Source organism: Gallinula chloropus (assembly GCF_964237585.1).
Source record: "Gallinula chloropus genome assembly, chromosome: 15".
Taxonomy (NCBI): Eukaryota; Metazoa; Chordata; class Aves; order Gruiformes; family Rallidae; genus Gallinula; species Gallinula chloropus.
The window spans coordinates 11,507,028-11,609,842 of NC_140100.1; the positions used below are offsets into that span (position 1 = coordinate 11,507,028).

Sequence of the window (102,815 nt, forward strand, 5' to 3'; positions counted from 1 at the left end):
CGAGCTCTGCCACTGCCCGGGGCACGGGGCTCTGCCCCCCAAGCCCTCTCCGATGCTGATACCGCCCGCAGCTCCTCAGCGCCTGGGCTGCGGAAAAGCAGCTGGGAAACCAAGCTGGGCAGGCAGCGGGGGGACCGGCCCTGCCCCCGGACAGCCTGCTGCGGCAGCCCCAGGAGCCGGGCCGGGCCGGGGGGAGCCGGCGGACGGGCTGCGGCCGGGGCACACGAAGCCGCGGCCACCAAGGGATGTCCCGGCCCAGCGTTACGAGGAGGAGGCGCGGGGTTGCGCGGCTGCTGGGGCGGTTCTTGCCCCCTCCGAGCCGGTACCCGTCCTCGGCGTGCTCGGTGCTTGGGCTGGCCCAGCCGGGCCAGGAGCCGCTTTTACCTGCGCGGAGACCCCAGCCCAGCGCCGCGGTGGCCCCGGCGCCCGGCCCTCGGCTCGCTCTGCCCGGCCCCGATCAGCGCCGCGGCGGGAGGTCCCCACCTGGTGGCAGCGGGGACGAACGGCCGGGGTTCAGCTCACCCCGGCTCCTCGGAGCTGGGCGGTTCCGCGGCCAGGCAGAGCCTAAGGACACGACACGGCGCGACAGGGGCAGTGGAGACAGCTGCCAGCTCCTTCTCCCCCCGCCCCGCACGCTCTGTCCCTGTGTCACTCCTGCGTCTCCGTCTGACACACAGGCCATCTGCACGTGGACCCCAGCAAGGGTCCTCTCCGGCCAGCTCTGGAGCATCCCAACTCCAGGCTATATTGACGCTGCCTTGTCCCGGTGCTTTACACACCAGCCCACTCCACTGTGCCCACCCGCATGCCCTGACATCCCCCGTGCCTCTGCTCCCCCTGAACTTACTGGGAGCTGAAGCTTTCTGGGCAGCAGAGCTGTGTGTACAGCTCTCTGGGTGATGGCAGCTAGAAGGCTGCAACCTGCTCCAAGACCCTGCTCCATGCGAGGGCACATCAGGTCGGTGGTGATGCCCTGACCAGTTTTCACTTCCCCATCTCACCATCCCCATCAGTGGTGGGCATCTGGTGCTTCACAGGAGAAAGCCTGGGGGCTTGCAGGGCATCCCTCTCTCAGGAGTCACTTAGGGCCTCTCCTGCCTGATGTGTTCACTGATGGTGACTGGAGGCCATGGGACTGGCCCAAGTGTTCATCCTTGCCAGGGAGCACAGGGGCCCATGGCAACCTCTGCTTGGCTCCAGGCTCTGGCTCTGCTGCACCGGCTTCTGTGGCTCTTTATCCCAGCACCCCCAGCCGTGGCAGGGACAGGGCAGCCTTAGTCAGCACCTGGCAGGTTGTAGCCTCTGGGGCTATCTGCTGCCCCATCTCCCACCACACCCTCAGCTGGAGGGGAGCCCATGCTCCCCTTTATCGGATGCCTGCAGCCCCCCGCCCACAGCAGCTGCCCCGCGATAAGGGCTGGAGGCTGTGCAGCCCTCAGCACTGCAGCACCCAGTGCTGCCTCAGTGCCTGCGCTCCTTTTCCTGCACTGGCACCCCCACTGGGGTTCAGGGCCCAAAGAGCTGAGCCCCTTGCAGTCCCCCATGCCCCCCAGCCACCCTCCAAAGTGATATGCCGGCCAAAGTCCTACGCTGCTGCACAGCCCTGCATGCTGAGGAGGCACAGAAAGATGCCCTTGTGCCTGGAGGTCCTCAGGGTATCCTGGCTGAGCCACCGCAGAGGGTCACAGACACCCAGAACCCCTGTGCCCACTGCCTCCCACAAGCTCTTCCAGGAGATGAACCCCAACAGTTTGGCCTGAAAGCAGGGAAAGGGGTGCAGGGGGTGGTAGGGAAAGATGAGATCATAGCGCAGTGCTCTGGTGAGAGAGCCAGGGCTGCTGGGAGCTCCCAAGGGTCAGGCTCTGGCTGCTCAACACGAGTATTACCCCTCCACCAGTGCCTGGAAATGACCCTCTCACTCCCAGAGCAGTGTCTGCCTTCTGGGTACCACCACCCTAGCAAGAGACAGAACCCAGAGCCCGTTCCCTCCACATGCCCACCTGGCAGAGGGGAGACCCCCAGTTCAGACCCCCAGAGCAGACCCCTCCCACTCCCTCCCCACCAGCAGCAATGGGAACAGGACACCAGGGCTGGAGCACAAATGCAACAGATTTTATTTCAGATCATTTGGCTGCTCACTGTGGGAGGGCTGGCAACGGGTCGGGTCCAGCTCTGGCCATGGTGCCGTCTTAACGGTACTTGGCAGTCAGGACGCTGCCCACGGCACACAAGAACTTGTCCAGGGAAGCGTGGACCTCTGGGGTCAGGGCAGCGGGGTGGTGGATGGCCACCACCACCAGGAAGCACTGGCTCAGCAGCTGAAAGGCAAAACGAGAGGGTGAGCAAGGGGGTGGCTGGGAGGGGGGTGCGGGAGGGGAGCTGGGCTTGTCACCCCTTCCCAGATGCTCACTTTGAAGTTGACAGGGTCCACGCGGAGTTTTTGGGCGTGGAGGTCGCTGAGCTTGGACAGGGCACCCGCGATGTCATCGATGTGGTTGACAGCCTCGACCAGCGCAGCCACCACCTTCTTGCCATGAGCCTTGACCTGAGCAGAGCCGTGCTGCAGGTCGAAGTGGGGGAAGTAGGTCTTGGTCTGGGGGTAGGTCACGAACATCCTGTGGGACAGAGGGGGTCAGGCATGGGTGGGGACAGATGGGATAGGGTCATGCAGAACAGCTGTGGCTGGGGCTGATGGGAGGGAGTCGGGGGCAGGTAGGAGGGGGACAGCATCACAGATGGACACCTACCTTTCCAGGGTCTCCGCGCCATAGTCGTCGGCATGGCCCCCAATTTTGCCGAAGATGCCCTTCACGTTGGTCTTGTCGTTGGCGGACAGCACCATGGTGTCTCCTCCGCGTTGGCAGCCCCCAGCACGGGTGCCCCCGCTCCCCGCCGCCGCCCTTATATGCGGTACCGGGGCCCCGCCCGCCCTCGGCCCGCCCCGCGTCCGGCCCGGCCCCGCCAGCCCTGGACCTCGGCCAGGGGGAGCCGCCCCCCCCCCCCCCCATCCCCAGCCAGCGCCGCACCCCGCCCCGGCACCGTGCCCGGCCGCGGGAGCCCTGCCCGCAGCACCGGCGGTGTGTCTGGCCGGGGCCCGGGGGGGGTGGATGGTCCACGGGCTGACCCCGGGTTAAGCATAGGTTTAGGCTCAAAGTTTGGTTTAGGTTTAGGCTTAGTTTTAGGCTTAAGGTTAGGGTTGGGGCCAGTGGTGGCAGAGGTGGACACATCTGTCCCGCTCAGCACAGGCTGGGTTCAGGGCTCTGGCTGAGGACCCCCGGCACGGGCAGCTCTGGCACAGCCTGGGTGTGTTGGGTAGGGTGGAGGGGACAGCCCCAACGCGGAGCTGTAACACCAGTGGCATGGCAGGAGCCTGTGCCCCAGCACTGTGCCCCTGAGCCTGCCCAGCACCCCGACACCCGCACGCTGCCCTCTGGGTACCTGAATGTACACGGCCCATCCAACACAGTCTCCATGCACACATGTGAACTGCCCTGGTACATGCGTGGCCCCGCACATGCTGCCATGCACTGCAGCCCCGTGCAGTCACTGTCCCTGCACCCACATGCTGCCCCTGTCCCCCCTCCCTGACCAGTGCAGCCCAGTACACACAGCCACACATCCACACTGCCCCGCTGCACCTACTGCTCTCGTTCCCTCAGTGCACCCCAATCCGGTGTACCCCAAAGTGTGTGCCCCCTTCGCCTCCTGCTTCCCAAACCACAGTCATGTCCCTTTGCATACAGACCCTGCAGCTCCTGTGCCCCAGCCCTCTCTCTGGCACATGTGCTGTGCCAGCCCTGGTGACCCCAACTCCTGTGCAGGGATGCTCAGCAGACCAATGGGGGGTCATTGCTGGGCACCCATGCAAGCACTGGCTGCAGCAGCAGGAGCTCACAGCCAGAGAAGGAGGCATGTAGGGCTGCACCAGCCCATGGTGAGCTCCACGTGCCTCAAGTGACGGTGAGGAAGGTGAGGATGATGATGCTGGTGAGGAAAACAGGGAGGGTGAAGAAGATGAGGGCTGTGGTCCTTCCAGTAGGTTCGAGAGCTGGCGCAGGCAAGCAGGGAACAGTTCACACCCGTGTTTCCTCCATGTCCGACACTTCTTATCGTTTGTGTTTGGGGGAGATTAGCTGGAGCTGGCAACATTTCAGAGCAGGGGAAGAGGGGAGCATGGGGGAGTTATCTTCTGGGAAGCAGAGCCCAGGGGAACAGCTGCAGGGCAGTGTGTCTATGCGTGTGCGTGTCAGGGCACTGACTGTGAAGGCAGAGGAGTGGCATGAGAATAAACGGGTGTATGTGCATGTGAAAATGCCGGGATGTAGACCCAGGTGTGCCTGAGGATGGAGGAGAAGCACTGTGGGTTAACAGATGTGCTGGCAGGAGCGGGGTCTGCTGTGGCCAGGGACTGCCAGCGCTGGGTTTCTGTGCAGGATGGGTCCCTGCACAGGCAGCATCTGGCTGCTGTCTTTGCTCAGCGCTGTCAGCACGGCCCCCATCCCTCACAGCCCCCATCTCTCACAGCCCCCATCCCTAACTGCTCCCATCCCTCACCAATGCTCTCCTCCTCCCTCCAGTGTCACAGCAGAGAGCAAACCCAAGGGTAATTTAGTATGCTCAAGCCCATCACCTGTGATGTAAAGACAAAGGGTTTTTGTTTAAATTCAGGCTCCAAACCCTCGCAATGGGTGGCCGTGTTCTGGGTGGGCTCTGCCTGTGCTGCTGCCAGGGCAAGACCAGACACCCAGGGTGACTGTGGGGGCACTTCCCAGCAGTTGCTGGGAATTTGTGGCTCAGGGGCTTGTGAACTGTTTGTATTAATTGTCTGTGGGGTTTTTTCACTCCTTGACCGTGTCTGCTTCTGGAGCTCGTGCAGGCACTTAGCTCCCACAGCATCCCTGATAAAGTCCTAAGCAACCCTTGTGATAGACAGACCCAGGAGGGATTAATCCTACAGCCCCCAACCCTGAGAATCCTTCATGGGGATGCAAGAGCCCCATTTGGCTTGACACATCCTTCCTCCCTGCTCCCCATGTCACCTGCATAGAGGTGACAGGCTGGGCTTCATCCCCTGGATCCTGCTACCAGTATGTACTGCACACCATGCTGTGGGGTGGAAGCAGGCAGGAGTCTCAGGGGGGCTCCCAGGGAGCCCACAGCCAGTGCTGCCCCCCTACACCATGGCTGTCCTCATTGGCACTCCCACCCTTCCTCCCTCTGATGGGAGCACCCCAACACCCCAGCCCACCCCAACCCCAGCACAGACAGACACGGTGCTGTGACAAAGGTGTCTTTATTGATGGCACCCAGGCGCAGGCGGTCGCTCATCTGTACTTCTCAGCCAGCACGGCGGCCACAGCTGACAGGAACTTGTCGAAGGCGGCGTGCACCTCAGGGGTGTATTCCTTGCCCAGGTGTGCGGCCAGCACCACCTGGAAGCACTGCGACAGCAGCTGCAAGGCAAAACAGGGCTCAGCACCACTGCTGCGTCCTCCAACCTCCCACCCCAGCACCCGCCCCCCCGCCCCTGTCCCCGCCTGCCTTGAAGTTGACGGGGTCGACACGCAGGTTGTAGGCGTGCAGGTTGCTGAGCTCAGACAGGGCCTGGCTGAGGTTGTCAATGCTCTTGACAGCATTGCCCAAGGCAGCCACCACCTTCTTGCCATGGCCGCGGATCTGGTCGGAGCCGTGATGCAGGTCGAAGTGAGGGAAGTAGGTCTTGGTCTGGGGGTAGGTTATGAACATCCTGCCGGAGTGGGACAGTCAGTGCCGGCGGACCCCAGGCACCCCCCAGTGCCCCGTGGGGCTCCCACCCACACACCCCTTGCCTGCGGGGTCCCCGAGCCCAGCCCGCACCTCTCCAGTGTCTCCATTCCGAATTCTTCTCCATGGCCTGACACCTTGTCCCAGATCTGGCAGATCAGCTTCTTGTCCTCGGCAGTCAGCATGGTTGTGGCTGGCAGCAGTGGGCAGCTCTGGAAGCAGTGGGCAAGTCCTGGTGGCAGTGGTGTTGTGGGGACACCCTCTTATAGCAGCAGGCACCCCCACCCCGGCCTTATCTTATCTGCGCCAAGGGGCGGGGGGGCCACAGCCGCGCAATGCGGGGCCCAGGGAGCGGCCGTAGTGCTGCTTCGGGGGGCCCAGGCTGCTCTGGGGGGCCCAGCCCCAAGGAGGCCCCGAGGGGGCCCGGCTGCCCTGCCCTGTCCCCCTGCACCAGCCCCACGCCAGGCTGAGGGCTGGGGGGCAGCACCAGACCGGGCTGGTCCATGGTCAACAGCAGCCACTGGCACGAGCCGTGGGTGCCACTGCCTCACTGGCCAGCACGTCCTCAGGCCTCCTCCTGGCAGGATCCACCATGGCCCCCCAGCCGGGTCAGGGTTCTCACCAGCTCTGCGGGTGTCAGGGTGGTGTCACATGTGTCCCTCACATCCTCCAGACTCCGGCACATCCAGTCCCTCTGCCCAAAGAACCTGTGTGCATCCGTGTGGGAGCCATACACCGGTCATGGTGGTGATCAACCCTGGGAAACACGATCTCTCCAGCAGCCACAGAAACCTGGGTGGGGGGAGAACCTGTGGGCGCATGGTCTTCCCCAAGCCCATCCTGTGTCAGGCCTGGGCTCTTCCCTTCTTCCCGCCCCAGCGTGTGCTCCTACCTCTCCATAACTGCTGAGATATTCCGCAGGGCGTGCGCGGTTGGTGACTGTCACATCCTTTGCTTGGCCTCTGTATGGAGTTTTTAGTGCAAATTTGGGGTTAGGGACACACCAGATGCCCTACCATTCCAGTTATGGATTTAAACATACACAGTACCTAAGGCTCACAAATGGAAAATCCTCTGAGACAGTGACAGGCAGTGAATGTGACCTGATAAAGGATTTTCTTTGCTGCTGCTCACTTGTTGCCAGGTTTTAGATTCTTTGAGTGATGATTCAGCACCTTTGATAACAGAATCACAGAATCATAGGGGTTGGAAGGGACCTCCAGAGCTCATCAGGTCCAACCCCCTGCTAAAGCAGGGTCCCTAGGACAGGTCGCACAGGTCGGCATCCAGACAAGTCTGGAATATCTCCAGAGGAGACTCCACAACCCCTTGGGCAGCCTGTCCCAGGGCTCCCTCACCCTCACTGTGAAGGTCTCCTGCATATCGGTGCGGAGCTCCCTGTGCTCCAGCTTGAGACCATCGCCCCTTGTCCTGTCCCCACAGACGCTGAGAAGAGGCTGCCCATTTCCCCCTGTCCCCCACACTTGATAAACATTGATCAGATCCCCTCTCAGGCTTCTTTTCTGAAGGCTGAACAGCCCCAGCTCACTCAGCCTTTCCTTGTAGGGGAGATGCTCCAGACCCTTAATCACCTTCGTAGCCTCCACTGGACTCTCTCCAGGAGATCCCTGTCTTTTTTGTACTGGGGAGCCCAGAACTGGACACAACACTCCAGGTGGGCCCTGACCAGGGCAGAGCAGAGGGGAAAACATGCTGATGTTCTGGCTGTGGCCCAGCATCAAGGCTGGCTCTGCTTCTCACTCTGCCCACCCCCCCGGATTTTGGGGTGCTCGATACGCTGGGAAGAAACACAACTGGGCAGATGACCCCAGGTAACCAAAGAGGCATTTCATACCGTATGACACTGTGCTCAGCCATGAAAGGAGAAAGAGGGGTTTAGAGAGTTTTAGGGGGTTACCCATCTTTTTTGCTCAGGGACTGGCTGGGTATCAGTCCACCCATGCGAGGCCTTTGCATCACCTGTTTTGTTTTGGTTTCATCCCTCTTATTTCACTCATCCTTCACTTATTAAACTGTTATTTCTGTTTGGGGTGGGGTCTTTTGTTTGTTTAAACTTGATCCCTACTTTTTCTTTCTCTTATTCTTCGTTTTCTCTTCCCCTCATCCCATTGAGGGTGAAGCGAGTGAGTGACAGAGAAACCCCAGCAATTTGTGCCCCCCCAAGATGCCACCAAGACTGATCTCCAGCCGCACTCAGTATTCCCAAATTCCAAATGCATGGCAAGTTCCCCATATGAAAACATAAGATGTCAAACTGAGGAATGGTCCCTTTACTAGAACTGCCTAGCTAGTGCGATAGCCCAAGGTGGTCATGAAGCACATCAGGGGACCCACAGGAAAGCTGGGCAGGGCTGTTTGTAAGGGCAGGGAGTGATGGAACAAGGGGTGATGGGTTAAATTCAAGCAGGACAGGGTTAGATGAGACCTGAGGGAGAAGTTCTTCCCTCTGAGGGTGGTGAGACCCTGACACAAGGTGCCCAGAGAGGTGGTGGAGGCTCCATCCCTGGGATTCAAGGTCAGGCTTGATGGGGCTCTGAGCAACCTGCTCTAGTTAAAGGTGTCCCTGCTCACTGCAGGATGGGACTGGGTGGCCTTTGAAAGTCCCTTCCAACCTAACACAGTCTTGTCCATACCCCATGGAGAAGAGTATGAGAAGACAGCATCCAGCTGTCTTTGCTCCAGGCACCTAACAACATGTGGCAGTGCAGGCTTTGTTCAAACCAGGCCGTGATGGGTTTTGGACAACAAAAATCCTGGGTCCAGTCAGTATCCCAGTAGGGTCAAGGACTGGTTTTTGGTCAGCCTGGAAACAGGCTTTAGTGAATATACCTTTGGTGAGCAGTAGCAGTCCCAGGGCTCTTACCTGTTCTGGGCTTCTGCTCATTGTTACGTTACTCTAACTGAATTGACACAGCTTAGTGTTTTCCCCTCCATATTGTGGAGACTTTTCAGCCCCCTGCCCTCCCCTCCCCCCCCCGCCCCAACAGTACAGTGTAAGTGGAACACATGGAGGTGAAACCACAGAGACTACAGCTCACATTTGAATCATTTATTGGGTTTTGCAGATGACCAAGCCCCTGCATAGGGGGTTTGAGAGGACTGCACAGGAAGGGGTGAGTACCCCAGAACCTGGCAGCTATGGTGCACTGTGAATGTGCATCCCGCTCCCTCTGCGGGGGCCATTTATCTGTACTTCTCAGTCAGGACAGAGGAAACACTGGACAGGAACTTGTCCCACGCAGCATGAACTTCTGGGGTGAAGTCACTGGGATAGCGGGCAGCCACAGAGCACAGGATACAGTGGGAGAGCAGCTGTAAGGGAAAACAGGAGGAAATCCATCATAAGCAGTTACAGGGGTCAGCCTGGGGGTCTGCAATGGAGCTGGTGTGCTTTGGGATGACAACTACGCATCCCAGCCGGGGAGCGCTGCTGCCCGGCTCTGTGTCTTTGGGAAGAAGCAGAGTCGCCTTTGGTACAGGGCGAAACGCACCACTCGATATCATTCCCTCTTTCCAATTCCCCTCCTTCCCCCCCCAAAGGGAAACGCACCAAAATGGACAATTTTAGCATGTGCTAAGACTTTGTTGAAGACAGGTGACGTAACCTGGAGCGCAAAGGAGATGAAGAACCAGCAACAAAGGCAGCAAAGACTTGGGTTTGTCTGACAAACCACAGGAGCACGCCTGAGGGTTAGACACCTGCTGCGGAACAGGCAGCGACACGCGTCGACAAGGCTGTGCAGTGCAACTGGGATCAACCTGCTGCGAGCCAGGAGGATCTGCAGCCTCTAACTCCACAACAGCAGCTTCCAACCCCAGCAGTCTCTGTGTTCACTCACCTTGAAGTTCACTGGGTCCACCCTGAGGATGTAAGCGTGCAGCTCACTGAGTTTGGCCAAGGCGCCTCTGATGTCATCGACGTTCTTCACAGCCTCCCCGATGGCGTTCATGACCTTGGAGCCATGAGCACGAAGCTGAGCCGAGCCTTGGCTGAGATCAAAATGAGGGAAGTAGGTTTTCGTCTGGGGGTAGCTGGCGAAAAGCCTGGAGGAGAACATGAGAATGAGACTCAACGGTGGAAGCAACATGCAAGAGACAGCAAAACCTGGGAGCAAGTGCAGTGTAAACCTGCCAGCTGCAGCGTACACCCCTTTAGCCATCGTGAACAGAGCTCAGAGCTTGCATCAAGGTCTTGCTGCTCATAAACCTCTTCTGCACTATGTGCAGGGTGGGCAGCAGACTGATTGGTACATACCAGAGAAGAATTAAATGTTCAAAATAATTGTAAGCTTAATGCTTTGGCTTTGGTTTTGTTTGTTTATTAAAAATAAATAATAACCTCAAATTGTCATGCCACTTCCTGCATTATGCTATAAGCCACTTAGTAGGATCTTCAGTGAGCTCAATGAGCCAGAATCAATCCGAGTGGCACCCAGAGCCTCGGAAGGAGTGTCACAATAAGATGAGCAATAAATAACATGTAAATAACTTTGAATAGTGTCATAATTTCTGCCCAGTTTCCAGACCATTATCCCTTTTGTGACAGCTTGCTTAATTTTATGAACTTTGGGTTGCTGTGCTGTAACTTCATGCAGGAGGCCCAGTTGTGTTGTTTTTCTAATGGTTTGTTACTCATCAACTGCAACAACACGACCAGAGTATCCAGCTCAAGTCAGCAGACAGCGATTCTCTTAATGCCCAGAAATTGCAAGAGAAATTGCGTCACTTATATGGAAATGGCATCACTTGTACAAAAACCACCTTGAGCTCATCTCCAGCAATGACCCTGTTTCAGGGTGCTGGGTGCGAATGACTGGGAATTCCTTACCAGGCTCCTGACTTCAAATCCTTCTGAACTGCTATAATGGGAAAGAAGCCATTAGAATCGTGTACAAGGTGACATTTGGCTGTAGACTTTGAAGCCATCTGTGAGGATTTAGCAGCAGTAACTCATAAAATGACACAGCAAACATAGAGGTCACCCAGCAACTCCCACCGGTCCCGGTGTGCTCCCACTCATGCAGGTTTTACATGAAAACATCAAAGCCCGAGGTGTCACCCTCTTTGGATGGGTTCTGTGGGGCTTGACTTACCTCTCCAGGGATTCTGCCCCAACGGCATCGGCTTGGGTAGCCACCTTTGCCCAGATGGTGACCACGGCAGCCTTCTCAGCTTGAGTCAGCGTCATTGTGCAGGAAGGTGGCGGCTCAGGGTCCTTGCAATGAACGCTCAGAGCACGGTTGGACTTGTCACCCTAGAAGCCCTGCTTATAAAGAGGAAGAGGAGAGCGGACCACAGCTCCTGTCCACGCTCATTGGTCACTCCAGCGGCCCACCCATGGAGGTGGGAGACTCTTATCTCCCCATGAAATGTCTACTCAGTAAGGGTCAGTGCACTGGCCTCCTTGCTTGCCGGCCTTATCAGCTTCTTGCTTCTGAACCTAATGGCCGTGTGGCCTGAAGAAACTGCCTGGAGACGTGATGATACGTGAACAGGGAGACAGTGCTGGAAAATTCCAGCGATGGAGCGTTAGGACATAAAAGATGTGTGTTAGGATGCATCTTTAAGCTGAGGAGTGTATGGACTTTGAGAAAAATCTGTGTTTTCTCCCTTGCTTCACAGAGATGAACACAAGTCTTCGGGCCTCTCTGTGGCATGCCGTATGCCTCCAGTACAGGGGCTGACACCTGGCACAGGGTTTCACATTAAATTATTGCTAGACAGTGCCAGGGCAGGCTGGGAGATGCACAGGGTAGGTCAGAGGGCAGCAAGACCCTGACTTTGTGACAATCAGTGGAGATTTCACCACCTGCTTCAGCACTGCCAGGCCTTCGCTTTGCCAGCCAGTGCAGAGAATTAGGGATGCATTCCGCAATCAAGATTGCTTATACCAGCAACAATTCCTAGGGATACAGGGAAGGAGAGTTTATGAAATTGAGTATGGTCCTGGAAATAAATGTGTGTGTGTGTGTGTGAGAGAGAGAGAGAGAGAATGCCAAGTCAGGCTTTTTTTTCCCTCCATCTGATATATGAAATAACATCTTCACGGTGAGGGTGAGGGAGCCCTGGGACAGGCTGCCCAGGGGGGTGTGGAGTCTCCTTCTCTGGAGATACTTAAGACCCGTCTGGATGCCGACCTGTGCAACCTGTCCTAGGGAACCTGCTTTGGCAGGGGGGTTGGACTCAGTGAGCTCTGGAGGTCGCTTCCAACCCCTATGATTCTGTAAATCTGTGAATATCTCATACTGCGTGTCTCTGATTTCTAGGTGCCCGATTCTTACTGCTCGTTACCCCTCGTACTGTTAAATAACCGTCAGCACCACAGCCAGTGCTGGCAGGTGCTGTGCTACATGCTGGATGGGCACAGGTCCCATGACAGATGGGCATGCTTGATGGGCAAAGGACCAAAGAAGCCAAGGGAAGACCAGCACAGGTCTGTAATCACAGATAAGTGGGCAAAGTGTCAAAGAAATACCCTGCTGGAGACGGGACCTCAGGGAATGGGCATCCCGTCAGCACACGAAGCGGAGGTAAATCTCTCTGCCACCCTGATAAAGTACAGCAGCATATACACCTCTGCTGGGCACTGGCAGCCATGCACGGATGGCTGGCTGGTACCTCAGAGCGGTCAGATAGCGCTCGCTGCCCAAGCAGCCTCGCACACTTGCACTGGGCTCTGCTTGATATGTATGTACCAGATTCCTTGGCAAGCTGTGTCGGCATTTCACAGCAGTGCTTCTGGCTGCTGCAGAGGATGCTCCCCAGACACGGCCATCCTGCTAAGAGGAAAGCCCTTCTAGGGATGAGATTTGGGTCATGAGTAGACTCTCCAGGCCACAGGAAGGGATATATTGTCTACAGAGAGACCCCACTCTGCTGGGGCTGTGGCTCTGCAACTGTGTCCTGGGGTCAGGAGGGAATGACCCAGTGGTGCCAGAGAACTGGTGGGGATGGGGTCAGACAGATGCTGCTGAAGCCTCTGGTGTCCCCGTGTCCCAGTGGCTCCATGGCACTAGCAGCAGGGTTCTGACCCACCCTCCGTGCTTTGCACCAGGCTCTGGATTTCAGCCTCTCTGCATGTGATCTGTCAGATGAAGGAAGAGAAATCTCAGGCCCTTTATGCTTCTTGGTCTTCAAGCTTGACTGGGTTCCCTGATCTTGTATTGTTATCCCCTCTGTAGCGGTCAACACCTCATCGGGATTTAATTTAAGGTGGTGTTCAGTACCACAGCCCCCCACAGCCTCCTGCCCACTGCCTGGGCTCTTCACTTCTGGCTGTACCTCACTTAGAGAGGATACAAGAGGGAACTCACCCGAGACTCGGTGAGGAATACTGTCAGAGCGCTCCTTGAATACCACCCCCCCCTTTGATAAATGCCATACATGACGGCTGAAAGCCAGGAGCTAACCCTGCCTGCCTACACCGAGGCAGTGCAGAGCAGTCTCCAGCTCGAGGTTCCACCGATGGTGTGGGCAGCAGCCCTTCAGCCAGGGGACGGGCAAAGTTGGCAGGTTAAACAGCTTAAATCACCACGGTATCGAGGGAGGCTGGATTCATCACCCTGATACAAAGCAGTGCAAAAACCTGGCAGTTTTCCCCTAGAAAGATCACTTTGAAAATAAAGATGCTGTTGCTAAATATGCATTTATAAGTTTTAGTCGCCTCCCCACAGCACTGCCTCTTGCATCGCCTGCTGCATGGCTGCGCTCCAAGCTCTCCGTGGTGAGAGAGCTTTTAATCAGAGGTCGCTGAATTGACGCATGAGGCGAGTGAGTGTGACCCACATATACCCGGGGATAACGCAGAGACCATCAGGACTGTTCCAATTTTGCTGCCCGCTGTTTAACCGCAACATCGCTCCTCCACAACTATGGGATTAGGATCTGCACGGGCACAATGATCAGAAGGGTTCATCTTTATGTAATTGGAATTAATTTACCTGAGAGTACGAAAGCTGGCGCAACGAAAAGTGGTTTGCTGGAAGGAGCTCACCCCTTGCCCCGGTGAAGCCCCACCAGACCTGTTGTCTTCACTTGCCACTGCTTCTCACGGTTGCACTTCATAAATCCGCAGCAGAACCTCCACCCTCGTGCAGGCAGTGGGCATTTGCCACGAACCCATGAAATGTCACCGATGTAGGTCTGGTTTAACCCTGCTCCCAAAGCAAGTTTTTCATTTTAAAAGGCAGAAGTGAGCGACAGGCTTGTTTGCTTGTTAAATCCAGCAGCTGATTGAATGCCCACGGCTCTGTGAGACCAGGGAGAGTTTTCCCCAGGCCTGGGGCCTACATGGGCACTGCCAGGTACTTGGCACTGGGGCCTACATGGGCACTTACCCCCAGGTAAGGTGGTGCGTACCTCTGCTCTAACTCTGAAAAATTTGGGGTACATTAAGTTTTGGAAATCTTAAAAGGAGAATCCAAGGCCTGGCTTTATTCTTTAATTTCCTACTGGCTTGCAGCACTTCTCTCTAACTGAACCACAGCCCCCGTGAGCTGGGACTGACAAATGTGTCTGCAATTTGTTAGTTCAGAAACTAAGCTCGTACTTTGAAGCAGACACTTTGGGACATTAACGTAGCTGCCCAGCACTGGCACAGGAGGAATGCTCTGATGTGATAATACGACTGCTCTTTAATCTCTCGCAGACACCTCCCTCCCCTCCGTGACACCTCAATTGCTATCGCTGGCCCTGCAGAGAATGGCCCTGCAGATTACCCGGTGCAGCGGGTGCTCATCTTGCTCTGCAGCCACCCGCCTCTGCCCAAGGTCCCTGCACAGCACCATCCCGAGGGGGATATCTCGGAGGTCTCAAATATTTAAATACTGCAGTCGGATGCTGCAGAATTTCCATGCAAACCCCGGGACAGCCTCTAACACCATTGCTGATAAATTTCTGATCTCAGTTACACACAAAATGAGACGAATGCACAGAGCCAGCTGCCAGTGGGTACCGGTGTAGAGGCAGGAATAAATATGCAGGAGCCACAGGTTGTGTCAGTGCTGGAAGTGCCCTGAGATCTTGCAATGAACTGGGAACAAGGTCAGGTGTGCCTTTCCAGGGGCACGGGGAGCGGAGGGCCCCCCAGCCTGGCTCCTGCAAGCACCCTGCAGTGGCTAACCCGAGCAGGAGGGATGAGCGCTGCTGCCCTTTGCCACTGTCTGTTGGCAAGATTCTGGAGACGTTAATGGCTGAACTGGCCGAAGGGTTAGAAATGACCAGAGAGGCTGCTGGAAAGGAACAGCCATGGGCAGCCCAGGCAGCAGGGCTACCATGCACCAGCTGGGTGCAGGGATGAACTGGGGGATACTGGGCTGAGCTGGGAGGTGCTGGCAGGGAAGCACTGGAATAAACTGGGGATGCACAAAATGGGGAACAGTGTCCATGAAAATGAGCAGGGCTGGTATGAACTAAGGGTATTGGGCTGATGGAGGAGAGTGCTGCGTGTGGGGGTGCATGAGGTGCTGGGCCAAACTCTGAGCCCTCTCCTTAAGTGGGAGCGCGAGGTGGGGCTGTGAGGTGCTGGGCTGAACTGGGGGTGCTGAGTTATACTGGGGGGAGGGGCTACGGGGCTGCGAGGTGCTGGAATGAACTGGGGACACTGCGCTGTGGCGGTGTGAGGCGCTGGGCTGAAGGGGGCACGAGCTGCCGGGGCTGGTAGCGCTCAGCCCGCGGCCGGGAAGCTCCGGCCCGCCAGCCCCGCGCCTGCCCCGGCGGCAGCGGCGGCAGCAGCGGCAGCTCCGCCCCGCCGGCAGCCGCGGTCAAAGCGCGTGTAGGGGCGGAAGCGGAAAGCGGCAGCGGCGGGGTCCTTCCTGCGGGCCGGGCCGTGCCGACCTGGACTGGGCTGTGCCGAGCCGAGCCGTGCCGTGCCGTGCCGGTATGGGCGAGAGCACCAGCCCCATCAGCGTTATCCTGGTGAGCTCGGGCAGCCGCGGGAACAAGCTGCTGTTCCGCTTCCCCTTCCAGCGCGGCGCCGAGCACCCCGCCGCACAGGCCAGTAAGTGCGCGACGCCGCGGGGTCCGGCCCGGCCCGGGGCCAAGGGCTGCCCCGGGGGAGGCTCCGCCGGGCCCCGCTGCCGCCCGTCGGGGCCTGGTATCCCCGCACACGCCCCGTGGTGTTTGGCACACACCCCACGCCTCATGCCCCTCTGCGGCCTGGCACCCTCACACATCATACCCCGGCGCCCCAGCACCCTCACACTCCCTCTCACACCCCCTCACACACCCCCTCACACACCCTTTCACACGCCTCCTCACATCCCCCTGGTCACCAAAGCTCCCCGTTACTGGATGCTGTCATGGGCTGGGTCAACCAAAGCCATGTGGATTTTTGGGGCTGTAGGGGAAGGAGGCAGCAGGGTGGGAAGTGGAGGCACAGATTTGGGGAAGGGATTTGGGAGATGCTAAGTGAGCCTTGACTGAGAGAGGGTAGAAACTGAGAGGCTTTAGTCCCCTGTGCTGAATAACGGGGTGAAGGGGTTTTGTTTCCTCTGGAATGCTGAATGTGGCTGGCTCAGGTGCCTGCTGGCCTCTGTGGAGCCCAGGCTGTGGTCTCTGTTCTCCCACATCCCTGAGCCGGGACAGCAGCTGGGGCCAGAGTTGGTCCTGGCAGTGGCTGGGGAGCTGCTGGGGCCAGGGCAGGATGGCTGAGCCCGTGGTGCTGCTGCCAGGGTTGGTGTCCTGCCTGGCTGGTGCGTGCCTGTGTGGCCTGAGGTGGCCGTGGTGATGAGGCTGTTTGACTTGGGTCATGGGTCAACAGCTGCACATCGTGAGAGGCTTGATGCCTCTGTCCAGGCTGTGAGTCACTTCTTGACGAGAGAGAGTTGTCTTCAAACCTCTTTTTATTGGTGAAATCTGAAAATGTGGGGGTTTTGGCTGGTTGCTGCTCCCCTGCACCCTTCCTGCTCTTTGATTTCAGTACTTGTGACCGCAGGGGTGTTTTTGGAATGTTATCCTTGTCCTGAAACCTGACCATTAACAAGAGAAGTGTCAGAGTTTTATTTTCTGCTCTGCCTCAAACTATAAGCTGTTAATGTGGCAGAAACAACAAAGTTATTCTTATCAGAGGATAAAGTTAAGAAAGCAAAATTTTGTTGTTTCTGTGAATGTTTTGCTTTCTTAACTTTGCCCTCTGAAGGTGAAAACCTCCTTCTTTTTTAAATAAATCTTTGAGTGAGAATAGAAGAAAAACCCAAGATGTGGTACTTCTACCTAAAAAGGAAAGGGCTTTCTGCTTTTAATATTTCTTGTTTTTGTTTGGTTGGTTTTGATCTCTGTTATAGGCATTTTGTAGAAGGGCACAGGCATGTATTCTCTTAATGCACAAGTATTCTCTGAAAGTTCTTACTTTAATAAACAGTTGAAGGAGATTGTCATGGAAGAGCTGTCCTTATTCCCTGTTGCAGATAAACCAAGGAGTCGATATGCTGTGAATAGCGCTGGTGAAACCACAGAAGATCAAGATGGGGACTCCAGGTAGGGAAACATTTCTCCTTGCCTATGAGTTTGAAACACAGGAGAGATGGCCTCTTGCTGTATTGCGTGCTAGTTCAGAAGGCAAATGCTCTGGGACCGTGTAGAAGATGACCTGCCAAAAAGTGCTTTAGTGCCAAGTTCTGAGCAAATAAGTGCTTAGTAATGAGTAATTTCTTATGAGGGAATGCTACTGAATCCTCTATTTTCTGGGCAAGGTGTAGGTCAGGTATTTTGTGCTTGATGGGAAGGCAACATTACCCTTTCAAAGCTAGGAGTATTAATACTTTGGCACAATTCCACTATTCTTTACCTGCCTACCTCTAACTGGATATATTATTCAGTGGCCTCAAATTCTTCCCTAGCCCATGTAATTGTCATATGGAATTGCTATGCACTAATGAATAACTAATTTTGTTTCCCCAGATATAGCAGCCCTTGTGTCTGTGGAGTGAAACAGTAGCTCCAAAGGATACAGAGATTTAAAGATAGCTTTTTCAGTTACAGGAAATGAGTGGGTAACGAGCGCACTGCAGATGGGCAGCGTGTTGCCCAGCATGCATGTGTACATATGAATGGGCTCTATAGTTTGTGTAGCACATTTGAAATCTGAATGATGCCAAACTCATCACTATCAGATGACAGACACATCTGGGAAAGAATAAAGGGTTTTTTTAGTCTGTTGCCTGTAATTCAGTTGCAGCTCTTTTTTATGGTATGTGTTTTAATCTCCAGTATTAAGAAAATGGGGTGGTTCCTGCTCTGCTCTCATATAAAAGTAAAAAATGAACTCCTCATCACTTGCCCCCCCCAAATGAAATTTAGATCCTAACTTTGTGAAATGTAGTCTTGCTCTTAAATTTATGACTGAGAATGGTTTAATTGAAAGTAAAATCACCAGTGACAGTGAACTTTGTCAGCTTCGTATGTTTTTCTAGGACTGGGGTCTTACAAAAGCACATTTTGCATGAGGCCACTGTATCTCTTGCCTTTCCTGGTATTTTTGAAACCTTCAAATACAGCATCTGTGGTGTCCCCAGCGAGTGCGGTGCAGGGCACAGCTCCGGCAGGAGCAAGCTGTGGGTTTGTACGTTTGGTGACTGGTGAGTGGCATTTCAGACCATGCTGTGGATGGCAGCTAATATGTGCATTAGGAAGGCTGAGCACACACATTTGCTGGCTGTCTCAGGGATTTTGTTGGGTGCAGTTCAAAACCCTGGCTCTAGTATCTCCCTAGATAGATTAAGGCGGTGTTGGAATGGTACCAGCTTCTGTCTGATAGTGGTTCTTGTTGCCTTTGCCATTCTGGCAGGTTGGACGAACCACTTAATGCAGACCCGTGTTCCTGGATGTTGTCTGTGGTGCCCTTATTTATGTGATGCAGTGACGTAGGTAAAGCTCTTACCCTTTCAAATCATACTCACACGAGGAAGCTGCTGGAATCTTCCTGAATCTGGTTTTAAGCAGATGGAATGTGCTGGCATGTAACCTGCATAGAATCACAGAATGGTCAGGGTTGGAAGAGACCTCAAAGGTCATCTAGTTCCAACCCCCTGCCACATGGGCAGGGACACCCTCACTCGCCCAGGGTGCCCAAGGCCCCATCCAGCCTGGCCTTGAGATGTGGGAGAAGATGGGATGTTCCAGGGATGGGGCTTCCACAGGCTCTCTGGGCACTCTGTGCCAGGGCCTTTGCACCCTCAGAGTAAAGAATTTCTTCCTAAAAAGTTTGTTGCTGCAAGACTTACTGCAAGGGTTGTCTTTAATTTCCCAGCAATCGAGCGCCAGTTGTGTCCTAGGTAAGGACTGCTTTTGGAACCCAGGTCGATTACTTTTGAGGGGACCTTTCCTGGAGTGGTTGAGGTATATACGTGTTTCTTTGTGGCCTCAGAAAGGACAAAATGAGGTCAGTTTAGGCGCCTTAACTCTGTTTCCATAGAGCATGTTGGTACACGTAATTTGGTTTCTTTCAGACTCCGATGTCCTGGTCCGTTGTGCCTTTGGTTTTATATGGACAGTGCAGCCTGCCCCTGACAGCCCTGCTCCTAGGCTGTACTAGTGTGTGTTCACTTGCATTCACTTCTGCTCAGCAGAGCTGGGTGTTGGGGTCTTCAGAATACAGATGCCTCTTCAAAGCAAGTCAGGCAGCAAGAGGGGTTGAGCTGTGTTGATGGTGCCATGCAGAAGAACCTGTCACTGGCAGTGACTGCCTGGCAAGGGTCTCTGTTGGCTGCTTCTCAGCCTTTCCTCATTCACTGTCTTCAGAAAGCCCCTCCAGCTGCTGAGCATCAGGTACCCCTCACAGCTCAGGGACATACCTGCCAGTCGTTATTTTTTTCTTGAAGAAAATGTGAGGCCATTTCTCTTTTGAAGCCATAAGGTAACACTTCCTTAAATTGGTTTGAAATGGGTTTTGTAGTTTTTCTGAAGGTTATAGGGTCAGCAGGCAGAAATTCCAACGAAGCTGCAGGTACAGTAACCTGTGTTACACCGGACATTGCATTTTTGAGTGGCATAACTAGCTGAGGGGGGTTCAGTGTGTTTGTCAGCATTGATACCATGAACTGGCCAAAACAGTCCTGTATGAAAGAAGGATCGTTACTGACAAACAAGGGCCTGAATGTCCCTTTCTAACAAACAGCAGTTCTCCTCTGATAATGTTGCTGTATCCACTGTCCCCGTTTCACTGGACTCCAGTGTTTGTCCCTGTACCCATTCTGAAAGGCTGCCTTTCTGTAAGGCCCTGCTTTTCCATTTGTCCATCTGTACATCCTCTAACCCCCTGCCTGTAAGATCTCCCCTTTGTATGGTTTGTCACTTGGGATGGGCTACATGACCAGTAGAAAGGTGCTGGCTTTTGGATTAAATAACTGTTGGAAGCTTTCGTTTGTCTCCTCTGTCTAAAGGATAATCCTTTTATCAGATTATTTTTTCAGGATATTTAGGAAGTTTGGTTCAGTAAACAAGTCTTTTTTTTTTTTCTTTTCCCCCTTGTTATTGGGAAAAAATCCCCCAAGCCCCCAACATACAGTTGCCTGTTAAAATGATGTAACATTCACGTTCATTAAGGTGTTTCCTTCCCTGGTACAAATGCGAGCAGGCAGTTGACAGAGCCTTGCTTTGTACACCAGCTCTAAAGAAGGTTTTCAGGTTCTTTGCGGTGAAAACTGTTTCATCCTGTTCTTCCAGAGTTTCTGCTTATTGCCTGGGGCAGGCAGACAGAATGACTTCATGCTTGTGCCCCGAGTCTGGCCAGACTTGTACCTATTGTTTGGGTCCCTGGGGAGGAGCAGCAGCAGCTCTCTGCAAGGCTCTTAACAGAATCCTGGCTGTGTGGGCAACAATAAACCTTTGGCATCCTCTTTTTCTGAGTCTTGGGTGAATGGGAGCACCGGGACCAATTGTGAAGAGCTGCAAGTCATATAGGGTGACACGGGGTGTTCCTTGCCTGAAAACGCTAGTGAGAGTCTGGGAAAGAAAGTGAAGGTTTAGAATCTGTTCTGAATCAGACCACGACCTCTGCTATTGTCTCTTAAGGTAAGCAAGAAGTAAGAAGGCTGGTGTAAATACGTGTTGCAGTGCTAGTGAGGACTGAAATGCTTACTCTGTTACCAGTCTCAACCTGCAGCATATCCCAGGGATTCACCTACTGTTAAAGTTTGCCTCTGCTCAATGGTTTTATTCCCTTTACAGGTGTTTAACCCATTAATAGTTCATCTTAGTTTTTAATATTGTACCTTTTTTTTCCCCTTTTGTATTTTGTGTACTTGCCTCGTTTATTTTCTTGTGTTTTTTGTTTTGTGTTTATGGCCATGTTCCCATTTCAGAGACCAATGTCCTCTAACTGATGAGCAATTGGTTTCGGGGTAAGACCAAAAGTTCTAAACAATCACCTTTGTCTAGAATGGCTTTCTTTTCTCACCATCCTTTTAATTGTGCTTTGTTTCTGGTTTCTGTTTTACACCGAATGATGAGATAATTACATGCTAAATCCACAATGTCTGTAGGAAAGGTGTATCTGTATGAAGGTTTATGCTAGGGTAATTACAGCGGTCCTACTAACATTGCTGTGCTTCCTGTAGGCTATCCAGAGTGGGTGTGGTGCTGTCCCTTCTGTGAGCTGGGAAAAGTTGTGATCCTCTGATGATGCAACAAGTCCAGCCTTGGCATTGCAGTTATTCCACCAAGGAGCCCCAAACAAAATTGCTTTTCAATGAGCAATGACTTGAAACGTACAGATCAATGAGTCAGCTGTTTAATCCCCCAGTGACTATGGAGAGCTCTTCAGAGACCTGTTTTAGAGCAGCTGCTGTGGTCGCTTGTCCTTGGTGCCCCAGGAAGCTAAGCTGCATGGCTGTGTTACACCCCCTTTTTGAACGTGTGGGGAGAGAAGTGCTTATCTCTGCCCAGAGCCCCAGAGTGTTAAACTGCATCTCTAGTCCCCATTTAACATAAAGATGCTCACGTAGATACTCAGCTCCCATCCTAAACTACTTCCAAGAGGAATTCTTTATAAAAACCTTGATTTGAATTCCTGTGGCATACACAAAATTGTTATCTGTTCCCAGGGAACAAAATGAATTTGTGTTTTGGATCATTTCCCCCTCCTTTTTTGTGTGCTAAAGCCATTGATGTTCCAGCTGGGTTTCCAGAGGAGATGCTGGTGACGGCAGTCAGTCTGCACTCATGTGGTTTGTAGCGTACTGCTGGATTGTCTGCTGTTGCTGCCACGTTGAGCTTCTGATAGGAGTAGTTAGGTATTTTTGGCAGATGAGAGCTTTTGGGTTTTATACTTAGTTTCTGCCTGCTGATTTCCCTGGGAGAGATTTGCTTTCCTCTGGAAATCGCAGTGACTAATTTAATAAAAGGGACTGTTACTGCCCAACTGTGAAACCAAATCTGCTTCTAACAAACTCTCAGTGTCTGATAAGTCAGTATTTTTAGGTCGTTTTAATACACCACCAAGATTAGAAAATCAGGATTAAAATACCTAAAGTGAAAGCGTTGTTTCTAGGGTGAAATGCTGAATCGAAATGATGGCAATAATGTGTCTGCCATCCCTCATTCTCCCTATCATGGGGCCTAGGAAATGTATAGCCAGTGTAGTCTGCTGGGGCAAAAAAATCCCCAAGGCAGCAAACCCAGTAAATCTAGGCTGTCAGAGGAGGAGAATGGGGCTGGAGCCCAGGTCACTCTTGGCAGAGCGAGCTCCATGTCTGTACCCATCACGTAGCACCCATGTAACCCATCCTGGGGTTATCTTCCCTGACCATGTCCTCTGGCTGCAGTTGCAGAGTTCTCCCAAAAAGAGAAGTCTCTGCTCCTGAGAAGATAACGAGGACTTTACAAAACCAGCCTTTAAATCTCCTGCTCCCCCAGAGCCACACGTGAGGAGGGGCAGTCAGACAGCTGCGGGTGTCACCAGCGCTCCTGGGGAGCTGCTCAGCACCACATTTGTCTGTTAAAAGATCAGCTGGTATAATTCACTGTAAAAATAAAACCTTTTAACAGTGGTGACAGTCACCCTAACGATCATTTTTCCAGCTCTCAAGGTGTCCCTTGCCAAGGCCAGGGGAGGGAAGAGCAACTCATTTCTTACCAATAAGCACGCATTTTCTAGTTTAACCTCCTTCTCCCTCCACCCCCTGGAACATATGCTTGGTTTGGATCCATCGCTATTGCCGTCTTCCTGGCTCTGTGATGAGTCTATTAATGGGGCAGACAGAGGGGGAAGCTCATTGCTGTGGCAGTGACTTCCTCTCCTATTTTTGAATGATGAGATCTCCAAGGACTGTTGGTCCAGGTCCTGTGTGAGGGTGCTCATGAACCCTGTGTGCTGTGCAGCCCAGTGGGCTCGCCACAGAGTCCCTGGCTAATCTCCCCATCTCCCTGCTCGCCCATAGCTGTGTTTGGAGTGGAGCAGCCAGGGATTTGGAAGGTTGTCCAGAGCTGCTTCTTCCATAAGCCAAACATAAACAGCGTGCTGTGGTCAGGATGACCTGTTTGTACAAACACCAGGGGCTCTGACAGCTCCTCAAGCCCTGTGTTGTCCCACATCTTCAGCATATATAGGTCTAAAATAAACGCCCCTTGGCAGAACACCCAAACCGCTGCACTGTGTGCATTTGTCTTAATTTCTGTAGTACTGTCACTCATTCAGGGCGAGCCAGGAATATGGTACTTTAGTTCCATCGCTGGGCATCGAGGGCTCAGTTGTGGCCGAGAGATAAGGTGAGCGCAGCACACACCCATGCCTGCCCTTGTCCCGGAGTGATACTGGGTTATCTGGGATACCTGGCTGGCGGAGGGGGTTGGTCTGGCAGGGACATGCAGCCCTGAATGTAAATAGAGAAAATGAAATAAACCTTTTCATTCTTAAAAAAATGATCTCATCAGACACTGGTTTGAAATACATTTGGTTAATGGGAGCCTCTGAGAAATCAGATGAGGAAAGAACTTGCCAGTAGCAAACCTTGCACTGCTCTTACTCTAGAATAACAAGTTCCCTCCAGCAGCCAACTGAGGTCCTCTTCCCCATGGATTTGAGCTCCGCTGCCTCAGGGGACCCCCTGAGGAAAACAAGGGTTTGTAGACACCAGGCCTGATGTAGCAAGGCCATCAAAAGCACAGCTACAGGATCTGCAGCGGCTACCTCTATTTTACATGGCAGACTCCCTGTAGATACTTGCCCTCCTGTCTCACACTGCCTTCTTCCCACTGCCGATCCAGAGCTATCCAGTAGTGCTTTGGTCGGTGTTGGGAAGTGCCTGCCCTGTCACGAATCCGTCTCTGGTTTCTCCAATGAGACTCCACAGGCAGCTCTCAGAAGGGTGCTGGTGGTTGCTGACCAAAAGTTGATGAGATTTGGGAAGGGAGGGACAGGCGCTAATGTGTGTTTCTTAATCAGCTCTCTCTTGCCTTCCCCTCTGCCATACTGGGTGGCTTAAAGATCTCTGTTGTGCTTGAGTGACAGGCTGTGTCCACACGTAGTTGCTTAGTAAGTTCATTAACCTGCAGCTAAATCCAGGCAATGGCTAACTCGAGCTGTTTTGATATTTAAGCGAACTGCATCTAATCTTTCCGATGTATTTTGCTGAGCATGTAATTAAATAAGCATGACCCTGCAGCCTTTGTCATGAATGCTTCCTGTTTGATAATTGTGATGATCCGAGAGATGTAATTAAGGGGGTCGTAATTTCCTGTAATTGGTGGTACTGCAGGTACAGCAATGCAGATGCAATTTAAAAGCCTTGGAAGTGAAATGTTTCTGTGTGTGGAGGAACATGCTGGGGGTAAGCTTTCTGAAAATTGTAATGACCGCTCTCTCTGCTCTCCAAGGTTCTCAGATGTCATCCTGGCAACAATTTTGGCGACCAAGTCAGACATGTGTGGCAAAAAGTTTGAACTGAAGATCGATAACGTTCGCTTTGTTGGCCATCCCACGTTGCTGCAGCATGCCCTCGGCCAGGTACGGGATGAGCTTGGCTCTGGGGACCTGGCAGGTGCCTTTTCAGTGCCCCATGCAGTTAGGAACTGAGAATCCAGACTGTGCATGTTTGCTTTTGGTCCTGTTTTTACTTCCTGATGCTCAAAGCTGTCTTTTACTGAACTTCCAGATAAATCCCAGGAGCGGCACGCTGAGGGTGCTGTGTAGGGACTCACAGAACCCCTCCTGCTCACTGTAGGAAAGCACTGTGGGTACACAGCAGTGACAGTGAGCCCTGCAGCTCAGAAAGCTGTTTCTCACCATGTTAGTTACTACAGGTTAGCTTATTAGCACCTCTAATTGGTATGGCAGTTAAAAAAAAAAAACCCAAACACGCCAACAACCTTCACAAATGTTAGAAACTACGTCAGCCTTGGTTTTAACTCCATCAGGTGCTGGGGATGATTCGTAGGGCTCCGTTGGAATAGGTAGGGTGTTGCAAGAGGTCTAAAGTTTTCTTGTAGACAGTCAGACTGCTGTTTGCATTGCGACCTTGCTGTGTGGCTTGTGTTTTACCTGGTTTGGATGAAAGCAGTTGCCACCTATGGACAAGGTCCTGCTTAAATCCAGGAAAGAATTTACATGCTTCTGTGTGCAAAATACCCTCTGTCCTGTTCTGTCTGCCTGGCAGACCGTAAGAGTGAGCTAGGCTTTGGTATCCAACACTGATCTCTGTCACTGAACTGTTTTTGCCTCATTTTTCATCAAATTTACTAAGCTGTTCGTTTTTTTCAGGGAAAAAAAAAGTCTGTTTCCTAATATTCTATCACCCCTTCTATCTATAATTCGAGGTGCAAACAGATTCTTGGCAATGGCTGCTTGATATTTAGAGGACCAGACTGCTTAAATCTAAGTGAGGGGCTGGCCGTAAGCATGGAGAGATGCTAGTGTTCCACTTCTGAAGCTGTCGTGAGTCTGCAAGAAATGTGTGGAGGATCAGCCAGACTCAGCCCTCAAACACGTAAGCTGCTTCAGATGACGGAGCGTCCCCAGGCTGTGCAAGGCCATCACCAGCCAAGACAAGGGATGAACTGGGCCTGGGGTCTGTAAAGGGACACAGGCCAGGAGCAAAATGGAGCTGGGACCAGAGACAGGGCTGGGGGCAAGGATGGATGTATACAACAGAGGTCCATCCAACACACGGCTGGAGACTGGCACACCTACGGGCCCTGGGAGGAGCTTAAATGGGGCTTCAAAGCCGAGCTGGGTCATGGGTGTGTGGGGGGACACAGTTGGGAATGGTTAGGGCCACATAGGCTTTCTGGTGGCCTCAGGGCCCTGGCAGCAGCCTGTTCTCTCACAGCATCAGGTTCCTTTGGTTTGCTGATGTCCGAAAGGCACAACTTCCTCAGTGTGCTGTAAAACGAGCTTGGGAATTTGTGTTTCCCCCATATCTCATTGCCCATTCTCTCCACTCTCCAGTCAGTTCTACCCTCACTGAATGAAATGTGTCTGCATTTTCACTTTGTCTAAATAGAATTGCATCTCTCTAAGTAAGCCAGGTTACAAAGTGCTGTAAACACTTTTTTGTTACTTTGGTAGGACCTGCTCTTTGGGCGTGTCTTATCACCCCAGTAGACGCCCCAGAACTTTCTAGCGACCAGAATCTTCTAGATTTGGCAGCCCTCTATGCTGGTTCACTTGTGTCTAAATCCAGGACACTCTTCCAGGTTGGAGGAAGATAGATACAGCTCATTTCCCATTGAGCAAGGGCAGTGACTGGAGTAACCCCATGGTCTCTGCTCAGAGTTTGTGCTGCAGTAAATTAATCCACGGGACAACTCAGCAAATTCTTACTCAGATTGAGGAGTTACAAGAGCATGAGTATTTAATCCCATGTGCCTTTCATGTAGCAATTTTCTGAATTTTTCAAATTCCTTCAGCATTTTCTTTTCCAGCTTAGTGTTTTCTTCTTATTCCTGGACAAGAGTTGATAGGAGATGCAGCCTGCATCCTGACTGATGTAAGTTGCGGTGGGACTTTTGATTTTAAGGGAGGAACAGGATCAGTCCCTACACTCAGAAATGCTTTTGAGTCTTTATTGAAGTTTCCAAGACATCCTGGAAGTGGAAACTCGAGAACAATTCACTGGAGTAAATTTTCTTCACCACCCTCCCATCACTGCCTGTTTGATAGGACTTCACTCACACTTCAGAATCTGCATTGCTTCTGTTAGTTTCTGCAAACGTTGAGACTGCAGAGTGAAAGTGCTCAGATTCCCAGTCCCTGCTGAGCAGTTCAGTGCTGATGCTCGAGACCTGTCAGGAAGGGTGGATGCAGCTCTGCGTCTGCCCCATCTCAGAGCCTGCCTTATCTACCTGGGCGCCTGTGCTGGGCTCCTGTGCTGGGCATTTGGTCTGGCAGGTTGCAGCCTTTTTCTCAGGCTTGAATGGTGTTCAGTGGGGAACTTCAGGGCGGCAAGAATGTCGTCTGGATTCTGTGCTCCATCTTGTGGCCGTGCTTGCTTCAGAGACCCAGAGATCCACAGAGTTCTTCAGCTCAGATGTCCTGGTTTTCACTGCTCCTTCCCACCCCCACTGCGTTGGGGTGAAGCTCTCTGCTGCTGAAAGAATGGGGGGTGGGGGGGGCTGGAGAACCCTGCAGAAAGGGAGAATCAAATCGTGTGCTTTAGTACCGTGTGAAGGTGTGAGAGCTTGGACATGGGCAGTTCTAGAGCCTGTTTCTCCTGATAAAAGCAACACTTTGCAGCATGACACAATCCAGATGGGGATTTTAGGAAAGGGGATGGGAAATCTGAGGGCTTCTCTTCAGTTAACAATATGCATAACAATTGTGCTCAGGAAATGTAAATCTGGGATCCCCAGTGTTGATACAAGGTGTCAGTAAGAACACCTCCTAAGGCTGCCGTCTCCACTGCCACGCATTCCCCTGATCACAGCCAAACTTTAGCTGTGGTCTTCCCAGTGTTGCCGAAGCAGCAGGATTGTAGGATGACTGTGGCACTATAATCATTGCTCTAGTTTTCACAAGTCAAATTTTGGTGGTGTAATTTAATTTGTCTGCTTTCTTCTGTCAGCAAACTCTCACTGAGCTGGGGCAGGCTTTTCAGCTGCTGCTTTTTCCCTTTTTGTTTTCTTTTCTTTTTTACCCTTATGTCTCCAGGTCACACCAGCCAGGGGGATTTTTAAAAAATCCTGTTTTTCAGGTATCCAAAACTGATCCCTCACCGAAGAGAGAGATGCCCACTATGATTCTCTTCAACGTGGTGTTTGCACTCAGGGTAAGGACTGTCTTCATTCCATCTGACAGTGGGATGTGCATGGTTGTGTAAGAGAATGCAGTAGGCTCACATTCCAGTAATCACTTGTAAAACAGGCGGTGCCTGACTTCATTGGGATATTTTAATGTGAAACAACAAACCTAAATGGTGTTGAACACGACACTGACAAGTGGAGAAGCTTTCCAGCCCGGTGGAAAACAAGGACAGTTGTTCCCCTCAGGACATTTTCTGGAGTTTTTGGGTTTAAATTCCCAGAGCGTAAAGGCATGCAGGAGACCACTTTGCAAAATGGATACGAACACAGTTGCAAGGCCTGTAAATGTCTTGCCTCCTGTAACCAGTGAGCTGGTGATCTGTGGCTGTGATTCTATACCCTGTCACCGAGGTTTGTCTGACTGAGCCGTGCCTGGATCTGACTGTGCTACCCCTGCCCGGCACAGCGCCAGATCCATACAGCTGCGCTCACACCTCACTGAGCCCTGGTGACTCCGTGCAGCTCAGAACTTGCTGGTTGGTTCTGCTCCAGAAGCAGAGGCAGCTGGACAGCGGCTCACACTTGGCCAGCCTGGAGAGTCACGTCCCAACCGTGGCTGTGGCCAACCCAAGGTTGCCCGGTGCAGTCATTCAGAAACCCACTCTGCCTTGGAACAGCACTGCTTTGGGCCCTCGCTCATGCTGTGTGATACAGAGACATACACCATGGCTCTGAGCCTCCAGGCTTCTTTTTAATTAAATGGGCAGTGCTGGAGAGCTGCCTCTTCGCAGCGGTGAGATCATCGCAAAGGCAGAGCGCCAGCGAGCAGCGGCCATAGTAGTCAAAATGCAAAGAAGGTACAAGGTGAAGAGCAGTTAAGTTTTGATGCTCAACAGGAACCTGGAGCAAATGTGTAGCTTTTGCTTGGAATTGTTTTCAGGCCTGCTCTACTTGATTAGATGTCGATGTCTTTGTTAAGGGACCCTGGCTTGGCTAGTTTGGTGGTATAAGTCTCTAGAAATTTCATTATGCTCAAGCATTATTTGATTTCTGAGCTCTGGCTTCCTCTTCTCAGCCCACCGATTGCATCTGTGGAGCCATCGTGTTATTTTTGTGGCACGTATGCATTTTACAAATGAAAAGAGGGAGTGGCAATAGGTGTCTTTATGGAAATGGTTGAATTTTTTGCTCAGCTGGATGGAATGTCATGGTTCAAGTGCCTCCAGCTCCCTGGCTTGTGAAATGACTTTTCTGTTTTCTTTTAGCACTAGTACTTTTCTTGCCGCTGGCTTTGCAGTGGTGACTGACATGGCCACAGCCAGAGTCCCCAGTGGAAGAGCAAGGTTTCACAAAGGACAGTTATCCCAGCAATCAGTCTGAAGCAAGCAAGAAACCACTCTCTGGGTTCTGCTGGGGATCCGGTGTTGTGCTCAGGGCCACTCCTAGGCCAGGAGGTGCCCAATTTGCAACAACTGGAGTTGATTTTAGATTTTGCACGTGAAGAGACTTTAGCTTCATCAGTTGGGATGTTTTGGCATAGTGGTGAAGCACCAGGCTCAGGCTGTGTGTGTGCGTGTGGGTTTGCATGTGCAAATACAAATACCCATGCAGGCTCAGTCATGGGGAAGCAGAAGGGCTGAAACCAGTGTTCCCTCTCTGACAACACCTCAAGAGCTCAGGGAAGCACAGTGAGGACTATATCTGGCCCACGCTTTTCTAGAACCCAATTCTGGGTGTTCCACCTAGGAAAACTTGCTTGTTGTTTGCGTTTTGGCACCGTGATGACACTGCTGTTGCTGTGTGTGTACTGCAGCACTAAATCCTATTCACCAAGCGAGACACTCTTAGTTCAGAGAGAGCTGTCAAGGTTCTGGAAGGTGCTGTGCAAGAAGCGAGTGGAAATTTTCTCCAAGCATGGCGTAGCACAGCGCAGGGGGTGGGTGGAGGCATTCCGAGATAAAGATGGGAGTCCATCTGCACTGGGCAGACAGAGCAGGCAAAGTCCCAAATGCTGTAATCAGCACTCATCCTGCTGTGTTTCAGCTTCAGGGTTACCAACGTGTCGTGACTCAGCAAGAACAGTGGAATCTAAAAATGATGACTCACGGTTTGGTAGCTTCCATGCCAAGTTATCGCTTGCTGGAACTGTGAATTCCTTTAAATGTCTTAACAAGCATGAGGCAGCTGCTTGCTTAGACGGGAACCCCCAAGCCCCCCCCTTGTCAGCTGTACTGACACGATAGAAGTTTCCAGCACTTTCACTCTGGCACTTGCATGATGGCGGTGTTAGTGTTAGGCCCTGTTTGTGAAATGTTTGGAAACTTCAGTCCAAATTCATGCTGGTTTGGGACCAAATTGTTGGTGATGTGTTGGTAGTTCTTACCTGGTTGCTGTCTTGTCACTCCGTAAGACAAACCCCGGTTTAGCTGTGGGGCTGTGATAAAGGTGCCCCAGTCCTTGTGTTCCCAGTGAATTTCACCTGAGCATCGCACAGTCTCCACTTCCTTTACTCGCTGTGTGTAATTGAGTTCTTGGTCCCTCTGCTAACAAAGGACCCTGTAAGAACTGGAGAACACAGAAGCAGGTAGGGGTGTCGTACTCCAGGTGCCATGCTCATTTGATGCACATAGAGAAGCTTAAAGATCCCTGGGTCTTCTCCTTAACTTTGGACACCTCTCAGCTTTTGCTTTGTTGCTGGTTGGGAAGACTCCCCTCCTGTGCAGCTGCCAAAGAGACTGAGTTTTAGTATCAACTAAAGATCATTAATTTGATTGCTTATCCATCGCTGTAGTTCCATGTGTCTGTGGCTGAATGACCAACCTGTTCCCTTTCTGTGTGGCCTGCAGGCCAATGCAGATCCCTCCGTGATAAACTGCCTGCACAACCTCTCCCGAAGAATCGCCATCGTCTTGCAGCACGAGGAGCGCCGCTGCCGGTACCTGACCAGGGAGGCCAAGCTGATCCTAGCTATTCAGGACGAAGTGTCTGCCATGTCAGAGAGTGAGTGCTGACCTTAGCTTTGTGCTGAAAGATGTTTGCCCAGGAGCATTTTTCCAGGAAAGTGCTGATGGTGCCACCTTATTTCTTTTGTGGCTGGGATCAGTATGAACAAATTTTGCCACTCTGTAGTGTTCCAACAGCTTTTGACTGCACTTTGCCTCACTCAAGGTGACAGTCCCTGTGCAGAGATGTCAGCTGTAGACATGAAGTCCTGTGTTTATTTCTCTTGCTGGCTCAGTTCTGCGCAGTGTGTGCTGAACTGTCACGTTTGGATCTGCCTGTCAGGCTGAGACGGAAGGACTGTGTAGGCCGCTGCACCCAACCCAGAGCAAGTTTCCCATCCTTTAATGATGTGTGCTGAGTCACCAGACTTCTTGTATGGAAATTTTACTCTTACCTGTTGTTACCATGGCTAGTGAATACTTACAGAGCATTTTTGCAGGCTGCACTTCAGAGCAATTTGCTGTAATAATGTGCACTATTTAAGGTGAGCGCTAGCTGACAGTGATGCATGATCTGGCTGCGAGCATTAAAAATTAAAGCTAACATGTATAAAGCCAAAAACACTTAAAATTATCACTTGTCAAATTCACAGTTACATGTGCTTAACTGAATAGAGGTTTAGGAGAAGTTGGCAATAATTCCCTGTTATTATATTAACCCGTAACTTGAGTTACTGTAAAAGCTTTGAGAGATAATTGTAGATTAAAAAGATACATATTCTGTCCCTAAAATACTGGTTGATACTTAGTGGGGGAAGAGGGAATTCATTTGCCTTAAAATCAGTTGTTTTCTTTCTTGTTTTGAAAACTCCTGTAGCCACTGAAGGGCCACAGTCACCTTTTCATCACATCCTACCCAAGTGCAAACTGGCCAGAGATCTCAAGGAGACATACGACAGGTAAGAAGGATTTCCTTCCTAGCTCACAGTAGGCTGCTTCTTCCTGAAACCTCTTGGTCTCCTTCCTTGGGTTACTGCCCACCTCTTCATGCTGCCAGCTCAGTGGGATTGGGGTTTAGACCAGGTGGAGCAATGCAGAGGTCAGCTGGCAGGAGAAATGCTTGCAGAGCGCTGTCCTGTTACCTTTGGGTAACATCTTTCCTGATCTTTCTACCCTTTGGGTAGGTTATGGTTCTTAACAGTTGGTGATGGCTGTCACAGCTTTATGAATGATTACTTTCTCCCTTAGCACAGAGGCCCATAATGATGAGCAGGCTGTAGAATTGAAAAGTGTTGTGATGTGACTGTCATATCTCCGTAGAAGTGCTTAAACCTGCAGCTGAGAGGAAAAATGTTGTACCCAGCACTGATGGCAAGTCCAATACTGCCCTGGCTTCATTTGGTTACACTGTGCATGTCTGGACAGTGAATTTGGATTAGGTGCTGAGACTCCCAGCAGAATGGAAAGTGTAATGTGCTGTTTCCTGACCAGATTAAAAGTTCTGGCAAGGGTTTCAAAGGAGCCTGGAGTTAGTGTTGAACTTCAGCAGGGGCCAGCACTAACCTCTACCATACTTCTGCCCCGACAGCTTCTCTGTGCTGACTCCTTGTGTGAAGCAGACACCTGTGTTCAGGATGTGAGCTTGGTAAAAGGCCTTGACAGAGTGGCAGGGAAAGTTCTGGTGGGGAGGAAGATGATACATACCTTGATGAGGATGTTTGTGGGAGAATTACTGTGAGTTCCATGGCTGACTGTAGAGCACATTGTACAGGGTCAGACAAACCCTCGAGCCTCCGTAAGACCGCAGTTCCCTTTGCAGACAGGAGTAATCCCAAAGCCCTGTAAGGTGTAAGGCACACAGAGCCTAAAGGATTTAATGATCGCAAAGCACATTAGGAAACTTGTCATGAGCTGCTCTTTGTTGTGTGCAGGAGCTGTGCATTTCAGCCTGTTTGCAGGGATTGTTGTGCATTGCTCAATGCAGCTCTCACAAAGCCCGTAGTGAGTTTTAAAATAAGGCGGTTTTTATATAGCCTGTAATTCTGCTATTAAATTTCACCTCCTGCCTACCCTTCCCTGTGCTCTAGGGCTATGGATTTGTGACCATGCAAACCCAGAGCCCGTTTCCAAGACATTTTAGTGACACAGTGACATCTTGTGGCACTTAGCGATGGCTGGAGGAACCTGTAGCCCAAGCTCACCCACCCTCCCGTGCCATAAGGAGGAAGAGGCTGACCGTGGAGAAACACGTGTCGATGCTGCCCCCCCCCCCAATGTCAAATAAGGCAGCGTCTCCTCATCCGAGCAGCATGTCAGGGACAAGTGGTGTGAGTTACAGTCTGACTCTTGGGCATGACACTGCGGAACAGGGTGTAAGAAACAAACTTGGTTAAAGTATAAAGTGTGTTTGTTTGGAAAGCTGTTGGAAGAGAAGTCACCAGGGCAGTCGGCTGGCTGGGTGGTCAGCTGCTGCTCCGTGGGAGAATACTCCATGCAGGAGAATAGGAAACATGCCTGCAGGAGAAGCTTGCTGGGCAGACACAGGGTTACAATAATTACTGAGTTAAGGAGAAGAAATGGTCTCAAAATAGGATTCCTGAATGTCAGCAGCTCTGGGGTGAAGTCTTGTGTGGTCTTTTCTGAAAGGAGGGTTAGTCACAAGTGACATGGGATTGCAGGAAGAGCAAGGAGATAAGAATGGGTAAAATAAAAGCCTTATCTGTAGGATGGGAACCAGTCCTGCTGAGGATTGTAAATCCCCTGCTGTAATGAATACCGTGTCCAGCGTGGGGCACCACATGTCAAGAAGGATTTGGGACATCTAGAGACTGTGGAGGAGTGAGAATGACCTAAGAGGAAAGATGGAAAGATTTTGTCTGTTTGCTTTTAGAGGAGAAAAGACTGCTGAGAAGGGTAAGGCTTCAAATGCATGTGGTGACAACGTGTTGTTTTAAATTCGCAGAGATTTCTGGCATAGCCTTTGGCACAGGGGAACATGGCAAAGTGGAGAGAGCGCTTTGAATTGCAGATGGGAACCCAGCTCTCCATTTGGATTCTCTCAAGCCAGCATTTCCCGGTGCCTGCTGGTTTCTGCAGCTCCCAGGGAAGGGCTCTCAGCGCTGCGGGCTGCTCCAGGGGTGCTGCCTAGCCCTGGGCTTCCTGTAGATGGTGCTGAGGCATTTCAGGCAAGACCCAACATGTTCCTTAACAAGTTGCTTTGTACAAAACCACAAGTTTTTTAGCGTTCAAAACGTCCCTTGCATTTTGAATGAAATGCCCATGTTTCCTAAGGCAGGAATCACTAGCCAGGTCATCTTGACTGTAATGCTATTGCTGCTGTAGGAACAGAGTGGTAGTCAGCCCATGGTTCAGAGGTAATCAACATCCTGGGAACATTTATGCCTCTGATGGAGAAAGCTATTATGTTTCTTTTTTATTAGCTTAGAAAATGGATTTGGGAGTCTTTGTTCACCTTGTCCCCAAACTCAAGCATTGGTGTGGAACAAAAAGCAGTGGCTTCAGGGCCGAGAAGGTCCAGTCGCCGGTATCTCCATTCAGTGGGTTGCAGTGGGTGTCTCTCTTCAGCTGAGGGAATTAAGACAGCTTTCACCAAGTTTTACCTGCAGCTTCAGGTAATATGTTATCTTCACACTAGTGAACCACCCTTCTGTTCATAGCAGACATCTGTTTGCTTTATATTGGAATAGAAGTGGAAGGATGGAAGGTTTTGGGGAGGATTGGTTTGTTTGTTTAATACACAAACAGCCTTTGTACATTTTTAGCCTAGTGGGGTTTGAACTCACTTGTAGATATAACCTATCTCAGCAGCTCAGGGAGAAGTGGGATAATTATGTGAGATTAAACGAATTAGTAAATGTGATTCATGTGGGTGTACTGTAAAATATCAACTAACTGCAGTTATTTGACCAGAAGATCGTCAGTGTGTCCTGTACAAGGAAATGTGACACCGTTTCATAGCTCCAGGCTGTCACAGCCTCTCCCAAGAATAAACACCAGAGCTCACCCCTGCAATCTAGAAAACATACTGTTAATTTCTGACATTAGAAGGGGAGACATAAAGTGAGATGTGTGGATGTAAAAATTCCTCACACTCTTATAAAATAGAAGGTGGAATTGTCTGTCTTTTGCCTATAGTTATGAGAAAAAAACAGGCTGCAGTTCTGAGGGGCACTGGCAGCTTCTGGGCTCCCATCCTGGAGCAGTGGCTCACAGCTGCTGTTCAGCAAAAGAGCTGTGATACTCCCCAAAATGTTCCCTGGCTTCCTGCAGCTCTGGAGGTGGTTTCTGTATATTCAGCAGCCTTCAGCTGATCTCACTTCCCGGAATTAGTCCACAGTCGTGTGAGCCAGAGTAAATATTTAACAACCACAGCATCCTCTGATAAGGAGGTCTGTGGTGGCTTAACTGGTTTCTGTGTTTCTTTCTCCTTCCTTTGAACTTTGCTCCTTTGAGCATCACGAGGTGTCTCATAGATCGTACTGGAGAGGTGTTAAACAGCTTTTTCCTATTTACTTGTCTCGATTTCACACTCTGCTGTCCCCTCAGTATCCCAACCCCTCACCACCCATCCCTCAGTACTGCGCATCCTGAGCTGCCTAACCAGGGTTTTTTTTTAAAAACATGGTACCAAAGTTTTCCTGGGCTAAAAAGGAATTTCTTGAGGGTTTAAGAGCCAGTTAAGAGCATGGGGGATGCAGCTGGTTTTGCCCAGTTACTCTTGAAGTCTGTGGGAAAACCAGAAAGCTGCAGCAAGGTCTCTGGATACCAGTTCACTGGCTGATAAGGCAGCAGAGGAAACTCAGTGTGGACAGATGTAAAGTGATGCTTGGAAGGTCAGGCAGCCCTTATATAGAACATAACAGCTCTGGAAAGAGCTTTTGGAATTACAGCACAGTGTGGGTGCAGCAATGCTGCAAAAATCCCTACCAAATGTGAAGAGTAATAAAGAAAAGGAGCAAAGAACAAGAGGGTGTCTCTGTGAACTCCCAGTGTACCTACCGCAGCCTTGAAAGCTTTGTGCAGTTCTAGGGGTGCTGTTGGGCTGCTCAGACCTTGTCCCCGCGGCTCACGGTGTGCAATGCAGTGTGCTCACCTTCCCAAGGTCCTGCACCTTCCTCAACTGTTGGCCCCACAGTTTTGTTTGGGTTAAGAAGGATAAGGAAGAGTTGGAGCTAGATGACTCCTCAACGCGACTTTGAACACTTGTTTTCTTCATATTCAAGTCTGTTGCTGGTTCTTGCTGGTTTGCTTCTGTCCCTAAAAGAAGCTGGCTTCTGGTTTGCTGGTCCTTGGCTTGGGACCAGCCCATGGACGTTTGTGAGGCTACCAGTAAAAAGCTTGCCACATAGATGGTCTCATGGGGAACCTGTAAACATGAAGGCAGGTGTGGATCTGAACTTGCCTTTTGGTGACCTGCCTGTAGTTCGTGTTGGTGGATCTCTGCACACACACTGGTGATGCTATTCAACTCTGTTGGCTTGCTATGTGCAGTCACATCCATTGCTACTGGAGGATGTAGCTTATTCCTTGTCAAATCATGAGAGATGTAAATGATTTTCCACCCCAGAAGGGGGAGGTGAGGAGGAATCATGTACCTCAAGCTGTAACGAAGGCATGATGTTTTACAGTTGAATGCAAATGTAGAAGGAAATTAAGATCCAGATCAGAACCGAAAATGTGGTTTTCTTGTTGTCTTTAATTCCAGGCTATTGTTGTATAGCACACTAAACAAAATTATCTTGTGGGGAGTGTAATTATGTAATTAAAGCTTCTGCCTTGGTGCACTTGGACCAGAGACTGAAAGGAACCAGCCCTGTTTTTTTTCTGTTTCCTGAATGTTGAACTTTGCAGCGAAAATATCCCAGAAGTGTTCCATGTTCTCATGGACCTCTGCTGCTTCTCAGTAATCTGTTTTAACAACCCAGGAGCTTTCAGGCAGCCTCTTAACTTGCTTGTCCTGCTCATTTACTGTCATGTTTTCCCTTGTGAGTGTGGATAACTACTGCTTGAGGACACCCTTTGCCTTCACATGTTCTGAGAGAATCAACCTTTGTCTGTCCACTGGTGGGATAAGCAGTGGCACTGGAGTTGTGTGTTCTGGTGTAATGCAGGGAAACCGGAGGTGTTTGCTCCACGTGTTCCTTCAGGGTTTGGAGGTGCTGGTCAGGTGAGGTGGTAACACCAGAGATGGTGGATTTGTCCTTTCAGTTCCTTTTAAAAAGAAAAAACAAAAACGTACAGAATGTAAGGGCTGGAGCACCTCTCCTGTGAAGCCAGGCTGGGAGGGCTGGACTGGTTCAGCCTGGAGAAGAGAAGGCTGCGGGGGGACCTTATAACGGCCTGACAGTCCCTGAAAGGGCTACAGGAAAGCTGGGAAGAATTGTTCCTGAGGGCATGAAGCGATGGGATGAGGGGTGATGGTTTTATACTAGAAAAGGGGATGTCAGGAAAAAGTTCTTCACTCTGAGGATGGTAGATCCCTGGCAGAGGCTGCCCAGAGGTGGTGAGGCCCCATCCCTGGAGACATTCAAGGTCAGGCTTGATGGGGCTCTGAGCGACCTGATCTCATGACGATGTCCCTGCTCACTGCAGGGTGGGGCTGGATGGCCTTTGAAGGTCCCTTCCAACTCAGTCCATTCTGTGAGTCTGTGTTTCTGTGATCTGCCCTGTTTGCAGTTTGAAAAGCATATTTTGCAGAGGCCAGTGCAGGATTTGAGAACAAACGGACAATCTCTGCTTTTGGGAAGCGCTGGCTGCAGTGAGATCTCCCCTAATGGGCCTGATCATGAGGCAGGATGGGACCGTGTTTGCTCTCCCACTGCTCAGCTGTGGTTTGGGGAATAGTTACGCTGGCAGCCGCAGCTACCTGATGTTTTTGCTTTAAAGCTGAATTCTCAGGTCTCTCTAAACCCCCGTGTGCAACCAGATGGACTTGAGAAAGAGCCTGACAGCTTGTGGCCTGCAGCTGAATGCTAGGTAGGGAAATTTAAATCACCTCACAAAGAGCTTCCAAGACATGGCTTTGCTTCCAGCCTGTTCCTGGCATGTTTTTCAGTCTGTTTTGTGTAGAGGGGAAATTCATGGGCGCTACTGAAACAAAAACCATACTGCGGGCCTCAGTGCACTCGAATCTAAAGCTGGGACTGGAACTTGCAAACTTACAAGTTTTATTTTAGCCCAAGAAAGAAAATAATCTCTTGGAACTGAATCTAACCCCGAGGATGCATTGAGAAACCGAGCTCTCTGGTGCAGACAGGACGAGCTCTTGCTTATGCGCACACTCCCTTGTGCTCCTAGCTCAGAGCTGTGGCCAGGCAGTGGGCCTTGCCTCTGCCTCCAGCAGAGCAGCTCCAAGGCCAGCGCCTCCTGCCTGCGGGCTGGGCAGCGCTGTTGGGGGGTGCCCAGGGTAGCTCCTTACCCCTGCTAGCCATCTTTACTCGATTTTAAAGTAAATACAGTTACCTACTGAGGTACGTTTCACCTGTTACCTGGATTTAGAGCCTTGTGTAAAGCTACCTGGAGGGTGTTCAGGCTCTAATCTCCCAGTGTCCCAGGGCTTTCCGCTGAAAGAGGCTTATAGCTGCTTTCAGGCTGAGCATGAGCATCAGGTGTTACTGTTGTTCCTGACAGCCATTGTTCCCACTCTGGCCCTGTTGTCTGAAGCCAGCTCAGAGGCTAAGCTTAGTCCCTCTTGTTTCCTAGCGTGAAGAAGCCATTTAACGAGCACATTTGTGATTTCATGTGACAAGTAGGAGCAGGGTAGTAGAAAACAACCAACCTCAGCAGAACCAAAGGAGCCTGTGGAAACAGGGTGCCCATAACACTGCCCAGCAGAGACATCTTGTCTTCTCTTTCCTTGGGGTGGAAGAAGGAAATTGGTGAGGAAGGCACTGTGCCTGATTCATCTTTGCCCTTTGCAGCCCAGGTCTAGGGCACTTTCCAGTTCCCTGCAGTAGGTCCTCCAGAAACTCTTTCAACCTGAGATACTGCTGCAGCAGCCGATCAGTTGAGTGAAATCTCGTGAATCCCCCCAAGCCTCATAGGGGACGATGCTCTGTAATACCAGGTGAGGCAGCGCTTGCAGCTGGGAATCAGCCCCTCCTCTGCCAGTAGGGACAGGCAGGGTACGTTCAGCCTTTGCTTGTCCTGGGGTGAATCTGGATCGCTGTTGTCATTTGTTCTGCATGCTAAATGCTGTATGTATTTATCTTCTTCCTATTTTAGTCTCTGCACGACAGGGGTGGTCCGTTTACATATCAACAACTGGCTGGAAGTGAGCTTCTGCCTGCCTCATAAAATCCATTATGTTGCCACAAACTTTATACCTCCCGAAGCAATCGAGAGAAGCCTGAAATCCATCAGGTAAGGGTAAGCTCTGTCCCTCAGAGTGTGGCTGCTGCTCCCAGGAGCAGCACTGTGGTGCTGCAGATGTCCATGCTGGCACAGATGTCAGGGGAAGATGGTAGTTGGGGGGAATATGGCCTGAGACAGGACTCCCTGAAGCTGATCCTGCAGTACTGTAACCCAGCTGCATCTGTGGGGGCGTGAAGCCGCAGCATTTGTGTGTACATTGTGGGGTTGTACTGAAAATGGGAGGTGACCCTGCCAGAGCGCTCCGTGCTGTTCCCAGTCAGACAAATGGTGTGTTTGTCTTACCCTGTTGACCCAGAAGTCGTTTTGCTTTTAGAGGAAAGAGAGCCCAGTGCCTGTGGTATCCGATTTCCCGCTTTCCATGTTTACAGCTTTTTATCTGCAAAAATAATTAAGTCTTGCTTTTTTCTTCTGTTCTATTCTGTATTTTGGTAATGCAGGTGAGTAGGTTTCAGGGTAGTTCTTCTGGCTCAGTTGTGTGTATCCAGCTACTGCATAATCCCCCCATTCCCTTCTAATGGGAGCATCGTACCTTGTGACATAAACATAAGCTTATTCCGAACCCGTGACATTACAAGTTCTTTTTGTGGGTAGACTGACCGGGTGTGATGGTCTGAGGATAACAAAGTCTTCAGGAAAAGTTAGTTTACTGTGCAAATATATTCCTTTTTCTGCAGGCCATACCATGCCTTATTACTTTTAAATGATGAGAAGTCATTGCTTAACGAGCTCCCGCTGGACTGCTCTCCTGCCCTGGTGAGAGTAATTAAAACTACCTCTGCTGTGAAGAATTTGCAGCAGTTGGCTCAAGATGCTGACCTGGCGTTGCTGCAGGTATGGGGAGCTGTCAGCAGCAGCTGCAATTCTTTTAAATCACAAGGTGTTCCTGGGTGCTGGTGGGTGTCTGTGGGGTGTGAGCTTCTCGCTTCTCTCTGTGTGAGTGGGGTGAAAGCATGAGCTGTAGGGCATGGGGAAGGGCTGGAGGGGGTGCAGCAGCTGTGTCTGACAGGCTGCATCTGAGTCCTGGGTTGCTGTGAGGTAACAGGGGTGTCTGCAAGTCTCTGGTCTGTACTGCTGCTCAGGGCCTTGGCTGCTCAGAGTCACCATACCTCCAGGACACCTTCCACAGCCTCTCTGGGCCTGGGCCAGTGTCTGACCAGCATCAGAGGGAAGAACATTCCTAGTATCTAATGGGAATTTCCCATCTTCCACCGAGAGCACCTGTTTCCTCTGTGCCTCCCACTAGGTAGTTAAAACCAGAGCAAGGAGCACTCCTGATGTAATGGTGGTGGTCTGCCTCTGTTCTGCCTCCGTTCTGCCACGTTTGTGTCTCTGGAGATGGAGGTACCCAGAACGCAAGTGAGAGCTTAGAGCTGCCATGGCCAAATGCTGCTGTGTGCTGTGGGTCTGACAACATCCTTCCTAGGAAAGAGCTTGTCAGCCCTGTGTGAACCCTCCTGCCAGCCCCCTTAGTACATCGGTGTGTGGATTTTGCAGGGTCCTGGGATGAAGCTCTAGCTGTGGCTTGGGCAGAAACCCTGACCTGGGGTGTCTGTGCCAGCAGCTCTGTGGGAATGCCTTCCCAGCACAGACAGACAGACCTTGGATCGGAATTGCTCAGGGTGATGTGGTGGGCCCTTGAAAAGGGGAGCTTGTGCCAGTGGAGAGGACGAGGCTCTGGCAGTCATGTGAGACACAAAGCCACCAAGAGACGATGCCTGTGGTCACCCTGGCCCTTCGCTTGTCAAGCCCGATGAGTGCATTAGATGATGCAGGAGAGGGAGTGCTGCTTCATGCTCCTAAGGCTCAGATGAGACCTGGGGATGTATTACGTGCTGTGTGTGACAGGAGAACACCGTGCTTGTCGTGGCAAGTGCTCCAGATCATATGCCTGCGCCTTATGTGAAGGGAAGGGTCCTGTTCTGCAGTAAAATTCCCAGGTCTGCTGACAGTGGTCTGTGGCATTACTTGGCACTGTGTAGCTGTGGGATGGACTCTGGAAATTCCCTTCTCTACCTTTGTTCTCCACAAAAAAGCCAGGTTAAATGCACCTAATGATACAAGCCAGATTTTATGTCTCGTAGACGCTATTTATGTGGCTCTCCCAGAGCCATTAACAACCACCGACTTGTTTAACACATTTAAATACTTGGTGTAACTCATTACTTAAGTATCTCAGTGCACTAGAAAGACTGTTGCTTTCCTTTGTATTTTAGAGGCTGATTCTGTGCTTGGATTTTTCATGTATAACACTTAATGCACTTTGTGCATGAATAACAATAGGATTTTGGGGCATGAAAAGTAACCAAACTTCTGTTGACAGAGTTTGATGACATCCCATTAGTGCAGGAATACCAGGTTGCTTAGAAATGTGAAGCAAACCTCTGGAAATTCATAACCTTGTCAAATGCCTTTTGATGTGCCACATGTTACATTAAACCCTGAATTTATTCTGAAGTTGGGGTGAAGGATGGAACATTCTCTTTCCCCTGTGGCTCAAACAAGACTTTTCTGTCCTGCTATGGAACTCCTGCTGAGAGCTTGATTTTGGCTTTTTTCCTCTCCTAATTCTAGTTTTTTCACTGCAGGTTTTCCAGCTTGCTGCACATCTTGTTTACTGGGGAAAAGCGATTATTATTTATCCGCTGTGTGAAAACAATGTCTACATGCTCTCTCCAAACGCCAGCGTCTGCCTGTAAGTAGAAGGGTGACTGCAGCAAGGGGGTGGTGAGCAGTGCAGATGTGCTTTCCTCCCCTCTTCCTGAAACACGGTGGGACCTTTCTCACGGCGTGAGCTTGGGGGGCCGTGCAGAGCACAGACAGCTGCCCGCAGTGGCAAAGCTGTTTGTGTGCGGCAGGAAGGAGCGTCGCAGCAGATCGATACGCTGCTGCAGTGATGGGGCCTGGGAAGCTGTGTTTACCCTGTGAAGCTATTTTTAGTGGTTTTTCTGTGCTTGCTCACTGAGTGTCCGTATCAGAAAGGCCGCACGAACCCAAAGCGATACAGAACCATTTCCAAACCCAAATACTTCCTGATTAAGTTAAATGAATGTTTTGTAGGACTGGCTGTGTACCTGGCACACAGCATCACCTGAAGTTAACCAGAAATAGCAAGTCAGGGTAGTGCTGCTCTCACTGTTGTCACATTTCACATGATGGCATTTTATACAGGCTTGCCTTCTCGCAGACCAAAGCCAGCGTGGCCATTTCGAGAGCAGGCAGCGGCAATGCAAGGAAGATGTGGAGGCAGAAGGTGGTGTTTTAGCTCCACTGAAGATTGGCAGCCCTTTCTCTCTTGGATTTTGAGACATTTTTAGAATCTGTGTTAGAACTCGGTTATAGGAAAATAGTTTTAAATCAAAACTTCTGTGACGGAAGTCTAAGAATAGGGCTGGAAAGTACCTTGAGGTCATTTGGGAACAGCTGTGCCTGGGTCATATATGGCAGTGCTGTTCTCTGAGACCTTTGTAGACAGAAATCCTAAGATAGACAGTTTTCTTAATATTTTACTTGACTCTCCCTTACTTGTCCTGCTGCTTGTCCTGGCAGCGCAGGCAGGGAGAGCAGTCACATCTGTGGCTGCATTTTGTGTGTTCAGAGATCATCTGTATAGCCTGCCCATCCCTGGCTTCTATCAACTGCCCATCCTGGTCTCTTTGATCAGAGACTGCGCAGGTCTAGACTTTCTATAACTTTAATTTTCCTCCCCTGAATTCCCTCCACAGCTCGAGTATCTACTGGAGCTGAACGTAATGCCAGGATGACAGTGTGTAAGCTGCTTGCTTGCTTTTACAGGGTGCAGCACACTGTGAACGATCCTCACTGTTTCTGTAGATCCCAGGATATTTGATGTGGGAATCGGCACTCCTGTAACGCTTAAATGGAGAAAAGTTACACTGAGCAGCGATACAAAACCGATTTCTGCCTTTCTCTCTTTTCCCTAGTTACTCTCCGTTAGCAGACGCGTTTTCCTGTCAGTTCCGGGGCCACAACCTGCCGTCGATGCTTTCCAAGTTCTCCCTCCCAGTGTCGCTCTCAGAGTTCAAGAACCCGTTGGCACCGCCCGTGCAGGAGGTGAGATGGGGGGCGCACAAGAGCACATGAGAACAAGGAATGGTGCTGCTCCCGCAGTACCCAGCCAGGAGCCTGCGACTGCAGGTTTTGAACTTGCCAATTCCTCTGTTTCCAACCGAATCCCTTCTTGTTTCACAGCCACTTGCCAAAAAGCTGTGGTGGTGTTCAGGGTGACGCTGGGCACTCTGTGCTGGCAAAGCACAATTGTAAGGAAAAACCAGAATGTTTCTTTGCCTTGAGTGATACCGCAGGGAAAACTGAAACTCCATTTGGGCTGCTCAACGCTGTTGTAAATGAGCAGGGCAGAGTGCAAGTTTGTGGGTTCCTCACAAGGACTCTTGATTTTCTTATATTCCATCTGGTGTGAGTTCACAGCCTGGCTATAAAAGCAAACTGTCTATTTGCTTACCTTCTGGTAGGGAAGGGGAATTGCTGAAAGGCTGTTGCGGGAAGCAGAGCTCCATGTGTTACAGCACTCGCGTTGTCATGTCCCAATTCAGGACAGTCACACAGGCGTTTTGGATTTGTGTGCTGTTTTACTTACACATAGATCACAGCTTGTGGCATTCCTGGGAACTGGTGAAAGGCAGGAGAGAGCTCTGTAACGTGAGGTCCCCTGGCTGATACATTCCCCGATGAAGAAGCTTAGACCTCCGAACACAGCTCGCTGCGGCCGAGGGAGCGCAGGCGGATTCCTTTAGCTGATTTCTCATGGTGCTGTTTGCTGCCCTTCCTACTGGGTGACTTGCTGGCTGTGTGAATTTAGCCACCATTTGGGGATTAGCATCGGTTTGTATACGGGCACAGTTGTGAGAGGAGCACTGGTTGTAATTACAGGTTGGCAGAGGTTATGATCAGAGGTAACGATAACTAATGATGGAGCATCTAATCCCAATAGTATGTTCAGGTCAGCTGCCGCCTTGGGGGGCAGGGGAGGAGCGCTGCCAGTTCTTCAGTGTAGCTACAGACAAACCTCTGCCTTGAAAACTGAGGCTGAATTAATAGCATTAGTTTTATCTGAGCAGCAGCACCTTCAGGAGGCATCATTCTTCTCCATACTCCTTTTAAAACTAATTATTGTCTTAATACATCAATACTTCTGGTTATTCTCAGGCGTCCTGCTTTTGTTTAAACACACAAACAAAGCCTGCTGCTTACTGCTGCAGTGATGCCATGAGAGAGCAGCGTGTGATCGCTGTTTGCTGGAGCTGTTGGAGTGCTCAGGTGGCTCTTTCAGAGTGCTCGTCAGACATTCAGCAGTGCACGGTGGGCTCCTGAAGCCAGCAGCGCAGTTTGTTCCCATCATCCTTCCAGTGTGTGGGGAAGGATGGCAGATGACAGATGAAAGATGCTGTACTCTGAACTGTAAATATTGTCAAATTGTGTTTGCTTTGCCTGTGGAAAAACCTAACAAACTTGGGACCTTTCACTGTAATTTTACTGTTTGTGTACACAGGAGGGGATGTTTGTGTTTCGGGGGTTCTTAACTTGGAAGATTTTCACTAGTAGCTGGTTATCTGGTGTGTTTCATCGTGCTGACTGTGCTGTCCATGTTTCTGAAGGTCACCCATGCCAGAAGGGCAGCGCTGTGGGAAGGGCTGTGTTTGTGGCAGGGATCGTTACAACCTCACGGCGTCCATCCCGCTTGGTTCTTGTCTTGAGCATGGCACTTGCTCCCTCCTTTAGGCACATGCTTTGGATGGGCAGAGAATATGGAAGGTGTTACTGAGGTCCAAGATACAAAATTGGAAAGCTGTTGAAGAGCCTTTCCTCCTGTCTTTATACGAAGTCATACTGCTTGGTTGGAAAGGGGATGGCTGGTTTTGTTTGCCCACTGCTGCCTGGGTGGAGTTGCTCCATTCCTTTGCATAGATGAACAAAACGTGATGCTGCCATTTTCATACCTGGGGGACTGTGGTATTTTTCAGCTTGTAGGAGGTATAAACCTGCAGTATCCTTAGCAAGAGCAACAGGACCAATTCGGCATGTGTGGCTGCACTCTGCTTTCAGAGGCTGCTGGGTAGGTGGGAACGTCCTGTGAGTGCTCCCAGCCCTGTGCCAGAGGCACGAATCTTCCTTGAGCTTGTTTCATGCCCGTGGTGACAAGCAGTGTATTGCAGCTGAAGTTTCTGGTTGCTGTATATCTATCAGTGGTCTTGTGCTTTTAATTGATTGGCATTTGTGTAGAGATCTGTGGTAGCTTCCCTTTTTCTGGGTCTGACCTGCCTGGTTTGATGGCAGAGTTGCAGCAGTGTGAGGATGTGGCTACACCAGCACCTCGGCTGTTCTGATGGTGTCTCAGTGCTGCTGAGAGGAGGCAGCCCTGCTTTTCTGTTCCACTCTCAGGTGTGTGTATGTGCCTTCCTCATTTCCCTCTTCCCTTTTCAGGAGCGCTGGCTCCTGCCCAGCTTGATTCTATCTGCTTGTTTCAGCCGCACAAGCTCTCTGCTGGGTTGGCAAGTGGAACTGGCTGCTGGGGAGATCCAGCGAGCTCCAGAGCTGGTGCAGGGTGAGGGAGGCACTTCTGCAGCTGGGGACCTGAGTGAGGAGAGCAGGAGCTACTTTCCTCTTTCAGAGCGGTGAGCTGTCTGTCAGCTGCACCCAGCTGTGTGGTGCCACCCTGACTCAGTCCAGCGCATCCTGGGACCATCCTGACCAGGGGCCAACTTGGCTCATGCTGCTGGTGCTGGATCTTACCAGCATGAGAGGAGATCTGGTGAGCTGACACGGTTGGGAAATCTTTTCTCATGTTTTTGCTGGCAAAACAGCAGCATGTCTCCCCCCTACCCTACCCCAACGGCTGTCCTTCCTTTTGCCTGTGCCTGGTGGCACTCCCCTGCACTCCCCTCTCGCATGTGGCTCAGCATTGATGGCAACACAGTGCCCACCAGAGCAGAGCTCTGCTGGTGTTTGGGGTGGAGCACAGCCTTTCATGACCTCATGTCACATCTGGGGACCTCAAACCTTGTGGTGAGCCCATGCTCACTGTCAGCATGCCTGTGCTGGGCACGGCAGCTGATGCAGGAAGGCTCTGACAGCTTTCCAGTGCCAGGCTTTCTTCCTGTCATTCCAGCGTTTCCTCACCCAGCTGCTCTGTGCTACGTTTCTTTGCAAACCAAGAGACAGGGATGATGCCTGTGGCTTCCCCTCCTCCGGGCATTAATGGCCTCAGCTAGTTTGTCAGTGCAGAAGAACGTCTAATGTCTCTAACGCTGCCTTGAGGAACAGACATGGACTAGTGGGAGGGACCTTTCTGCCTGTAAGGCAGAAAGTCTGTACGGAGGTGAATTCAACATCCCATTTCCTCCCTGCATCCCCTTCGCTGGGGCACAGCTCCTTATCAGAATGAGTGCTGGTGTTATCGTGGTGATGTAATTCCCTCTTGATGGGGCTCGGAGAACTGTGAAAAAAACCAGATGGGAAAGTATGACCGCTGCTGCTGGACACAATGCGCTCGGGTTTTCACTGTTGTTCAGTGAGTCTGTCTGTGCTGTTGGGAGCAGGGCCTCTGCCTTACACGTCCGGGAAACGTGCTGTGCTTTGTGTAGCAGCTCGGTGGGAAAGGAGCGGGTACGTCGGGGCTGGGAGGGGGGGAGCTGCCTGCAGCTACTGAATAGGTAGGTGCCTGTGGCTTCCTGGGGATGCTGTGAACCAGACGGGTGGGCCGGGCATCTGGAAGGCATCAGGGGGCTTGGGGTCTTTTGTTGGCAGAGATGTGGAAGAAGTATTAAGGTGCATGTGTATGCAGTTGGACTGGGTATAAAATCAGGGGGGTTCAGTGTGGCAAGTTAAAAATACAATAAAATGCAGTTTTCTAGGCCTAAATGGAGGGAACGGTGATGGGCTCAATGACATCAGAGTTCACAGCTGCTTCCTCATAGTTAAGATGTCGTGTGGTACCTGTGGTACCTGTGGTACCACATGTCCTGTGGTACCAGGGTCTGCAGGGCCTGTTTGCTGTAACATGGGGAGTTTTAGGAGCTGACCTGATGCTCACAGAAGAGCATGGTTAGGGCGATAAAAGGCAGTGAGTTTCAGCACACATCTGCTGGGAAGGCGCTGTCCTGCTGAGCTAAGGAGCGCTGAGGTCTCACGTCACGCCTCAAACAGAGCACGTGTCCCAGGATGGAGCTGTGCTGTAACTGCAGGGTATGTAACGGGAAATCAGTGAGGACTGCGTGTTTCTGGGCTGCTCTTTTCCCTTCACTTTCCTGAACCCGTTGCTAGTCCCCAGTTACCCTGGTATTTTCCTTAGCTTCTTAGGGCTGGGAAAGAAACAGCCTTAAAGAATCCTTGCAGGAAATGTGTTTTCTTGAATGTGTTATCTGGGAGAGGGGAGAAAAGAACAAATGCTGGATCTCATCTCTCCGAGCCAAGCTCTCCTTTGGCTGTCCCGGGCTGCCCAGCTGGGCTGACGATAGCGCCTGTGTGTTCAGAAGCTGAAGCATCCTCTCTGCTTTGGGCAGGAAGCACAAAGCAGGGCATTGTCAGCAGGGCATGACAGCACTCACTCCCTAACTTCACCCCAGGCCCGCTGCACCCTGAGATGGGAGAAAAAGGGAACGGCTGTGAGCTGGTCCGTGCCGGACACCGCGGCAGATACAGCCCCCTCCGAGCAGCCTGGAAAGAGGCAGAGTGGGGAGATGGGAAGGATGAAAGGAGTATGGATGAAATTTAGGGTTGATTGTTAGTTAAATTAAGTAACAACAAATGTTCCCTTTTGTGTTTCCTTCATGCCTCTGGCGTTTCACAGCTGAAGCAGGCTGGCTGTGGCTTCCTACAGTGGCAGCTGATGCCTGAGCAGTAGACCCTTGCCTGGGAAGCTCCTCTTGGCCCTTTCGGGTTTCAGCAAGGAGCCCAGCTAATTGAGCAGACTGAGCCCCAGCACTGAGATGGCCCCGTACCATGGAGTGAGGAGAGGTGTTTCCGACAGCCAGGGCAGCGCAGATGGTGCTGGGAAGCCCTCTCTGCTGTCTGGCTTCATCAAGAGGAGCAGATCAGAATGGATATAAATTCAGTGTTTGCGAGACAAGCAGCAAAACATGGGAGCAAAGCTTCTGCTAGACCTCCTCTGTGAAAATAGAGTCACAAGTGATGTTCCCCAGGGCTCGGGGCTGGGCCACTCCTGTTTAACATCTTCATTAACGATCTGGATGAGGGGATCAAGTGCATCCTCTGTGAGTTTGCAGATGACACCAAATTATGTGGTTGTGGATCTGCTGGAAGGTGGGATGGCTCTGCAGAGGGACCTGGGCAGGCTGGATTGATGGGCAGAGGCCAGCAAGGCCAAGTGTCGGGTCTTAAACTTTGGTCACAATAACCCCCAGCAGCGCTGCAGGCCTGGGGCAGTGGCTGGAGAGCTGCCTAGGGGAGAAGGACCTGGGGGTGTTGTGCAGCCAGCTGGACATGAGCTGGCAGTGTGCCCGGGGGACCAAGAAGCCCAACACCATCCTGGCTTGTGTCAGGAACGGTGTGACCAGCAGGAGTAGGGCAGGCACAGTGGTTCTGTTGTGCTCAGCTCTGGTGAGGCTGCACCTCGAGTGCTGTGTCCAGGTTTGGGCCCCGCACTACAGGAAGGACGTTGAGATGCTGGGTTGCATCCAGAGGAGGGGGATGAAGCTGGAGAAGGGGCTAGAGCACAAGTCCTGTGAGGAGTGGCTGAGGGAGCTGGGGGTGTTCAGTCTGGAGAAAAGGAAGCTGAGGGGAGACCTCATCGCTCTCTCCAGCTACCCACAAGGTGGCTGCAGAGATGTCAGGATCAGTCTGACTTCTCTCTGGTGACAAGCGACAGGACGGGAGGGAATGGCTTCAGGTTGAACGGGGGGGGGGGGAGATGTAGGTCAGATGTCAGATGGATTTTTCCAGGGTTGTTTTGTGCCCTCAGCCATGCAGACCTCGTTCATTTGCTGTGAAATTAGCTAATGGGCCAGTGCTGCGTGCCAGTGGGCCGGGGATTTAAGTAAAACAAATGAGAGGTGTTTTCACCCAGGCCCGTGCCCTGGGGGTTGCGTTTGTAGCAGTGTGATCTGTGGCGTAAGCCGCCTCGCTCTGCCAGGCTGCTCGGGGTGCTGGCCAAGCATGGGGTGTTTGGGCTCTCTGGCCACCCTCCTCTTTTGTGGATTGTCTGAATCGTGTGACAGGAATTGCGTCTTTTCGGAAGAGGATGTGTTTGAAGGAGACCCCAGACAGCGTGTTTAAAGATTCAAATCCCTTCAGCCCCCAGAGTGGAAGTTCCTGGAAAGGCAGGGTGGGGGCTGTCTGCAAACAGAACCTGTTTCTTTTGTGATCTGATAGCGGAGGAGGAGCTGGGGGGTGTCAGGTTTGTGGAGAAAGGACAGTACGTGGGCTGATGAATTTCTGTTTGGGCCTTTTATTGAGGTTTGGCCCATGAGACTGATGATGAACGCAGCACAGCCAGCTTCCTGCTCGGAGCCTGAGCTCATTCTGTGTGTGGCTCACTCACCAAAACAGTGCTGGTTGCTATGAAATCCCCTGTCAGGTTTTCTCGGTGTTGTCAGAGCTCATAGCTATGTGAAGGGTTGCCTGCAGTCATATGAAAAGGCTTTTTGTGCAGAAGTTCGGGCACAATGATGCATTTTGAATGCTCCTCCAAACCTCCAGCACGCAGCCCGTGCCAAGAACCTACAAATACCCCAAATACCCGTCCTCACTCTGTCCCCTGCTTCCGGCACTGCTCCGGGGACATTGTGCAGGTCGTCAGCCACAGTGACACAGAGGTGTCCTGCCTGTTTCACATGAGCATCGCCTCTCAGCATGTCTGAAACTCTTGCACCCTAAAACCTGGGTGCCTTTAGAAGCTTGTCTGTCCTTGTATTGCAGAGGGATGGTGAGCAAATGGGCATGTTAACCCTGTGCAGTGAGTGGGGACGACTCGGCAGTGGGCAGCTGCTGCCTCTTGCCAGAGTTTCTGCTGCTCGGTGGTGTGTCCCTGTGTGGCTCTGGTCTCTGGGGTCTCTCCATGGCTTTGCAGCAGTTTCCCATCTGAGGGCAAGCAGCTCCTACTTCTGGGTCCCTGTCTGGGTTGCCTCAGCTCCTCCCTGTCATCCTGCCCTCTCCCTGGCTTTCCGGGGCTCCTGAACTTTACTCTGGCTGTGCTGGGATGAACCCTTTGGTGAGAAGTGGTTGTAGCGTGTCTTGTTCAGAAACCGGCACACTGATCTGGGGGTGACACTCTGGCCACCTGTGCCAGGGCCTGCACCTGCCTGGCAGCTCAGGAGGACCCCTCATAGAGTTTTTAGCACCTACTAAACTGGCTGTGTGAGGAGAGGCCAGCACAGCTCCAGCTGGGGTGGAGTGGCCCCACTTGCACGGCCGTGGAGTTACGTGGTGAGGCGTTGGGCTGCTCTGCTGGAAGGCAGTGGGTGCTGGGGCCGCGGCGCGGGGCAGGGATGGGTTGTGTGAGGACACTGGCTGTGCTGGGCAGTGTTGTGTAAAGACATGTTGAGCATCAAAGGCTTGGTTACAGCCTGAGCATCCACAGCAGCTTTGGGCGTGATGAACATGTGCGCCTGGTCACCTTGTTTGTGATTGGAGAGGAGATAGAACTTGTGTGGGGTGGGAAATGATTCTCCTTGTGACTCCTTAGTCACGAAGCTTGACCTTTGTGCGGCTTCTCCGGCGCTTTATTTCACCAGCGTTTAACACCACGTCCCTTACTCTGCAGACGCAGCTCATTCAGATGGTGATATGGATGCTCCAGCACCGGCTTCTTATTCAGCTTCACACCTACGTCTGTCTGATGGTGCCACCGAACGAGGAGGACTTCCGAGCCCAAGATGAAGACATGCCCTTTACTGCCAGAGTTGGAGGCCGGAGTCTAAGCACCCCCAATGCTCTCAGCTTTGGTTCTCCAAGTATGAGCACGCTTTTCTCTGCCCTTCAGACTACAGCCCGCTTGTAGAGCTTCCCTTACCCATGCCCAGGGTAATCAGTCAGGCCTTGGTCAAGAGACAACTCCTCCTCTTTGCTGGAGAGCTGGCTCGTTGGGCCCAGCCTTTCTTAAACTTAGAGCTGGGTGTTGGTGAACGTTTTAAGAGCTCTCAAAGTTTAAATTGCTGTTTTTAAAAACAAGTAGTACCTTGTAATTTGCCAAGGTCTTGTGTGGTCATGTGAAATGTTTTTCTCAGAGGTACTTCTGTTTCTGCAAAGTAACTTCTGACCTTCTTGCTGGACTCGAGGAGCTGCTGTGTTCCCCTGGCTGTGCTGCTGTTACAGCCAGAACCTCAGTTTTCAGGAGAAGACCTGAAGTTGTGAGAATTTGTTCCAGGCAGCGCTGGCTCCTCAGGGCTGTCAAGTGCCTAGGGAGGCACAGAGCAAGCTGTGCTCTTGCAGATGGCTGATTTCCATTTACATCTCCTGGCTTCCTTAATTTCCTTAGTGCCCTTCTTCAGGAGGGTGCCAGGAAAGCATTTTTTCAGGAAGATAGATCAGATACAATGCTGAAATCCCCAACTTTCACAGAATCACAGGGGTTGGAAGGGACCTCGAGAGCTCATTGGGTCCAACCCCCTGCCAAAGCAGCTCCCCAGCTCATATTGCACAGGTCGGTGTCCAGATGGGTCTTGAATCTCTCCAGAGAAGGACACTCCACACCCCCTGGGCAGCCTGTCCCAGGGCTCCCTCACCCTCACTGGGGAAAAGTTCTTTGCACATTGGTGCAGAACTCCCTGTGCTCCAACTTGCAGCCATTGCCCCTTGTCCTGTCCCCACAGACACTGAAAAGGGGCTGGCCATCTCCCCCTGTGTCCCATACTTAAGATATTTATAAACATTAATAAGGTCCCCCCTTAGTCTTCTTTTCTCCAGGCTGAACAGCCCCAGCTCACTCAGCCTTTCCTCACAGGGGAGATGCTTCAGGCCCTTAATCATCTTTGTAGCCTCCTCTGGACTCTCTCCAGGAGATCCCTGTCTTTTTTATCCCAGGGAGCCCAGAACTGGACACAACACTCCAGGTGGGGCCTGACCAGGGCAGAGTAGAGGGGGAGGATCACCTCCTTAGACCTGCTGGCCACACTCTTCCTGATGCATCCCAGGATCCCATTGGCTCTCTCAGCCCCCAGGGCACACTGCTGGCTCATAGCCAACCTGTCATCAACCAGGACCCCCAGGTCCTTCTCCACAGAGCTCTTCTCCAGCAGGTCATCCCCCAGCCTGTACTGATATAGATGGTTATTCCTCCCTAGCTGCAATACTTTACACTTGCTTTTGTTGAATTTCATTAGGTTTCTCCCTGCCCAGCTTTCCAGCCTGTCCTTTGTTATCAGGATGTCATGGGAGACAGTATCAAAAGCCTTGCTGAGTCAAGGTAGATGACATCTGCTGCTCTCCCTCCATCCACCCAGCTGGTGATGAGATCATAGGCGGCTATGAGATTGGTCGAGCACGATCTTCCCTTGGTGAATCCATGCTGACTACTCCTCATGACCTTCTTCTCTTCCAGTCAGGAGCAGCCATCTCAGAGCACCACTGAGGCTGGGTATCAGGGGAGATTCTCTGTACAACTTTCAGCTTTACAGAAGTCATGAATTAGGGCAAAAATCTTGGACTGTGAGTCAGATAAGGCTGCAATCTGCTTTTTCTGGCTCGCTCACAAGAGGATATTGCTTCTTGGCCTCTCTGTCTGCTCCCACCTTCTGTGCTGTTAGGCTTTCCATGTTACCACTTCACGGTATTCCAGCAGAGCTGGCCGGGAATTTTCTTCTCAGATGTTTTTTATGGCCTGTTTATGGTCTCCAGAAGTACAATTTTCCACATAAGTTGACGACTTTGTTGAAACATTTGACTTGCCCATTGAGAAAATCGCGGTGCTGTCAGATGACTCCCTGCAGATCGATGTAGCATTTCGAGAGCCACTTTGCTCTCCAGATCTGTGGGGATGGTTTGGAAATGCTGCATCACCACAGCCTGAATTGATCATCTTTGCATCAGTGCACCCAGGAATATAATATTCTGTGTCTCTTTCTCTGTTCTGCTGATAGCCAGTAGTGATGACATGACTCTGACGAGCCCCAGCATGGATAATTCCAGTGCCGAGTTGATCCCCGGTGGGGACTCCCCCCTAAATAAAAGGATGACAGAGAATCTCCTAGCAAGCCTGCTGGAGCACGAGCGGGAAGCTATCCTAAACGTCCCTGCTGCCCAGAACCCAGAAGATCTCCGCATGTTTGCAAGGTAGGAGACGAGGAGCGCAGAATGTTAATGTTTTGTCTCTTCCTTGCTGTTGGATTGGCCTGGACTCTGAGCAAATCCTGTTAGCTTGGGGTTTTGGAGGATAAACTCTTTGGGGTTTTAGAGGATAAACTCTTTGGGGTTTGTTCCCCTTACACCTGCTACATCTGCACACATCAGTTTTCACTTACACCAACACGTGTCACAAGAGCACTCGTTCAGGGGTGTGTGAGGGAGCAGCAGGGCGTATGGTGACAGCAGGGGCTCGCTGCCTGCCTGCCAGCTTCCCACGTCCACACATGGTAGGTGTAAAACTTCATCGCCTGCAAAAACCTTCTCAGCCTGCAAGGCACAGACCCAGCCGTGCTGATGCTGCCAGCCTGTGTCTGTTGATACTTCTGAGCCACCTGTCCTTTGAGGTTTGTAAACTCTGTGCAACAGGAGACAGGGAGCATCAGGGACAAAACCAGGCTGAATACTTGAGCAGGCCAGGCTAGAAGGGTTCCAAGGGCTGTTTGGCAGAGCCAAGCTGCTCAGTTGCCTGGGTTAGGTAGGGTAAAGTCATTAGGAGGTGCAATTAGTAGCGCCCAGTTTTGTTGTTACAAATTTCAACACAACAAACACACACAAGATGTGGTTCTGCACATGGGAAAAAGCAGAACAATTTCCAAACCAGCTGGATGGGGAAAACGTGTGTGTGTGTGGGTAAATACAAGAAGTATTTTGGAACTGAAATACTGAAGTGTTTTGGAACACAGAGGCATCACTGGAATGCAGATTTCACTGGGTTTCATACTTGGGGAGCAGCAAACCACCTGAGGCAAGTATTGCAGCTGTCCCCATGCTTCCCAGATGCTGGTGGTTTTCCCTGAAGGCCTGGTTCTTGCCCTGGGATGGATACAGTCAGGCAGCCCAGAGAAACTGAAACATCAAAAAAATACATTCCTGGTTTGGGGCAGAGCTTTTGGCTGTGCTGGGCTGGGTATTTTCACAGAGCTCTCCCTTCCTGTGGGTAGTCGCTGCTCGCTGAGTGACCCAACTCCTCCCGCCTTCAGAGGATACTCTGTGACCAGGAGGCCACGCTTCAGCCATTCCTGAACGTTGAGATCTTTATTCCTTCTTGCCAGATGAGTCATTATGGGACTTTGGTTTCTCCCTCACACCAGCTGCCATACCCAGGCAGCTGCCCCAAGGACGCTGTTTGTGCAGTGTGCCCGTGCGCAGGGTCCTGCCGTGGATCTCAGGATGGCTTCGTACGGCTGAGCTTCCATTTGACTACAGATGGGCTTGACATCTGCACAGTGTTCTCCTCAGTCAGCAGCGAGGAAGAGGGAAGAGCTGATAACTAATGGGCCCTGGGGCTGGATGCTGGAGTATACAGATAGAAGTGGTTACGCCAGATGCTCTCGGTTACCGGTGGCGTTACAGGCACCGTCACTTGGAGGCTGTGGGTGTATTTCCTCTCGTTCTGTGCCGTAAGCCGCCAGAGATGAGTGTTGGGTAAGCCTGGTGCTCTTAACAAACGTATAAACAATTGTAGAGCAGCTGCTGCAGTGAAGGAGCTGATCTCCCCCCTCACCCCGACACAGGTCACTGCGCCAGCTCTTCTCCTCGCTCCCCTCCGAGGAACAGCAGCCTGACCAGGGCTGTGCCCTGGCAAACACCCGGCTGCACCGGCTGCCCCCCAGAACAAACTCCTGCTATCAATGTGTTGATATATATATATACCACAGGTGCCCTTTCAAGTGTGTCTGCACACACAAGGGGATGGGCTGCGTTCAGCGCAGCGGTGACATTCAGCCCGACACATTTGCCTGTGCCTGCCCCTCTGAACGCCCGTTACTCATTAAATGGGTGGCAGGAGCAGCCCGTGCCTGCCTGTTGCTCTGCACAGTGTCTGCAGGGCAGAAACCTTCAGAGGAAATAAGGAGTATTGAGCTTGGCTCCAGCATTGGCTGCGTTAACCCTCGTAACATAGAATGGGAATTGAAATCCAGCTTCTCTGCTGAGGTGCTGCTGGAGGAGGGGTGGCATGTCCCCTCAGAAGGGAGCTTAGGGAGGAGACAAGTTCTGAGCTAAATCTTCAGCAAGGTACCCAGAGTGTTCCTCGCTGCACGTCAAGCAGAGCTTTTACAGGCAGATGGAGGCCTCGCAGATGGGTGTGGAGTGATGTCAGGACTTTTTCCTCGCCCTTGGATCGGAAGCTGGGGGTCCTTTGCTCCACTGAGGAATACTGGTTGGTGGCACTAAGGTGTGGTCAGGTCTGCCCCACTTCCAAGCAGTGCCTGGTTGGTTCATATACATGTTCACTGCTCACAAGGGCAAAGGCACTGTCCGTCTTCACTGGAGCGGTGAGCCCAGGTTACAGCTTTGGAGAATCTAGTTGGGCCTTTTGGGAAAACTTCTTCCCCGGGAGAGCACTGCCGCCCAGGGCAGATTACCCAGGCGTGGTGGGACATCTCTGTCCTTGGAGTGTTTCAGGGCTTGGCTAGAAAAACCTACAGCCTTGGCAGTGTTGCTGCTGCTGGAGCAGGGCGCTGGCCAGCACTCCAGAGGTGTCTTCCAGACGGCATTTTTGTGATATGCTTTAACATCCTCTCCAGCTTTTATGGGAGTGGAAAGTATTTCATCTTAACCAGTTACAAATCCAGACTCTCTCTGAATACAGGATGGATTTAGGTATTGGAAAAGTCCTGCTTAGTCGGTGTGGCTGCTGAGGGCCAGGCCGTAATCCTGCCCAGCAGAGCACGGTGCCAGGAGGTGAGAGCACAGCCAGTTGTGGGGAGCAGCTTTGCAGGAGGGGAGCAGCTTCTGCAAACCTGCTTTTTGGGTAGCAACACAAGTCACAACACACAACACCCTGTTAATGCCTCAGGGCAGGGTCTGTCCTTGGCACATGCAAATTCAAACCCACACTGTCCCTGCTGATGGCCACTTCTTGGACACTGGTTGCCACTGGCCCATGGAAGAAGCCAATTAATCCAATTTAGGTACCCAGCCAGACACCCTGCCAAGGGCAGGCACAGAGTCTGGGCCGTGGACAGGTAACTAGGCTGGGAAGTGCGTCTGTGTGGCAGGTACAGTGACGCAGCAGTTACGGTCTCCTGAAGGGTGCTACCTTGAGTGCTGGCAGGTGACTGTCAAAGCAGAAGGGATTTTTGCGGTGCAGGGGCTGCAGCAGTGGGGCTCCCAGCTCAGTGGTGATGTACAGCTGGGGGGGGGGGGGCAAGAGGAGGGTGAGGAGGGATGGGGCAAGTTGGAGAGCTGAGACACATGAACGGCAGCACCCTGGGGATGAGGCACAGTGTGAGGGTGATGTGCTGCACAGCAACGCCTTCCAGCAATCCTGGAGGGGGGAACGGGCAACAGACGTGCAGCAAAAGAGACAGCTCTGCTCTTCCAGGGCAGTGCTGTGCCAGGCTAAGAACCCATTTCAGTCACTTTTCCTGTAAATGAGGGATGCAGCCCAGATGCTTCCTGATTCGCATCCCATGGGAGAGGAAACCTTGAGGGTGGGAGGATCGGGTGTCGCTGTGTGCACTTGCCTTTGGCCCATACACCTTCCTTGCTCTCCTTCCCCCAGGCTGCTGCACTATTTCCGAGGCCGGCACCATCTGGAGGAGATCATGTACAACGAGAACATGCGGCGCTCCCAGCTCCTGATGCTGTTTGACAAATTCCGCAGCGTGCTGGTGGTGACCAGCCACGAGGACCCTGTGATTTCAGTCTTTCAGTCCCTCTTGAAATGACTCTTCTGGCAAAGGAAGGGAAACCACTAGGTCTGAGAGGTGAATTTGGTTCCTTCTCGCCATGTGCTGTACAGCAGGTTCTCCCTGTCTGGGCCTCAGTTTCCCCTCTGCTCCCTGTGGTGACACACAGGGCTGGTGTGTGGTAGGGTGCTGGGCCCCGCTGCAGGACAGGGTGCACTTTCTCAGCCTGGATTCCTGCTGGATTCCCTGACTCCGCTCCTCCCCAGGGCCCCCAAAGCTCCCACTGTGGCGACATGGACAGTACTGCACCTTTGGGTGGCTTGGAGGTGCCTCTATCCCTGGTGTGACGACTGCTGGGTCATGCAGCCAACAGTGGATGTGAGGAGCCCGTCCCTATGGCAGAGCACTCCCAGCATCCGCTCCCAGGCCGTGTGGAGCCGGCCTGGCTCCTGGGGAGAGGGCCCTGCGTGTCTGAGAGATTCCGTTTTGGGTCATTGTTACCTCGCAGCCGCGAGGACAGAGGCAGGAGGGCAAAGCCCAGCAAGTAAAGAGCTCTGTGAATGAGAATGTCATTGTGTTACAGCTTGTTTCTTCCCTGGGTGGCTGTGGGGCTGTCACTGAGCCACCTGTGTGGGTGCTAGCTCTGTAGGACAGGATGGGGGGTGGGATGAGCAGGACTGGAACTGGCTGCCCAGGCTGCAGTGCACGGACACCCCTGTTCCCTGGAGGCTGGTGCTGAGGGCACCCAGACTTGTTCTGTTCCTCCCCTCCTTTGGACCGCAGGAGCCCAAGCTGGAGCGGCCCTGCCCAGGGTTGGAGCTGGGCAGCCAGGAAATACAATGCGGGGCCTTACTCACCCTTTCCTCCCCTCCAGCCGTGCTGGGCTGGAATGAGAGGCGACATCACTGGTTCTGGGGATGGCAGGGGGTCAGCCCTGGCCTGCCTGAGGCCACAGTGCCCACAGCTGCCCAGCGCCTGGGCCGTGTACCGGGGGAGACCCTCACCTCTGCAGTGGCTGCTTCCAGGGCTGGGTGCTGGGAAGAGAGCAGCAGGCTGGTTCTACTCCTCTCCCTCCTACCACTAACGTGCACACATGAAAACAAAGCTGGAGTTTTTCCCCAAGCAAAAACAATGCCCAACCCCAAACTCCCCTCAGTGGTGCTGTAGGGCCCCAGCCCCAGCCAGCCCCCTGCTGCTGCGGGTCAGGGTGAGCTCCTGAGCCTGACACAACAAGGGCTTTGCAGAAGGGGACGACGAGGCTTTTTCCATGTGATGGGGAAAGGGTTGTGAAAAACTTGGGCTTTTTTCTTGCACGGGCATCCTAAGGAGAGCAGGGTGTCCAAGTCACCCTTTAAACTGCCACATGGCTGCAGCTCTACCCCAAATCCTGGAGGGTTTTCTTTCCCCTGTACCTCAGGGCAGGCTGCAGCACCACAGATTCTCAGCATTGATGCTTTCTTGGTGCTGCGGTTCTCCCACCAGTGAGTGCTAAACTGGTCTCAGAAGCAGCTGGGAAAACAAACAAAAGGTATTCTTGTTCTCCAAGCTAGATGTTGTAGACTGGTTTAGGGTGGAGGGGTTCCTGGAGGCTCTGTCCAAATCTTTGCTCAAAGGAAGCGTGTTAGATCAGGTCATGCAGGGGTTTGTCCAGTGGAGGGTTGAGTGGCACTAAGGACAATCCCACACTTCTCCAGGCCCCTGTTCCAGTGTGTGACCACCCTCATAGGGAAAATCTGCTAGTGCCAATTTCCTGTTTTCCAACTGTGCCCACTGCCTCCTGTCCTGGCTGATGGAGGTCTGGCTCACTCCCCTCCACAAGTAGGTACCATCCCTCCTTTACCTCCTCCAGGCAGATCCAGCTCCCGCCCTTCCAGACAGCCCTGCTGCCTCCCCTGCCAGAACCACCACAGCCTGGCCTTGGCTGGGCACAGCAGGTCAGAGCTACGAGGAGCCTTTGAGAAGCCTTTGCCACTCCTGTGCCCTAACCGAGCCTGGACCCGCTCATGGGGGAGAAAGTGCCCTTCAGCATCCACACCCAACCTCGGTCCTGGCTGGGAGACCTGCACCAGCCTGCCCCACAAATGAAAATCCACCTTGCCCCACACACGGTGAAGAACATTTATTGTTAAAAGCCGCTGCTGTGTGACACAGCTTGGGCCTGTCAGCCAGAGCACAGCTCCATTCAGCTGCCAGAAGAGTGTCCCGTTGCTGCCATCTCTCTCTCTGTTTTCTTGTCTACAACACTCACAAATTTGTTTCCTCGCAAATAAAACCTGAGAGGTTTCTGTGCCCACTCTCCCCTGCTGCCAACACCAATCCTGGTTGTGGCTACCACGTCCTGCTCCCCTGGCAGGTCATGTCCAGGTGCCATCCAGATGGCTGCATCTTGGGTCAGGTCCCTTTGGTCAAAAGCCTTATCGATCCCAAAGGCTTGGCAGAGCTTGGAGGGCCCGTTGCACAGCTGCCAGTCCTTCAGCGGCTTCGCGGGCCCTTTCCTTGAAGCGTGGCGCAGCTCTCTCATCGCTTCTAACCCCTGGAGAGGCTCCAAAGAGCGAAGCAAGACTGCAGCCCCTTCTCCTGCGCAGAACGAGAACCTAGTGTTAGTGCAGGTTGTTCACCAAGAGCATCTCAGCTCGTCCCCACCGCCAGCAGCACTCCAGCCCAGCTTGTGGCCCAGCGCAGCGCAACAGAGCTGGGAATTGCCTGTGGCACCCAGCCACAGGCTCTGTCCGTTCCTGGAGCCACAGCCAACCCGCAGAGGTGCGCTCCCCTCCCTCCTTTGAACAGCCAGAGTCCCACGGCTTGCTCTCCTTTATTTGTCAGTGCTGACTCGCTCTTTCCCAACCCCACTTCTTGATGTTCCTCAGTCTAGTTGCTGCTCCAAGGCTTGCCAGAGGGCAAGAGGTTTTCCTTATGTCAGCACAACATTCAGGAATAAATACACATATGGTTCAGTTTTGGCACAGCGATCCAAGGCTGCTCCCAAGCCCAGTGGATTTATAATAAATGCTGATTACAAGAACTCCCGCTAACAAAGGGGAGGAGGAACAAGTCTGGATGCTGCCAGCAGAAAGAGGCCAGATAAAGAGAAACCTGGGAAGGGGCCACAGATGCTGAGGGCACCTGGCTGCAGGCCTCAGCGAGCCAAACATGCCTTTGGAGGTGTCAGGGCACTAAGGGCAGGTGGGAGCACAGTGATTTGGGTGACCCCAGAGCTGTGTCAGAGAGCCATTCAAAGCCTTGAGGCAGGGAAGCTCTCACACAACAGGGCCGCACTGTCTCACAGTGGGATGCACAGCCCTGGGAACATCATCACTCCAGCAGCAACCTTCCTGTGACAAGAAGTGAAGACGACTGAGATTCCCTCCTCAGATGCAAGGTGCCACCCTGTCAGGAGCCTTAGAAGCTCCAGCCCTCACTGCTGCTCTGATCAGCTGCCCTCCAGCTCCAAGCACACACTCCCCGTGACAAGGACCTCCAGCCTAAGTGGACATAAACACTTCCTTGGTATTTTCCACTGACAGCAAGGAAGATCTTCGTGACCTTGAGTGGGCGAGCAGAGCAGCTGGTAAGGCGGCCTGTGTGCTGCCCCACACAGCACCCCTTGTGCTGGGGCCACCCACGGCATTCCTCCCCGCCGGCATCTGTGTGCTCCATGGTGCAGCTCCACAAGAACTGCCTCTCCCTCTCCAGCCTCAAACATCTGGAGCCACGCTCACGCCTGGCAAAGGCTTCTTTGTGGGCACTGACAGATCCCAAAGGGCCTGTGATTTCCAAAAATAGAATCCCTCTCATATTTTGCACAAATCCCACACAAAATTGGCCTCCCAGCTGAGCATGTCAGCCGAGGGCCCTGTCCCTGGCCTTCCCAAGGGATGCCTACTGTCCTGCACCCACACAGAGCCGCCACTGCCCTTGGTGCAGCTCAGTGGAGTGGCCAGTCTGACCTCCAGCAGCTGTCAGCAATCTGCTCCCAGGCACTCCCCTTCTCTGCGGGGCTGATGCTCCTCTGGCAGCCAAAAGCTGCTTCTCTGGACTGCAGTGATTTAGAGCCCAAAGGTCAGTTTAGATTTTTAAGAACATGTTCCGTGTCCTAGTTCTGCTTTTGATCCAGGCACAAAGAAACATCCTTTGCATTGGGATAGCCAGGAACAACTGCAGGACTCGGAGCAGTCACTAATTACACTGTTTGCCTTCACCCATCACAAATGCAAGGGGAAACCGTGGCCAGACCTGAACTGAGACAAGGCCCTGGGAGTTCATGTGAAGAGACACAAGCACTCTGAGAAGCCACAGCTGCTCCTGAGCATCCGTGCAGACATGGCAGGGGGTACCTGGCATTTCTCTCTGACTGCTCACTCTGCATTCCCACCAGAAAGTTTTGACACACTGTGCAGCACAGACCCTGCGCTCTGCTCCACACCAGCCCCGAACGCGAGAGCAACCGGGTGAGAGCTCTGGGAAGAGGTGGAGGCAGCAGGCAGATAAGAGCGCAGGGCTGAGCAGTATACTACCTCTCCCATCTGTCCCCATGCCCTGGGCTGAAGCTCAGGCCCTCCTGAACATACACATCAGAGTGTTATTTTAACCACCAGAAAGTAGCTGGATCCTTCTGGCTCATCTCCTGCCTTGCAGAGCACTTCAGCCTGCCTATCTCCCTCTCTGCAGCACGCAGCCGTTCACTCTCAGGGTTATCGGAGTTCAGCGCCGGCTGGACAGGGACACGGCCACTGACACACCACCAGCGGCAGTGCCAGCATGGAGATGCCGAGTATCCACCTCCCAGGTGTAGCGGTCACTCCGTGTAACAAGCAGCATTCAGAGCTGGGAGCTGGGACCTAACGATGATGCAGAGGCCAATCCTCCCCCTGAACAGCTAGAAATCATGAAACAATAGGGAAGTTCCACACCCCCACTGCGCAGCTTGATGCTCCTTCTCTGGCCTGGCTCCAGCTCTCATTCTTGGAACTGGCTCTTGGCCACTGGAGAGAAGAAAGTTTTCTCTCTCCACCCGTCTGACTCACTGCTCCTGAAACACTTCCTTCAAAGTCCTGGTCTAGGATCCCAGTGTTAGGGGGAAGTCCAGGCAGTGTGACCCTGGGCCTGGGCAGAGCATCACCGGGATCTCAGCTTTACAAGCTATGCTTTCAGACCTGGCAGCGGCACACACACCCTTTGGCAAGTTCCAGAGAAACAAATCACAGCACAGGCAGAGAGACGCTGGACTGGTATGTACCCGCTCCCCGAAGCGAGGGAAGCCCCATGTCCCTCGTAACCCTAGGGAAAGCTCGTTGTACTATGATTATTTTCCTGCTCAGGATATACTACAGGATTCAGGCACATGGGAAGATGTTTCTTGTGATTTTCTGTAAGTTCTTCCTCTATCACCTACAGTTTCTCAAAAAAATACCCCAAAAAAGAAGAGGACGGTTGCAGCAATGCCCACCATGACTTCAGGCAGCATCAGTATTTGACCCAGTGACAGGAAAGCCTCACAGCAACATCCCACATGACGCAGCTTTACCTCAGTGATGTACAGAGGGGTTTCCCCACAGTGACAGAACGAGATGTGAGCCCATCCTTCAACACCTTAGGGGTTCACAAACACAATGCAGCCAAGCAAACATGACTGAACACACCAACAGTCACAACTTCTTGCCCCAGCAAAGCACAGAAACATGCTGGCAGCACGAGGCTGGGCTGAGGACATGTTGCTGAGGACACTTACAGTGGTGGTGGCTCTCAAGGTAAACTCTTTTGCAGCTGTGGTTCCAAGCACCTCTGCCGGCACAGCTCTGCTCGGCAGGTGACACGCCTCTTCCCACCCCGGACTGACAGCAGCCAGCCCGACATCTAGCACATGCCAAACAGAAGACAGAAGAGAAGGTTTGTCCCACCTGGTATTAAAACTGATGATGCTACAAGGTTACATGGCAAAAGGAGAGTGCTCTAAAGAGCCAGTGTCTCTCGGGCCAAATGCCCCGCTCTTGATGAGCTGAGCAGAAGGGACACAAAGCTCCGCACAGGCCTGTCAGACCCTCAGCCAATGAAGGGCCACAAGTGCCCCAGCACAAATCAAGCCTGTGTTAAACTGACTTCTTTAACCCAAAGTCTGCTGCAACAGTCCTGCTGCTGGCCCATCCAGGCAGGGGCTGTGCCAGAAGGCAGCAAAATACAGGCTGCACAGGGCCAGGCAGCACTCCCATCTCTCCCACAGAGGTGTGGCCGCTCTCCTTAAGCTGACAGCTCTGACCCAGATCTGTGGTCACTCAGTTCAAGAGAAGCAGCAGGAACAGCAGTCACTGCCAGTCCTTAAGAGGACACACATACTGGATCTTTGAACTTCTTGCCTTCCTCCCACGAGGATCCTGTAGTTTAAGCAGCTCGAGGACCTGCCTACACTACGAAACTGGACAGTTTAATCTAAGCCAGCTATGAATTCAGTTGTGATTAGTTTGGGCTAACTTTAGCAGACTACCTAAACCCACACTAGATCTCAGTTAAATCTATGTGCCTGTTCCAACAGCCTCCAGAAACAACTGCTCTGCTAAACATCAGTGGATGACTGCAGAGTGTTTTGATGCAAACCATCCCACGGCCCAACAGAAACAGCTTTCAAGAGTCATTTGGAAAATTTCTACAACCAATTTCTGCCCAAATTAACCCATGTTTTCCCCTAGTTCTCACATCATTCAGCATGAGCTTTGCTAGCATGCATCCCAGTCAAAATTCATACAGTCTCCTGAGCTGGACAGGCCCCACGAGGCCCAACGAGTCCAACTCCTGACTCCACACAGGGCCAGCCCAGTCCGAGCATGGGACTGAGCGCACCATCCAGATGCTTCTCGAACTCAGCCCAGCTTGGTGCTGTGACCCCTTCCCTGTGCAGCCTGTGCCAGTGCCTGACCCTCTCCCAGTACACAAAGTCTTCCTAACACCCAGCCTAAACTTCCCCTGTCGCAGCTTCACACCATTCCCTCAGGTTCTAATTGAAATGGCTTAAGACAGGGTCAGTTTGTGTGTGTTTCCAAGTGCCTGGGCACCCCCCCCCAATATGTTTTTCCCCTTCTCCACTGCTCACTCAGCCGCAGCAATGCCATACAGTATTCCCAGATGTAAGCCCCAGCTACTTGTATGAAGCAGGTTGCTCTGCTCTCCTGAACTGTGTGTGCATCTGGACTTGTGCTGCTCCTCTCCTCCAACCACAGGAGGACAGAATATAACTGGGAGTGATTCAGGGACAGGCAGCCAGGATGGGCAAAGGCATGGACTAGCTTGGGAGCAGAGAAGGAATAACTAAGGGGACTAGAAACCTTCAGCTTGAAAGACAGCTGGGGAGAGGGGGTATGAGAGATCCCGAGGGATCACAGGAGGCAGAAGACATCTATATGAATAGACACATTCCCCTCTCCACTATTTAACTCCCAGTGCCCTGCAGCTTCACTTCCAAAATCCAAGCAGGGAGCGATGCAGTTCTGGGACATCACCAGAGATGTGCCCTTCAAAAAGGAAAAGCACAGTGTTCCCTGAGTAATCTGAGTACCAGTCAGAAACACGTTCGTGTTCCTTTTGCAGCCCCCTGGTCAGTCACACAGGTTTTCACAGCGTTCCCAGAGAGACCCTGAAGCACTTTGCTATTTTCCCATCAAATTCCCTGCACTAAGATGAAGAAACTGATCCCACCAGAGTTCATTCTGTAAGCAGAGCACAATCTGTGTTACTAAGAGAGACCAAGGTAGGCCCCAAAAGCCACTTCTTTTGCCAGTGTTACCTTGTACTTTATACAGTCATGGCCAGATTCAAAACAAAGTTTCCAAGATCTGTCCCATATCCCCAAAACTAAATGCTTTTGTCTTCTACCCATGTACACAACTGTCACCTCAACAGATTACAGTCTCGATCCCTCCCTCAGACTAAAGGACAGGGCAGGCTTCCCCTCCATCGATGTTAAGATGGGAAAAGCATCCGATTCTTTCTTTCAGCACACCTGCACATGGGCAAATATTCCAAAGGACTAAACCCTACTTGTGTAGATGCCTCTGTGACACACAGCATGCACAGCCATGATGCTGACTTCAGGCTGGCAGTGAGAGCTGTGCCTGGTGTCAGTGGAGCTGCAGGTCTGACAGGCTAACGGGCTGTACATCAGCCACAAAAAAATCCAACTGAATCCACCACAGCAGCAAGCTCTGATTCACTAAAAACTAAACACAGGTATAAAGTATACATTTCAAAGAAATCCTTTTAGGATTCAAAGGCTAAGCATTGTTTTTTTAACAACAATTATTATTCTTAATATTTCGAACACTAAGAATCCCATCCTGAATAAAGAACCATTCTGCTTTCATTATCTGAACAGCTTTGGCAGAGGCAACATAATGAAGTTCGCATGTGTTCATCCCCTGGGCTCCAGACAGACTGTTTAGCAACAGAGGCTCTTCCCCCACAGCATAACCAGGCCCCGCTTTTCTGCTTGGTCCCCAGCCAACGCCTGAGGACTGATGGTCACTGCAACAGTGTTGCTTTCCACTTTGGAACCGCAGGTGGTGTTTGGGGGGGTTAAGCTGTATCTTTGAAATGGCAAAAAGGTAAAAATTATTTTGGAGATTTTTTCCTCTAACAAAACAAGGATTTACCCAAGAAATACCTGCTGCTTTCAAGGCGTCTCAGTAACCAAGGGCTTTACTGCAAGACAAACACTGTCATTCTTACAGGAAAGAGAAAACCCAAGTTTTAGAAGCAAGACTTGCATGTTAGGAGGAGCTGTGGAAGGAGAGTCTCAGTAAGTTCCAGAACCATTTGATTAGGGGCTGATTACATTATCTTGGGAATAATAAAAAAGGATTAAAGAACCTGTAACAGACTGGGCTTTCAGGGGGCTGGGCTGTTGGGGTTTTTCATTTTAAGATACAGCAAAACAGCTAAAATGGTCCTGCAGTGACTCTTTGCTTAAGCTTAGGACATGTCAGACCTTTTTGTTTTCCCCAACATTTACAGCTTCTAGAGATAAAGGTAGGAGACAGGAGAGCCTTATATCATGACATCATGACAGAGACCAAGATTTAGGCTGTCACGAGACTGCAGATTTACTTCTACATTGCCACTTTTGAGGAACAAAGTTCACTGAATCATGTGAAGGTGGTAGCAGCCCAGGCCATCAAAACTCACAGCTCCATCCCAGGCAGATTCCCCTCCAGCCCTCAGTCTTTATTCCCATGCCTGAACAGCTCACACAGCTGGGAGCTGGGACCAAACCCCACTAGGCTGGTGCAGCTGAGATGGTCCCTGCATGTCATGGTGAAAGTTGTTGTGCTGTCTGTTCATGGTTACGTACTGTTCAAACTGGCAAAACCCAGGTCCCAAGCAAAGACTGTGACAGCAAGCCACTGACTTCAGAGAGCCCACAGGAAGCTCACATGTGATGGCAACACAGCAAATGTAGCTTAAAAAATTGGCCCCATGCTGTAGGAATTAAAATGTTTTCAGCCTCAACTTACCTTGGCTGGACACATTCACACAGAAGTAGATCCCGTAGATCTGATACACGTACAGAGTTCCTGGTTTCATGAACATCGCTGCGTTGCGCTGAGTTTGCTTCCCACCTTTCGAGTGGGAAGCTTCATCTTCCCCACCCAGATAAGCTTCTGTTTCAACAATCCTCCCCCAGAGTTCTCTGCCATCAGGAAGTTTGCGAACCAAAATCTAAGAGAGAGGTCAGAGTGCAGCAGTTAGTAACCCTCCATACAGAACAACCAGAGCACAAGAGCTGTGGAAACAAAGAAGTTGCAAAAAAGGCCCTGATGGTACTACATGCTCTCCATCCACCAGTCCAGCCTGTAAGATAACGTGAACATTTCCAGCTTCTACTGTCCAGGCCACGGCCCAGCATAAGAAGTTCCTACCTGTCATCCACCCCACAAAATGCCTGGAGTGTTGAGCTGTGGCAGGATCATAAAGGATCAGCTGAGGATCTGATATACAACAAAGTCCATAGAATTCTTTGTGGTTATTTTCTGTATTCTCCACCTCAGTCCACCAGGTTTAAGGCAAAAAGCACCACCAGTATCAACCCTAAAGCACTGTGAGTGCACGCTCTTTAGATCAGGAGAAATATGGCAGCGGCACAATGAAATAAGCACTATGATTAGGTAGCCTCTCTCCATAGAGAGGTCTCAAACCAGTCCTAGCCCCTCAGCACAGGGATAATCACAGTGAGCACTGATGCTGTTTCTGTATCTCCTGCACCACAGAGAGGGGCAGCGCAGGAGAGCTGGGCAGTGGTTTCAGGCAGACAACAGCAGCTCATTGTCATGCAGCATGTTTCTTGTTGCGGGTGCCTCCTTAAATTAAACCAAGGAGACACAGGGGAACAAAACATGACAGTGGAAATATTATTTTTTAAAAGAAAAGCAGCACTTAATTCTGTACAAAGAGTTTTGCGGTTTGACCCCTTTCTAAACTGACTTTACTTAATGTGTGTTTAAGAAATACTGCAGTAGGCAACAGTTATCAGTTTAATTACACCATATTTAGTGCTTCCATATCTGAAAACCAGACATTCAAAAATGACCTTCCAGAAACAAAGCTTAATTCCTAACAGATGTTTGCACTGGGTTGCCAGGGCAGTTACTGACCTGATCCACTATGGACGCTCCAGGAGTTGCTGTCAAATGTTGCAACTCCAGGGCATCACTGTTTCCCTACAGCACTTCCCAGACTGTTGAAAACAATCTGTTTATTATTTTTATGAAAAATACAGGGACTTCAGAAAAGCACTGGTGTTTGGCAACTGTCTGTAAACACCCCACAAGCACAACCATGTGGCCACATTCCTCCCTCAATATGATGAAATGCAATGGTTTGGTGATGGTTTTAAAAGTGTGTAGGTATTTCCCTGACTAACTGAGGATACTCCATGTGTCTGAACAGCTTAAAACAGGGGATCATTCACAGTACGTCGCAGTAAACTACTTTATAGAGGTTTTTATTTCTCATTGAGGATGTATCTCATTTTGAGAGGCCATTTATTGCCTGTATGTTCTGGGGAATTTCTTTGTTTCCGAGAACTGAAGTATCACACTTAAGGGAAGTGATATTAATACATCAAGCACCCCAAGAATTTGGTAGAATTAAGACAATGAATGAAACCATGATAGTTATAATTGTGAAAAAATGAGAAAGTGGACTGGGTTATGGAAGACCAGGGGTTACACTTAAAAGAAAATCTAAAATTAACATAGAAATTTCCTGGCTTGTAATCCTAAGCCTAAACAGGAAAAGTACCAAATTAGAACTAAAACTCTGTGTGCCCAGGGTAACGGTGCCCAAGGATGCTGGAGTCGTTAGGTCAAAAAAATCCACTGGTATTGGGAGAGTTCAGGTATCCTTGCACAGACCAAGCCAGTATCACAGTAAGACAGGACACAGCTACAGGTTTTTAAGACATCACCAAATGCTTTTCAGAGCGAATAATCAGGGATCTCACAAGAGAAGTCTAAACTCTCAAACTGATCCAGAACAAAAAACGCAAAGTCTTTTCCAAAGACTTAACCCTGAAAAGCAACGCTGTATCACGATCATGAAGTATAAAATACAGTGTTCTTCCACAAGCATGAAGGTCCAAAAATAATCTACCAGAATTCTGCTTACCAGCAAAAATGGGAAACTACATAAAGCAAAGAAGCTTTGTCAGGAAGAATTTAAGAGAGGCAGCCAAAGGTTAAAGCCGGAAAGGCAAGCCTCTATCAGGATGTCTATAAAGATAGCAAACACGTATGACATATCTGAAAGAGGTTAAGACAGACCAAAAAAAACCAGGAGGGTTAAAAAGCAGAGCAAAGGCATCAATTACAAGCAAGGCAATATCCTTAGAAAATAAAAATAAAAAAAGCTAGACACAGCAAGACAGGCCAAAACCAACAGTTTGTGGAACAAATTCCTGAAGTTATCTACACCAGTGAGAACCCAGAGAGTCTGCTCACCCAACAGACAATCAAGGTAAAAAAAAGAATTCAGAGACGATAACACCATCGTTAGTGAAACTAAAACCACATCTTGCAATTGCATTTAGGAGGTCTGAGACCGGAACTTTTCATAGGGAAAACACTGGAGAAACACCCTCCCTAGGAACAACAGGAGGGTTTTTTAAAGGGCTCACTAAGCAGAAAAGACCTTTAGTCTCCCCCACTCCAATTTCCAAAGGTTTTCAACAAGGTCCTTTCATGAAGTAATGCCTTGAAAACACAGGAAAAAAGGATAGGAATAGCAGCTTTCAGGGCAAAGAGAGTTTAATGTCTCCACACCAGGGCCTATGCATAACCTCAGGAGCTGTCATTGGAGAGCTTACCGTGCATACTGGCAGCATCGAGTTGCTCACAACAGCAAAAGTAAAAGCAGGTATTACAAGATATAACTCTCAAAGCACACAGGGCAGCAGAAAAGAAAGTACCAAGCAGTCTGCTGAACTTGCAGATAGGAATGAAATATCTGAGTACACTGTGACAGAGGATATGGGTGAAAGAAGGCCAAGGGCCTGCCACCCTATTAGCATCACGAGGTAGGAAATGGAGGCAGAGGAGATGGTGCTGACTGAAGAGCATTACTTTCCACTAGGCTAAGCAAGAGCCAACAACAAAGGAATACCTGGAAGGAAAAGAACAGACCTGAAACAAACTTCGAACCACAAAGCGCATTTCAGCAAACCAGAAAAAAAGGGAAAAAAACTCCATTAAAAACCCTAGTTCTGAAATGTGACAATAAACTAAACCTGAAAAATTACTCCTCTGACTTAATCCAAAATAGATTTGGCTACTAGCCTTTAAATTCCACTGAACTTAACAAGAGAAGGAATGAGAGCTGTATTCCTAAAATAGCAAAGCCCTGGAGTCAAATGGCAAAAAAAGAATTTCATCCTTCCACACAAAGTTATTAGCACATGTGCCAGCACAGGAATCCCAGTGTCCACGTCTTACCTGTCCCAGAAAGGACTTGGCCAGACTAACACAGGGCTGGTTGAAAAAATCTGCTTCTAGCTGCGAAGAGTTTCTCTCCTCTATTGCAAAATATTTGCTGCTTTTTGAAGATGAATCCCCATCAGGCATAGCACTCACATTCTCCAAGGCATCAGAATGAGGGAAGCTGTAGTTGCTTTGGAGGGCACTTAACTGAGCCAACAGCTTTCTTTTTCTAGGCATTGTTCTAGAAAATGGATATAAACATAATTAGGAATATAAAGTTTACTTTAAAGTAACTCATTTCCACAAACTCTTATTTTTACACATCTCCCCACAACAATGAACCTGAAAGCTATCACTAAGTGGACAGCCTAGGCAAACCACAGATGTGGGTGACAGGTTTAGAGCTGTGTCTACATCAGGCTGGGCAAATATTGGGTGCTACTGATAAGCAAACAGAAAACTGGAGTTTGAGTATTCATCTTTTAAGGGCTGCAGATAAACAGTAACTCTCCCCCCCACAGCAGTAAAAATGTTTGCTGTTAGGTTAGGAGATTCAGAAATTGAAACCAAACATGAACTAGTACTATATACTTTCTACCTAGAACTAACACAGTTAAACAGACAGAAAAACCCAACAACAGGCAACAAGCACCTCAAAAACTGTTCCCAGAAAGCCCCCATAAATGAGGTATCAATCACTTCAAACAGTGATGTAACTGGGTCAGGACTGAAAACTCCCCTGGACACAGAACATTTGAGTTGGGAGATGCCCAGGCTTTACAGTCACAGTGGCAAACTTGTTTCTCACACTGTAGAAATGTTTGTGTTAGAACCTCCACAAAACAAGCTTTAAAGTCACCTACCAGAAGGATGAAGAGCAGCCTGTTCCAGTAAAAAATACTTATTTTGGGCAACTATGTGACCCACGATTGTCCTTCTAGGTTTCTCACCTACACGAGCCTCAAAAAGTTAAAATGCTCCTGTGCTGCTGTCCTTCTACCTGTGGAACAGGAATAAATGCATTTATTCACTATAAAAAGCGCTGTGAAATAGGTTAAGATATTTGGGAGCTGGAGATCATGATACCAACAGTGCACTGTTAGCTCAAACTCAACAATCTGCAGTTTTCTATTGGTCTAGCAGAAGATGATCTCCCAGCTGGAGCACTGGCTGGAGATGCTCTTTAGCTTTTTTTTGATACAAAAGGCTATGGAAGCAGCAGGGAATGTGATTTTCCTTAATACACAAAGAGCTGAAATCCAATTTTTTTTTAATTTCCACATTGGCATTAAATTTGGAAAGTGTCAGCCTCAAAAAAGGAGTCTTAGAAGAGAATGCAAAGACACCAGGTTTTAGAAGATGTCTCACCTGCTCTGAAATTCAACCACATGAAGGTATATGGGAAAAAACCCAAAGATTCAACATCATTCATTGAAAAAGAATCCTATAAACAGCTGAACCTGTAAGGGAAGTATATACATAATTAAGCAGATGTTGTCACACATTTTTCACCAGATCTTCAGCTTTTAAAAATGACTAAAACACTTCTGCCATCAAACCCGATCTTTGCCTTGTTCTGATGTTTCTCACAATGAAAGATCCACCAGCAAAAGTTTCCTTGGACTACAGTGAAACAAGTTCAGCACTGTTACACACTGCCCTGCTCGCGCCACTTTCCCAACAGTGTTACATCTCACATAGGAGGAATCCAGACACAGACATATAAAAATAGGCAGAGGAGAAAATAAACAAACCACAGCTGGCAGAGAGGTGGGATTTTTTCTTTTTTTTTTTCTAAACATCTAATTCTTGATTACAATAATTCAGGGATGTCAGACTTGCCACAAAGCAACTAGCTCCACACCAGGTATTCTGCTCCCAACTGTGGCTTTCGCCTAGTTGGAATTTAAAACCACTTTGTCAGAAGTCAGCCCCCTGGCTCAGACAAAATCGTCTGTGTCCTCTGCAAATGAGAGTCACGTCCAGGAGATAGGCTGCAAATAGGAAAACAGTTGCAAGAAGGAAGGGACAGGGGAGGAACACCTTCCCCATGAGACTGACCTTCCAAAAGACTCAGTCAAGGGAATGCTTCTCCCTAGAGACAGCACCTCCAGACTTCTCCAACAGTATTAACTGCAACTTCTAGGCACCTACTGCATTTCCAATTAAGTGATTCTTAAAAGCTGCAAGTGCTCTCAAGTAAATGTTGCTGTAATTTCATTGCTATGGGCTGACCCTACACAGATCTCAGCATCTCCAGCTCGCATTAGGAACAGCGGCAGGACACTGCCTTATGGTCATGAGAAACAGGTCACGTCCAGGAATGCAATTGCTTTAGGAGCAAACCCACAGAATGTAGGAAGTACATCACCATCTCAGAAATCTAAAACCCCCCAATCTATCTTTCATCTCCCTCCTTATTCATCCCAAGATATAAAACATAAATATGCCTCAAAGCCTACCTGGACTTGCTTGTATCTACAAACCCTTTCTCACTTAGGAGAAAGCACACTGTAAAAGACAGCACACATCAAGTACCCAAGCCCTGTGTATTTGGTGAGTAAGACACCATCTCTTCGCATACAAGCCTACAAACAAACTCTGCAGCTCTGCTATTCTGGCTAGATTTTGCTTTTAAAGTGAACAAATTCTACTTCTGTGCTTCAAATTTGAATCAGCTGCAGGTGCTTAGTTGCTTTTATTACCCCCTTGTAACCAAACTAGCTACAAGTCATTAAGCACAGGTGCATACACACACACAAAAAAGGTATGGAAGTCAGAAAAAGAAGGTCAAGAGCTGAGTAAGTCTGCACAAATGCCCAAAATATTCAGGGCTGCTGGGCTAGTCTCAGGTGAGTGTTTAGGGACCCAGACTCAGTACGACACTGAAAGCCTGTAAAATACAGCTCAGCAGCAGATACACCCTGTAGTCAAAGGGTCAAATGAGTCTATACAGGCATCTGTAAGTCTTCTAATAGGACTGCATGTGCAGGTGTTTCCTCATGTATTTAACAAGATTTCACTAAAAGGAGGTTAAAAAAAAATCCCACCAGTGATTTGCATGTACTTTCTGGCTCACAGGTCCAGCTACCTGCAGCTGCAGATGACTGCACAATGAAGTGTACATAGGAACACACTGCCACTTCTGAAGAGACAATTCCTCATACCAGTTCCCAGGGGTATAGACTTTATGTGGGAATACATAAACAGCCAATGCTGGGGCAGACCAGAGGACACTTCTCCCTGTGTCCTGTCCCCCAGGTCAAAAGCAAGGGCCCAAGGAAGAACAGAATAAGCACATGGTGCTTCTCCACATATCCTATCTGTCTCCAGACCGGAATCGTCTAAACCAGTTTCTGTGTACTTAGTAACTGAGTTTACGCAGCCCTCCCTGAGCCTGTGTAAAACTGTGCAAACTGAGACCTCACTGATAAAGAAAGACTTACAGCATTAGTCATTACAGCTCTAAAACCTTTTATTTTGTGTGTGAAATCAGGACTGCTCTGCATGCACATGAATTGGTTTATATTTGCAATTTATCACCATCAGCCCTCTTCTTTACCTCCTCAAATAAGGTAAAACCAGCTGGGAACACTGTTTTTCCAGGTCATTTGCAAAACAACCCCGTGGCACCACAATGGTGACCTCCAGCCACGATGAGGGCTGCCCAGTTACTCACATCCTCTTTCCTATCTTTGCTCCAACTGTTTATTTATGACAGGGAACTCCCTTATTGTATCAACTGCTGCTCAGGTGAGGGCTCCTGTTGAAAAGCTTCCTGAAATACCAGTACAGAGTGTGAGCCAGGCCTCTCAGCACACTTATTCAGACTTCAGAGAATTCCAACTTTTTTTTTTTTAAGGCATGACTTTCCATTACAAAAGCCATATTGGCTCTTCCCTGCTATATAATACTTATGCAGACGTCCAATAGTTCTACCTTGCTATATTTTCTGCTAATCCTGCTGGTAGTGGTCAAACTTCCTGGTCTGCAGTCCACAGATTTCCTCTAAAACCTTATTTAAAGTGACCCTTTTGCTGCTGAGACCATTGTTAGCAGCACTGTCCCTGGGGACTTTATCTGCTTTGGCAACTTGTTCCTGCTGGTTGTCTACTTGTTCCATAACCTCTTACACAGGCACTTCGCTTTAAGCCAGATCCTTCAACGAGTTCTCAGAAAGAAGGATTTCCATCCAGAAACAACCAGAAATAAGTTAATGATGTATAAGTTCCTAGCCAACAGTGTGAGAAGCAGGCAAACAAAAAAACCCCACCTTCTTGAAAGAAGAGTAAGGGCAGGAGCTAACAGACTATAACTATACATATCAAGTCAATCTCTCCACAGACAGACTTTGACACGATATGAAATCCTACTAATGCTTCAAAAGTACAGCAAAATGATGGTTTCATTCACCTCACTGAATGCTGGGGATGTCATTTCCTGCTAGATGCCCTTGCAATTCCAGTCCTCGCTGCTACTGCCTACTGGACATCTTGAGCTTTTTGGAATGAAAACGTACTCATCCTTCTGTAAAGAACAAGGAAGATAAAAATGAGGGAGAGTGATTAAAAGTCACGAAAACCCCAAAAAGCCTTCACAGTAACATTATACTCTGTTTTGGTTGATTCTCCTAAACCATTTTATTTTGTTCCCTTCCTCCCCTGGCCAACATTAAGCTGCTATTTTTAACTGAGTACCAAACTTGCATATGAAATGAAAGCAAACCAGTTAAATACAATACTGACAGTGGAGGTGAGCTAGCTCAGCCTTCTGAAGTTTGAATTAACCCAGCCCACTTTTAGTTAAGTGAGGCAGCATTTTAGAGACGCCACCAACATTGACTGGGAAATGGACACAAGGTTTCAAAATAATCTGTAGTTGAGGTTTTTTTCCTTATTACTTGTATATTATTTGCTACATAGTTTATAGTATGTTAGGTATGTTGGACTAGTTAACCAAGAGCTGGAAGACTTCTTTTTCCTCCCATCTGTATGAAAGCAGTGAAAACTCTCCCTGATTTGTAAAGCACAATGAGAGAGATATGTAAGTGGATACAGAACTAGGTACATTTAAGTCTTAGGCATGCATCTTATAAAACAATCCTAGAGAATACATTGCTTCCTCAATCTTAATATCACATGAGAAACAATTTAGTCTGCACAGGGGCTTGACTCAATGACCAAAGATGTTTCACTGAAGCCTTCACTAATGCACTGACAAAAAGGAAATCTCACAACCCAAATGTTCAAACATCTGAACAACATCCACAAAGAGAGCTCCACTTTAAAGTTCCTGTTGAAGTACCAGTAACTTAAAAGGACCCTGGAGTCGCTCCCTGCATGAGCATGGAAACAGAGGATTCTCACAGCTCCTCCTGAGAAGACAGCCCTGGGCTCAGATGAGAGGGCCTGTTCCACATCCAGTTTTACCATGGAGGACCAAGGTAAGTCCTGTGGTAGATCTGTGACTTTAAGAGAAATAGAGATTATTTCACCCAGATTTCAGGGCAAGCTACTCAAGGAAAGGCCTTAGTATTCACCCTTTGCACAAAGAACCTAAACTCACCAATATCAGAATTGATATTGAATCACAGCCACACTCTGCAATCAGTCATAGACAGGCTCAGGAACAGCTGAGGTGCTGCTCAAGGTGATTAAGTTGGAACTGAATCAATGCATGTGCTATGAACCTTGTTCTCTTTAGCAAGAAGGTCCCTTTCTTCTGTTTTCAGCAAGAGGAAAGGCTTGTCCTACCTTTAGGGCAAATCTGTCCAGTATATCCTTGCTACAGAGTCACTGTTTGTGCGTACTTTGCATTGCATTACCAGACACTGTTCAACAGTACAGTAAGAAAACAGAACAATGGATCAAAGCCTTAACAGACCATGGTCTGCAGAGACAGACAAGAGTGTAAATGCAAGTGAGGAGAAATAATTATTGTGGTGAATACTTTCAAAACACTAGAACAAAGCCTTCAGGCTTTGAACAAATAGGCATACGAGGAGAGAGGATGATTTCCCGCACAGATTTGGATAATATGCTGTACGTGACAATAGCTTGCTAATGGCAAATGAGGCAAAAAGCTTCTGCTGATATAACAGAAAAGCAAAAGCAAATGTCTCTTCTATAAAAAGATGCTTCCAGGAATACCTGCTGACTGTGAAAACCTGAGTCAGACACAGATTTGAACCATTAGAGCACAAAGGCACTTGCGTTATGCCACAGTAGCCTTGTTTCTAACGCAGCAATCTTATCTAGAAAAGCCTAATTTTCTTCAAAGCAGGCTTGCAGCACATTTCTGTTGACTGTTTTTCCTCCTTCTAGGGTCCAATATATATACATCTACGCCACTTTTGCAACACATCTGTACAGCAGCTGCTCTTCGAGCACTTACCTGTGCAATCACTCTTCTCCCAAAATCTCCACAGCATATGTTATCAACTTCATAGTAATCATTATGTGCAAAAATGCCAAAGGAAGCTCTCTGCAGATCAAAAGTGACATGAGAGCTAGAAAATCACAGCAGAACCGTACGCAAAGTGCATTTGTACACCTTATTTAACCAGCTGATCACACAGCTCTTTTCCCTCACCTGGCATGCAGAAAAAAGGGGATGTTACCTTTCCCTTAGTGTTCATCCACTATCCTTGACTCACAGTGTACATAAAATAGCTTGTTTGCAAGCATCACAGAATCACATAATCACAGAATTACAAGGTTGGAAAAGACCTTTAAGATTATCAAGTCCAACTGTTCCTGTCCTATGCTAAACCATATCTACCCTTTTTTCAAACACACCCAGGGATGTATTTGGAACAAGTCATTTCCATATGCAGGCCTGTTAGATGGCAACAAACAGCACTGATAACATAATGTAAGGTAAGGGCAGCACAAAATCCCTCACAGTTTCTTCTACTAGATACAGAGGCAGCATTTATGACCTTTGCTGAGGAAATAATTCTATGCAAAATATTTCTATGCAAAAAAACCCTCCAGACGGTTAACGCAGCACTAAGCAGGATTAACATGGATTTTACACAGCACAATAGTAACTGTAAGCTCGTGTTTTCAAAGGGAGCCCGACCTCAGCGAGGCCTGGGCCCGTCCGGCCTTGTCTGCCGCGACAGGCCACACCAAGGCCGCCGCCATGCCTAGGCCCCGGAGCCTGCCGTTAGCAACGGGATATCCCTCACTCCGCCCCAAGGCAGCCCGGCCCGGCCCGCCCCGGCCTCACCACACACGCACCTGACAGGGCTTCGCCGCGCCGCCGCTGGCCGCTTTCCCGCCGCGGCCTGTAGTTACCGCGGGGAGGCGCGGAGAAGGACCCTGCCCGGAGGCCCGGCGGAAGCCGGGAGCTCTCCTACGGGGCGTGCCCGGCGCGGAGCGAGGGGAGGCGGGCCTGAGGCGGGAGAAGCGTCGGCACAGCTGTGCCGTGGCTGTTGTGAATGAAGAGCCTTTCTTTACATGACACCTCACGCTGTAGATGGCGATGGGCCGCTATCAAATTGATTTACAGCTGTTTCTCGTGAAAAGAGATCTCTCCTCGCAGCACTTATTTTCTGGACTGCAGATCCCTGGCCAGCAGCCTTTGAACTCTCCCTGGTTTTCAGCATCCACTCTCACACTCCTTGCTGTTTGATATCAATAATTCTCAGAAAAATAAACGGGTGAATATACATTCCTATGAATGTGAATGGTCACAAGCTGCTGCTTACAGCGAGCTGCATTAATTATTCCCTCAGTTCCCCAAGTGTCTGGCCTGCAGAAGAAATTCTTGGCTTCAGCTTTTAAGCAAACGGAGCATATGGTTGAAATGGAGTCAAAATACAATTTTCCTCGCAACTTTCTGGACACCTGCAGTTAGGGCAGTTGATTCATAATTTTTTTGCATGAAGGGTATGAGGGAAAGCTGATGGATCAGAATGGATTTATTCTTCCCTCTGTAACAAAATACTGATCCCAGGCTAGCACAAGCTAGGGTAGCCTCAGTCAGGAGCCAGTCCCACAGACAAGGCACCCTTATTGCCCACCCCATTCATAAATCTGCAAGAAGGATGAATTACTTTTCTGACTAAAATGTTAGCAGACATCAGCAGCTTTGGAGGTGTAGCCAGGTGTACCAGTGGCTAAGGATGGCCTTTTAGAGGCAGAAATGGGAACTAACAGTGAGGTTGTGATCTCAAATGTGAGGAAGCAGGGTTAAAAAGCTTTGACAGTCCTGTAAACCTGGAATTGAACTCAGAGTTTCCAAATATTCCTACAATAAAAAGATAAAAAAGAATATTAAAAAAAGATCCCCAAACCAACCATGAGTGAAGCAAATCCAGAGTCTGTTACACAATATTCATTCTTTTTGACCATGAATGTACTTTGGAACCCAAAGCAACACCAAGAATGCACTGGAGCCCTTTAGTCATTGTTGTGAAGTATGACGCATGACAGCACTGCTACTATAGTGTTGTAAAAAAGGGGAAGGAAACATGCACACACCTTAAAGTTATTGATGCTTTAATTGGGGATCTCTGTGATTTTTTTTAATCAAAATGGGCAAAGATATGCTCGCAAGAATTAGATTTCCCTGGAGAGATACTACCTGCTGGCTTCTTGAATGAGTTGAGCTCTGGTCTGGAACCAGCTATTTGTATTATAGCAAAGATAGCAAGAGAAGCTTCTGAGAATCATTAACAATGTTGACTGAGTGTCTCTGAAAGAGCATCTTGGATTTCCTGACTTGCATGGTTCATGTCCCAGCTTTAATGTGGTGTTAATATAAGAAAGGAAGACCAAGAAAGCGCATGAAAAAGAAGATAACCAAACATCAAACTGGCCTTTCAGCGAATTCTGACAATTAAAGGAGAAGCTAAGCAAGAATGCGAGATGTGGGAAGGATTTCCTGGGGTCAGCCTAGTTCAGCTCTGCAGACTAGTGTCTGTGGCACAGGCACTGTCAGGAATGCTCTGGCTTCTTTGATGGCAGATCTATTTCATGCCCAAAGGAAGTATTTAAAGCTGTTAGCACCTGAGGAATGCAAATTGCTCCATGCTACAGCATATGCCGTGTTCGTCATTTGTCTAATAACTTCACTGTTACAGAATCAACATCTAAAATAGCCTTCTGTAAATGCTGATCTGTTTGGGAAGGTAAAAATTTTCCTCCCTACTGGGCAAAACCATTTTTTTTTAATGTGAGTGGAATAACTTGAATCTGTGGTTAGAAGATCTGGCTTTTAGAGACCTTGGGGTCCATGGCACACTGCATGCATACAGTGCACTGGGCTATTCTTGGAGCAAAACCTTGCACAGTGGTTCCCTATGGCTTCCAGGATCTGAAAACAGCTGACTGTCCCTGTACAGTGAGAACAGCAGACCAGCATGGAAACAGAAGAGAGCAGAAGGGACAGATTTTCAAGTTTTCTCTCTGTAAGATAGGGAATCAAGCATCAACGGTACCTGCTGAGAGCCTCCTCTGCCCAGTTAGAAAGAGACGTGGAGTCTGTTCCCCACTGACTGGCCACTGCGCGTGGCCACGCTACTCTCGCCAGCATTTGTAAGACAGCTGCAGCATTTCTTGAGCCAACTATTAAAGAATTCCTGTGGATGAAAACGCTCCAGGGTTTTTATGGTATCTACTCCTGGCCTCTCCTGACATTCGGTCTTGGCTGCAGCTTCCTACTTACCCTCAACTGCCAGTGTGTCTTATTCAGAGCTATTTCCAGTCAGCGTCTGTTTGAGGTACACACAGCCCTCAAATTAGCACCAGAACTAACCCACTACTAGAAGGGAGAGGTGCTCATAGCTGCTTTGATATCTCCCACACCCAAGCTGAGCCACAGATCAAATGTCGAGCTCTGTGAATCAGGCCGATGCAGCGCGTTATGTAAGCAGATGCATACGTTGTATTCTAAAGTTGGTGAGGTCCTTGGTGGATGCCATTCCACCTCCTTTGCGTTTGGGGTGCAAAGAATCCTAGCAAGTGCTCTGCAAGTAACAGGAAAGCAGTATACTAACAGACCTCCTGGGAACCTCTGCTCTGGACAGGAGAGAGCAGGCAAGTCCTAGTTGGTAATGTATTAATGGATTCAACTGAGTTTCTTGGTTTGTATGCAAGGCATTTTTGTCCTCTGACAAGATGGAAATGCTTGGTTTAACAGATTGCTCAGTGCAGAGAAAGAAATGGAAAAAACAAGTGAGCAGGGCAGCCTTTCCCCAGTGAAACTGGTTTTAGTGGTGTTGTAAGGACAGCCATGACCAGGTCTCTCTCCCAGCTGCAAGAGGCAATACTTCCTGGATCAAGGGGAGCTGTATTGCAAGTATGCCTGATAAATCAATCAGAACTGAAAGAGTGTACTTGAGAGTACATGTGGGATTTGTGTGTACATATATGTACGTACATGTGCATGTATGTGGAGTCAGAGCATCACAAGCAAAAATGGTTAGCCACCTCCAGCACTGCCCCTCTGCTGAGAGTGCTCAGAATGCACTGGGTGCAGGGAAAAGGCTAATTTATGAAATTCCACTGGCTCTTTGCCTCTGGCCACTTATTCTTCCATCTCTCCTTCAGAGCAGTTTCCCCTCCCTAATGTACCAGTGGAATAACTTGCAGAGTGGTGCTTAAAGCAGCTCCCTTAACCCTGAGGTTAACATCACTGCCATGTACTGCTGCTATTGTGCCCATACTCGGAACAACAACAGAACACCTGTGACAGAGCAGAGAGAGGAGGAGCAGGCACAAGCCAGGTGCATCAGCAAAGCTGAGGTCAGGGTAACACAATGAGGAGTAATGGCTTTTCTGCATCCTGTGCAATGTCAACACAGCAGCTGTACCAGTAGTTCAGATAAGCTCCACCAGTGTCTCATAACAGATGAAAGATGTTCAAAAGAGGATGCAGTCAGGCTGATAATGATAATTTGCTTTTACAGGAGTATTCCTGTGCCCTTTACAAATATAGATGAGCTGCTGGGAGTAATTTTATTATAAAATAGCAACCACCACAGGGAACTCTGAAGAGGTGACTCTTGTATGAGTATACAAAGACTGGTCAGCTACTTACTAGCTCCCCTGGGAAAACAACGAGACCAGAGTGGTAACATGTCCTGCATGAGACCAGTCACCCTTGGGCCTAGGGGCCCATTACAAAACTTGGCATGGAGAGGGTAAGCAGAGACTGAAAAGGAAAGAAATTGGCCTGGAAAGTGGCAGGATCAAAAAGAACCAATTCAGACATAGACTGAGGAGCTCGTTTCTACAGGATGCAGTTGGGCTGTGCTGAAGCTCTGTAGGGGTTCAAGAACGTTTTGAACGAATACCAGGAAAAAAAGTCTGTCCAAGTTAATAAACACAGACACACCATCTCCAACTGGGGAAGTCCCCGAGCCTCGGAACACTGGCTCTGGTTGTGTATTTAGGAGAAATATGACTATACTTGAGCTGGGTTTTTTTGGCGAGCTTTTGCAGTTGGCCACTGTTGGAGGTAGATATCCTCTGCTCGGTGGATCTGTTATCTGACTCATCCAGCTCTTAACAGACATTCTGCAGGAGTCACAATTGTTTTGCTTCTCCTGCTTAGCTGATCTCTTCTAATAAACCCACATTCAATGCTCAGAAAGTGAAAGAACATGTTCAGAGAGCAAAAATGCCCCAAATCTTCTTTGGTGAAGGACTGCCCATCCAGACCCTGTTGTTTGCTATCTCAGACATCCAAATTTAGGAAACATATGGGCGTGGGCATATTTGCAGGCATTGGCCAGAGGCATGACATAGCATTGGTTACTAAAACTGACCTGAAGTTGTTTGCCTTGCAGGATCTGGTAAGGAGGCTTGGATTGAGTATCATTGACTAAGGTCACAAGAGTTGAGCTCGAAATAGCAGAACTTGAGAACATTTGGGGTGTAAACTGGTGACCGGAGGGAGTACGTCGCAAGCTTTCTGCAAGGGATAATCATTGACTAGAACTGCTGGCATGTAGAACCTGCCCTGGGAAAGGCTTTACTGCCTGTATAACAGTGCTGGCAGCTAAAAGATGAGCTCTGCACCCACTGCAGGCTAATGATACTCCCAGTGATTTAAAACTCCATCTCACATGTCTTCATAGGTTACAAGAATGATTGTAAATGCTGCAAGAGAGAGGCTTATCTCTGGGCTCACAAGCCAGAACAAGAGACAGAGCCCCCCTCTCTTGAGGTTTGTGTTTCTAGTTCGGTCGCTGTAGCTAACATTGCTGCTAGGTTCCCCTTCTAACCTTCCTTCCCAGTGTGAGAAAATTAATGCACTCGTATTGTCTACGTACCTGTCTCTTTCCCTTCTGAATCTGCAGGCTGAGTTCCTGTAGATTTTATAAAACCCGGTTTCTAGGTAGAGGGGAAAGATCTGGAATCATGTCCCTCCTTGCAAAAAGAAACAAGAAGGTGCTCAGCAATGCCCTACACTGTTCCAGGCAATCAGCACAGATGTACTGGCCAGCCAGTGCTTGCTGTGTATGGGACACAGGAGGTAGATGTTCTGTCGTGCTGGGGGAAATAGGGGAGCTGGCAGCATGAAGAGGTCCTTGGGAAGATGAGGGGAGACAGAGGTTGTTGTGGAAAGGAGGGGAAAAGGGACACAGGAGCCTAGGAAACCATGCTTTGTTGCTCTGCTCAAAGAACAACTTTAATGTGAAGGATCTCCAGTTCCTGTCTGAGGTCCCATTTAAAAGAAAAATAAAAAAGGTTCTTGAACAAACCCTCAGATCTGTCTTCTAACAATCCCCTAGGTTTGATGTGATTATTTGCTGCTGCAGGATTTCCCAGAAAAGGCAGCTTGAGCTCCGGGTGAGAATTCAAGTGAGTGGAAGGCAGCGGGTGCACCCCCTGCATATCAATTCTTCAGCTGGCATCAGATTTAGTGTTCCAGTTCCAAGAACTGCCACTGGAAACAAACTCCTTTTTTTGAAGAGATGGGAACTCAGATATTCCCAGGGAAAAAAAACACTCTGGGGGCATAAATACAATATAGGTAAAGTTTGTTTTTGCATGTAAATCGCTAATGCTTTCCGCAGTGCTCAGTCATTTCAACATCTCTGTCCTTACATGCTGCTTTGGTCAGGGCAGGTCTGTGTTGCAGCTTTGCTGTGGCTTTTACTATAGGAATGTAAAAAAAAAAAAAAAAGGAAGAAAGACATAGAAAAGACCATTCTGTGACCAGTAAAATCATGTTGGGAAAACCCCAGTGTAGATTTAATTAATGAGTCCCTTCGCTAAGGGATCTCACTCTGCTTGATGCAGTAACTCCTACAACCTAGCTTGGAATGCTTTGAGCAGTACAAGCTGGATCTCTATGTAAGTGGACCCCTAAGTCCTTCTCTGCAGCACTGCTCTCTATGCCATCATCTCCCAGCCTGGATTGAAGACGAGGATTGTGTGACCTATCCTAGATAACCAGGATTAAATAACCAAGATCATACCTTCTCTGCCAAGCAGTGCTATTGCTAAGGCAACCCCTCCTGTGATTCCTGCACACTTTGGGGGTGATTATAAAGAAATCAGCAATCATTGAGAGCATGTCTATTCTAACCAAAGGTCTTGACACTCACGACATGGCAGATTTAACGAGCGCTGCTGAATTTGGTCACCTTTCTGCTGTAATGGATGGCCAAAGACAACATGCTGGAACTGAAATCAGGAGCAGATTGTACTCTCATAGCAGGATATAGATGTTCCCGTAGCAGACTGTAAACTTGTGCTCTCTTTCCAGGCAGGAACCCCTTTTCCCCTGCTGCACTGCAAGCTGCTGCCTGTCAGAGGCTTGTTTCATTTTTAGTCTGGAAGCTGGTTGAGATAGACACCACATCTGGTTGCAATGATTGGAAACTTTCTCGTCCTTCTCCAGGCAGCCTTACTGAAGGCAAGTTATGTGCCTGTGATGTACACATCAACGTTGCTTCAGTCGGGATATGGATCCCTTTTGGCCTCATGTTAAAATACATTTTCACGTGGTGAGGAACAGAATTTGGACTGGAAAGATAGGAACACAGAGCCAATATAAATATTCACTGAAAAAATAGGAGTTACTTTCAAAATAGCTAAGCTCCCGATTTATTTCTTCCTACTTCCTGAAAAATTTATCACATTTGCTTAGCCGATGGCTTTTTCCTACATCTCTCTGTTTTCTCTCTGCTGCCACACTTCTGACAGGGCAGCAGGGGCTGTGTTTGGCTGCATGCTGTGGGCTGTGGTGGGTACTTGAGTAAAACTTGCAGTGGTGTCTTCAGTGGGATTGTGGGTTAGCCAGTCCTACTCCTAACAAATCTGTAGTGATACAGGGTAACCAGAGATACTTCTTAGTGAGTCGGAATTCCTGCATTCCTCTTTGTGTAAATAAAGTGACCAGAGCTGGGGTTTGGGGTTTTCTGTTTTGGTTTGAGCCACTGGATAATTCCTCTGCACCTCTACAGAGGGAAAAAAAAAACCATATGGAAAACTGCCGTAATGCAACCAGCTTAGCTGGTTTGGTTTGCTGTCCCTCTCTGGACAGAATGCCAACCAGGATGGGAGACACAAGGACAAAAGGCCAGCCAAGAGCTGCTGCAGTGGCTGTGAGAGTGGCTTTGGCCACCCTTGAGGAGGTGACAGAGGGGTCTCAACTCACACCTTGTGCTGCTCATGGGGGTTACGAGGACCCTGTACAGGCAGGAAGCCACAGACAGGGACAAGGGGAGCTCTGGTTCCATGTACCATGACAGTGCTGCAGCCCTGGGACAGTACCCAGAAAGGTCGTGGGACCTCCATCCTCGGAGATTTTCTAAACTCAGCTGGGCAGGGTACCCATCAACTTTCTCTAGCTTGGCAGCCAGACCTGCTCAGGGCAGGAGGCTGCCCTGGAGACCTCCAGACGTTCCACCAAAACCCTTTACTAATTGTTTCCCTTTGACTCAGGAACCAAGCAGTCCATTGCTGCTGCCAGACACAGACACCACTTTGCCCAGCTCAAAGCACACAGCTTTGCAGGCCTCGTGCTGCAGAAATCCCAACAACAATGGTTTCCTTCATGGTTTCACCAAAAGAACAACTGCTGCTCCAGCAGAAATGTTCATCTTTCACAAGCCTGAGGAGTACAGATTTTGTACAAAGAATGCAGACACAATAGACACAATCTGCTCTTTCTGCCCCCCCGAGGGATGACTTTGAGCCCTGTTTTGTGAACCTGTTCCTTAAAGGCGCCTTCCTTCCCTCTTTGCTGGTTTGGTTTTTTCCAGTTTCTGTAACAGACGTTGAGTTTCACCCACGGGTGAAACCTCCACCTGCCCTGCCCTTCTATAGCACATCTTCTGAGATTTCTGAAAGCCCAAAATACCACAAGGAGCTGTTATACTTCTGTGTTGGCAGAAATGGCTATAAGGGATGAAAAAATGGGAGGGGGCTGAGATGGCTTAACAGGGGTGTGGGAGCGGAGAGCAGAGGGGTACCTGGAGAGACCTTGACTAACTGGGGGAGCCAGATATCAGAGCGTGCCTTCTTTTTCAGAAACTGGCCCATTGTCATGTCTCTTTGGGGCGTGGGGGGGGGGGGGGGGAGCTCTCATATGATGAGATTTCTCATCTGGTTTTGCATTAGGAAACCACTGACAGGCACTATATCTCTTCTTGACCTGCACCTGAAAGCCCTTAATTCTGTTCTGTCACTACCTTTTAATGTCCATAGCATATCTTGGGTTTGGCCTGCTGATGCTGCATTTCTGCAACATCACTTCTCCAGATGTCAGCTTCAAACTGGAGACTGAAACGTCTAGGGAGGGAAAAGAAAGGCAGAGGGTTTGGCAGCTGGGGTGGTGTGTGTGAGGACAGGTTTGGGGGGAAGTGATGTGTTTGTTGCAGTGACCTGCAGCCAGATAGCTAGGGTGTTATTTACACATGCTGTTTACACACCTCACACGGGCATCACTACATTCATTACAAGCCAATTCCTATTGGAATGGAGTGTAGCTTTTTGGAATAAGAGAGTTAGGAATGAGATGTCATGTAATCCATGTTTGGAGTCAGTGCTGTCTGTTGGAGCAGTCTCTGTGGGTTAGATGAGCCCTCGTGAATGCTTTCAGCCAGCAGTTAGCCGGACACTTGGAAGGAGTGCCGGACTGTTTTCCCAGGCCGACTGATTAAACAACCCTGTGTTCTAATCAAAGATAAACTGAGCGATCATGAGAAAGGAAATGCTTCTGTGAGTAACTCCTCTGTCCTGCCCTGTCACCCTGCAGTGTGCTGTTTGCCTGCCCTTTCCCAGGAGCAGACCATGCTGATCCCACTATTTTGGGATAACATATATACCCAGGATTCAGTGTGATTGGGAAGAAGAGGAGCTGAGCTTTCATGCTGGCATGCTCCCATGGTATGGCGAGGTGCTCCCAGGGTCTAGCTTCACCCTCTGGCTTTGGCACCTGGGGCTCTGCTGCCAGGAGAATCTGTCCCTGCAGTGGTTTTCAAGTCTGTCTGGCCTCTAAAAATGGAAAGAAGTTAAACTATTTTGAGGACTGCTGGGAGGAAGGTTTCAGAGCTATGGAGAAGGGGAGGATACTGGCAGAGAGGGGCGTGAGGCCAGCACATGTGAAGCCACAGACCAGGGATCTGGAGATGTTCCACAGTGAGAAAGAAATGAGCAGAGTGGGATGCAGTAGCCAAAGGAACCATCCGCTGAGCAACATTGTACCCAGCCGGTGTCTATGGGACGGGTGCTCCCGAAGCTCAGGAGGGACACCAAGGTGGCACTGCCTTTGCAGGCCACAGGAAACAAAGCAAAGCAACAAAAAAACCCAAAGCTCCAAACTTTGTCTTTAACCATCCCAGTGCTGTCAGTATTGTTTGGTCCTCACTGTGATGTGTGGGGGAAATTCCCTTTGTGTCAGAGATGCCCTGCAAGCTGTGCGTGTGTCAGGCTGGGTCCAGGGACTTTCCAGGTGTGCTTCTGGATTAGCCAGCAGGGAGTTCTGTGAGGTGCTTTGGAAATGTGCACTGTGGGCCAGGTAGCTGCAAAGTCACCTCTTGTACAGCCCAGAGATCAAAACCTGCCCCTTGCCTTGAAAGAGAGCATTGCCCTGCACAAGTGAGGGGAACTTGTCTGCACAAAATATTTTTTAGTTTCCCAGTTTTCTGCAGAGGGCTGTGCTCAAGGTGAAGCGAGTGTCATCCTGGTGAGATGTGCAGGGCCCTGGAAGGGGGCTGCTGTGGGCTTTTCCAGCTGGGCATTCCCAGGGGCTTTCTCAAGGAACCTCTCTGCCCAAGCAGCACTGGAAACCCAGGTGCGGAGGCTACCCAGTGCCAGGGAGCGGTCCTGGGGGGCCCTGGAGCAGCAGAACAGGGATGTACCCACTGCTCTGTCCAGAAAATTCATCTAACATCCCAAACTAGATGGAGGTCTTCAGGTGGCATGGTGCCATGGCTCAGCTGAGTGCCGGGAGAAAGTGTGAGGATGCAGCTCAGGCAGCAGAGTCCTGGAACAGGGTCCCACTATGTGGCCCAGGAAGAAAACCCTTGTATCGAGCCCAGTGTTGTTGGACTCCTGCAAGCCCACGGCTCTCCTGGGCTTGCTGAGCTGCCCAGCGTTGTGGCACTGCGGTCAGGCAGGACTTGGCACTGCTCCTTCCTGGTCCCAGCGTGAGCTGTGATGGAGCCCGGGATTCCCAAGCTACTCTGGGCACTAAGCCACTGGCCTCCTTCCCATTAGCCATAATCACTGGTTTGCTGGAAAATTTATGAGACCTGCTGCAGTGTTGTTCAGGAATGTAGAAGCTCTTGTAAATGTAATTTGTTCCTAGCATTTGACAGTATATATCTAAGTGACTTTAGCCACCTGTCATTCACAGTGGCTGTGACAGAGCTGCTGCTGATGGGCTGAGATAGCCATGAGCTTTTGTCAAGGTTTGCAGGTTCATCTTCAAAGAATGGCAGTTAATCTCTCTGGTTTAGTGTTATTGCTGGAAATGTTGTTGTTAGCCATTAAATTTGCTAACCCTATTTTCAAGGTTGTTACAGTATTTAACTTGGCTGCTCCAGCGTGGTTTTTAAGTTGTAGTTACAACATATGATATGGGGTAAAAATAGCCAGTGTCTAATTAGAGTAATCCCTGGAGAAACTCAGATTCCTCAGTTTCACCAGGAGTTGTTCTCCTCACAACACAGCAGGCACAGTTCAGCTCAGTGACAAATCCTTCTCCACCAATGCATCAATTTAGACCCCCATCAGCTGGGGAGAGGCTTCAATCAGAGACAGAGCTCCTGAGAAAAGCCCTGAGAGCATTCCGCACCTCAGGAGATAGCAGCTTCTCCAGGCTGGATGCTTAGGTAGGGCTTAGGTGACCACCACAAATACCTTCTGCATTTGTGTTTAGCTTTTCCAAGTCCCCGAGTGGGATTGTGAGAAAAATCCCCTGCCTCATCCATCACTGGAGCTCCTGGGAATGGGGCAGACTCTGGCAGCAGTGATATGGTTTGAGGTTGAGGCTGGGGATAGTGCCAGTAGTGTTTTGCAAGCAGCAGTGTGCAGGAGTCCAGCGGGCAGTTAGAGTCCATGGGCTGTCATTATCTCATGGAGCATTCCTGGGGTCTGCAGCAGGCCATGGGGGGTAAGGGCCATCAGCGCCCTTCAGGCTACTGACCATCCCAACTCCATCCTGCCAAGGAAGATGAGTCAGGCTCTGGTAGCTGGAGAGCAGTGTGGGCCCTGCTATGCTGCTCAAAGGGCAGCCAGGTGCTTTGCTGTGGTGAGCTCTGGAACAGGGGTCGAAGTCCAAGAGGCAGGGAGGGGCTGCTGGGCAGCCCTCTGCTCCACGCGTGGCTCCCAAAGTCCTGCTAAATCCCGTGTTCGTGTCCTGAGGGGCTCCAGGAACACTTTGTTGGAGAGGATGGAGGAGCTGGGGAGTGGCCTTTCCTCTCAAAGCCTGCCAAGCCAGGCTTTCCATGGCTTTGCCCAGACACACTCAGCAAACGCTCTCCAGGGCTTGGTCTTGTTTCAGGTTTTTGTTCAAGACTGAAATGAGAAATGCAAACAAAAATGTGAGGTGGGTGCCACAAAGTCACCAGGAAGTTGTCCTGGAGCTGATGGGACATCTGCCCTCCCCAAGGCACTGACTATGAGGTGTCCCCAGCTGCCAGGAACCCCTGCCCTCCAGGTACATCGTGACCCCCCCGCTGGTGCTCTGAGCCGTGCTCTGCACAGGACATGCATTGCTTCCCTCCCCCAAATGGATGGAAATATTCTGTTTTCCAAAATTAGTTTTCAAACATGTTGGAATTTCCTTTCAGTAGGATTTCTTGAAAATCTGGTCCTCATTGTAAAAGCAATTGGCTGCTTTTCTCAGAGCCCCTTCTCTGGAATTCCTCGCCCAACTCAGACAGCAGATTTCTGTTCACAGGGCAGCTCTCAGGGTCACCCTGCTGAGGTGCAGAGGCAGGGTCAGTTTGCTCCATGGCTGGTCAGTGCTTTAGCTGCTACAGCTACAAAAACACCACAGAACTGGTTTAGAAGATGCTTCTCATCCCCACCAGTGAGTCCGGACTGCTTGGGGACCTGACTGTGTTCAAGCCCACATGAGTCCCTCCCACTCAGCACAACACCCTCCGTTTGTGAAGGACTACAGACATCTGGGTCACGCACCCAAATGACGCTGATACAATGAGAGCACTTTGCAGTGAGGCAGAGTGTCAATGTTCTTATTTAGGAATGAGATATCTTATTTTCCATGTCTTCTGGTACCATCTGGACCTCTGGGGAAATATGTGGAGCAGCCTGGCAAATTCCCAATCGCACATCTGAAAAGAGTTATTTTCAAAAGACCAGAAAAACAACTGTTTGTGAGGCTGATTTCGGAGTCTGACTTCACTTGGAGCAGTAGCTCCTCATCAGTTTGGTCGTGCTTTTTTAAATGTATGATAAAACTCAAGCTCTAGATAGAAAACACAACCGCCTTTCAATATTAGGATGGACTCTTGAGCCCTGCACAACAAAGCAGATAATTTTATTTGAAGCTCTGGTTACAGGAACTCTTTGTTTGAAATTCCTCCAGAGAAGCAGTATCTCATTGCACCAGCCAGCCAGCTTCATTGGGCACCGAGGAAGCATCTATGCCCAGGCCTCTTCTGACAGCCTGATCCCAATGACTCTTTTGCTGAAAAGTAGGTCAGATTTTATTCCTTTTCCAGCAGGAAAATTAAGAGCAAGCTCAAATACAAGATTTCCAGGAAACCAGAAGAAATTGCTGCTTCTATTTCTAGAAGCCCTGCCAGAGACAAGCTCCTTTGTACTCGGGCTAACTCCTCTCCTAACTTTACCATATGATTGATGACTCAAATTATGAGGTTTTGTTTCCCTTTTCTACCTGAGATTTCCTGTTTGGGCTCTTCCCAGATGCAATGAGAAATGTTACCACAAAGATATTTATGGAGGTATAACTCTAGCTGCTAAATTTGTAATTGCCCAGCCCCAGGGCGAAACATCCTTTTAGCTGAATCAGTGGCTGCAAGAATACAGCCCAGCCTGTGGAAAACTGGCCGCACTTGCAACACCACCTGCCTACTGTGCTGGCTCTTTGGTATGATGATGTGCAACAAAATTTTATTAGACTTTGTGATTGCAGAGCCTGAGTCAGCGACACCGGATCCCTGCACCCTCCTGTCCCTCAGATGCTGCTGTTGCAGAGATTTTAATATTTGGTTTTGGGCCTTCTGGGGATTGCTGGGAATTTACATTGCCAAAGGTGTTTCTCCTTGGAAACGTCCATTGAGAATGGGCACAAGTGGTGCCCATGCGGAGCACAGCCTGTATCTGAGCCAGGGTTCTATATGATTGGTGTGTAAGGTGTTGAAGGAGGATCTCAGCTAAGCACCCAGCCTGAAGAGCTGACTTATGCTGGAGACAGGCCCATTTCCAGAAAGCAGGCATCCATATTTTCCAACCCAGGGATGGTTCCCCTCTCCTGGGGAGGAGGCCAGCCTTCGGAGATGTGAGCCCTGCCATGGCTTCCTGCCTGCAGTGCCCCATCCTTGTCTCTGGCATCGGAGCCATCAAATCCTTCCACATTCCCGCCCTAATCTGCCCCCAGCAGTGCTTGCTGCTCCTGCCAAAGACATCTCTGGCCCTGTCTCAGGACCACACTGTGGCAGAGAATGACGTCATGTCACCGGGCGGTTGGACAGCTGTCCCAGAGCCATGGCCGGAGCGGGGAGCCCGGTGCAGGTAGCCACAGCTCACCTGCTGCCATTGATGCTGCAGTACAGCATGGCACGCAGGCCCGGCCAGGCCAGAACGCTTTCGTCCATGTGCAGATAGCCACAGCTGAATGAGCAGCTGTGACAGCTGAATGACAGAAAGTGTCCCCTTGCTGCCAGAAAACCACATCTGAGCTCATTTGCCACTGCCCTGCCACAAACAATCATCTGTGCGGCCATTAAGCAGCTCTGGTGGTCAGGGTACCAGTACATCACTGACTGAACAATTCCAGTGGAGGACAGTCAGAGCCTGTCAGAGTGGTGTGTGCAACCGGGAAAGAGCATGGGGACACTGGAGTGAAATCCGTACCCCAGCCTGCTGGGAAAGGCCACAGGGACCCACCTTGCTCACTCGTAACACCTGGGCTGAAATGATGGGGGCACTGGGGATCCTTCTCCATAGGCATGCTCTTGGGAAGGCTGACTCTTGTGCAAGGCAAAGTTGTTTCACTGGAGATGTCATGGACATGAAGATGTTCTTGGTTCCTCCCTGTGAGCTGAGCAGCAAGCCTGGTCGCAGGGGTTGCAGACACTACATGAGGGGTTTCTGGTAAACGGCCATGCAGGAGTCTGAGAGGAGAAACCATACTGCTGGCAGTCACGCTGAAACCACGGATGGTGAAGAAACCACAGATTGTGAGGAAACCACAGATTGTGAGGAAACCACATAACTAAAGGCCAGTCTTGAGAAAACATCCTCATCACCTCTCCCTGCAAGCAGGAGCCACCACTGACCCACTCACAGAAGACACACGTTTTTCTGCGAGGTGCACTGACCCAGAGGGTTCTTCTCCTCAGGAAACCTATGGTGTCCCCAGCAGGGACACTCTCCCACCCCAAACTGCTCCTAGGAGCTCGGCTCCCAGCTGAAAAGCACCTGGACAGCCCCATGGCCTGGTCTTTCCTACCCTTCCCCAAAGTGTGATGGAGCTGGGAGCATACCAGGAAGGCTCTGTGGGCGCTGGGATGAAGATGGCATTGTGTTGAGCAAAGTTTGTCCATTTTGCCTGACTTCCCTGCTATAAAGGAACCTAAAGAGCTCAAGGGCAGCTTTGTCCCTGTTCCAACGTCTTCCTGTACGTTTTTAGACAAGACATTGGGTCTCTTGATCCCAGGGAGGATAATCGCTTCCATGGCTATTGGCAAGGGTAGGAGCTGGCTGCCCTCTATGCTCAGTAGCTTGAGGCTGAGCATTTGCTCCATTCCCGTGGAGAGAGAAGGAATTATTTACTGAGGAAAAGATCCTCATTACAGCTGGAACGTGTCCCGGGGACTGGTGACCTCGAGAAAAAGCAGATTTGGTGATGAAACCAAAAGCAGAGGGGGAAAAGGCCAGCCTGGTGATGGGGTCTTTGCCCAAGCTGAGCCCCATCAGTAACGGCAGATGGGCTGTGAGGCTCGGGGACTGCTGGAGGAGTGAGGTCCCCATGGCAGCGTGCGGGGTGTCAGGGCTCGTGCCGTGGCTCCAGCCCTGCCTCTCTGCAAACAGGAAGCTGGCCAGCAGCCTCTCAATAAGTCATTCTGGGGAGTTTGTACCAAACTGGCTTTCAACTCCTGAATGTGTAGGAAGGAAAAAGCCGTGAATACGCCTTTGTGACCAAGTTTGGCACCAGCTGCACTCTGCAAGAGGGACAAGAATGTGACCATTTAGAGGGGAGTCAGCTGCCCTTTAAGGAATGAAATGATCCCTTCCCTTTCCTGCGAGGCTTTATTCAGGGGAGAATAGGAACAGGACAGTGAGCAACTTCTTTCTCCTGCTGGCACTGAGGGCTGTGATCCAAACTGTGGCTGTTGGAGCAGAGGACAGACCCTGCTCCAAGGGAAGCTGCACAGCCCGGCAGTGAGCCTGTCCAGCTGGTCCCTCTCACTGCAGCCCATCTGCTCCAGGAGGAATCGGACTGGGGCAGCGAAGCTCCAGATCTCTGCTATCCCAGACAACGTGCACACCCTGCAGGGATTTTGCCGGGACTCTGGCAAAACATCTGCTTGTCTCCTCCACGGCGTTGGAGGGGTTTGGAAGCCAGCGGTTTGGAGGGTTTTGCCCTTTTACTGAAACAATTCCCCACCCAGTTTTTGAGCAGTTTCTGTTCATTACACTAAGAATGGACTGTGTCCAAACATTTGCGGGTTGGGTTTTCTTTTGGAAAGGCTTAGATACTTTGTACAGATCCTTCCTTTGTGGACAACTTGAAATCCAGGAGCTTTGTTGCAATCTGAAATGAAGACATGCTCTGTTCTATCACATCCTTCGAGGGGCTGGCTGCCAGCTTTCTGTCTGGTTGAAGCTTTTACCATATTCTCTGGTGCAATTGTCACGTCCAGTGAAGGAGGGAAGAGGTCTCCGGGGCAGAGTCTGCCGCAGCCACGGCTCAGAGAGGACAGCTTGGGCATAAATGTACCCACATTCTTCCAGAATGACTTTGGAGTTTTTGGAATGACTGGCTTTGGGACCTCACAAGTCTTGAAGCAGTAGGATGCTCCAGATGATTTACAAATGCTTCACGTCCCAGGAAAATGGAAAAATAAGCAGGGCCAATACCCTTAGGTTAGCTGGTGCTACCCGGAATTGCTCCTCTGGGATCCTTTGCTCCAAATGGAGATTTTTGTTTTGTAGAAAATGCATGTAATAAAATGTAATACACGCAGGGGTCTTGGGTGGGAGTCAAGATTAGCAGTTCTTTTCTTCTCAGGTTTCATTCCTTGCTTGCCTTCCCCTGGTTTGGCATCTTGTGATGAGCATAAACAGAATATGGGTTAAAAACTTTGCTGGCAGCTGCCTCTTTCAACCATATCTTGCAGAAGGCCTGGAAAGTCAGAGGCAGCTCCACCAGCACTCCCTTGTTTAAGGTCAGCAGGAGCTCCTTTAGTTCCTGCACCAAAAAGTCAGCTGGAAAACGGGGTCTTTACAGCTCAGTGTGGGCTGACAGATGTTTGTAGGTTCACTGTTGGTGGGGTTTAATTACAAATGATCCTTCTGTTCCCCTTTGCACAGTGCCAGTTCATGCATCACCGCATCCCGTTCTGGATCTTCAGTAGAGGGGAGAGGCGGAGAAACTGAAGAGGACAGGGAAGGTCCCCTGGGATGGCCAGAGAGAGACTGAGGGAGCGGCTTTTCTCACCCTGCAGAATGAGGTGCAGGGGACTGAAACCCACCGTGCATGGCCCACATGAGCTACAGGGACCCTGCAAGGGTGGGAGGCAACAGCAGTGACAAGGGGAGATGGGGTCACTCCTGTGAGAGTGGCACAGCCCTGGGACTGGGCCCAGAGAGGTGGTGGGACCTCCATCCTTGGTGGTCTTCAAAATGCAATGGCAAGGTTGTGCTCTAGACATGATAGAGATAGAGGTCACAGAAACTCTGTAAGCTGGGAACCCTGTCCTCTTCCTTGTCTCCTGTTTCAACCTGAAAAATCAGGAATAGTGCAGAAGGATCAAACCAGGAAAGTAGTTCCAGACTGGGAAGAGGAGCCACCTTTTCCCATTTACATGGCAGCACAGGGGGACCTAGGAAGTTCAGACCAGAACCCATGGAACTAGATTGCATAGACTAGTTTTTACATGAAATATTATTGTTCCCTTAAATCTACCTAACTATGGTATGACACAGGTCAGTTGTTTGCTGCTGGAGAGTGGATCTGTGTTACTGAAACTGGGAGAGTGGATTTTATTTGGAAATTTCAGCCTCTTACTTGGTCTTCTACTCGCCTCTGCCAAACTATTCTTAAAGATTTGTTTAAAGATTTCCTGGATTTACACAAAGCCTGTTATTTTAGCTGAGCCCGTTCTTTACAACGTTGTTGTCAGTAACTGAGTTTTTTTCTCCAATTACCGAGTTCATATTTTTACATCAAGACAGCACAGCCCTGCTCGCTCTCCAAAAATGAAGTGTATTTCCGACAAACCAACCAAAACTCCTGGCTCTTGTAGGAACTCCTGCAGTTCATTTATGAGTAACTGAACTGGGATTTTTTTTTTTTTTTTAAATTCAGTTCCCTTTCAGTTATCATGGGAATGTAGGGCATGGTGAGCTTCATTGTGGCTAATGCTGGCTTTGAGTGCTGGCTTTGAGTGCCTTCCCTTTCTGAACTCAACTAGATCACTCATCACTGCTCGGTTTGAGCATCGTCCTCAGCAGTGGGTTAGGAGCCACCCGGACAAACCTTGCTTGTCCAGCTGATGTCCCTCCTCACAGTGCTTTGAGGGTGGGCTGCTCTGGCATGTGTCAAGCTGATGAGTGGGTTCCTACCTCTGGTGCATTCTGACAGCAAGATCTGACCACGCACTTTACGACTGCACTCCGGGTCTGGCTCCTTTGTAGGAGTCCTCATGTGCCTCTTGGAAATACATGTGTCTATGAAATGCCAAAGCAGTATTATTCATCTCTTGCCAAGAAAGGATTGGAAAATGATAAGAGTCTTTCAGGCTACAGAACAGATATTTTGGGAGTTTCATTTACTTCTCCCATGATATTTTTATTCCTTCCATATGAAACAAGCATATATGTATATGTTACATGTCTCGATGCTAAGAGCTCCTTTTTGTTGGAGCAAACCAGGGAGAAGGAAGCTGTTTGGCCAAGTGCCACTTTCCAAGTGCTTTGGAAACAGCCACCTTTGCACATGATTTTTTCCTTTTCTGTTCCTTTTGTCGCTTCCCACAATGGTTTGACCAAAATGAAAATTGCCATTTTGATCCGAATGGATTTTCTGGGTGAAATACAGTTGAAAATAAATATTTCTGTAGAGGCTGGCCAAGAAATCCTAGTTTTATGTTATTTCCAGTACTCCACCTCCTCCTGGCACCACAAACACACACATTCCCTGCGGCTAGAGCTAGGAATGATCAATTGCAATTAATCTGGGCAGAAAACGAAGGGGCTGAATTTTGATGTGATTTCCTCGTGCTCTGCTGGGCAGCAGCTCCTGGGGCTGTGAGCAGTCTGGGGTCCCACCCCCATCCCAGATCCACAGCATTTTGGCTCCTCTCCCACCTCATCTCCTGGTTTTGGTCTCCAGCCGCACGTGGACTTGCCCAACGCGCCTGTGAAGTGAATTATCTGTCCTGGTTTGGGCTGAATAACCCAGGGACTAGGACAGTGGGGCTTGGTTTTATTTTTTGGGCTTCAGGTCCTGGCTTAATATCCCCTCCCTGCTCTGTGTGCAGCCCTGCTGCCAGCTCAGCCTGTGTTGCATCCAGGGCCTCACCAGCTGCACGAATTGCTGGACTGAAGTCACCTCAGTGTCCCTCCCTGCTGCTGCATGATCCTGCATGATAATGTCTGCGATGTGGGCTGGTGCCCCAGGGTGACAGAGGCTTCACAAGACTTTCTGCCCAGTGTTAGGTTTTGGAACTTAACATAAATTCAGCAGATTATAAGAAATTCAAGTTGCAACATAGCTGCTTGTTAGCTTTGTTTTGTTTGTTTTTTCTTGAAAGCACTCCAAAAAGTGTAATTTATTCTTTTTCTTCAGGTCAGTAGCAGCATTCTCAGCTTGGCACCCAACCTGGAGAGAAGGCATCTGTACTCCCAGCATTTTGTGTCAAACACTCCAGATCGACAGGCCAGTAGTGCCCACAATGTGGGAGAAAGGGCACTGCTGGGGCTGGGTGCTCTGAGAAGCGGACGCTGTTCTTCCTGGTCTGGGGCTGGGGCAGAAAGCAGTGATGCCAGCTGCACATGCAGGAGATGCAGGAGCTGCAGGGTAGCAAGGAAGAAGAGGAGACAGTTTCTGTAGCCACTCTGTCAAATGGATCCCACGATACCAACCCCATTTCTCCTGTCCACAGGAATCCCCCTGGCACATGGGGCTGGGGGTGACAACCTGACCTGCTGCTAGTGCCCAGGAACCTGGGTTTTCCCTGCTGAGGGAATGCAGGTGATCTCCAATCCGACCTGGAAACGCATTCCCCAAGGGGAATCCTCATCTTCACACTCTTGGCAGTTCCCTCTCTGGCTCCTGGCCAGGCCACCTGCATTTGAAACTCTGTGGGACTCTGCTTGGGTTTGTGTGTTATTAATCCTTCCCAGAAGAAATCCCAGGCCTTTCTGGATCTCTTCCCTGGTTGCTAAGAACAGCTGCCAGGCCTGTGCCACTGCTTCACACCAGCGCAGGAGGCACTGCAAAGCCCCTGTGTTTGTGGAGGGCAAGGCCTGTGGCTGTGCTCTCCCGGCCAAGGCTGCAGTCTGACACTCTCCTCTGTGCTTGCTGGATACCAGGATGCTTTCTTGGCCTAAACCCTGAACAAAGCAGATCAAAATCAAATCATCTGTCTAGATAACCAGCAATCCAGATAAAAATAGCCCGTGCTCCTAGTGTGTCCCAGCTGTCCTCACAGGACTGCAAGGCAACGTGCACTGGCCATGGGAAGGAAAGGGGCTGTGCTGGCTCAGAGCACTGCATGGCTCCCTGGTGCCACGAGCCCAGCGGTGGCCATAAGCACAAGCCAACACTGCTGTGCCCCTACTCGGACGTATCGGCAATATCCAGTGCTGCCTGACTTAATACGTAACACAGGATCGGCGCTCCAAGGAGCACTGCTAGGAATGTGTGTGCCGGAGCGGGAACCCTGGGGTGCTGAGGAAGAAGAGGTGTGGAATAAACGTGTGAAGTACCCATGGGCTGCTCTCCTGGCTGGTGCAAACCCACTGGTGCCTGGCTGTGAGCAGGCAGGCGTGTGGCTCACCTGGCTTTGAAGGATCTGTTCACGTGAGCTGCAGCAGCAGAAGCGCTGCCCTTCCCGTGCTGATGGGTATCAATTTCATTGGGTTTTACCCATGCCTTGTGGCAGGATCGCAGGTCCTCATGGGTTTCAAGCAGGAGAGAGGAAATTGCAGTTTCCAGCAGAGAAGAATGAAGCAAATTCATGTAATCACATGTTCACGTTGAACATAACGAGCACCAGAAGAGAGCTCTCCGTGAGCTGGACCTTGCAGGCTGCATTTCTGTACTCCCTGCAAGCAGTCATGAGGGAGAAAACCAACAAGGCTGTTGGGCTGGATGACCTGCTCCAGACCAGGACCGGTGGGTGATACTTGTCTCTGCTTCCCCTTCACAAGTGTCCCCTAAACACCAAACTGCTGCCGTGCACCAGCTCATGCTCGAGAGAGCAGTGGTGAGAAGCTGGCCCCAAGTCACCCTATCCCTATTTTAGGCTGATAGGACTTGGGGCACTGAAGGAGAAACACCCTGGGTGGCGATGGGAGCAAGAAGGGCGTATTCTTGACCAAGATTTTATCTGACCGAGTGGAGATGTCAGCAGATGGGTAAGAGAATCCCACCCACAGACCCAGGGGGCTGGGCAGGGAAGCGCTGGGGGAATGAGAGCTTGTGGGATGGGGTTAGTGGTGCTGTCTGCGAGAGTGTTACGCAGGAGTGAGAAATCGTGTTTCAGTGACAGAGCTTTGTTGTTCTTGCAAAACGCATGCTCTGAGAGAGAGCGGGGCTGGGTCAGTCACACTCGGCTCCAGAGCATTCCTCCTGGGAGATGCTGAAGGGCCCTGTGAGTTCCTCTCTGCTCTGTTATGTTACTGGACACTACTTTTCCTTGTTTATGTGGTGGAAACATCTGAAAATAATTTGTGCCTGTTAGGCTTTGCGGACGGTCAGGGTTCTGCATGCAATTCGGTCTCCACCTTGGCCGGGACTCGCTGAGGCTGATCTCTGTTTGCTCATTAGCTAAAACGATGCAACGTAGTTAGTGGGGCTCTCTGGGGGGCTGCCTTCGAAGCACGGATGCCGTTGCCGTGCGTGGGCACGCGCAGGGGTGGGTGCGGTACCGATGAGCTCACCCTTCACGGGGAGTGCCAGCCCCTCGACGGCAGCTCTTCCGCTCGTCTGGGTTGCTCTCGCATGCAGGTCGGCGGGGACGATGCAGTAACATGGCAAGGAATATGCGCCCCCCTGGTTATTACTAATATTAAAAGCATCTGCAGCTGTGGGTTGGGGACCCGCCGGAGAGGAATGTGCATGCTGCAGGCCTTTGCTGGAGCTCCAGCGAACCTCTGCGCGAGTGATATATGTTGAGCGATGCTCCGGAGAGGATGGATGGAGAAGTGTTCAGCAGCGATCCCAGGACAACGGCGAGGATGGCAGAGCAACTGAGGTGGGAGGATGCCATCCAGAAGGGGAAAATGTTTGGGCTGGGAGGAAAGCAGCAGCTTAGGGAAGGGATGATATGTTAACCACATGGCTGGAGGAGGAGGTGTGTGGAACTTGATGGGAAACACAAGACTGGGGGGGCGGGGTGCGTGCAGGCAGGGAGCAGGTAAAGGGCAGGAAACAGCGGGAGAAGAGCAAGGCGGCTGGGCACAACCCGGCCGCGGGTTAGCGGGGTGAGGGCTGCTGTGGGTGCCAGCGGGGCCGGGAAGGCCTGGCGGGACCCTGCAGCTCGCCTGGGCCCTACCCCGGCGCTCAGCGCGGCTGCCCGTTGTGCCCGCACTAGCTCCCGGCTCAGCTTACCCCGGGCACGGCTGCGGCCGGAGCCGGCCGCCCCAGTGTGGCAGAGCCACCGGCAGCGGCGGGAGCAGCCCCGGGACTAACGGGACCCGGCGCTGAACGTCGGCACCGCAGCTGGGCTGGGGGCTGGCGGCCGCACGCCCGACAGGGCGATGCCCACCCCGAGGCCGGGAAGGCGGGGGCTGCAGGCCGGGGCCGCGGGGCCGCGCTGCGGGGGCCGCGGGCGGGCCGGTGGCTTCCGCCCGGCGCGGCGCATTCCTGCACCGTGAGTCAGGGCGGCGGCGCAGCGGGATGCGCCGTCCCTCGGCTTCGGGCGCTGGCAGCTCCCCGGCGGGACTCACGCCGCCGAACCCGGCTCGATTCCCGGCTCCTATTTGCATGCCGCGGCTGTGAATGGCGTGCCCGGCCGGCCGGCCCCTGGCACGGGGGAGGAGTCTCCGCGCCCTACGCGGGCCGAGCTCGGCGGCGCCGGTCCCTTAAGCCGCACTGGGGGGCGGCCCAACCCGAGCGGCGCTTCGCCGCGGCGCTTTACCCGCCTTCACGGTGAGTGCGAGCCGCGGGACCGGGGACGGAACCAAGGGGGGAAGAGGGGGGGACACACACGGCGCTACACGGGGCCGAGAGGGGGCTGCCCCGGGGCACGGTGCGCACGTGAGCTGCGGGCTCCGTCCCGTCCCGTCCCGGCGCCTCAGCCGCGGCTCGGCAGCCCCCTGCTGGCGGCCCGTCCGGGAGGGGCAGCTCCGCCGGGGCCGATCCTTGCCCGGCCACGGACCGCGGGATCGGCCCGCGGCGGAGCGAGCCCGGCGCCCTGAGGCGGCGGCTGCGGGGCGGGAGGCAGGTGCCGCTGCCGTGAGTGAGGCCCTTGGGCTCCTCAGGTGGGAGCCGGGGCCCGTCGGGGACCGTACCTGCGCGGTCTCACGTCCCCGAGAGACGGGGTCTGGCTCGGCCGGGGTTCCTGGGTCGTTGGGAGCTCCGGGCCGCGGGTGGAGGTGCGTATGCGTGGCTCGTTTCGGCCGGTCCAAGTCCGCGGTGGCGCGGAAAGGGCCCCGGCCCCATCGTTGCCCGCGCTGTCCCACCCCCCGCCTGGTGCTGGCAGCCCTTCGGCGGCCGCCTTGTGAGCTGCCCGGGTGGGCATCGCACCGCTTGACACGGGGGGTCAGCGATCCTCCGCTCCGAGTCCCCGAGGAGCCTGCACGCTGAGCGTGCTGTCAGGAGGCAGGGGAGGGGAGCGCAGCGGCCCGGCGCGACCCCGGCGCAGCTTTGGCATGGGTGCACCCCCGTGCCCAGCCCTTTGGGCTGCCGGGAGAGCAGTCGGCCCTTCCTCGCCTGCAGCCAGTCCCGCCGTGCCACCGCGGCCCAGTGCGGGCTTTGGCCTCTCCCTGGGGTCGCTCAGGAGAGGCGGGCGGCAGCACGGAGGAGTTTGGGTGCCTGTCCTAGTAGTGCAGGGCTCTGCCCCGGCTGCCGGCTCTCCCGTGGGCTGGCCCTGCGGCGAGGGGAGAAGCGTGGGTCAGGGGGGTCTCCAGGCTGGGTCTCACAGCCAGAGGAAGTTGTTTTCTTTCTTCCTGTTTTTGTGCCCATGGCTGCTGATTTCCTCTGGGAAGAAAGCTGTGCAGTCTGCAGCAGAGGAAAAAATAGTCACATGCAGTGGGAAGGGACGGGGCAGCAAAGCTGAAGGCGCTTCCGAGTGAAGCATGGGATGAGGATTGAGCACAGGGTGTTAGCGGCAGCAGGGCTGATGATGCAGCAAGGACAAGGACAAGTACCTGCCCTTGTGCCATGACCACAGGGGTAAAAAGGGCTGCTGCACAAGCCAGGGAGCAGGCCCATGGAAGGAGAATTGGGTCTCCTCTCCAGTATGTGGATACATGTTGCTCTCCAGCTCTTGGTCTCGGTGGTGTGGGGTTTGCAAGAGGAGGCCATAACTCGTGCCAGATTGGTTGATATAGTTGGAAGAAACAGATGAACTTTTAGATGCTTCCATTCTTTAGGACTGGATCCTTAGCAGAACTTTACGAAGGCCCTTGTGGGCCTGAAAGCTTGGCTGCCTTTTCTTTTTTTAAACTTTTTGTTGCTCTGGTAACAGCTGTCATCCCTCCCTCCTGCCCTCACACCCTTCGATCCTCGTGGCCACGCTGGGCAGCCCAGGTCTCTGCTGTGTTCTGGCTTGTGGGGAGCCCGTGCCACCCCTACGCTGGGATCCTGCTGCCTCCCAGGAGGTGCTGTGGGTTTGGAATAGGGGAATGAGCTTCGCTGTGGTCCCTGTGCTCGGGGTCCTGAGCCCCCGGGAGGCAGTGGCCCTCACTGTGGCCATGTGTCAGCAGTGTGCCTGCTCCTGTGTGTTCCCATGAAAGGAGGTTAATGCTGCTCTGTGTAAAAGCAACTCCCACAAAACTAGTTCTGCTCTGGGACTTCCCATGACAGGGTTTTTTTTTTTTAAGCAATACACTTGAAAGAGATCTGCCTACAGACTGGCTTTTCAGGTTCTGGGGAAAGCCAGGGGCTGGCCCTGGTCTCAGGAGTGCCTTGCTGTGCTCTGGGTAGGCTCCAGTCAGGGTGAGGAGCTGGGGTGCCAAGTGGGCTGCTCCCGGCACAGCAGGCACCCCTTCTCCAGCAAACCCGCCTTCCTGCGGCGTGGTGCTGAGCATGCGGCCCTGATGTGTCTCCTCAGTCCAGAGCTGAATCCCTTGAGCCAGGCCAGCAGCTTGTCACTGCGCTTGGCAGATGGCTTGTCTCACTTCAGTGGTGGGGACCCCAAGGAGGCTGCGGCTGAGCCCAGGCTGTGGCGGGAATAGGAATTCCTTTTGGGGTCATCGGGCCTGTTCCTCTGGAATCCCGCCCCGGAGAGTAGCCAGCAAGTCCCAGCACGTTCCCGAGAGAGGCAGGGGCTGCTGAGTGTGGCGTGATAGGACAGTTTA

The 102,815-nt window shown here is 50.8% G+C and overlaps 5 protein-coding genes and 1 long non-coding RNA gene across 7 annotated transcripts; 1 reads left to right on the forward strand and 5 right to left on the reverse strand.

The window, feature by feature from the left end:
• Window positions 1-2,091: 2,091 nt before the first annotated feature.
• LOC311197266 (hemoglobin subunit alpha-A) lies at window positions 2,092-2,866 on the reverse strand. The gene is made up of 3 exons (XM_084271000.1): window positions 2,748-2,866; window positions 2,411-2,615; window positions 2,092-2,318 (listed from the first exon to the last, which is right to left on the reverse strand). Exons 1-3 carry the CDS (start codon window positions 2,840-2,842, stop codon window positions 2,190-2,192), a joined length of 429 nt encoding a protein of 142 aa, XP_084127126.1. The 5' UTR covers window positions 2,843-2,866; the 3' UTR covers window positions 2,092-2,189.
• Window positions 2,867-5,277: 2,411 nt separating this feature from the next.
• LOC311197310 (hemoglobin subunit alpha-2) lies at window positions 5,278-6,000 on the reverse strand. Its single transcript, XM_084271050.1, has 3 exons — window positions 5,857-6,000; window positions 5,542-5,746; window positions 5,278-5,453 (listed from the first exon to the last, which is right to left on the reverse strand). Exons 1-3 carry the CDS (start codon window positions 5,946-5,948, stop codon window positions 5,325-5,327), a joined length of 426 nt encoding a protein of 141 aa, XP_084127176.1. The 5' UTR covers window positions 5,949-6,000; the 3' UTR covers window positions 5,278-5,324.
• A 2,967-nt stretch (window positions 6,001-8,967) lies between these two features.
• Window positions 8,968-10,981, reverse strand: LOC311197111 (hemoglobin subunit pi; the record flags this gene model as incomplete). The annotated part of the gene is made up of 3 exons (XM_084270828.1): window positions 10,878-10,981; window positions 9,624-9,828; window positions 8,968-9,096 (listed from the first exon to the last, which is right to left on the reverse strand). Exons 1-3 carry the CDS (start codon window positions 10,970-10,972, stop codon window positions 8,968-8,970), a joined length of 429 nt encoding a protein of 142 aa, XP_084126954.1. The 5' UTR covers window positions 10,973-10,981.
• A 13,576-nt stretch (window positions 10,982-24,557) lies between these two features.
• NPRL3 (NPR3 like, GATOR1 complex subunit) lies at window positions 24,558-57,815 on the forward strand. 2 transcript variants are annotated; one of them, XM_084271058.1, is made up of 11 exons: window positions 24,558-24,769; window positions 27,909-27,983; window positions 30,804-30,957; window positions 31,777-31,858; window positions 39,144-39,281; window positions 39,968-40,124; window positions 41,879-41,985; window positions 43,235-43,364; window positions 51,049-51,238; window positions 53,363-53,555; window positions 57,136-57,815. In XM_084271058.1, the coding sequence occupies exons 1-11, from the start codon at window positions 24,641-24,643 to the stop codon at window positions 57,299-57,301; spliced, it is 1,521 nt and encodes a 506-aa protein (XP_084127184.1). In that variant the 5' UTR covers window positions 24,558-24,640; the 3' UTR covers window positions 57,302-57,815. The 2 variants fall into 2 exon arrangements, with proteins under 2 accessions (XP_084127184.1, XP_084127183.1); XM_084271057.1 differs by having other exon boundaries at window positions 24,558-24,724.
• A 1,561-nt stretch (window positions 57,816-59,376) lies between these two features.
• Window positions 59,377-70,455, reverse strand: MPG (N-methylpurine DNA glycosylase; the record flags this gene model as incomplete). Its single annotated transcript, XM_084271321.1, has 3 exons — window positions 59,377-59,839; window positions 66,760-66,964; window positions 70,234-70,455. The coding sequence occupies 3 exons, from the start codon at window positions 70,453-70,455 to the stop codon at window positions 59,445-59,447; spliced, it is 822 nt and encodes a 273-aa protein (XP_084127447.1). The 3' UTR covers window positions 59,377-59,444.
• Window positions 70,456-71,087: 632 nt separating this feature from the next.
• LOC311197524 lies at window positions 71,088-77,593 on the reverse strand. Its single transcript, XR_014617645.1, has 4 exons — window positions 77,463-77,593; window positions 74,632-74,745; window positions 71,587-71,678; window positions 71,088-71,218 (listed from the first exon to the last, which is right to left on the reverse strand). It is a non-coding gene; the product is annotated as an uncharacterized lncRNA (long non-coding RNA).
• Window positions 77,594-102,815: the final 25,222 nt, after the last annotated feature.

Excerpts from the sequence above, each read along its gene's own strand:
- LOC311197266 (XM_084271000.1), bottom strand. The coding sequence starts at position 2,842 with ATGGTGCTGTCCGCCAACGACAAGACCAACGTGAAGGGCATCTTCGGC. Across the intron at positions 2,616-2,747 it reads GGCGCGGAGACCCTGGAAAG|GATGTTCGTGACCTACCCCC; the intron begins GTAGGTGTCCAT and ends TCTGTCCCACAG. Across the intron at positions 2,319-2,410 it reads TGGACCCTGTCAACTTCAAA|CTGCTGAGCCAGTGCTTCCT; the intron begins GTGAGCATCTGG and ends TTTGCCTTTCAG.
- LOC311197310 (XM_084271050.1), bottom strand. The coding sequence starts at position 5,948 with ATGCTGACTGCCGAGGACAAGAAGCTGATCTGCCAGATCTGGGACAAG. Across the intron at positions 5,747-5,856 it reads GGAATGGAGACACTGGAGAG|GATGTTCATAACCTACCCCC; the intron begins GTGCGGGCTGGG and ends CCACTCCGGCAG. Across the intron at positions 5,454-5,541 it reads TCGACCCCGTCAACTTCAAG|CTGCTGTCGCAGTGCTTCCA; the intron begins GCAGGCGGGGAC and ends TTTGCCTTGCAG.
- NPRL3 (XM_084271058.1), top strand. The coding sequence starts at position 24,641 with ATGTGTGGCAAAAAGTTTGAACTGAAGATCGATAACGTTCGCTTTGTT. Across the intron at positions 27,984-30,803 it reads ACGTGGTGTTTGCACTCAGG|GCCAATGCAGATCCCTCCGT; the intron begins GTAAGGACTGTC and ends TGTGGCCTGCAG. Across the intron at positions 43,365-51,048 it reads TGGCACCGCCCGTGCAGGAG|ACGCAGCTCATTCAGATGGT; the intron begins GTGAGATGGGGG and ends CTTACTCTGCAG.